The sequence below is a fragment of the Tiliqua scincoides genome, chromosome 2 (assembly GCF_035046505.1).
Source record: "Tiliqua scincoides isolate rTilSci1 chromosome 2, rTilSci1.hap2, whole genome shotgun sequence".
NCBI lineage: Eukaryota > Metazoa > Chordata > Lepidosauria > Squamata > Scincidae > Tiliqua > Tiliqua scincoides.
The window spans coordinates 63,421,814-63,565,992 of record NC_089822.1 but is presented as its reverse complement, the minus strand read 5'-3'; the positions used below and the strand labels follow the sequence as shown (position 1 = coordinate 63,565,992).

General features: G+C 41.4%; 1 protein-coding gene across 2 annotated transcripts; it reads left to right on the top strand.

Moving 5' to 3' along the window:
* Positions 1-31,285: 31,285 nt before the first annotated feature.
* Positions 31,286-125,573, top strand: DAPK1 (death associated protein kinase 1). 2 transcript variants are annotated; one of them, XM_066613647.1, is made up of 26 exons: positions 31,286-31,665; positions 32,027-32,205; positions 62,235-62,456; positions 80,017-80,155; positions 82,837-82,966; positions 85,453-85,501; positions 85,602-85,628; positions 86,660-86,812; positions 87,601-87,646; positions 89,631-89,720; positions 91,152-91,244; positions 92,980-93,099; positions 93,468-93,566; positions 94,809-94,907; positions 96,382-96,480; positions 99,902-100,099; positions 100,830-101,027; positions 103,375-103,473; positions 109,538-109,615; positions 110,897-111,119; positions 112,326-112,514; positions 113,902-114,099; positions 116,619-116,757; positions 117,148-117,268; positions 118,554-118,742; positions 123,174-125,573. In XM_066613647.1, exons 2-26 carry the CDS (start codon positions 32,144-32,146, stop codon positions 124,404-124,406), a joined length of 4,293 nt encoding a protein of 1,430 aa, XP_066469744.1. In that variant the 5' UTR covers positions 31,286-31,665; positions 32,027-32,143; the 3' UTR covers positions 124,407-125,573. The 2 variants fall into 2 exon arrangements, 1 of the variants encoding a protein (XP_066469744.1); XR_010793682.1 differs by lacking the exons at positions 99,902-100,099; positions 100,830-101,027; positions 103,375-103,473; ... (6 more) ...; positions 118,554-118,742; positions 123,174-125,573 and having other exon boundaries at positions 94,813-94,907; positions 96,382-96,451.
* The last annotated feature ends 18,606 nt before the right edge of the window (positions 125,574-144,179 follow it).

The window sequence follows — 144,179 nt, the reverse complement described above, 5'->3', positions numbered from 1 at the left end:
TGAGGGTGATGAGTAAACTGCCCACAAAAAATCAGCCATAGGAAGCAGATGCAACTATGAGTGCATATATTTAAGGTCTCTCCTGAGTGTGCAACTTGAATCTCCAGCTGCAGAGCTGCTACCTAATCACCTGCTCTAATGAACCATCAGAAGAACATCCCACACACAGATAGATTCGAGGCTGCCTGCCTTGCAAATCTATAGCTCTGACACTGAAATCCTATGCATTTTACTCAGCAGTAAAGACCACTCTGTTCAGGTCTTTACGTGCAAGTCACCTAAAGACCTGAACACGATTCCCAGGTCAGTGTGCATAGGAATTCAGCCTTATTCATACAGAATTTAGGTTTTCCTGGTTTTACAGGAAAAGGTTTTACAGGTTTTACAGTGAAAGCAAACAGGGCAGGGTTCAGCCAGGTCAGGCACTGATCAATGACCCATACTCATCAGGCAGCCCACTTCATAAGGCTGACCCTTGGTTCCCTCCATACTGGCAGTAGTAATGATAAGTTTGTCAAGAGAGTTGTCACCACTGTGCCTGGCATCCCCCATCTACAAATGGCGTTTCATCCAGAGCATTGCAGAATATTGAGAGGATACTCCCATTGGTTGGTGGGGAGGGTGGGAGGAGCCACTGGTGATAAGCTGGAGGGAACATATCTTGCATCATGAAAGGCCCAGTGCAAGATTTGCCCCAGGGCCTTCAGCAACCCAGCACCAGCACTAAAAGCAAGAACTGCTGGTAATGTTTACATATATTCTGCCATCTGTCAATTTTATTTCACGCAAGCATGCTTAAATACATAACTTTTACTCATTTAGCTATAACAAGTAATGAAATCCTAGAAACAACTTCATATGTGTCAGTCTTACACTTAGCCTACTAACGAGGCATATTTATGCCGATTTCTTAGTGTCCTTGATCCTGTTTGTTCTCATTCAACATGTTAAACAAATCTGTCTGTTGAATTTCCACATCACTGACATTGCTGCCATCACCAACAATCACCTTCATCTGGCCTGTCACTGTATTCCATTGTTGTTCACTTAAGAACAGTGGCCAAACTTCACATGTAAACCAAGCTGGCCTATATTCTCCATTCACCCATTGTCCTCTGGCTACAGCAATGTCATCTCTGGTTTGCGTTTCCCATGGCAATGGAGTGGAATGTGAATGTCATATAGGTTGTGCCAGTGCTGATTTGCATGGGAGTGTACGGAGTGGATGTGGCCTCTGGTCTATTCATAGCAGTGGGAGTCTTCCTTGCACACTGCTGCACTATCGCTTCCCAGGAAGCTCTTAATTGCATGGACAATGTATCTGCCTATTCACATGAACTTTCCTGTGAAGTTCAAGTGCATGAAGCTAGAAGGACAGTGAAGAAATCTTCCATGTGTGTGCAGAAGTTAATTTGGTTTTTACATAAGAACAGCCCCACTGGATCAGGCCATAGGCCCATCTAGTCCAGCTTCATGTATCTCACAGCGGCCCACCAAATGCCCCAGGGAGCACACTACATAACAAGAGACCTCATCCTGGTGCCCTCCCTTGCATCTGACATAGCCCATTTCTAAAATCAGGAGGTTGCACATACACATCATGGCTTGTAACCCGTAATGGATTTTTCCTCCAGAAACTTGTCCAATCCCCTTTTAAAGACATCCAGGCCAGATGCCGTCACCACATCCTGTGGCAAGGAGTTCCACAGGAAATGCATTTATTTCATTTGATGATAATAATACTCAACATTTATACACTAATACTTTCTTATAGCACTGTGGATATGTTCCTGGAAAACTGAGTACTGTGTGGAACAGACCTACGGTGGTTGTAATTAGAATACTGTTCTAATATAGATGCAACCACAGTCCTTCACTCACTAGTGCACTGGCAGTCAACTTTCAGCCTCATGGGTGGGGTGGTAGCAATTCACTGCTCCTTTTTCCTGTTCTGCCTCTGGGCAGCCTCCTCCATCAGGCAGGTGAGCTTGGTGGGATGGGGCTGGCTGGCCCAGCAGTGCCACCTGGAGCAATGATGTGACCACGTCATGAAGTCACTTCCAGCTTCTACTTCTTAGGAGGAGGCACTGGAGGTGGCTGCAGCAGTCCTGCAATCCAGCCATCCCCCTCTCTTCCCCTTTGGAGGCTCAAAGAGAGACTCCAAAGGAGAAGGAACTGAGGAGGTGGCTGGATCACAGGGTCACTGCCACTGCAGGCACTGCCTTCTCCTGTTCCTTCTCCTTAGGAGGTCCCGTCATTACAGGTACAATCAATGTACAGTGTTCACATATTGTTGGACTGTAAAAATAAACCCAGATATAGCCATACACACTGGATTGCTGGGCATCTTGAACAAGCCCTGTTCTGGACTTCTATGGCATGCCAAGATGGTATGCCAGGTGTTTCTACTGCCATGGAAGGCTGTTCTCTAAAGGTTCAAAGATAAGCCTGGTCAAGTAAGTCCTTTGATTAGTGTGGGTACTAGGCCAGTGCCCCACCTGGCTGATTTTTGACACCATTCTGCACATAGAAATTTGTAGTCAGGTATAGATGTTTTGTACCAGGGTACAGTATAACATGCTCCAACTCCTCCCTCCCGCTCCCCCCCCCCACACACACACACAGAGGAAAAAATATATCCAGGGCTGATCCTTAATCTGAAAATGGGTTCTAAATTTAAGCTCCAATTCAAATTAAACCCTGCTTCTCCTTAAATATGAAGCTATACCGTAGATACAGTATATATTTAGACTAAACTAATGTTCATTTTGCTACATCTACATGTTTTTTGAATCATGCTTTGCTTCTCAAACTTCTTAGTCATGCCAAGACTGTTGTCTTGCAGGAAACAAATTGAAGATGGCAGAATTGCCTCCATGCTGTGTCTGCCTTCCATATAAATAAAATTAAGACAGGAAAAAAACTTTTTGGCAAAGATCCTTTAGTGTTAATGCCTTGGATCAATCAATGTTTTTTTCCTCAAGATATTTAAATGAAGAAGATATAAACCAGCAAGTAAAAAAAAAAAAGTTTAATTATGCTTTTGTAATACTTTTAAATTGAAACCGTTTAAAAAAAATAAAAAAAAATTCTTTGTTGCCATAGCAATAGATTCCCAGAGTGAAATTATATCATACTGGCTTTCTTTCAGGTTTCAGCAATGTGCAATCACCTCCCACTCCTCTTTCAGTCTGTCAGTAATGCTCCCACCACTGTATTCCCCAGCATCTAACAACTCCGCAGCTTTAAATTAGAGACAGGCCACTGGGGAAGATGGAAGGTGAATTTTGGAATAGTGAAAAGGTACAGATGTGTTTCCACTGAATTATTTGTTTGTTTATTCACATTTCTAGATTGTCCTTCCCCAAGGAGCCCGGGGAAGAACATAAGAATAGCCCCACTGGATCAGGCCATAGGCCCATCTAGTCCAGCTTCCTGTATCTCACAGCAGCCCCACCAAATGCACCAGGGAGCACACCAGATAACAAGAGACCTGCATCCTGGTGCCCTCCCTTGCATCTGACATAGCCCATTTCTAAAATCAGGAGGTTGCACATGCACATCATGCCTTGTAACCTGTAATGAATTTTTCCTCCAAAAACTTGTCCCCCTTTTAAAGGCATCCAGGCCAGATGCCGTCACCACACCCCGTAGCAAGGAGTTCCACAGACCAACCACATGCTGAGTAAAGAAGTATTTTCTTTTGTCTTTCCTAACTCTCCCAACACTCAATTTTAGTGGATGTCCCCTGGTTCTGGTGTTATGTGAGAGTGTAAAGAGCATCTCTCTATCCACTTTATCCTTCCCATGCATAATTTTGTATGTCTCAATCATGTCCCCCCTCAGGCGTCTCTTTTCTAGGCTGAAGAGGCCCAAATACCATAGCCATTCCTCATAAGGAAGGTGCCCCAGCCCAGTAACCATCTTAGTCGCTCTCTTTTGCACCTTTTCCATTTCCACTATGTACTTTTTGAGATGTGGCGACCAGAACTGTACACAATACTCCAGGTGTGGCCTTACAGGAGTAAGGCCTTACAGGCTTTCCCCTGGGGGCTGGGGATAAGAATAGGCCCTTAGTTTGGTTGTACTTGTCGTAAGAGGCAACTAAACAGCCACCGGGTAGATGGGACTCGCTGGCCTGGGAAGGCAGCTCATCTAAGAGAAGGAAAACTCTGATCCCAAACCTCCACTGCCTTGTGGCTACATCCAGTTATGGAAAAGGCTTCAGGAGTCAACCTCGAGGCAAAATTTGGAGCTGGAGTCCCTGAGGCAGTTCATGGCTGAACACAGTCACGTTCTGGCAACTCCTGCGATGCCGCTGGAACCAACCGTATTGGCCTCTGCCTTTCCATTGGACCATTTCAGCGACATGGAGAGAGGGGATTTGCTGCATGGGAAACAGTCTATCCTCCATATCTACTTTACCCAGGCTTCGTGCACTGGAGAGGACACTCTGTTCCAGAACCACCATTCAGAGCGCGATACCATAGTCTTCCGAGACTGAAGGATGCCAACATGGCCTTACAGGCCTCCAGGTGTGGTGAGGTACATAGCACCTTCCATCCCTTTTTCCTTACAACAACCCTGTGAGGTTGGTGAAGCTGAGAGATAGTGACTGGCCCAAGGACCCCATGAAGCATCATGGCTGAGCAGGGACTTGAACCGGGATCTAAGGGCCCAATCCTTTCCAATTTTGCAGGACTGGTGCAGCTGTGCCAATGGGGAATGCACTGCATCCTGTGGTGGGGAAGCAATCACAGAGGTTTCCTCAAGGTATAGGAACATTTGTTCCCTTACCTTGGGGCTGCATTTCAGTTGCACCAGTGCTGGAAAGTTGGATAGGATTGGGCCCTGAGTCCACCACCCAAACCACTACACTAGGGGTGATCAACCTTTCAACTTTGGGGTTCTTGGACCTTTAAAAATTGTGTAGAGGAGGGGATTTCAGCAGGTGCAGCTTGTCACTTGTGGTCCAGGAGCCCTAAAGTTGAAAGGTTGGCCGCCCTGCATGGCAGTGTCCTGGCTCTCTGCACACCTTGAGCTACCAAGCCAAAAAGAACTCCCTGGAAGTCTTCCTTCTGCCGGTTCACCTATGATTGAAAAGGTTTGCCAAAGTATACAGCAATTGCCAATGTCTGTTATTCAAGACTCTATGTTGACTTGGTGCAAGGGGAGGAAAAACATCTCTATTACATAGGCACTGCCAAGGCAATTTCACATTTGAAGCTGAATCTTATTCTCCCGAGATGAAATGCTATTGCATTGATGCACTGTGTCACCTCACCCTCACATCAGCATGGTTTCAACAATACTACACATTTAACATCTTTACTGACTAAGCATCGTGGCTAGAAAGCTCCCATTGGCTAGAAGAGAATACAGTTCCCTTCCCCCCCCCCAAAAAAACTGAAGTAGCTCCAAGAAAAGGAATTACAGCCTGTGATTTATATTTGTTTAAATGATTTGGAGTTAACATTTCAACATTTAACTAGAGGCCCATACAATTAATCTCCAGCAGGATTCATTTTTCTTTTTCTTTCAGGTTGAGTTCCAGCAGCCCACAACCACACACAGCAAAAGCAATTTACTCCTTGGTCCCCAGTGTTTTATGCCCCTTTATTTTGAAGGGGACTATTTCGACTGAAAGGATTTTTTTTTTCATTATGAGTAAGAAATAAAGAAAAGAAAAAGGGCTTGACATATGCAGCAGACACGTGATATAGCAAAAAGAAGGGGGGGGAAAATCAGTTATTGCTGCTACAGGAAAATTCACTAATATAAAAATAACATTAATACCATCAATTATTTAGTATCTTTTACTAAGGATGTAGCAGTTAAATCCTGTGAGTTGATCTGTTGTTTTTTTTAATATGATCAGCAGAAATTCCTTATGCTCAATATAAGAAAATATTGGCTTTCTAGCTCTGAATGGGAAAACAGACTATACGAGTATGTGATTATGTCCAAATTATTGAATTATCTTCAGGTTAAAAAGGAAGACAGTAATGTAATAAATTTGCTCAATATTCTTTTTTAGCCACTGGCAAGGCAAAGCAAAGTACATTCAGTTATACAGACTTGTGGTTTGTTGTAAATCCAGGTTGCTGACTGAATTTAAAATGTTGTGCTAAATAAGGATGATATGATTTGAGATAGACAGATTGTTGCAGTTCGACTGTAACACTAAACTGTGGTTTAGCATTGTGGGCTCATGCTTCCGGTTTCTTTCCTCCTTCATGTGTGAGGAGAGGACCTTTAAAGCTTCCATTTGTGGTTTGAAACATACAGTAGTTTCTTCTTCCATCTATAGTTATATAGATTGTATATTTAGATGAAATAACAATTGTCCCAGACCGCAAATGGAAGCTTTCAATTTTCTCCCCTCACACCCAAACAAAAAAGGGCAGGGAGGAGAAGTGTGCAAGCCCCACACATGCATCTACTCACACAAGCAGGGTCAGTCCATCCATGAGCCTGGCTGAGATGGATTCTTTCTGGACCAAATAGTTACATCCCCTTTCCAGTGGCTTTAACTATGTGTTTTTGTTTGCTTTTTAAAAAAATTTATTGGTTATACACTGGACATTTTATTATACAGCTTTGGGTGCCATCTTGAGCATTTGTTCTGGCATGGGAAAGGCAGGATATAAATGTTTTCAAATAAATAAATCAAATTAAAAATTAAGGTTATTTTAAAATCCTTGACTATAACACAAGTTGTAAGTCTGCTATCTGGGAAACTGATGTAGCCTGCTGCTTCTTGCAATGGGTGCTTTAATGCTCTGCTTGTAGACTTGTAAATAAAGCAAACGGCGAAGAAGAGGCAGATTTTGGGGAAAGAGGGTGCACTGCAAAGGATAGATCAGGAGGCAGCAGCAACTGAAGAAGCCTCTCCCTAGCTGCAGAGACACCTGCAGGGCAAGCTACCCTCTCCTGTACACAGTTGCCAGCTCTGATGACAGTGGTGGTACTTGCCAGGGATAGGAAAGTTGAGTGCAGCTTGACTCAAGTTGAGTCTAGAGTCACCTCCCTCTGAGACTCGACTCAAAAATTAGTTATAACAGGGGCACTTTCCAATTCACCAAGTCACCCTTTCGCAGCTCTAAAGGACTTTCCAGCACTGATACAGCCATGCCAACAAAGTGTGTGCTGCTTCTTGCGGTGGGGGACAGCCAAAGAGTCCTCCTCAAGATAAGGGAATGTTTGTTCTCTTCCCTGGGGGCTGCCTCGTGGCTGCATTGGTGCTGGAAGGTTGGATAGGACTGGGCCCTAAGAATTTTAGTGTATCCTACACAGCACTGATTCTATCGGAATATTTTTAAAATTGTTCATTCTGTCTTGATTGGTCTTTATTTATCAGGGCAAATTAATGTTTAACACAATATACTTTTATTTTCTATAAGTTGCTTGAACATTGAAATAAATTGAGAAGTCATTCTTCATGAGGCAGCTTTATGTGCAAGAAGAATTGGACTGGCACAATTGCTTGGCATTGCCAGCACTTGAGCCTGTTAAACAAAGTCCATTTTTGCATTATGAAAATATCTCATAATGAACTAATGAAAAATAAATGTCCCCTTTTAGCTAAAATTTAATGCACTGCTTTATGAATGCCTCTTGTGAGCATTAATTTATATTAGGTCTTTTGCAATTACACATGGTCTGCAAGTCTAAAGAGATGAATAGGAACCAAATGATACACTGTGTTCTTATTGCTTGCCCCTTGGAATCAAATATTAAATGGAAGTCCAGATACCATTAAAATCAATACTAATGCATACCATTTAAAAATTGGGCAATATTCAGTCATCACTATATACTCTCTAGCTCCTTCAGTGCACTTTGAAAGAGGTTGTTATTGATGCAGTGGACTCTAATTAAACTGTATTAATGTAAATAGTTCTGTGTGGCTGTAATTAGCAGCATATCTGAATGAATCTGTTGGTTCTGAGAACAGCTGAAAGGGCACTCATCCCTTTTTATAAGAGGCTAAATTTGCCCTCACCTTGGATGCAATGCACAACTGTGTACTGTATAGAAAAAATAAAGATTAACTTATATCCTCTGCCAGTAAGTTGAATTCAGTAACTCAATTCTGTCTTCTATTCTATTATAGTATTGTAGTATAGTAATTCTATTGTGTTCAATGGGACTTGCTCCCAGGAAAGTGTGTATAGGGTTGCAGCTTTACGGCCCAATCCTATCTAGGGCCTACAGCTTGGAACTCGCTATCTGCTGCCTAAGTCCTGGTCCGGTGCTGTAAAAGCTGTGCCACTGTTGTGTGCTTTGGGGTTGCCAGTGCAAATGTCCAAAGCCCCTGCACACACCCTGCTGGTTCACATGGCCCATGCTAGGCCAGGTAAGGTGATGATGGGGCCAGTGTAGGGGAGGCTCAGGGGAAGAATGCAGACCAAATCAGGGGAGGTTCAGGGGAGGATCGCAGCAGCAGCGCACACCAACGTCCTATCCCCCTTTTCTCAGCCTGAGGCTTCTCAGACTTATGCCAGTTAAATAACTGGTGACCTATTGGTGACCAGGCTACTCACAGAGAGATGAATAAAAAATATTGTTTACTTACCTCTCCCCAGGCTGCCTGGTCACTGTCCTTCTCCATAACACACAGTGCACACTCTGTCGGCACCACTGAATTGCTCAGGCTGGTGAGGGATAGGATTGGGCTATCCATTTACTTATATTAGAATCTTTGACTTAAGTGAGATTGTGCATGAGTACAGAACACTGGGAAAGGACGCAGTTGGTATCCAGATGCTAAAATATGAAAGAATAGAATGGATATGCTGTACATGCACTGAAATCACTTTTAAACAATAGTTCCCAGCAGTGCTAAACAAAACAAAAAAAGCAGTGCCACCACTCCTGCTTGTTCTCTTGGTCCTGGTCCCTGGATTCAAAAAGGAAAAAGAGAACTGAGGAGGAAATGAAGTGTAGAGGAGAGGAGTGAGTTGGAGTCACCACTGTCCTCTTCGTCACACTTCTTCCACTATGCCACTTTGATCTTCCTTTTACTTTACAAATACTAGGAGCTGTCCCCTGGGGGCTGGGGATAAGAATAGGCCCTCAGTTTGGCTGTACTTGTTGTAAGAGGTGACTAAACAGCCACCAGGTAGATGGGACTCGCTAGCCTGGGAAGGCAGCTCATCTGAGAGAAGGAAAACTCTGATCCCAAACCTCCACTGCCTTGTGGCTACATCCAGTTATGGAAAAGGCTTCAGGAGTCAACCTCGAGGCAAAATCCAGAGCCGGAGTCCCTGAGGCAGTTCATGGCTGAACACAGTCACGTTCTGGCAACTCCTGCGACGCCGCTGGAACCAACCGTACTGGCCTCTGCCTTTCCATTGGACCATTTCAGCAACGTGGAGAAGGGGGATTTGCTGCATGGGAAACATCTATCCTCCATATCTACTTTACCCAGGCTTCGGGCACTGGAGAGGACACTCTGTTCCAGAACCACCATTCAGAGTGCGATACCATAGTCTTCCGAGACTGAAGGATGCCAACAACTAGGAGCTGGTGGAGGAGTAATGACAGGCAGACCCCTCCTCCAATCTGCTGCCTCAGGCAACCACCTCAATCAGCTCATGAATGGGCTGTAAGATTTGGGTTCACAGATCCAATTGTCTCTTGCATGTGTGAAGTTGAATGGGAAAGTACCAAGCATCATGAAGCTTTGGATCAAGAACCTATTGCTGCTTTGTACAAGATTCTGGGGCATTATATTTTAAGAGCAATGAGCTATAGCACACATAATTGGGCACAAGATTACAGTCTATGTTTTGGAGTCAGACCACATGTTGTACTTCTTATTTAATCAGCTTTATACTAATAGTATTTTGCCAAAATTAGACCATAGGATAGGGTTAAACACATACATCAAAATTCGTAAGACACTTTATCAAAATAGTTTTTCATCACACATCTAAAATGTATTTAATGTAATCTCCAGCAAAAGTGCCCTAATGAGTATTTATGCACATATCTCTTCCACTGACATTGATTTTTCTTTTTTTCTTTTTCAAATAATGAGATATTATTATGAGAAATGTGTCTTCATTAAAAATCCTTATTGTAATAAGATACAATAACACAGAATCACTGAGTTAGGGGAGAGTTCTATAGGAGCTATCCTACTCAGTGCTTCTGGCTGGTGGTCAATCTGCTAATCAACTGATAAATTTGAAGTGCAATCCACCAAGCTCTGAGGGTAGCCAACATAGATTCATTTATTCCAGTGGGAGCTTGCATGGTGCTCTTCAGGACCTGCCGGAAGTGATATCATGACCAGAAGTGGCACCATCAAGTAGGAAAATTTTTAACAATCCTAATCTGCAATCCTACCCGCACTTACTCAGGAGTGACTATCTTTGTTAAAAGCATATATATAGTAGCCTGTTAAAAGTACAGATCTGCAATATTTCCCCAAATGCAGTCACATACCAATCTAATATATTAAAAATAAAATATTGAAATGAATGGGAACCCACCTAGTGGGTCCCGACCCACAGTTTGAGAAACACTGCTTTAGATGATTCCAGAGGAACTGCTTGAGTGCTTTGAAAAGCAATTAAATTGTTTTAGCAATTAAGAATGTTTAAATGAGAGTGACCTATATTTAAAAATGACAGGGAGGGGTTTTGGTAGAGGAGAAAGGAGAATCATTGTTTTCTACTCCAATGGGCAAGTTTTGAAAACTGTGTTTCCTGTGATGCTAAATGACAGCAGGAAGGCCAGTTGCCACACATACTGTAAATGCAGGTGACAGGCCCCCAGGACATTTAGAGATAGACAATGTTAGAAATGCCCCAGGGAGCAATGGTGGGCAGCTACACTGATGCAGCAACATTTCAGGAGAAGCCAGAATTGTGAGCAGGTGGAACCTCTCGATGATCAGGGAATGGCACATCTTTTCTTCATGCAAAGCCTTGTTCAAAAATGTTGTGGATTAAGGCAGTTTATGCAATGACTGTATCCAACCTGAGTTCACAAAAAATAAGTGTTCATTTCAGGGCTCTGTTGTTACTAAGTGGAAACAAACATAACAGTTCTGGGCAGAACTAACATGCTCCAGATATTTTAGTCTGCTCGGGTCTTTGTGTGCAAGACAGACAGGTGGAATATATGTCCATGAAACATGTCATGCATGATTATAGTATCTGCTAAACATTTCAGGGACATTATTTGCATAGGCCCGTTTCTTGTCAGTTCATATATATGAGTGTTTACTTTAGGAAATGTCTAAGTGTTCTGGGTAAATATCTGTGGAAAGGAGTTTATTCATATGTGAATTATGCAAGGGAGCCTTTTTCAAACAATGTTTGCACTGATAGGGCAAAGCTTGCACACAGATGTGTGCACACACTTTTTTAATGTAACTTTCAAGTCATTTGGTTACCGTCCGATTTTTGCAAGGCTTGGGAGCATCGCATTGCAGGGGCTGCAGAGCAGGAGAGCCAAGGATAGGTGAACCTCCTGAGTAAAGCGAGTCTTACAGACTGAGAGGGCTTTGAAGCAATCCCTAGCATGAACTCAGGCCGTAGCTTTAATCACAGGGAAAAGTAGGCAAGAAAGCCACACAAAAGTTAGTTGACCAGCCCGTGCTGACTCATGGCACAATTCAGGAATGGACTTGGACCAGCACAAATCCCTTGCACAGCAGTTGAGCAGGGAGTGGGGCCAAGATCTGGCAATTGTGCCAGATCCTAACCATAGTCCCAGACAGCCTGGAGCAGCAGGGCTCCTCGGATCTATGCTACCTCTTTAGGTGGGGCAGATCTGAGTAGCCCCATTGGGGCTACTGCAGCTTTACCCAAGGTAAGGGGAAGGAATTCCCCTTGCCCCTGGCTGAGCCGCAACAGGCCCCAATCCTGCTGTAGATATGGGGCAGGCCAGCCTCCCCATTCCAGTGTGGGTTAGGATTGGGTTAACAGTGGCCTTGATTGCACTCAAAGATATAAGAAGGAGAGAAAGGTTGAAAATGAAAGGGGGAGCAGGGAGTTCCTGATTTTGCCATTGTGGTTCAAGGATTCCAGCTGGAATGGGGGTGATTTGATGCAGCACCAGTGGGTTTCAAATATGCACAATAGCAAGGCAAGATGAGGCAAGTGGGAAAAGAGGAATAGAAAGCACAAAGATCTAATCTTCATGGTTTTTATAAACTTTTATCCCCATTGAATCCTATGAAATCCATTGTGGGGTGATCTAATCAAGGGATCCTCCTTCACTAGTTGAGTTCTGCCTTTGTCTTTAACACACATTTGAGGATGTAAACTGTAGAGCAGGGGTGCCCAAACCCTGGCCCTGGGGCCACTTGCGGCCCTCAAGAACTCCCATTGCGGCCCTCAGGGAACTCCCAGTCTCCAATTAGTCTCTGGCTCTCTGGAGACTTGCTGGAGCCTGCACTGGCCTGACGCAACTGCTCTCAGCATGAGGGCGACTGTTTGACCTCTCACGTGAGCTGTGGGATGAGGGCTCCCTCCACTGCTTGCTGTTTCACATCTGTGATGCAGTAGCGGCAGCAAAGGAAAGGCCAGCCTTGCTTTGTGCAAGGCCTTTTATAGGCCTTGAGCTATTGCAACACCTTCATTCATTCATAAAAGTTCATCTTTAATATATTCATTTATGTAAATTTATTCAAATTTGAAATGTAAATTAATTCTTTTTTTTCCCCAGCCCCTGACACAGTGTCAGAGAGATGATGCAGCCCTCCTGCAATAAACTGGACACCCCTGCTGTAGAGGCTAATTTGGAAGTCTGGCTTGTAAACAAAACTCCTTGATTAAATTTGAATCCTGAGGTTGACCTTTGGGGTCAGGGACCTTCTTTTGTTTGTTAAACTTGTTTTCCCCCCGAAATCTAGAGCTCCAAGGCAATGGCTGTGGTCACAATATAAGATTTTGCTATTCCAGCAGGATTTGGAGCCAGCAAATGCCATTGAAATCTTGCAGCTGTTAGGACTCTATCTGAATTTGGAGCTGGCTGGGTCCATTAACATTTGGAGCAAGAAGAGATCAATGGGCGTGATTATTCAGATCATAAAATTGACACCTTCCTGGCTTATGGATCTTAGGCCTCTTGCTATCAACTCTTGCCATCAGTCCATGCAATAGCCATGCTACTGGCTGGCTCATGCTTTCCATGCAGAGATTCAGCACCAAGTATGCATGTATTTCCTACACTCCCTGAAGAAAAAGAGAATAAAAGATTATGTAGCTCCTAGCACATCCCAGCTTTACACGAAGGAAGAATGGGGAGAGTGAGGCAGAAAGGGCTGTCGCTAACTACTAGGCACCATGCCCATTCAGCATCCCTTGCTCATCTTCCACCAAAGTGAGTGCAAGAAAAATGTCCATCTGAAAAAAAATTCAAAACAAAAACATTACTATTTTTTAAAATCAGGGGGAAAAAAATCAGTTTTTGAACTTCTGAACAAAAATTAACTGTGCAAATTGTTTCATTACATTATTCTCTATGACAGACACAACGTCGTGCAGTTGACAAAATAAAGTTCAAAATAAAGGTCCACTAATTTTCCCTCCACTAATTTGACTCTAATTTATAGTAATTATATGGTATATTATTATAATGATAGTAATTTAATTACTATAAGCAAAGTTCATGACCTAGCTACAGCAAGACCTGGCATGATCTGGTTAAAAGCCTTGGTTTATGGGTAACGACGCTTGTTCTCATACATTATTTATAAGTAACATCTCATGTATTCCTCCATTCCACAACAACAGCACATCAGAATTGGTCAGACTCCATTAAGGGCCCAATCCTATCCAACTTTCCAGAGCTGATGCAGCCACAATGTAGCCCTGAAGTAAGAGAACATTCCCGTACCTTGTGGAGGCCTCTGTGAGTGCCCGCTTCATGGCAGAATGTAGCATGCGTCCCACTGGTACAGCTACATCAGTGCTGGAAAACAGGTTAGGATTGGGCCCTAAGTTATTCTAATCAATCTTCTCTCTGATTCCTTTTATTTATTTGGCTCTTCTAATTTTATTAGGGTCTACTTTGGTTAACTCTCAGATTACTTCTTGCTGACCCTGATGCTTCTGTCCTCTCAGCCTGCTCCTTCCAGAATTTCAACTTTAGACTGAGCAAACATCATATGTACATGATTTCTTCATCATCCACTTGTTTCATTCTACCAAAAGTTGACTCAGACTGATTCCAAGACCTAACTTTTTTTTCCCAAACTTCATTTTTGGGTGGACAAATTGTGATGTGGGCATCTTCTTCTCTTCATCATATTGCTTTCTCCATCGTGTTCATTTGCTTCTTATGCCATCTTTCTGTTTTGGACAATTTTAAAATGGCCAGTGTTTTTAAGTTTTTGGGGTTTTTTTGCAAGTGCCACTTTTCTGAGTCCGACTGCCAATATAGACTGCTGCTGTGTGAAGGAGTCAGCTGCTTGCCCATCTCTTGTCCTTGCACCAAAGGGGAGGTGCTTCTCTGCTTCGCCTCCTCCTTGCCCAACCTCTGCCTTTTTTGAACTGCCAGGATGTCACACAGCTACCTACCACTCTTGCCATTCTTGCAATTCTTCTGGCAGGGTCAGGACAGGCAGAGTGGCATCATGTGGCAGTAGGACTAAGTACCATCTGTCATACTGTGAAGTCTGCAGGTGGTACATGTACCACTGATTGAAAAGCATGAAAGCAGCTTACAAGTCTAACAGGTCTCCACAAAAGACTCCTTCTGTTAGAAAATAGGACATCCTAACAATAGATCATAGAGACAGGAGTGGGACTCATTATGCTGCAACTCTATGTCAATTTCCTGCCTTGACCTTTATACCTCTAGGGAGGCTTGTGGTCTTTTATAGCAATCATATGCGAATTGGATTTCTCCAGAAAGGATCCTTCTGATAGAACATGGTGAGTTATGAGTGATGCTGTGTCTCTTCAACAAATCATCTGCTCACAGAATATTTTTTTAAAAGAGCTGTGCAACATAATCCTTTCTACCTGATCAGAAAAAAAAATTGCACCAATGCTTAGTGACATCCATGCAGGTAAAGAATTCATGTTGTTCTTATCAGGATTAGCAGGATAAAGTGATATTTTCATGATGAGTTATGGAACAGATCACACCCTAACCTCCAAAGATCAGTTCTTTATTAATCAACCCAGAAAGTACATGGAAGATTAGTCACAGGGACTGGCATGGAAGAAAACATGAGGATTGGGGTAGAAGGCTGAAAGCTGCTTCCCACATGCTGATCAGCATGGGGATTTGCACTTTCTGAAAAGAGAGGGATAGGCCTATATCTGTGTACTGTATACCACTCCCAAAGGAAGAGTTGGGGGTCAGGAAAAGTGAAGTATTGTACCTGTTGTCAAGACTTGGTTTTTCCTGTGGAGTCATGCTATCTTGATATGCCATCATTTATGAAGAAGAGTCAAAAGAATGAACTTTCTTATGTAACAAAGGCTAAAAACAGCAACACCAGAATCTGAAACTACAGTACATTGTGTTCAGGCATGAACTCATGGAAGTACTTAAAAAACTGCTTGTTGAGATTTCAACTTTACAAGAATAAGCTGAGATCTGATCAGTACAATGCATTACAATTATTACAGAACTAACCCCGGCCTCTGTGGGGCTTGCCTTTATCCCCTCTGCCTACCCTCTTCTCTTTATGCCATTGGTTGAACTGCTGTGATGTCACGGTGAGTCCATCTTATTTCTGTATGTGAAACTGCTTGCTTTTAGGCTTGCAATGCTCTGAATCCAAACAGCCTAATAAAGAGCCCAAATGTCATGTGGTTGGCAACCTTCAGTCTCGAAAGACTATGGTATAAGCCTTGCAGCACCCGGTATTCCCAGTCGGTCTCCCATCCAAGTACTAACCAGGCCTGACCCTGCTTAGCTGGCTTCTGTGGTAACCATTGGCTCATGCAACAACCTAAAATACTCAGATGTCACGGAGGGCCATACAAGGTTTAGATCAGGCAGCTGGAAGGATGAAGAAACCTTTTACAGGCTGAGACTCATTATTCTCAGGGTTCCAAGAACTCAAGTGGATGGCAAAAAAAAAAAAACACAACACACTAAAGCAAATCAACTTTAAAAACAAATGTCTCTTTGCTCCAGTGATTTTAAAACAGCCTTGCTGACCTTTTGAAATGCAATCAGACTCTCTCCAGGTGCTTAGGCTTCACTAGGAGGCAGCAATCCCTCCCTTCACCAGGAGCCCCAGGGAGGGGGGAATTGAAGAGGTGATAATTGCTGCCATTTTGCCTTCTTTCATGTGCTCAGGGGGAAGGGAGGAGTGAAGCCTGCAGAGAGAATGATTGATGGATCGTTAGCCCTATCTGGCATTGACTGTTTTCTGGATTGACTGCTTTCTGGATCTGGACTGCTGCCCTATCTGGCATTGACTGTTTTCCTTTAATTTAAGGGGCCCTTCTCATCAGCTTTGAGACAGAAAAATCTGTGGAATCTGTGGATAATTAGGTTATACCTGTAATCACCTGCATGACTGAAAATATATATATATATAGAGAGAGAGAGAGAGAGAGAGTCAGAGTCAGAGTGAAAGAGTGTTTGTGTACCTTGGCTCAACGATCTCTGACACTCTTTCTTTCGATACCGAACTAAACAAACGCATCGGTAAAGCAGCTACCACGTTTTCCAGACTCACAAAGAGAGTCTGGTCCAACAGGAAGCTGACGGAACATACCAAGATCCAGGTCTACAGAGCTTGCGTCCTGAGTACACTTCTGTACTGCAGCGAGTCATGGACTCTTCGCTCACAACAGGAGAGGAAACTGAACGCTTTCCACATGCGCTGCCTCCGACGCATTCTCGGCATCACCTGGCAGGACAAAGTTCCTAACAACACAGTCCTGGAACGTGCTGGAATCCCTAGCATGTATGCACTGCTGAAACAGAGACGCCTGCGTTGGCTCGGTCATGTCGTGAGAATGGATGATGGCCGGATCCCAAAGGATCTCCTCTATGGAGAACTCGTGCAAGGAAAGCGCCCTACAGGTGGACCACAGCTGCGATACAAGGACATCTGCAAGAGGGATCTGAAGGCCTTAGGAGTGGACCTCAACAAGTGGGAAACCCTGGCCTCTGAGCAGCCCGCTTGGAGGCAGGCTGTGCAGCATGGCCTTTCCCAGTTTGAAGAGACACTTGGCCAACAGTCTGAGGCAAAGAGGCAAAGAAGGAAGTCCCATAGCCAGGGAGACAGACCAGGGACAGACTGCACTTGCTCCCGTTGTGGAAGGGATTGTCACTCCCGAATTGGCCTTTTCAGCCACACTAGACGATGTTCCAAAACCACCTTTCAGAGCGCGATACCATAGTCTCTCGAGACTGACGGTTGCCAACAACAGGATATATATATATATATATATACATTTTGCTAAGATGAAGGGTACAATTTATGGAAATAGGCTGCCAAGGGATATGCAAGGTTGGGAATCCCTGCAGAACTATGAATCGTCCACCTTTAAGGTGTCTGGTGTGTTAAGCCAGAAGATCTACATACAACATACAACCCATAACACATAACTGGGAGTGTGCAATTCACAGCAGAGAGATGCAGCTGCATATATTTGCAACCCTTTTTACTCAAAATAGACCCACTGCTTTCCATGGGTGTTATTCTTAAGTAATGGTGCATTGAATTGTAGCCTAGGACATTGCTTCAAATGGAAAGGGGATCCCATCCTGGTGTTGAAAAAAAAAAAAACCTCTGCCAAATGCAAAGCCTTTGCAAAAGAGAACCAGGTTGCAGCAGCAAAAGGGAACAGAGGAGAATAAAAGGTGAACTTTGGCTGGAATTTCCCAGGAAAGTTACTATAGCAACTAACAGGTGCCTGCCTGAGCTTAGCAGAGAAAGGGAGAAACTTTTCAGAGTTGAAAGGCTCTGCCTTCTGATAGACCCAGAGATAAGGCGAAGTGCTAATTGGAGCTTGATTACTTGGCAAAAATTTTACTATACTATAGGCAAGTATCTATGGTACTTCTTGTGCTCTGCTTTAATCATGCCCTCTTGACTTTATAGTGATGCATATCCTTATGTTACTTATGTCCTTATGAAACAGAATCTCTCTGAGACAATATAGAGAGAATCAAAATAATAGATAGTCAGAAGCTGTCCTTGGAATGAGTAGTGAGTACCAAATAAAAAGAGGAGTGTATTGGTCTTTCCTTGGCTTGGAAGCCCTCTGATTCCATTATATGGGGAATGTAGGTAGCTAACGTACCGTAATTCAATATAAGGAACTGTGATGTGGCTGATGAATAATAGCACCCCAATAGCTTGATTACGCAGAAGTTAGTCCAATGCAGTACAATTATTTTTCATATTTTTATTCTGCCCTTCCTCCAGGGACCTCAGGGTCATGTACAGTGGTCCTTCTCATCCTTCTATCCTCACAACAACCCTGTAAATTAGGTTAGGCTGAGAGACAGTGATTAGTTCAAGGTCAAGCAAGAAGCTTCATGGATGGCAGGGATCTGAACCTGGATCTTCCAGGTCTAAGTCCAACTTGTGAACTACTATGCCATCCTGACTCTTGGAGTTTACTTCCCAAGTACACATGGTTAGGAGGACAGCCTGAGCTTGCTATTTACATGAAAGAAGTGAGCATTTAATGTGCTTTATGGGACACTCATTGAACCCTAATCAGGACCTCTGCTCCACATCACTTGTCCTAAAGTTCACATACATATTCTGTAGGCATTCTTAAACTGCTTCTTCCCTTTTTTCTCCTCATTTCCTACCCAGCTGACCTGCCTGGAAGGAAGCACTGAAAAATTATGTATAACTTGCCTGGCATTTTGACCCTTGCTGGTAACATACTTATGACCAGATCCTCTGGTCCATCCTTATCTTTACACCACTTATGCAAGACCGCGTATACTAATAGTTTCCATTTCTCTTCTTTGCTAGTAGCATTCTTCTTCCATTCTCTGATCTCTCTATTAAAACAGTGAATGCTACCCATGCACAGTTTCTGATGGAACTAAGTTTTGGACACCACACAGAAAAAAGATTACTGAGTCAGAGTCTGGGATATTGTATGAGCAGATACATAAAGTAACTGGGTAGTATTTGCTGAGCAAGATACCTAGGGTACACTCCGACTAATATTACTGCCACATAACTTCTATGTCTGTGGGACTTTCTCAGAGCTTCCTTACAAGTCCTACTAAAATGGAGAACATGCAATAGGGTTGTCACACAAATGAACAAATCAGAGGCTGCAATCCTATCTACACTTACCTAGGAGTAAGCCACATTGACTACAATAGAACTTACTTCTGAGTAGACATGCACAGGATTGGGCTCTCAATTGTTTGAGTTCAGATTGATTGATCAGTTGCAACTGTATACATTTCCATGTGAATGAATAGTGCTGAAGAAGAGATCTTAACAATGATAAATATTTAGTTCCATTTTCCTACAGAGTATTCAAGGCAGTTTGCAACTGGCCATTTTATAAGAGAGATCCATAATACAAAAGTTATATAAAAATAATAAATATTTTTTAGAAAAAATAATAAATGGTTAGCTGATGCATTCATGAACTAAAGACAAGGACTGGCAGCAGCATGGTGGAGGGCCTTGCACATAAGGTCTTTAAGGATAAGCTGGGTATCCCAGTCCTCGCCCAGAAGGTGGGTGAAAAAGGAAACAGAGAAGTGTTGTTCTCTGCTCAAGCCTCCATCCCGCTTTTCTGGGCTGGAGATGGGAAAATAACTCTCTTTTCATGGGCTGCTCAGAAGAGCTGGGTGGGGAAGGGAATAAAGAAGAGTTCTCTCCATCATCCCATATTTGCAGCCAGAGTGCAAATGAAAAGGTATCATCAATTCAAGCTGTCAGGTCAGTTGTCCCATGGCTTATTGGACTATCCAGAGGACAGCCGCAGCTGCAATGATCTGTCTTCTTTGAACTCAGTGCCATTTTAATTCCTAGTTGCCTCCCTGGAGGGAGGTAGCAGAGCATTCCTTACCATCAACAACAGTTTACATCCGTTCTCTGCAGAGACATTTCTGTATCACAAGGTTGCTACTAGTTTCAAGCTCCTTCTCTTAGTTCTTATTTCAATATTTCTCTCTGTATCAGATTAACTTTCTTGTCTGCCTCAACCACAAGTTGCTAGAAACACTTCTTTTGTTATGGTAACCAAGGCCCATGAGAAGGAGGTACAAAGGATAGTTGTAACCTGTCCAGAGTCAAAAAGGGGGCCCAGGAGCCAAAGGAGGGGGTCCAGAAATTTCCTGGGATCTTACATTTTCCTATCTCAGCTAGAATTGCTGCCCACACAGGACGCTGGGGGCGCTATTGCAGGTGAGTGGTTGCTGCTGCCATCTCAAGCCATATGCATCAGGATGAAAAATGCATGTGTTACACTCCTTAACATAGTATTAAATCTGGGAGGAAACTGGTCTGCTACAGTAGCTCTTTGGCTTGTGGATCTGCTAACCATGAAGGTGTGCATAGCAGCTCAGAGACACAGTTACAGCTGCTGCAGGAGTAAGTTGTGGTACACACAGGACACTTTCCATTCTAGTGTGAGCCTAAATACGATGATGCTAATTTTCTGCAATGATTTTCTATATCTAAAAGTTTTTAGAGAGACTTAGGAGTGTGCTTGGTTTTACTGTATCCAGCTGCTGATGCCAGTAGATCCGGGCTCCACATCAGGAAGCCTGGTAGACCTGGGATCCAAAGACTATACTCTCCCTGCCCACATTCTGCCTGTCTCTGTTGCTACCCTCCCTTTGTTCCATTTTGTCTCTCCCTTTCCGCTTTGGAAGGGGTCCAAAAGAAACTTCATACCCCTTAATAAAATTCCTCTAGGAGGCCCTGTCAGTAACCACACAAAAGGTGGGGGAAGGCATGACTTTCTCTTCTTAGCCCCTCTTTTCAGGTGGAGATCTACAATTTTATCAAGTTCTAATAATAATGGAACTTCCATTAGGTAAACTTCCTGAACCATTAGAGAGTCATTAAGGAACATCAGCAGGTCTCCTGAATTATTACAAACAAAGCCTAACAAAGCAATGGCTAGCCAGAATTCAGGTCTGTAAATTCACAAAGTATTTTCAGACTACTGTATACCCAACAGAGGAGGGAAATACATGTTACAAAGAACATGGCAGTTCCCTCTTCCTTTTCCATACTAATATAGTTTACTTGACCCATGTTCTAACTTCAATATAAGGTGTGTTTCTTCCCCTGCTCGGACCCCACAATGGGGAGCCAATGATATGAAGTGGGATCGGGGAAATCAAGTCACAAAGCGAATTAAACTAGGCAGGGGTAAAGCTTGGGTTAGGCTTCCTGTATTTGGAGTTCCAAGAACTTTGTAAAATGTAACTATGCCTTTGTGGAGGACTAAACAAAGAACAGTCCTTTTCTGAATTAAAAAAAAATGTTTTCCCACTCTTTAATAGCTGAAAAGTCTATGCTAATAAACCGCAAAGAGAATAAAATGATGTTGCCTAACAACCAAATATTGCAAAGGAAAGCCAAAATTTATGCATCTACCTACTATTTGCATGTAACAATGGTTGCATAAATTGGGCATAAGTGATAGTGAAGAGGGTTGTAAATCATTTGCTGGTTGAGATAATGCAACCTTCATTTCAGTGGTCTATGCCAGAAAATATAAAGGCTTTCAGCCAGATTGAATTCCCTGTCAGTCACTGTAATAAACCAGACACAGTTCTATAACTCTTGGAAATGGTAGACAGTTACAAAACATTAATCCAATTTGCTCACTTAGAAGTGCATACGAGTGTGTTTCCTAATGGTTCAACACGTTTACATTATTATTTTTCTATGGGGTTAAATGCATAATGAAGTAACACCAGTAAAATTATCCCATCTAAGCAATTAAAAGCATAGCAGCCCCAGCAAACTTGTCACTGTAATGGCCTCATATGATAAATACATTCCCATTTCATTTCATATGAAAAGCACATATGGTAAGATGGATTTCTGGTACTGAAAGACCCATGGTATTATATTCACACATTCTTTTTAAGATTATTTCTAGCATGAATCATGCACAACTCGGAGAGCCCAACCCTGAGCTCAGTGCACTGGCTCACCACCGGCACACACTGTTGCAAAAGTGGGTGGTAGCCCAGCACTGGCCAGCGCCAGGCTAACACTGGGCGAGCGTCCAACCTCTGCCACTCAGCGGTCACACGGACTGCTGAGCAGCGAAGAGGTAATGGGGGGATGCAGGGAAGAGGTATCCTAGGGAGTAGGGAGCGAGGAAGCAGGGAGAGAGTCTCACCGCCCTACATGGAGGCTCTTGATTCAAAGGCGCTGACCTTTTTGCTGGCGGTGAATCTAGTGGCCACATTGCGGGGCTACTCAGTTTATCCTGGGGTGGGGGGGAGGAGAAAAGTCCTCTTATCCCGAGCAGCCACCAGCAGCTGCCAAAGTGTGCAGGATGCAGCGGCAGGCATTTTCAGCACCGTTGCAGCCCTGAGTCCCAGGCAGCTGCAGATTGGGCTGTGAGTCATGAGAAAACCAATACTAGTGAAATATAACAAATTAACAAACTACTACCAAAGTTTTCTTACTTGGCGGAAAATAGTTTCCTACATTTGCACACACTTGTTCCTGTTTGTGGTCATACCTCCTGATACTAAAACCTGCCGACACTTATAATGCCTGCCGTCAGTTATAATGTTTTGCTTTGTTTCACATTTCCTAGCTTCCAGAGATGTTCTGCTGGCCAATATACCAGACCAGTGATTTTCAACTTTTAGCACCAGGACCCACTTTTTAGAATGAAAATCTGTCAGGACCCACCAGAAGTGATGTTATGACCGGAAGTGACATCATCAAGCAGGAATATTTTTAACAATCCTAGGCTGCAATCCTACCCACACTGACCCAGGAGTAAGTCCTAGTTACTATCATTGGTAAAAGCATAACATAGTAGCTTGTTAAAAGTACAGAGTGCAACATTTCCCCAGATGCAGTCACATACCATGGTAGCATCAAATCTAATATATCAAAAATAAAACACTTAAATGAATGGGGACCCACCTGAAATTGGCTCATGACCCACCTAGTGGGTCCGAACCCACAGTTTGAGAAACACTGTACTAGACTATGCAGCTTGTATATTCAGGTCCAGCCTTGTTATACACTGATTTTTTATACCCAGATTTGACTCAACAGGAATGGCCCCTGCAAATGAGAAGCAATGTGCTGATCCCTGGAGAAGGGGAAAAACACACCCCTTTAAAATCACAGTTTAAAAAACCGAATAGTCCTTTAACAATAGCCTCCTTAATGAGAGAGAGTGGGGGGACTGACAGCTGGCTGACAATCCATCAATCCTTCTCTCTCCAGACGACCTCTCCCTTCCCCCTGAGCAAGTGAAAGAAAGGTGATCACTTTGCATTGGTGAAGGGAGGGGCTGAGTGAAGCGCCTTTGTAAGTGTTTGGAGGAGGACAGATTGATGGACTGTCTTCTTAATGACTCTTATCTTACATCACAAAGATCAGCAAGGCAGTTTATAAATCACTGGAGCAAAGAGACTTTGTTTTTTAAATTGATTTGCTATAGTGCTTTTTTGCCATCTGCTTGAGTGCTTGGAAGGGAACCCATGCGAATAATGAGGCTCAACCTGTAATGTATATTTGTAGTGAGAATGCATGTTTGGAAACCAGTCAGGAGTACTTAAGCAAGTGAAGAACAGCATTATCTGAACAGGGCCTGAATGCTAGATGTACTAAAGAAGAAGATTTCCATGTGATGTGAATAGTATTGCTACTGTTCATTAAAGTGTGGGTGTTCTCAGTACCCAGCCTTTGAACTGCAATAATTAATGGTTACTATTGCAGAGCATTACCGCATGCTGTTTCAAAGTTTCTACTATTTCTGTTTCAGCTGCTTATGCTTCCCATGGGTGCACATAACAATGCTTCTGATGGAAGAGAGTCATATAATTGCCAAGGTATTACTATTTGTATCAACCAGTTTAGTTTTCTTGTTTAAGCCATTAGCCATATCAACCGGGGGGAAAAATGTGTTGTACTTCTCAATATGGTAAAAATTAAACTGAGCCAGGCAAATGATGGTACAAAATAGCATGAATTTTATTGGTGAAACAAAACTTGCCAGATAGTTCCACCTATCTGCACTCTTTCACTAATAAAAATACCTTAATTTAAAGCAAATGATCCCTGTAAAATTCATTCAACTGATGTCCTGGCTGTTTAACTGTTTGTGGCTTGAATGGTCAATCATTTGGTTCTTAAGCTGGTAATCATGCTCTTCTTCCCTCACTGCTACTTATGGTAATAGCTTTCCATCCAGAAAATGCTCAAGGCTGGTCACACTTAGGGCCCAATCCTATCCAACTTTCCAGCGCTGATGCAGCTGCAATGCAGTACAAATGCACAATGCACAAATATTCCCTTACCTTGAGGAGGCCCTGTTGACCTCCCCCACTGCAGGATGCAACACATGCCCTGTTGGCACAGCTGCATAGGCACTGGAAAATTGGATAGGATTGGGCTCCTGGCTTCTGCAATAAACATCATCATGTGTCTTCAAAGAATTTGCCAGATCATTTAATCAACTTCTAACCCAATAATAATATAGTTTCTGGTTGGGCAGCCCAATCCCACCTAAGTTTCCCTGAACTGATGCAACAGCACCAGTGTGGCTTCTGCTGCATCCTGTGATAGAATTGCAGTTGCTGGAAGTCTCCTCAATGTGACAGGACATTTGTCCCTTTGCCCTGGTGTAAGCCTCAACAGCTGCAATGGGTTAACCTGTGCTAGCCAATCCATGTTGATCCATGTTGGCGAATCAGATCCGGAAAAGTGGACAAGATATGGCACATACTGGCTCTGCTGATCCCACCCTGCTCCTAGGCCCAATTTGCCCATTGCCACCCTCCCCCCTGCCCCACAACACCCCTCTCCACTCTTCCCCCACACCTGCACCAGACTTACCTGCTCCCGCAGGCACAGCTCAGTGTACTAGTGGGAAGGTTCTGACCTTTCCACTGGTGCTGCATATAGGCACACTGTCGTAAAGTGCTTTACAGCACTTTTGTAACAGCCATGCTCCGCTGGCTCCAGTAAAGCAAAATAACCCAACATCTGCACCAACGAATACAGAATTATGCGAACCAAATAAAATGCACAAATTAAGAACCTGTGAGCTTATATTTGATTCTTCTAATTGGTGACTGAGATATAATCTCATTGCATTGTCCATCATCAGTTATGGTTCTATCCCACTCCTTCAAGAGCAAAGTTTATTCTCACAAAGGTAGGTTAGGTTAGGTAGGTTAGACTGTGGGCACAATCCTATGCATGTCTACTCAGAAGTCCTATTGTTTTCAATGGGGCTTACTCCCAGGAAAGTGTGGATAGGATTGCAGCATGAAGGGGAATGACTGACCCAGGCTCACTCAGTGACCCACATGGCCAAGTGGATATTTGAACCTGGGTCTCCTAGTCATACATTCTAGCCACCATACCATTACCTCTCAATGTTAAATTTATTTTTGTAACCATGTCTAAAGATATTTTTTGCTTTACATTTTCAAATGAGTGAAGGTGAGGTGCAGAATGACTTGCAGCCTGAGTTCAGTAGGACCTGCTCCCTACTAACGTGTTTAGGATGCAGTCTTAGTGAATGTCATATGTAATGATTGCCCTTATACTGTCCAAGGTCTAAATGTACTCCTTATTATAAATCAGTACATCTACTTGATATATCTGCAGTATTCAATTCATACTTAGTCCTATTGATTTCAAAGTGCTTGCCACCACCTTTGAATGGCTGGTTGAACTAACCCTAAAATGACAATCATGATGCACAAATTGTGGTCGTTTTTCCTTCTCCACCAAATGAGCAGTTCTGGTGAGCTAAAGAGTGGAGAAGGGCTATTGCTGAGTGGAACAGCAGAAAGTTCAATCTCCAGGGTGTGGTGAAGAAACCTCCTGTCTCAAACTACAGAATTGCCTCATAAGAACATAAGGACATAAGAACAGCCCCACTGGATCAGGCCATAGGCCCATCTAGTCCAGCTTCCTGTATCTCACAGCGGCCCACCAAATGCCCCAGGGAGCACACCAGATAACAAGAGACCTCATCCTGGTGCCCTCCCTTGCATCTGGCATTCTGACTTAACCCATTCCTAAAATCAGGAGGTTGCGCATACACATCATGGCTTGTACCCCATAATGGATTTTTCCTCCAGAAACTCGTCCAATCCCCTTTTAAAGGCGTCTAGGCTAGACGCCAGCACCACATCCTGTGGCAAGGAGTTCCACAGACCGACCACACGCTGAGTAAAGAAATATTTTCTTTTGTCTGTCCTAACCCGCCCAACACTCAATTTTAGTGGATGTCCCCTGGTTCTGGTGTTATGTGAGAGTGTAAAGAGCATCTCCCTATCCACTCTGTCCATCCCCTGCATCATTTTGTATGTCTCAATCATGTCCCCCCTCAAGCGTCTCTTTTCTAGGCTGAAGAGGCCCAAACGCCGTAGCCTTTCCTCATAAGGAAGGTGCCCCAGCCCCGTAATCATCTTAGTCGCTCTCTTTTGCACCGTATCCATTTCCACTATGTCTTTTTTGAGATGCGGTGACCAGAACTGGACACAATACTCCAGGTGTGGCCTTACCATCGATTTGTACAATGGCATTATAATACTAGCCGTTTTGTTCTCAATACCCTTCCTAATGATCCCAAGCATAGAATTGGCCTTCTTCACTGCCGCCGCACATTGGGTCGACACTTTCATCGACCTGTCCACCACCACCCCAAGATCTCTCTCCTGATCTGTCACAGACAGCTCAGAACCCATCAGCCTATATCTAAAGTTTTGATTTTTTGCCCCAATGTGCATGACTTTACACTTACTGACATTGAAGCGCATCTGCCATTTTGCTGCCCATTCTGCTAGTCTGGAGAGATCCTTCTGGAGCTCCTCACAATCACTTCTGGTCTTTACCACTCGGAAAAGTTTGGTGTCGTCTGCAAACTTAGCCACTTCACTGCTCAACCCTGTCTCCAGGTCATTTATGAAGAGGTTGAAAAGCACTGGTCCCAGGACAGATGCTTGGGGCACACCGCTTTTCACCTCTCTCCATTGTGAAAATTGCCCATTGACACCCACTCTCTGCTTCCTGGCCTCCAACCAGTTCTCAATCCACGAGAGGACCTGTCCTCTAATTCCCTGACTGTGGAGTTTTTTCAGTAGCCTTTGGTGAAGCCAAGTAGCCTCCAGTCATGTAGTTAATACTAAGCTAGATGAGACAAAATTTTGACTTGGTATAATGCAATTTTATATATTCGCAGAGAAAACAGTGTGAGTAGAACGTACATATAAATATGGATAATCAGCATTTCAGGCAATAGGGACTCAGATAATTGAGGTTCTTTGTATGCAAAAGAATGAACTGATGGGCTCATTCAATGATGGATTATTTTGATGAAAGAATTGGGAGTTCAGCACTGAAGTTAAAAGATGCTCATCTGCTCAGAATTGCATGTTCCTTTGGGGCTGTGCACAATTTGTCTCAAATGAAAAAAAGAACCACCAGGACACAGCTAAACTAGGTCTGATGGATTAAAAATAATTTAGTAGCATTGTAGAATCCTTGTCAAAGCTTTATTGTGCACATCAATGTTGAAAAAGGCTGTAATATTTTAGACACCTGGAAATAAGTCCTATTAAACTCAATGGGACTTGCTTCTGAGTAAACACACATAGGATTGCACTGTAGAAGGTTGTTTTTTTACATCACATTCAAATTTTCATCTTGATGGTACCATATGAAATAATTAATATGGTAATATTTATGTGCAATTAGAAATGTATTTTGTTTTTCAAGATGCTTCAGTTTAGTCTCCCTCCCTCAATCCTGAGTCATACCAAGAGTCTCAGCATATTATATAAGCCAGCTGGTGCAGAAAGCTACATCCCATTCTAGGCATTTCTTTTGGTTTTGTTTTGGCAATTTAAATATCAGTACTGTCGATATGAAACAAGATCAGCATGCTGGATTTGTTTTGTATTTATATTTATTTGTATTTGTATTTATTTGTAATTTGGATTCCTCCAATTAAAAATAGTGCTCTTTGCCTGTGTGGGTTTTTTTTACCTCGTGAGTCTTATGGCTATTCAAGAAATTTTTCAAACTAAATTGGTTTTCCTTATTTTGATGAGTCCTCCTTGATATGATGGCCATGATGCAGAGTTTCCTTTTTTGGTGCTGAACACAGCAGTCTACCTCTTAATGGTGATAGATTACTGGCAACTTGTTGCTCCAGTCTCTGCTCTCCACCACATTTTGGTATGTAGACATCAGCTGTCCCCTAGTTTTGGTATTGTGTCTCCCTGGATACTCCCAAAAGTTGGAGCCTCCCAAAATGGTGCATCCTTGAAAACCATTATAAAAGCCTACTTAGGGCCCAATCCTATCCAATTTTCCAGTGCCAGTGCAACTGTGCCAATGAGGCATGTGCTGCATCCTGTGGTGGGGAGGCAATCACAGAGTGGTCCTCAAGGTAAAGGAACGTTTGTTCCCTTACCTTGGGGCTGCATTGCTGCTGCACCGGTGCTAGAAAATTGGATAGGATTGGGCCCTTAGACTTGCTTTCAGTTATTAGGAATATCTGACAGAAGAATAAAAATGTTATAGTATTTTGTTTTACAAGATATTACAGGACCCAATCCTATCCAAATTTCGAGCACAGCCACAATGCAGCCACAATGCAGCTCTGAGGAAAGGGAACAAATGTTCCCTTACCTTGAGGTGACCTCTGTGACTGCCTCCCCACCACGAGATGTAGTGCACACCCCATTGGCACAGCTGCACTGGCAGTGGAAAATTGGATAGGATTGGGTCCTAAGATGTTAGAATTATGCCCTAAGCCTTTGAAGGACATAATTACACACTGAAATAAACATGACTTATTCAAAATATTTTCAGAGTGGCTTGCAACAAAGTCATCAAAATACCAGAAAACCAAATAAAAAAGAGGAATTTAAAAAACACCAACCAAGATCATTTCAAGATAAAAGCAACCAAGGAAAAAGTTCAAGTTATTTATCCTTTATACTGGAGTATTTATATCTTAGCATCATACTCATTTGGAAATCTAAGACACTTCACTAAAAGTTCATTTTCCTTCCTGAAAATAAACAAAACTATGCTAGATGTTCTAGTAGTCAAATGAGTAACACTGTATGTGTATACTACATATAAATCTAATACTGTATATAATATTGTATAAAAGCAAGACTCTTCATACTGTCATGGTTTAAAGCTAAAAATGTAGAGTGATGGTTTTGTTATTATTGCCCTTTGTAAGTTTCATTCAGTCTGCAAAGGTTATGCAATATTTATGCTGATGGGTTAATCATATTATTTATGCCATGTTACTTAACCTACCACAGAAGTGAGCTGTAGCAAGGCCACCTGGATAAACATGGTAGCTAGTGAAGTTCATCTAATTAAAACCAAAGCAAACTGCAACTTGGCAGATGAAACACTGATAAGGATGCAGGACTCACTAGGGCTGAAATTCACTTTTTTCCCCCCAGTACCTGATTTCAGCCCATCTACTAGTGATGCAACAATACTACTGCCTTTGGGTATATGCGGAGTATGGTAATCCCACTTCTCCCACCAGCTGTAATCTTTCCTTAGAAAAGCAGACTTCAAAAAAATTGCAAGTTACTGTATTCTGCAGCACAGATCTTAACTGTTCCACAACTTTTCCAGGATAGCACCCTTAGCTGAACAGGAGAACCTGGAGTAGCTCCACCTGTTGGTTGGAGGCATTGCTTACATAAGAAATTAAATATTTTCCACCCTGTATTGATTAATTGCAGGCTGCTCAGGTACTTCACTTTTCAACAGTTCAGCACCACCTAGCCCTGCCCTTGCAGTAGCCATTCAGCTTGCTGGTTTGTAAGCCAACCATGAACAGTGCTAGAATGGGAGAACAGCACAATCCTGTCTATTCAGTAGTAAGCCTCACTGAGTTCAGTGGGACTTACTCCCAGGTAAGTGTGCATAGGATTTTAGCCTTAGCTATTGTTCTTAGAAGGTTGGCAGGGCCGGGGGAGGGGGGGGAGTGAGATATAATTTAGCTAAAACTGAAGGAGGTAATCAAAGGTGAGGTTTGTGGATTTCATTGGTGGGATTTTTTACTTGTGGCATTTTGTACTTGATTATAAAGCTCACTAAGCTGCCTTGGGCATTTGCTTTGGCATGGGAAAGGCAGAGTATAAATTTCTTAAATAAATAAAAATAAATATTCCCCCTTAGTTGGTGCACTGACCTGGGGTGGTGGTGGTGATAACAAACATGTTCTTTATTCCCCTCTTTTATTCACATTTTTCAGTCTAGAAAAAGATGTCTGGGGGGGGCATACAAAATTATGCAGGGGTTGGATAGAGTGGATCGAGAGATGTTCTTTTCCCTCTCACAGAGCACCAGAACCAGGGGACATCCACTAAAACTGAGTGTTGGGAGAGTTAGGACAGACAAAAAAATATATTTCCTTATCCAGCTTGTAGCTGATCTGTGGAACTCCTTGCCACAGGATGTGGTGACGGCGTCTGGCCTGGATGCCTTGAAAAGGGGATGGGAGAGATTTCTGGTGGAAAAGCCCATCACGGGTGACAAGCTGTGATGGGCATGTGCAACCTCCTAATTTGAGGAGAGCTCAGAATGCCAGGTGCCGGGGAGGACAGCAGGACGCAGGTGGTGAGCTCACTGGGAGACCCAGGAGGCTGGACTAGGCGGGCCTTTGGCCCGATCCGGCGGGGCTGTTCTGACGTCCACGACCCAACCTACAAGCAGAGGGGGGGCGCCTTGTGCGTGCAGCGCGGCCCCGACCACCTGTGAGCCCCCGTGGCGCGCGCTCTGGGCGCTTCTGCTGCTGCAGCTCTGCTCCCCGCTGTGGAGGTAGGTCAGGAGAGGAGAAGAAGGGGTGTGAATGAGGCTGCCTCGCCATTGGCCGGCTGCCGGAGTCCCTGTGTGTGTCTCTCTCTCCCCCTTGCGCGGCTCCGGAGAGCGAGAACGCCTGGAAGGGGAGGCTGTCGCCGCCTCCTAGTGCGGCCGGTGAGTGGCGAGCTGCAAGGGGGTGAGCGGGAGAGCGCGCGCGCGCTGGTTGCTGCCCTGAGCCGGGCAGGCTGCGCAAAGGAGAACTCCTGGCTGGCCGCGCGTCCCCTCCCCCTGCAGTAGCAGCGCTTGGAGGAGGAGGAAGGGGGGGGTTCCCTGCCTCTCTCCGGGTTTGTTGAGCTTGGGCTGCCGCTCTCCTTCGCCAGCCAGCGCCGCTGGGGGAGGTGTGTAGGAAAGGCCTGGTGCGAGAGGAGAGCAGGGAGAGAGCATCCCCGCGCCCCCCGTGAAGGTGCCTGGGGTGGCGGTGCTCGCAGCCTCAGGAGGTGACTTTGTCTCCAGATGAGCAAGAAGGCTTTTTGAGGCTGCCTTACTCCGCGTAGTAGCTGCGGCGGCGGCGGCGTTGCTGGTTCCTCCTGCTAGCACGTCCTAGTTGACCGGGTAACGGAGGGGGAGTCGCTGAGGAATGCGGCGTCCGTATGGCTCCTGGGCTCCTTCCTGAGGCGCAATGGTGGCTGGCGGTGCTCCTGTGCAAGCGGGGAAAGGTGAGGCGTGCTCGGCCGGGGGCTTTTCCAGGCTCTCCTCCCGAGGAAGGCATTTCGTGCTCTCAGGCGGGGGTGTGTTTTGCAGCTTGAGACTCACGCTTATGTACGTGAAGGGGGGGGGGGTGCTTGCATTTGTTGGCAGCCAATTTGCCAAGCCTGGGGTTCTTGGAGAGCGAAGTTAACCAGCCAGGTAGGATTCGTGCTGCATCGCCCCAGAGATTCTGAAACCTTGTGACATTGGGCACTGTGGGGGGAGAGGTGTGTGTCTGTGTATTGCACTGTGCACATCACCACACCCCTTTTGCAAACAGGCCTTTTAATTAACCTCCTGCTTTTATTTCTCCCCCCTCCCCCTCTCCAGGGCTCTCAGCCATGCATAAAGAGTCAGAAGAGCCTACCAGGAATGTGGCCATGAGTTGAAAGGCAAAGGCAGCCAGCTCTGTGTTGGGGGGTGTCTTTCTGAGGAGTGGCAGCTATCATGACTGTCTTCAGACAAGAGAACCTGGATGATCACTACGAGATAGGAGAGGAACTTGGAAGGTACAGTAGTACTTGTTGGCAGGAAAGCACATGTAGTGTCTTTGTCAATAAGAGCCTCTGGGGGACAATGAGAATGGGGGTGGGGTATGAATCCAGTGGTGCTGAAGAGAGAACCTCGGAAACAGGCTGGGTTGCATTGAAGTATCTATGCATTTTCAGTTAGTGCACTGTGAGCTGCTGATATGCAGCAGATTACATGTTGTGGTATCTTGTCTTGTAGGAGTTTACATATAGGTGAGAAGCTAAATGTGCTGGATAAGTCTTGGGAATGAATACTGGCATTAACTATTATTCTTTTCTGGTTAGGTTTCTCTTTACATTAGTATGTATTCAAACAGCATTGCCTTAGGAAGGTGATTACCAGCTACTGCAGTTCACTGCTTTAAATAAGCATAAGGCTAGTGGGCTGAGGAACATTATAATTGACACTTGTATGCCCATTTTGTGCTACTAGTAACTGATTATCAGAGGTTTTCATGGGTGGTTGATTTTGTGCATGTGTGACTATGCTGAGTACTGAAGGTAACTAGTTGTTGTCATGTATGGAAGAATGCAGACTGGCATGTAATATTAATAATCTATCAAGCTATTTTCTTGGTTTTAGCATGAAGGTTCTGAATCTAGATAATTTCTAGAACTTGTTCTCAGTCTTAATGAAGATCGAATGCTTTCAAGGTATCAGAGTTCAATTATTCCGTTCCAGCCAAATGTCAGATCAAGAGATTTATAGTCATTAAGCCGTGTAGGTTTAACACAGTCTCCATAAAGCTTGTTAGTTGAATACTACAGAATGCTGTGTCTGTGCCACAGCTTTGTGATGGAAAACCCAGAACACTGACTAGCGATTAAAGTTTGCTTTTGCTTTTAAATCTCCCAGTTTAATTGCTAAATGAAGTGTATGCTTTATATTGTGTAGGGTGCTTGTGTTTTAGTTCTTAAGGTGTTGTTAATTATAAAAGCTAGGTGAATATTCAGTTGGCTGATATTCCCTATCTCCACAACAACCTTGTGGAGAAGGTTATGTTGTGAGGCTGTGGCTCAGATTTGATGTAATGCCAAATTGTGATTTAGACCAGTGTTTCTCAAACTGTGGTTCAGGATGGTGGGTCATGAGCCAATTTCAGGTTGGTTCCCATTCAATATTTTATTTTGAATATATTAGACTTGATGCTACCATGATGCATGACTGCATTTGGGGAAATGTGACACATCCTTATTTTTAACAGGCTACTGTGTATATATTTTTAACAATGATAGTAAATGGGACTTGCTCCTGGGTAATATGTGGGTAGGATTTCAGCCTAGGATTGTTCAAAATTTTCTTGCTTGATGTCACTTCCGGTCATGACATAACTTCCTGTGGGTCCTGACAGATTCTCCTTCCAAAAAGTGGGTTCCAGTGCTAAAAGTTTGAGAACCAGATTTAGACATTAAGAGTATCCCAGTTGGTTCATGGCCTCCTGTCTTGGAATTTCTCACATCCACTTCCAGTTTTGCTAGGTATAGTTTGCAGTGATGTCCAAATGTGCTAGCTGTGGTGGCGTTTTACCTTCAAGCTGATTTTGTGATCATGGCTAGGTTTGTAAACTGTGGATTGGTTTAGTGCTAACCTGTTGGTTTCGATATCACAACATAAGAACATAAGAACAGCCCCACTGGATCAGGCCATAGGCCCATCTAGTCCAGCTTCCTGTATCAACAAGTTTATTATTTGAAAAAAATCAAAGAGTAGGGTACCCAGAAACAAGAAGTAAGACGTTTCCAACCCATAATTGACCAAAGCCTATGCAAAGCTATATGAATGAATGCAAATTTGAAGCTGAGTGCTCCCACTCCAGGTGCAATCAGGTCTTCACTGTTAATGTTTTAATGGTTTCTTTTTAATTTTAAAAAAAATAAAATGTAACTTGAGATTTTTGTACTCATTTAAATAAAATTGTTAAATGTATTTTTATTGAGTATATATTAGATATTATAGGTATCTGATGTGTCATTTAATTCCAGCACTATTGGATTATTTTAGACAAAACACATCTCTGTGGATTTTGCATACAGAGTGCAGATATCCCCCTGTATCTGAGGGGGTTCCGTTTCAGCCCCCCTCTGGCAGTTACGGAAACCGCAGATACAAGGAAACCTATCACTGCGGTAAGCCTTTAAACAACATTAACTGAATCTGCAGGTACAGAGGAGATTCCTGTATACATTTTTAGTCTATAAACATCTAGTTCTATGCTTGGACATATTGTAGGGGATGTCCAAAAACAAACAGGAAAAAAGTGCGATAGATAGTATTGAATTCAGTCAGTTTTTGAATCTGTTGTTGAACATCATACAAAGGCTAATGCAAACAAAATTACTGAAGAGGTGATCTTTTTCCTTAAACTAATTACAGAAAAAATGCTGAAAATAGAATTCACACCATCCAGTTTAAATTTAAACATTGTAAGTTCTGTCACTTACTATGGGCAATGTCTAGCTTTTTTTTATGCAGTTTGTATCAGTAATCATTCCTATTATTCTAAGAATTTTCAATTATTTAAACATAAAACTAGCATTCTGAACAGTACTAACTGGGAAGGGTAAATGTGGTGTTGAATATATGCAGAATGGAACCAGACATACTTGTGGATGATAGAATAGCTCAGAAGGTGATGAGTTTAGTTTTTTGAGCCCTGAAGAGAACAACAGAAATGTTATGTTAGCAATATAATGCTTTGAATTATTTTCTTATCTAATCCAAAGTTTTCAACCAAATCATTGCGTTTTCTCAAAACCCATTGACTCTGGGTTTCCCCCCAGTTTTTTGCTATATGTCCTAATCCTGCTCCCCCTCCCCCCTCCAAAGTAGTCAAAGGAAATGTGGATATTACAGTATAGTAAACAAGTTGTAAGATATACAGGTCTTCTTAACTGGTGAAATCAGGTATGTTGATTTGTATGGGTCATAAATTATTTGTCGTTTTAGAATGTTGACAAAATATTGTCTTAATTATGGTTTCGTGTAGCAACCATCTACTGTCAGATTACTGGTCCATTTGCCCAGTACAGTCACCAGCAGCTCTCAATGCTTTAGATCTCTTTCCCAACCCTTTTACCTTTATCTGGAGATGCCAGTAATTGCATATGTGCTTTGTCATTGGGCATGGCTATTGCAGAATTTGAACCCACAGCCTTGTGAGCCCAAAGACCAAGCATGTTCCTTAGGATGGTACCAGTGAGTCCTGGTGGCCTGCATAATTGCCCAGATTGTTCTGGGATCCACTTTGCATTAATGTCTTGCCATGCAGAGTTGTGCTCAAATAATTTAGTTTCAGGTAGTTACCCATGTGGGTGGCTACAGCTGTGAATCAAGCCCAAGGACTGCAGCTTTGAGAGTAAGTTCTAGCAAAGCCAATCAGACTGGCAGATAAAGTGTTTGAGATTGGCATACAGAGTATTTACTTGTCACTATCTACATTAAAATACCAAACTTAAAGATTAGGACTCCCTTGTTTATCTCTTAAACAGCTGTCGTAAGCAGTCAGCTAGCTATGCCATTTCATAAGACCAAAGCAGATTTCAGTTCCATTTTGGATGGAAATTATTGAGAAATAGAAACAAACATGAACCTTTTTTTCCAGTTTAGTCCTCTTGTGGTTACAAGCTGTGTGACTGTGCATTTTAAATACACCATTCTGCAGTTCCTTTATTATACTTTGTTGTTTCAAGGGCTAAACTGGTTGCTACAGTGCTGCATTCTTCTGAGACTTTTATTACAGTTTTCCTGATCAAAACACACTTAATCCCTATGAAGGTGACTTGTTTTGCAAAACTATCCGAGATAGTGTTGCTTAATTTTAGGGAAATTCTGCATTACAGTGGTCTTCATCCTTTAACCTAGTTGTATGTAGGAAGTAATGGACATGAAAAACCAATATTGCAAAAATATAGGTTAGATTATATATGTGTTGTGTCAGGGCTTGAAAATGTGCTTTGCATTTAGGAGCCAATCCCAGAATTTAGGAGCTGAACCTTCTCTCCTCTTGCCTCCTGTATTGTAAAAGCAACCTACCCATATCCTATGAAAGAACATTGGACCAAACTGGAAAGAAAAAGATATGTGATTTTGAAAAATGGATTTTTTATTTTAATTTTTTTAAAGGAAGGGATCAAGAGAGATAGTTTATAGTCCTGGGTGGGGAACTTGGAAATGTGAAAGAAAAGAGAATGGAGAGAAGATTTAGAAAGACTGGATGGTGACCACAAAAGAGTAAAAAGAGGATAAAAGTATGCTAGGGAAAAGAAAATGATTTTGAAGAGGAAAAAAACAGGAAGATACTTTAGGTGAAAGAGAGAAGCAGATTTTCTAGCAGCAGGTTCCCACACACACTTTCACACTCTCCTGGATTAAAGGAAAGGCACCGAATGGGAAATGGTTATGTAGAAACCAAGTCTTCTGTGGCCGGAGTTGTCACCTAATGAGAAATTCATTTGCTGGATTTCAGGGCCATGTTCACCAAATCTAGATAGTAACCCAACATTTCCCTCTAAACAATGTAGAGCATTATCAAGGGATTTTTTAAAAATACAACTAAGCTGACATCTAGAAATCCTAAAACCCACTAGGAGAAAGAATATCAAGCTCTACTGCATGAAACAAAAAAACTAAGGCAAAAATCCCTGCCAAAAGTTCAAAGGAACCCTAAGCATATACCAACTGCAACCTGCCTACAGCAGAGCTTACTCCCATTTAAATGCAAGAAGAACAAGTTACTACTTAGATTTGATGGATATGGCCTTGAAACCTGGAAAATGAATTTCACATTAGGTGATCACTGTGTTTTTCCTTGCACCCAGCCAGCACATTGTTAGCCACCACCCAGCTCCTTTGCAAGGTGATAACCACACTCATGAGTGGGCACCCTGTTCCTTTGGCTCTGTATCTGTTGCTCAACTGTGCTGGTGAATTAAGTCTGACATCTGAACACTTTGTACAGTAGGCAAAGTGTCTGGGCTTGGGGGAGCGAAGGGATTTAGAACTGTACTTACCTGGGACTAAGCCCCATTGAACTTAGTGGTACTTACTTCTAAGTAGACATGCACAGGATTGTGCAATAAGAAAGTGGTGGTCTGAGACAGCAGCTTGAGAGTGAACAGACTGGGAGGGGTGAGAGAGACTCTCGAGTCATCCTGGGAGAAAAGGTGAGAGATTGAATGAGTTTGGCAGCAGAGGGGACAGAATTGGTGGAGGAGACCAGATGAACGTTGTTGGGAGAAGGGAAGATTGAGGGAGAGACTAATTTAAGAATACAAATGAGTGGAGTCAGGGATAGTAAGGGAAAAGCAAGAAAAATGGATATCCTTAATTTTAATCTTTCTCAGCTTTCTGAGATAAGATTCAATTGCAGGAGCTGTGAGTTGAGTAGTGGTAATGGGGAGATCAAAACAAAGCTGTGAAGCAGAAGCAGCAAGCAGCTGTTGCTGCAGTTTGCAGCAATGGTACCTTCAGATTCACCCTCACCACACTTCTACTACTTCCGCGTCCATGTGACACACATGTGTAGTCTGCTACCAGCAGCATGCATGTCCAAGTGGGCATTTGGAAACAGTATATGGTAATAGGACATCAATTCTAAAAAGTCTCTTGTTCTGAGGTGGACATGTGTAGCATCGACTTTTTGGATGACTCATGCTGCTTTTGTCATTAAAGTGTTAAGGTGAATGGAAAAATGAAGTGTGAAAGCACCCAGCATTTGTTTGGATTAGAATCGCCTTGAGCCTGATCAGTGCAGTCATTGATCATTTTCAGTGTTGCCACTGCATGATCTTGGACAAATTTGCTGGAGTTAACTGTTAACCTGTAGCTTTGTCTTGAATCTGTTGTCTTATTACAGGGGTGTCCAAACTTTTTGGCAGGAGGGCCACATTATCTCTCTGACACTGTGTTGGGGGCTGGGAAAAAAAGAATTAATTGACATTTCAAATTTGAATAAATTTACATAAGTAAATATGTTGGAGACAGAACTTACATGAATGAATGAAGGTCTTGCAATAGCTCTAGTATAGGCCTGACACAAAGCAAGGCCAGCCTTTCCTTTGCTGCAGTTGCTGCATCACAGACATGAAACAGCAAGCAGTGGAGGGAGCCCTCATCCCACAGCCCTTGTGAGAGGTTGAACAGTCGACCTCACAATGAGTGCAGTTGCATTGGGCTATCGCGGGCTCCAGCAAGTCTCTGGAGGGCCAGAGGCTCCTTGTAGGCTCTCCACAGGCCAGATTGGAAGTCTCTGATGGCTGCAAATGGCCCCCAGGCCAGGGTTTGGGCACCCCTGCCTTATCATAAGGACAGAACGAATGGCTGTCGGTTCATTGTGATGTGCCTGAAATCCTACAAAATTCTAATTTTTGTATGTACGTAACTGAGATGAGCAAATACTTGATTTGCTATGAAAATTAATTTTTCACAGCTTTCATTTTAATGCATTATTTGCATTGGGCTAGTTGATTGAAAATTGCAAAGTGGAATGTTTACAACTATTTTTCTGTAGTATCTTTTTGGAAATATGATGGAATGATTTTCCCCCTTAAGAAATTAAGCTTTTGTCAAATAGCAAGTTAGATCTTGAATAATGAGAACTGACATCTGAAGCCATTCTCAGCATGCAGATGTGCTGATTCTTTGCAAGATGTCACTTAGTCCTGGTCTACACATGCAGAACAGTGAAGTACTAGAAAGAACTGTGTTGCTTAATTCTGAAGATGGAGGATTATGTTCATGAATTCTTAAGTTAAGCAACTCCCTGCTAGCTTAAAAAAACAAAACAAAAAAAACTCCCAGCACAGCAGGAAGAGCAGTTCTAGGCAGACTTCTCACTGTTGTGCTAGTTTCCCCCTACTTATACAGAATCTTTTTATGTAGGGAAGCATTTGAAAATGTGGTTGTTCACCTGCAGTCTCAAGTGGTAAAGTCCACTTTATCAGCTGCTGCTACTGCTAATTCCTTTAAGAATCTTATAATGAGTTCCTTTAAGTTCCTTTAAGATACATTTCTGCTTCTTTTAAAAACTGTGATTTTAAATTTTGTCCTTATATCATATATTAAATTCTCAGGTTGTAGTGATTTAATCTTTTAAGTAACTGATTTTAAATTTACTTTTAATCCTTATACAAAAGTCTTGTATTTTCTTAGTATTAAAATATTCAACTTCAGATTTTACTGTTCAGTGCTCTGTTTTCAAAATTAGTTTTGGGTTGTGTGTATCCAAAAGAAATGAATTATGGCTAAGCACCATTGAGATCAATGAGACAAACTGTGACTAACTTAAGTCCCCAAAGTTTTGATTATGCTTAGTCAAAATTAGTTTTTTTAGTTCCAACTTTTTTCAATTTCATGCCTAGCAAAAAAGGTGAATTCTGACTAAGCATCATGACTTAATTTGTTTTTGTTTCATTGAAATGTTCAGTTGAAATCAAAAGCACTTAACAATGCTTACTTTTGACTGAATTGTGCCCACTTGTTTGCGTCCCAGCTCTAAATCCAGGAATTGGATGTTATCTTACAGTGCAAGTACTTAGGAAATAGATCCATTTGAGTCAATCTTTTGGTATCTTATATACAGAAAGCACCCATGGAATTTTCAACTTTTTTGGAATAAACACTTGTAAGCAGTATTGTAAGTATTATTTTTGGAATAAACACTTGTAAGCCCCCTGAGGGCTGGGGATAAGAATAGGCCCTCAGTTTGGCTGTACTTGTTGTAAGAGGCGACTGAACAGCCACCTGCTGGATGGGACTCGTTAGCCTGGGAAGGCAGCTCATCTGAGAGAAGGAAAACTCTGATCCCAAACCTCCACTGCCTTGTGGCTACATCCAGTTATGGAAAAGGCTTCAGGAGTCAACCTCGAGGCAAAATCCGGAGCCAGACTCCCTGAGGTAGTTCATGGCTGAACACAGTCACGTTCTGGCAACTCCTGCGACGTCGCTGGAACCAACCGTATTGGCTTCTGCCTTTCCATTGGACCATTTCAGCGACGTGGAGAGGGGGGATTTGCTGCATGGGTAACAGTCTATCCTCCATATCTACTTTACCCAGGCTTCGGGCACTGGAGAGGACACTCTGTTCCAGAACACTATTCAGAGTGCAATACCATAGTCTTCCGAGACTGAAGGATGCCAACAAGAAGCAGTATTCTTTTCATTTGACTGGCTCACTCTGTCCATTGTAACATGTTCTGTGGTGAACAAGAGGGTAACAAAATACAATCATGTTTGAAGTAGGTGCTTATTTTAAAGTTAAATATCTGAAGGAACCACAGATATTCCTATTACCTGATACACGCAGATTCAGTCTTGGTGACATCTGCAAAAGGGCTGTACCATGTGCAGATTGATCAGGCTATTAGCTTGTGCAGTGACTTATTCCCAGGGTGCCCTGCTTCATTTTGAATACAAGGAACTGAATTTTCAGTGAGGCCATGCTGCCTTCATGCTGACTGAGCAGAGATACCACACCAAACCATGCTTAAGGAAATTTGACCATAGTTTAGTTTAATGTCTAGATTGCAAACCAAGTTTGTCATTCATCATGACAACCCAGGGGTTGAAGTGGATTTGTATACATAACTACAATTTAGCAAGATATCTGAATGGATGAATCACAGTTGTGGTTGTGGGCTTGTGGGCTGGATGTTTGACATCTCTGTTCTAGTGGCTTTGGGTAGCCCTAAATGAGTATTGTCTGGTGAACTCATCATATGGACTGACATTCACTACAGTTTACCCATGTGACTATAATTTCCTCCTTTTAGCAAGCAGCAGTAGAAGAAGCTTCTGGTCTCCAAATAAGCAGGTTAAACCAGCATGGGATGAAACCTGCCTTCAGCAATAACATTTTCAGTTTGGCTGGAATTTTAACTGTGGTTGAGTGCTTTCTCAGGAAGGCATGCCAGTAATAATCGGCCCAGATATCTGAGGTATGCCTACTGGGTGCTTTCTCTTCTACCATTTAGTATAGTTGTTCTATCGCACTGTTCCTCGTGTGATTCATTTATAAGTCCTAATTGAAAAGGCCCGTATATAGTGCCTGGCTGGGTACGGAAGTACAGAGGGGAGACACAATTGCACACACTCTAATAGAGACTGTAGTATAGAAATGAAGAAAGAACCTGACTTAGCTGTCCTAGGTTTGGAATGATTTTTGGTATGCATTCTTTTTCAGAGTCCTAAACAGTGCAGAGCTTGTGAAATGGTATGCTAAACCTTGCATCTGAAACACACAAAAGTGCATGTTCTGATCATTTAGTGCAGAACTACGTATTATTTTGGCACATACATCTTCCTAACCTTGTGTTCACCAAGACGCATGGAAATGGGGCACATAAGACACCTGTTGGAAAGAGCAGCTGTGCTGTTTCAAGACTCCCATGTTGGACAATTCTCTCCTGCAAATGGCCTCTCCAAAAGCAGTTTCTCCTTCAAGCTGGGATTGCTTCTAGCTTCAGGGCTTGACTAGCAAAAAATAATTTAAACACAAACCGTGCAGCAGAGTTGATTGGTTTTAAATCAGTGATTTAAATCCCAGCGAAAAAGGCCAGTTTCTACTGAGCTGACACACTCAAAAGGCATTTATTTTAACCCCTGTTTCTCATCTTTTCATCACCTGTAAACTGTGAATCATGAACCGCCGTATGGAGTTTTTCAGAAGATATGATAAGACTGTAGAGCACATTGAACACTGGAATTAAGAGACTTGCTGATCTCAGTGGGTGCGGTAGCTGTTCTCTAGTCTATAGCATGCAACATGGGCATTGTGGCTGTATGATTCCAGAAACCACTTATGTCTAATATATGTGGAGGGAGTACAAATTTATGTGAAAGTTGAAAGGATTGACCTGGATACCTGTGCAGCAGACAGAAGCCTTATGAATGTACAGTATGTACTGCAGTGTATACTGATCTGGTGCTAGCTTTCTGATGCCTGCCTTGTTGGTCCTGTTAGCAAGGAGACCATTGTTAATAGAGATAAAGGAATCTTTTGAATTGCCAGGGAGAATTATTGTGTCTTCATCTGCATTCCCTTCCCAGTTTTAAGCATCAGGCTGCTGAGCCACCATGTATGTAGAATAGCCCTGAAGGACTGTTCCCACCTAGGGAGCTGGAAAAATTACAATGTGGGCAGGCTGTCTGATATGCCCATCATCTGCCCTACTACTCTGAACGTTGACCTGAATTTCAGAATTGGGTTTCACAGTAGTATTCACAGTCCATAGTAGCTAAGATCCCATTTGTGTGTACATGTGGTCAGCTTCCCATGGTGCAACCTTGCATGACTATGGTGTGTGTGTGTGTGTGAATACCAGAAACACATAGGCAGGGCCAAATCATATGGCCTTTCCTAACCAATCATTGCCCCCCTGCTGTTGCAGGTATATGTAAATGACACTTTAAAAATGATACAGGTGGAGCCTATTTATCCGTGTTAGTTCCGTTCTGTGACTCGGCGCAATTAAGAAAAATGTGTTGTGCTAAATTCGATAGAGTTATGCAAATACACTGCAGCCTGACACTTCCAGATGGAAGGAAACTAAGTTAACTGTTATCAATCCCCTCCCCTCCATACTCAGCCTTCCCCTTTGCCAGCTGCCTGGCTTCCTTCACATAGGATGCTAATCTTTTAAGAGTCCAGCCAAATGCGTTTCTACTCAGAAGTAAGCCCCATTGTAGTCAATGGGGCTTACTCCCAGGAAAGTGTGGAGAGAATTGTAGGCTATATCTCTTGCTTTGCTTGGTGGGAAGGCTTGCTTGTGTCGGTGATTGCCTGCACCATCTCAATGGGGGGGAATTTGGCAAACACCCCCTGGGTTTTTTAAAGAAATCCCCTCTGTTACTACCACACCTGCCCTGTGTGAGTGAGTGAGTGAGAGAGAGAGCTCCACCTTGCTGCATGTGTTCTGGCTACAGAGATTTTCAGCCCCCCTTCCCTTCTTCAGCCTCTTAGCTGAACACTCCAGGGGTGTTACTGTTCCTTTGCAAGGCGAACCTCTTCCAGGACTCCAGGGCTATTTCCCTGCCTGGGTGAGGCAGAGCCTTTTTGCAGTGTTTTGGACTACCTGGAAATGGAGCAAGATGCCAGCGCAGGGCAAAGGAGGTAAAGGTGTGTGTGGCTTTCGGTTCCCCACCCCATTCGCATTGAGACAAATCTGCAGATAAAAAATCTGTGGATAAATAGCCTGCACCTGTATATTCTTGAAAAATAATTGCATAGCAATTGTATTTTAGCTATTCTTAAGCTATCAATATCACCCTATTTGGCATTTATTTACTTGTTTCCAAGATGATTGCTTCAAAGTGGAGGTGTTTTTTCATTGTAAGCATATAAGTTAGTTTGTCTTGACAATTTGCTGGCTTTTGTTCTAAGTCTGCATAGATTTGAGGGAAGAAAAATTGTTCTTACTCTTTTATTTAGTTTGACAGCATATCCCAAAGGAAACATTTGTCCCAATGTTAATGTACAAGTCAGCATTTATGAATGTGATTTCTTAAGACTGCAGATAATGTTCTATCAGTAGCCACAACAGTAGATGAAGGGAAAATTATCAAATGTGAGATGGTTAAGCTAGTGCCTGTAGTAGTATTACTCTGTAGCATTACTCTGGTAATAATTAAATGATTAACTTCAAAACATCAAAATATATTGCATATAATATTTCCATATAATGTACAAATAAATTTCCTTCTGAATGAAGCAAGAAGATACAGAATCAATACTTGAAGCAAAAAAGCTATTGGATCAGAGTGAATATATTTTGGTTATTGTCTGATGTTTATTAAGTTTAATACAAAATAAATTGAGCCCAAACTTTTTGGAATCAATCTAAACTGTTAGACAGGTATATCCTTCCCATGTTCCTTTAAAACATATCATTATACAATGCTGATGTAAGAAAATAAATTCTCTAATCTGAGTATTAATCAATGGTAAAGAGTTTTGCATCCATGACAGGTGTTAGACTTGCTGTCTATTGCTAAGTGACTTGCTAAGTGTGATACTTTTATATACGAATCAAAGCAACATAATAAGATTAAAAGTGGTGGTTGCAATCCACCATCAATTATGTCTTTAATACATCCCACTATATCCTTCCACAAATCCCATACTATTATACTATTTCACCATATATGCTTAAAGGAAATGCCAGGTAGGCCAGGCTTTCAGGATTCATTTTGGCAGCTGTTATCTAATACTCCTAACCCTGCTCTACTACTAGTGGTGTTAGCCGTTCTCATCCCATTACCACTTATTGTCATGTTTCTTGTTCCCAGACCACTTCTTCCTTATTCCTTGCAATAGTAAAGGGTCTCCTACTGGGAGGCAAATGGATGGAATTGTGAGGTCCTCACACAGAGCTCTGCCTTACAGAATGTGGCCACTGTGCTTTTTGCCTTCATTCCTCACTATGGGCCCAATCCTATCCAACTTTCCAGCGCTGATGCAACCATGCCATTGGGGCAGTGCACTGCATCCTGTGGTGGGGGCACAATCACAGAGGCCTCCTCAAGGAAAGGGAATGTTTGTTCATTTACCTTGGGTCTGCACTGCTGCTGCATTGGGACTGGAAAGTTGGATAGGTTTGGGCCCCTAGTCTCCATCAGTCACCTTCCTTTCCTGTCTCCTGTGGTTGTCAGGATCCAAGTATGTTCCACAGATGGTGAGGGACGAGAGTTTTGATGAGGCCAGTAGTGAAGGAATAGAGTAAGAGGTGCAATAGCTAAATTATGTTTGATGGCTCACATCCCATTGTTTGAGCTAAGACTCTGAAAGTCTAGGACATATTTAAACACATGTTTTCCTCTGTTCACTTTCTCAGTAACCAAGGAAAAAACAGGCCCTTCCATCATGTATACACACTGGGAATTTAATTCCCAATAAGAGACCATGTATCAGCCCCTTTGTTCAGAAACTGCTTTTTAACTGCACAAGAATAGCACACAGCTCATAAGCATCAGCTTGTTATCCCCTGGCTTATTGGCCAACATTAGTTAGCACACTTTGTTTGCAGACAAAATTGTGTGTCTTCTATGAATACAGTATTTAAAATGCTAATTACTGTTGCTGGAAGCCTTGTAAAAGTTAGGATGATCGGAATAAATCTTCATTTGTCTCTTCTCATGCATTTCTTGACCTTCATCTAGCTCAAAATTAACTTAAAGAGCAATGCTTGACCTAATTGCTTAGTTGCTGTGATAACAGTTCCCTACATCTGATCAACTAAGCCTGTAGCCATAAGTTTTTTTTAAGTCATGTTTTCTAGTGAATGAATTAACTATATCAGTAGGAGATCTGTAAAGCAGCTGACAGCTGCAGTTTAGTTGCCCACAACTTTCTCGCATATGTACTGTCCTTGTCACTATTATATTTTTGGACGGGGTTATGCTGTCCTCCAATTCAGTGAGTGAGTGTTTGATTTTTGAGAACAGAAAAGATTTATTGAGAGAATGATTTAACAACTGCAGAGTGTTTCTTTGAAATTGATCAAACAGGTCACTGTTGTAAACAAAGATGTCTAGAAAAATGGACTTGTAGGAAGCCCTCCTTCTTCATGTGTTCATCCCCCCCACCCCCAAAATACTATTAGAACAGTTGTATGGATACATTTTGTACACATGATATACTAGAACAGGGGTTTCAAACTGGTTTCATACTGAGGACCGAATGGCATTTATGATGCCTGCTGAGGACCGGAAGAGATGTCATTAGGCGGGAAGTGATGTCATTAAACAACTCATAAGCAAAAATAAGCACTTTTTTCTCACTTAGAAATTCAATAACTACAAATGACAGAAGAGAAAACATGCAAATCTTTATCATATTGAGAGCCCAATATCTTTATCCCATATTGAGAGCCCAATTTAGCAGTAACACCTCAGCACTGCTCAGCAGCTGAGAGACCGAGGGTCGAATAAAAAGTTTCCACGGGCCCCATGTTTGACGCCCTTGTACTAGAAAAAGCAATTAAACTTGGGAGACTTGTGAAACAAGCTTAAGTATCTTTACAGAAAGTATAGTTGATTAGGATTATTTCCAAATGTATGTTTAGGAATGCAGCCTTAGTATTGAAGAAAGGAGTCAGAATATTAACATTTATTGTTGATAGTATTTCTAGTTTCAGCTTAGAAACCTCTCAGTAACAGACACAAGCCTAGTTCAGGTATTGCACCAAACCAGGCTTTGTTGTAACCCATAGTTTAGAAAACAGAGCACAAACTGTGCTCACTTGCCTCTTACCTGGATGTTATCGCAAGCTGCAGTGCCTTGACTGGCAATATTGCTTATGTTGCCACATCATTTGTTGTTTGCTCTTACAGTACAGTATAGTCTTATGTATGTCCAATCAGAAATAAATAGAGGTGTTTGTTTCCGATGCGTAAGACAGGATTACACCCTTAGTCTTACTGAACAGAAAGGGCTTACTTCTGAGCAAGGTAAATAACACCATTTTCAAACATTTCTAGAAATAAGTCTTATTTAGCTCAGTGAGACATGAATTGCAAAGTAAGGGTGAGAGAACTAAGAACATGCCTGCCTCCGTGGGCAGCTGTCAGCTGCATGGATTGCGCAACATGTTCCTGTCTTTCTCCACCTTGCTATGCTTTTTTCTTGCTGTTGCCTACAACCTTTACCCAATGCTTATTGTTTCTCTTCAATAGTGCTCATTTCTTACCTCCTGCCTTTCTATCCCAGGGCAGTGTACCTGTTCATAGCAGGGCAATGGCAGATAAGTACTGATTGTCACTGTTCCAGAAACTTCCTTAGAAGATTGTTTTCTGTTGAGTTAGCTATCGTATATTCTTTGTAGTTGACCTACATACAGCCCCTCCCTTTCCCCCCTTGTGATTTCTCAACCCAGGTGTGGCAAACCTACTGTACTTTGAAACTGCATTTGATACAGATTGCCCCTTTCTAACAGTATGTTCTCCTGAATGCAGCTTCCCAACAGATGATAATTTGACCATGCATTGTGGGGGAAAAAAATTATGGTATGTCAAAAGCCAGACTGTGTTTAATATTTATATATATTTTGTATACCACCTTTCTACAAAGCACACAGTGCTGTGCATGATAAAAATAAGATAAAATGTACAGCTATCAAATAATAAATATAATACAACAGGAATCGAATAAAAACAAATTGCAGAGCAGATCAGCAGCTTCACTACCCTCAGTGCTGCGTGCTGTGCTTCTGTAAAGCAGACAAGAACACATGCAGTAACCAAAAGGGTTGCATAACTTCTGATGCAGTGCAACTGCCTTTATACCCATTATAGTACCAACAAGAACAGATATACTTTCAGGGTACTTCTTGAAGAACTAATGGTCAGGGTTTGTGATCTTCAGGGCTTAACCCCACAATTGATAATACAGGCCTGCGAAAATGAGGGTCCAGATCATAGTGACTGCTGGGGCTTGACCCACGGTAAGGGAACAGTGCTGTACTGCGACATGGGCAGCCCCATTAGGATTGGGCTGTCCGTTTCTTAGAGCTCCGTGAAGGATGGAGGGGACAGTTTTAGTCATTTTCAGTATAGAACTGTACCTTCCATAGTTTTTGTCTCTTGGGTTGAGGCTACCTGTATGTTGCTTATACTTGCTAATTCTTAGCATGATGCTGTTAAAGCAAAGCCCAAAGTGCAGAATGCAACAAAACTGGATTATTGGTGTTTAATCTTAAACTGAAATCTCAGTAGAAAAGAGAGAATTCAGATAGGCTTATCTGCACCACAAGTTTTTACTCACTTCACAAATGGGTTTCCCTACCCTCCACCCCAAACCCACATTTCAGTCTTATGACCCAATCTTCATCAACTACTGTGCCAGTAGAACTGTGTTCCACTGGCACAAAGTTAAGGTGCCTGCTGGATCAGATAAATCCAGTGCAGGGGTAGAGGAGGGTAGCTCAGCCTGGGGCAGGACTGGTGGCCCCACCAGGCACAGTATCCAGCCCCCCCCAGCCTGATCCACCTACACAGATCAATGAAGACTTGCACCAGCAATATTGCCGGTGCAGGTCTGACTTGACCCATTGAAGCTGCTGGGTTTTATCCCAAGGAGACCTCCAGCAGCCAAAAATCCCCTGTGGGATGCAGTGTAGCCACACTGGTGTGCTGCATCGCCACATGGGGATTTAGTTAGGATTGGGCTGCTGGTCAACTATGTCTCCAGGTTATTAGAAAATTTGCCTGTGAGAGAATATTTTTTTTAATTATACAGATGCATAAGAACTGAAAGTTACCATCTGTTTATTCTAAGCAAGGGCACAACTTTGGCTTGGCTTTTATTGTCAAGTCAAAATAGTGATTGCCAATCTTGCCTTACATGGCTCCCATTTCTGGAACACAGAGAGCGTCAACTTGCCTATTGCATTCTGGGCATTGCAGCCAAGTAGAACTCGTCCTCTTCTTTTCAGGTGCTCATTCTTGCTCAGGAGCTGAAAGTACACCCAGCTATCTCCAACCTTCCTTACATCACTGGAGCTGGGGAAGGAGCAGGAATTGCCACACAACTGTTAGGAGAAGCAACTGCTGTATTCTCTCATTTTTTTTTTTTTTGGAGCATTTAAAAGTTTTAGACGCTACATACTTTAGAGAAGGTCTTGGCAATGCTAACCATGTTAGTACCAGGTGAGCACTGAAACAAACTACATCCCTTAGGTTTTATCTTTTATCCTCAAAGTATAGTAAAATTATACACTTTACTATCATTTTTAAGTTCAGGAAGCAAGGGAAGTTCAATTTGGAGCAAGACAGAGAGATATATATTTTTATGCTTCTTAAACTATTCGTTCCATTAACATTGAATTCATGGAGAAAACAAAGGTCCTTCCTAGGTGTCCTTCTTGTAGATTACTAATTTGCTGAAATTCACTGGATACCAGTAAAACTACTTATATGAATGTGTCTACAATATAGTCTTGTTAAAAGAATAGTTTTATTATAGTGTAGTATCTCTCTCCAGCATGAACTCCAGAGTAATTCAATAGCATTAATCATTAACACAGTCTAATGAGATTTCAAAAGAAAATTATATTATATACCAGAGGAATAGGTCAATAGGTCATTTGTGAAGAGTGTTATAATTAAATAGTTGAGTTATTCTTTCCAGATAACTATGCCATATTCTTGTTTCTTTGAAATAAGTTTTTTATTTTCCAGTTTTATTGTAGCGGCTAAAAGACTGAGCTGTGAATCAGAACTTCCCTGTTCAAATCTCACATCTGTCATAAACTCATTGGTGACTTTACACAAATCCAGGGTGACTAGATACATAAGAACATAAGAAGAGCCCTGCTGGATCAGGCCCAGGGCCCATCTAGTCCAGCTTTCTGTATCTCACAGCAGCCCACCAGATGTCTCAGGGAGCACACACAAGACCACAAGATACTTGTATTTGCTGCCACCTACCTGCATTCTATTTACACTCACGCACCCCAGTGAAGAGACCAGATTGCAGTTGGGTTTAACTTGTGCTATTTTATTAAACACAGTGACAAATTTTTAATGCATGAAACCTACTGCAGTGTTTCTCAAACTGTGGGACTCACTGGGTGTGCCGTGAGCTAATTTGAGGTGGATCCCCATTCATTTCAATATTTTGTTTTTAATATGTTAGACTTGATGCTGCCATGGAATGTGACTGCATTTGGGGAAATGTTACAGATATGTAATTTTAACAGGCTACTATGTATATGCTCTTAACAATGATAGTCAACGGGACTTACTCCTGGGTAAATGTGGGTAAGATTACAGCCTCGGATTGTTAAAAATTTTTCCTGCTTGATGAAATCACTTCCAGTTATGACATAATTTCTGGTGGATCCTGATAGATTGTCATTCTAAAAAGTGAATCCAGTGCTAGAAGTGTGAGAACCACTGCTCTACTGAATATATTTTCCTTTCCCCATTAGTCTGGGGTAGGCGAAAAAACCATCATCCACAGCCAATTTGAATGACAGAAAAAAATTCCTACCTGGCCCTCATAATGAGCAACCAGCTAATCTCAGACTGTACAGGCGTGTGCTGCTTAACAACCATTTGCTTAACAGTGGACCGCATATATGACAGTGGTCAAAGCACAGTAAAGATCTCTTAATGAGGCAGTCATGTCTTCCATAGCCTGCCGCAGACTGTCTGTTTACACAAAAGAGGCTCTTAATGCAAAGAAGATTAATGCAGTCTATCTCTTAATGCAGTCTGTCTCCAGTAGCCTGTGTAGCCAACTAGTGTCTGGCAGGGAGTGTCTGTTTACACAACAAAGGCAATACATTGGACTGAATATTCACTTAATGACCTAATGGCATAACAATGGGGATTGGAGAATGTATCCCTGTCCTTAAGTGGCACATCTGTACATACCCGTCATGACTTATAACCTGTCATGGGGTTTTCCTCCAGTAATCTGTCCAATCGCATTTTAAAGGCATCTAGACGGAATGCCATCACCACATCCTGTGACAAGGAGTTCCACAGACTAATTACAGAGTGTCTAGATCTTTAGCCACTGTATAGAAGAAGGAGTTTTGGCAGGTGTAGTTTTTTTAAATCCTTCCATGTTGAGCTGCACCTATCAACATTCTCTCTTCTATACAATCGTTAAAGGTATAGGAACTCTGTCCTCCATTACATCTGGTCTGCACAAATGACTCCCTTGCCATCTCTGCTCCCCAGCTACAGTATGGAAATAATAGTACTTATGGTAGTGTGAAGGGTTGTTGTAAGGGCTGCATCAAAATTTGTGAAGTGCTTTGCAGCATCAGAAAGTGCTGTGTTAAATTATCTCGCCCCATCAACATGCTGCTGTGCAGAGATGGAGTGTACAAAACATAAGAAACATTTTGCTTCCTATTAACCCATTTCTGCCCAGCCCTCAGGAGTATACATATGATCCTTGTGTATATGCAGTGTTGGGCAGAAATGGCTTAAAATGGCATTTTTTGTGCTATTTTTGTAATTAACATTGGAATTTTGTAATGTATTATGTAGTCTCAGAGTAATGGTGATGAGACTGAGTAATGGTGATGGTGGCCTTTTTTTTTAAGGCTCTTTTCTCCCATAAAGACTCCTTGCTGGTCTTTAACGGTTATTCTAAAAGAAGTGTCCACGGTGCTTTGTTTTAAGACACTAATGGCCCAATCCTATCACCCACCATCTTCCACCATACCGGTGCACTGATGGTGCATTTGCTACATGCATGCAATTGTGGGGGTTATCAAAATATTTTTTTTACTTATGGTAGGCTGCCTGTTCACCAGTGGGTATCTTCTGACATACATCAGCTATTTTGCTGGTGTAAATCTGAGAAGAGCACAGGGGTGGGACTAGGATCAGAAAAAATGGGGTAGGATATGCACAACTGCCATGGAGATCTAACCTCTTCTGCCCTCGAATCACCCCCCCCCCAGGTTCAACCCACTCCAGTCTTCCCCCAAACCACTGCCACCACCGCCTTACCTGTCCTACAGAGCATCTGGGCACTTCTGCCACACACACAGAGCCTCTGTCACATTTGCACCATCTCAGGAATCCACTGACATTAGTTGCCCGTAGGTTTGGGCTGAAAGGCTTGCATCCTGGAGAACTTAGTTGTCACTGACTAAACTTTGGATACAAACCTATAATTATATGTTTTGTTCTGTTTTCATTATTCAGATTTAATTTACCAGGGTCTATTTTTAAAAAGGGTCGCTATAGTAGAATTCAGTCCAATTTAAATAACTGAACTAAATTTTTTTAAAGATTTTAAATTATTTGGACTAAATAATTCAATTAAAAAAACAACTTTTTTCCATTCAGTTATTGTTTAAATGGTATTCAGTTCATTCAGTCCTCATAGTACTAACACAATTTAGAATCTAATCTTCCACTTGTAAATGTTAATATGTTTATTTGTTGTGTAACTATAATATTATTAAATATCACTGTATCTAGCACACGGTAAAGATCTGAGGCATCTAGTCACTCAGATGCCTAGAAATTGACTATATCTAGAAATAAATGGAAAATACTACATCAGCACTGGCTGTGTTCTTTAAGATGATGAGGTATATTTTTTGTCTTTTTAGGTATTAACCTGCTTTTGTAGCTCATCTGTATTCATGGCAGATGTGGATATATTTGTATAGCAATGGTAGTTTGATTTCAGCATGGGGCTTATGGGAAATATGTACATATCTGTTCATTTTCCTGATATTGTTCTGTGATGTAAACGATTTAGTGGAGTTTTGTTTCTCTCTGCCCTAACTTTTAATTTATTCAGGTGTGACTCTTCAGTACATTATGATTATAACTTCCACATCACCAGCTGCTGCTGCTGTTGTTGTGAAATACCTTTTTACGCTAATCACTTGGTCTCTAGCAAAACCACATTCAAATTTGCCTTCTGTCAAACTTGCTTTACATTTTTAGCTGGCACACTTTGTGCTTTCATCTTGGTTATCTTCTATTGCTTCAGTGCAACAGAAGTAAAGAACACATAATGAAATTAAGCTAATATTTCTGTTCTTTTGTAGTTAGGAGTTAGTAAAGGCTCGTAGTTCCTTGTTTTTTATGCTATTTAGGAGCTCACTGCAGAATTCCTAGTTTGATAAGTTTGCAGGGATAATAAAACTGCTTTCACTGTTGCTACTCAGCCAGTCATTTTTAAAAAAAAATTAAAATCTTGGTACCTGTGCATTATAATTCTATTCATTATTCTATTGATCATTCTGTTGTTTTTGGTGATAGTTGTTAGAGTGTGACTGGAAGTGGTAACTACAAATTACTGGTAAGTTGTTCAATAACCAAATTCTCAAATGTGCAAACTAGTCAAATAATATGCTGACCAAATCAAATTTATATGTGGCTCTCAGTTGTGGACAAGCTGTCATTTCTGATATAGAGGCAACAATTTTTGTAACTATATGAACCTTAAGTAAGAATGAAAAACTTGTTTCATGACTGGTATATATCTACATAGGAAGTAGTACATCTGCCTGCTGTTCATAGAATCTTTTTCCAACATTGTCGCTGCCCTTTCCTGATGCACCTAGCGTGCTGCTCATATTATTTTTACTCATTTTTTGAAATTTGCTTTTGAGAACAACAAAGAAAGGGAAACAATCTGTACCACCTCCATAAGTCAATTTGGAATTGCAGTAAAATTTCCTTTCACTTGTGGCAACTAATGCTGTCACACATGTAGCCTAAAGTGGATCTTCAGAATGTTGTGGCTGCACATGAGCTGATTGGATGTGGAATCTTCTTACAGGGAGGAGTGGCTGTGCCCCACATAGTGTAGACTGCTTAACTTAGTGGAGGCTCCTTGAAAACAATTTGTCATTTATTTTCAGCTTTGTTGATTATGATGACCATGAAAAATCAGATTACAAAATACAAAACAGTAAATGAGTCAGACGTTTTTCTGCTTGTATGCAGTCTTCTTTGAAAAATGCTGAGAAGTTGGATTGATGCACTCTCTTTTTCTTCATAAAGTCTGTTTGTAGGGAACAGTTTTTAATAATTAAGTTCCTTCTGTTTATTTCTCCTCAGACTTGGAAGAGCAATCGATTTATCTTGAAACATTCAGTTCACTGAATGGTTATGTACATAAACTACTAAGATGTCTGTAATCTGTTAAATGGGATTTTAGAGTACTGTACTCTGAAGTAATAGAGTACTAGATTTTTAGTATGCTAGTACCACTAGTGTGCAGATCATCTTTGTCCAGTGTCTCCATCTTGTGAGACTTTGAGGGTTGGTCCCCACTAGTTGCTGAGGGGAGGTGTGCTGTTGCTGGCTGAGCCTTGTACAGCAACCATTCTTCCTTGAGCTTTATATCACTGCCCACCCTCCTGTAGTTACAGTCTTGGCTTTAACTGGCTGCCATTTGGGGCTGGGTAGGATTTTTTCAGTCTACCTGATTGGCTGTTGATGGCTAGTTTTTTGCCTACCCGAAACTGTGAGTTGGATTTTTTATTTTATTTTCCTTATTCACTTTCTTTTGCAGGTTTGTGCAGGCACAAAGGCTGGAACTGGACCTTTGGTGTGCCCCTAGAGGTCAGCAACCCAGTTCCGATTCCTCATTGGCTTGCTGGCATAATGGGCTGGTGGGTAGATCCTGGCCTGGGTTGCTGAGACCACCTCAAAGCTTTCCCATCTTGGGGTGGGCTTGTGCAGTCTGGCTATCTTTGCCCCTTTCACTCATGTTACCCTGGCATGGGCGTGCAGATTTGAGTTAGGGTGGGAATGCCCTGCCCAGGGTTTGGCAATCAGCTACCACTCTTCCTACTGAATCAACCACCACACTACAAATAATCTTTACTGCTGTAAGTCTCATATTTCCTTCTCTGTAGCAAACTGTTTAACAAAAGTGGCCAATTTCACTAATACTGCTGTCTTGTGTGTTTATTGGGAGTGCATGGGCAAAATGAAATGCTTCTATTTCCAGTTTGCATACAGGCATGTATTTCCATACATGAAAAATTTTGTTAAGCAGTGCATGTACAGTAAATGTTTACTCTGAATTAATTTGAATCCGTTCAAGTACTCTGCAAAATTCCTGGTCATTTCTTAGACCTTCTCTAGTTTTATTTTGTTTTATAAGAGGACTAGTTGGGCTCATGGTTGGACTTGGTAATAATATGCAGTCATTTTGTAGATAATATTTCTGAAGTCATTTTGCAGAGAACACTAGAAGCAAACGGGATGTGAAAAAGAGAACAGGAACTTTTCTATTCACACTTGCTGGATTGTAGCTTGTAGTCATGTTAGCTCTCCATCATGTGACTGTCCATAGTTAGAACAAATACAGTGAGAAAAATTCCAAGAAGTTTCCAACTTCCTTAACATCAACAATAAATGATTTTAAAGTCCTTCTGTGGCAATGAAGACTTAGTGAAACTTCACTGTTTGTTTTTATTCCACTCACACAGATTCAAAGCCCTCTAAGAGATCTCACAATTGTTGAAACATAATAATAGAATTGTGTCTCAAACCAATCATCTCTAGATTATATCCAAAATTTTTAAACACTGACTCCATATACTGACTACTTGTGTAAAAGCCTATCCTTTTTGGCTATCTGCATATAACGTATGTTAAAGATAAGTCAGTTCTTATACAGTAAGGGAAAAGAAATAAGTACTAATGCTATTTGTGCAGTAGTTCTTGGAGCAATTTTTTACAGTTCATACTTAAAATGGAGACTATATCTCTTTTTCCCTGGGACAAAGAGAGAATTCAGGGAAATCTCTCAGCTCACTTGTTCTTCTGGCTTACACTCTTATTATGGTATTTATGTAGGAAAGCAGTTTCCTTGTATCTAATTAGGAAAGAGGATTGTGTGAATAGCTTCTGCTATGTGGTCCTGTGTTCCTTTGCATTTCCTTAGTTTAATTTTGTGCTTGTAAAGGGAAGATGTTACCAGTGTCATAAGATTGTGATGCAACAACTACAGTTATAATACACAACTACAGTATTTATTCAATCCATAGACAGTATCTTCTTGTATCCCATTTTTGTGTTGGAGAGCTGAAATGACTAGTGAGGTTAAATGATGCAAGAGTAATCCTCTTGTCACAAGGTAACCAAGGCACCTTAATAAGGAAGAAACCTAGGACTACTTGTACCAAGAAATACCAGCATTCTAAAAATATAAGGCCCCTGTCTATAAAGAGAAGAAATATGCAAGACATTTGACTTGTGAAAGCAAGATCCTTAGTTCAAAGCTCAGTATTTGAACCTGTGCTTGGATTTTCTTATTATTCTGCTATGCTGTTTTTCCTTCTTGAGTCAAGCACATAATGGTACAGATTTCAAAAGAGATGTTGGCATTTGAAATGTAAATTGATATTCATTCAAGTAAGTAGTTATTAATATGACATCACACTCTTGAGTCATCTGCATTTAAGAAAATCTAATTCATAATTAGTAATATTTTTCGATCTAGTTTTTCTTGCCTAAATTTGTTTCTATATTATAGCATCAACCAAAGACTGGTCAATTGGGCTCTTACAGCCAAATAAACAAACACTTAACTACAGATACTGCCTTAATCTAGAAATTTCATTATATCTTTCTTGTGTGCATCCCTGCTGACTTGTATGCATCAACTCCTAGATGAATTTCCAGACTCCAGAAATATACCCCACCGTTACCTGAGCTTCCGTTGCTGAGGACTGGTCTCCCCCTTGGAAGGAACGGAGACACTGCCCCTCCAGGGAGAGAATGCACAACTCTTCACAGTACAAAACAAGTAAAGAAATTAATCCTAGAGAATAATCCTAGAGAACTGGGGGTGGGGGGGAGTTTTGAAAAATGGAAACCCCCCCCCACACAACCATAATCTTTAGCCATTTCACAATGTTGTTAATGAAGAAGGAAATGTGTTCATTCGCACAAATTTCATGTACAGGTGGTGTCTTTGTATCCGCTGGGGATCTGTTCCCACCCACCCCTGCGGGATACCGAACTAGACTGGACAGCAAGATGTGCTGTTAGGGACTTCCCGGCCAAACAAAAGGCCGGGCAAAAATGAGTTTTAACCAAGAAGTTGAACCTGTGGTTCCTCCACTGAGCCTACTGCCCTTCTCCATCAGCATTTTGTCAAACAGATTCATTAGCTCGGTGATTAATATTTTGTAAAAGGTATAAAATTGGATTCCCTTTCTGCTAACTACACATATTATTTGTGAAAAAGGGAGAAGGAAAATAAAAATTGACTTTTGGTGCATTCTTAATATCCTTGTAGGTAAAATGTAAATTTCAGTTTGTTTGTTGCCATTGTGTTATAAAGAACTGAAACTGGGGGTTTTTTTTGGATGTCACATTCTGAACAATGCTAGTTTTCTGTATCTGATTACAAATCTTCTGGGACAGCCAGCTCTTGAACTGAGTTCTTTTGTTTCTTTGTCAGCTTATGAAATCTGATCTGGCTTGAGTCTAAGTGTATAAAACTTCCAACTAATAGCAGTCACAACTGGCAAGCAGAATTTGGCAGCAGGGTTAGCATCTCTGTAGGTTGGTATATAGGAAAATGTAACCAAATGTGGGTGCTTGTTTATCTCTTCATCTAGGAACTTGTTTGTTTCAGCTGTTCTATTTGTCATAGGCTCAAGGTGGCTTCCAGCAGAAACAAAACTTTGCACAACTTAACAGTCAGCACCTGTTTGACCCAAACTGAACTGTCAGTGATTTTTATCAGCCAAATACTTTTTTAAAAAAATCACAGAGAGATTGCAAAGGACTTCTGTTCTAGGTGAAGTGATCTGAGGTGGCAGTAAGCCCCCTCACCTTGTGGAGCACCTCTTTCGGGCATTTTGCTGGCAGAATGAATAGTGGGAAAGTATTAGCCAGGTATGGAATTTTTCCATGTGTTTGCACAGTCATATTTGTCTTCATGGGCAGCTAGCTACAGGAGTTGTTTGCAAGTATGACTCTGTAACTGGAAACAAAATAAATATAAAAGTTGACTTGAGTCTCAGTACCACAAGATTTGTTCCTATTTTCACAGTATTTTTAGATTATCAGACTGTAACCAGCATGCTCTGGTTAAGTTAGTGATGCACCACCATTCAAGATATGCAGTAATCTAAATTGTAACATAAAATGAATTTACCAGCCTGTCAGTAAGAATGATTTAAATGTGAACAATAATTCAATAAATTATGTGATGTGTCTCTTGATGCTGTTTACCACCTATTCTCTACACCAGTGGTTCTCAAACCTTTTAGCACTGGGACCCATTTTATTGAATGACAAACTGTGGGGACCCACCAGAAGTGATGTCATTACGCTGGAAGTGACATCATCAAGCAGGAAAATTTTGAACAATCCTAGGCTGCAATCCTATCCTCAGGAGTAAGCCCCATTGACTATCATTGTTTAAAAACATACACATATTAACTTGTTCAAAGTACAGATCTGTACCGTTTCCCCAAATGCAGTCGCATACCATGGTAGCACCAAGTCTAATATATTAAAAATAAAATATTGAATTGAATAGGGATCCACCTGAAATTGGCTCATGACCCACCTAGTGGGTCCTAACCCAGAGTTTGAGAAACACTGCTCTACACTCAAACTGAGCATTATCCAACAATTATTGCACTGATTGTTTTGTTGCTTTCTTTCATTTCTTTGTACATCAGTTGATTATTCGTAGTAGAGGTGTATAATGACACATATCACTATTTTGTCACAGTAGCATACTTATAACACATGGATCTGGTGTGACTATGGTGTTTCTTATCCTTTAAGTATGGCTGCAAGAACAGGGTGTGAGCTTATACATTTCCCCCCTCTCTTTCATGCATGAATCTTCCCTTCCCTTTTAAGTTAATCATGGTATGCATTGGTGTGGATTTAATTAAACCACACCAATTTAAATGTTAAATTTAAATGTTTACTCAGAAGTAAGTTCCATTGAACTTCATAGTAAATGTTCAGAGAACAGTTGTACTGGAGAGCTTTCACCACTGATTGCAATCCAGATTTGATTTTTTGAAATGGTTAGAACCAGTGCAAACATAATGCTGCACGTCATGTGACGTGGGAAGGAAGGGGTGAATTTTGAGCTGGATTCTAAACTATAACTTGCCTTTCAAACCAGAATTAGAAGCTGCACTCAGTTGCAAACTTCTAGTTAGTGAGCAAGTTCTAGTTTGCCCAAACCATGTTTTTCCCAATTTGGATGTACCAGTGAATCTCATTGAGTGAAAGGGGGGTGGAGGAGGGCCTCAAGAGCCACAGACAAGGCTATGAATAGCTAAACCATGGTTTGTAGATTGTATGAGCCTTGCCCACCTTTTCCCCAAAATGACAATTGTGTGTTTCCTCACGTGAGATTTACAACCATTTATTCATCCAGAAATATCTTCTTGGCAGAAGCAACACTAATCCCTCCTCCAACACAGTCAGTCATCCTTTGGCAGACTTTCTGTGTCTGCATGTATCCCAGCAGCACTTGCTAGCGAGGTGGGGCATTTTCCCCATAAGGATTTGCCCTTCTGAGGCCAATACAGCTCCTTCTCAGATTAAGGCAACTGTTTTGTGATATTTCAAACATTAGAGTGAACTGTATTTGTCTAAGTGATCTGTTAAAGATTTTTCAAATAGTTGGTGGAAAACAATTCTTTCATATTAACATGGAAAAAAATACGTATAAACAACTACGCCAAAAATATATTCTCATTAAACGAGAAGTTTACTTCACAGCATTTTATTTTTTAATTTCCCTAAATTTCAGCTACATCTATTAATTTTGCCTTTCACAAAAAAGATTGCCTAAAAAAAGGTGTGTAAATGGAAGACCATTAGACATTCCCTTGTGCCACTTTTATCGCTAAGGTTCTATTCCCTGCATAATGCGTTTTCTACCGTGATTCTGTGTGACCCCATATGGACCAGATGTATAAGTACAATTGCATTTTCTCCTTTTTTTCTCCTAAGAAACTGAACTTAATTTGCCAGTAGTAAATCAAAATAGCACCAAACACTAACCATATCTTTCAGAATATCTTTAAGCGTGTTCCAATTGAAGACAAAAGATGAAAGTGGTAGGAACAGGGTAGATAAAATTGTATCAATTTTTAAAACGTGAGTTACTATGATTCTGATAGCCTTTTCTACAAGGAGTTGGATATAGTCTCACTTGTAAGGAAATTAGATTGGTACCTGATTGTTTTAGAGAACCTGCCTTATGAGTTTTTGTTGTCCTTGTTCATGGTAATTAGTAGTACTTGTGTGTGCTTCTTGTCAATATGGGGGAGCAATAATAGTTCTACAATGCAGAGCACTTCCATAAGTTTGTGAATTGTTTTCTCACCTTTTTCCCCCTTCACACTGCATTCTAAGCAGCAGCTGATAATTTCCTGGCCTGAATACTAAAACAGAAATTTAGCTGTCAGATAATAGGATAATTGGTCAGAAAGATAGTTAATGATTTTTCAAACACAGAACACTTCGGTAGTCTAACGCCAAGCGCCTTGAACAGAGTACATTTAGAGTAGCAATTATCTACTGGTTCAAAGAGAATTTCAGCATCACAAAACAAATTACTGTTATTAAAAGAGGGTACTTATTCTTGCAAAGTGTTGGTGTTGTGTTTCATAGTCAAAAGCTGATCTTGCCCCATGGGGGTGGTGGAGGAAAAAAGTATGTGTACTAGTTCAATATTTTAAGTAGCATTTATTGTAACAATAAGTCCATACCACATGAAAATTAACTATACTTTTGTAACTTGCAGAGTGTCACCTGTGTTTGCAGTACTGGCAACCTTTCCAGGGTATAATAATGAAAACAGTTAACATGCCTCGAATGTAGTGGTTAATCTTTATCAAAAATGGCTCTAGGAGTTTCTTCCCACACTTGGAGATCACAACTGTGGAAAAGTGCTCTCACCTCAATTTGTAGAGGATCTGCATGGCAGCATTTTACAAATCTTGCACTGTATGTGTCACTAACTACTTTGGTTTAGTTATGAAGTAAAATAAAAGTGTTTCAAAATACGTGAACTATGTAATTTTCAAGTGTACAATTGAAATCCAAATACTGAAGTTGTGTATGAACAATGTTTTGATCTACTGTATATATGTTGATACACAGTATTTATAAAAACATTTCAAGAAGCACATAACATGTAGTATAAAGTCTCAAAAGCTAATAATAGGTTAAGAGTCATCTTAGAATAGTAGTCAAACAGTTGCTCATAATCCCTACTAACTGAAAAGACAGAGATGGAGAGACCTGTTAAAGTGATAGCTCTTTTACATTGAGAGCAATGTAGCTCTTTTATAAGTGAGAGCAAGTGTATGTATTCATCCAGCATACATAAGTGAGTTTTATTTAAATAGCTTTGGGTGTCTTTGTTGAAAAGCAGTATATAATATTCTTAGTAGCAGTAATGTTGGGAACTCTTAAGAACACAGTATACTGTATACCAATTAAAAGCTAGGAGTGGTGAAGCATCCCATAAAGTCCTTTATGGATTTGAGTGTAAAATATGAACTTTAAAATTGATATCTGTGTCCTCCAATTGACCTTCTGGCTGGGGTTAAAAGCTGTTTTTATTCTGGTTTGCTTTCCTAATATGCCTTGGTACATATCTGAAATGCCCTCAAATCTCTGGAAATTGTAATGTTAACTTGCTATCTTATGAATATATAGAATAATTGGATTATTGTTTGTCAGATTAACTTCAGAGGAAACACACTTGGGCTCCTATGCACACTTTCATGGAAGTTAGAACTATTGGGATTTACTTGCATAGTATTGTACTGTTGATTGTTCTAGTTCAGGGATGCCCAAACCCTGGCCTGGGGGCCACTTGCGGCCCTTGAGGTCTCCTAATCTGGCCCGCGGGTAGCCCCCAGTCTCCAGTGAACCTCTGGCCCTCCAGAGACTTGTTGGAGCCTGTGATGACCCAATGCAATTGCTCTCAGCGTGAGGGTGACTGTTCAACTTCTTGCATGAGCTGTGGGAGGAGGGCTCCCTTCACTGCTTGCTGTTTCATGTGTGTGATGCAGCAGCAGCGAAAGAAAGGCCGACCTTGCGTTCTGCAAGACCTTTTATAGGCCTTAATCTTATTCCTGAGACCACATTTGTGCCCATAGTCTTTAGTGGTGCACTCTTGGGATCTGTCCTGCATAAGGCCCATGAAGGGCAGTTTGCTGTGAGAATATGAAATCTGGAACTACCCTTTAAAGATGATGCTGCAGCAACCAGGATGTGTGTTTCATATTTGTATGAACTCCTGATGTGTTGCAATTCTAGCAAATATGTGTGTTTGCTGACTAGGGAATGAGTTAAAGAGAAGTAAACAGATTAAGTTATGGGGCACAAAATGTAATTTTATTAGTTTACCTTTAGGTAGTTTAAATCTAGCTAAAATACTTCTGATGGCAGAATACATTTTTCATTGCCTGAAGCTATTACTTTTACTCACATTGCAGTTAAGGATTTTTGTTCTGTGAATCGTGTTTTATAATTAAAAAATTATTCCGCCTGTTTTTTCTCTTAGTGGGCAGTTTGCGGTAGTACGGAAGTGCCGTGAGAAGAGCACAGGTGGACAGTATGCTGCAAAGTTCATCAAGAAACGGAGAACAAAATCCAGCCGTCGGGGAGTGAGTCGAGAAGACATTGAACGAGAAGTAAACATATTAAAAGAAATTCAGCACCCCAATGTGATCACGCTGCATGATGTTTATGAGAACAAAATGGATGTCATTCTTATTCTGGAACTGTGAGTATTTTTCAGATTACTTTGAAAAGACAATTTCAGAAAATCGAAAATGTTGTTTCTGAAAGTGCAACTTCTACAGTTTTTGTTTAGTATTGGGGGAAACTCTATTATAGAGCTCAATGAGATCTGCAACTTGTTGAGAAAATCACTTGCATGAAGTGAAAAATACAAGCGTATTACTGGAGTAATTATGGGAGTACTGTACAGAGGTGTAGCTAGGTCACTTGACACCCGGGGCCCATAAATTTTTGTCACACCATACAACATAATTAATTATTAATTATATTATTTATTTATTTATTGTTAATTAATTCACATTTTTATACCACTCTACCTTTCAACAGCTCAGGGTGGTTTACATGGTTCCTTCCCTTATTTTGTCCTCACATCAACCCTGTGAGGTAGGTGAGACTAAGTGTGTTCTTGCTGACAAGCGTGTTTTCATCAGCGAGAGCATAACGAAACTTGACCCAGCGGGGGCTGATGACCACTGAGCAGAGCCTCTGCTCTGGATCTGTTTTCAATCCAGGTTCCTTCTCATGATATTGGTTTATATTTCTTTTTACCATTTGTAGCCTTGGCCATTTTTGAGTAGTTCTAATTAAGTTGGGGAAGGGTTATAAGTGGGAGGTTTTTTTGTTTTTGTTTTGCAGTGCACATGATGCACAGTAAAAAATCTTTGAAATACTTACTGCATTAAAATTTAGAAATCTGTCATCTGGTCCCATTCCAGTGATGGGCTAAACATATCTCAGTAACTTATTCTTTGTTGCTTCTGCTGAGTATATACTCTTGTTTTTAAAGTCAGTTTCTCTGCTTCTGAAGGCTACCATTTTTCCTATGAGGCACTTTTATCTCTTTAAATACATAAATTCTATACTTTGACTCCTCATCAGACCACAATTATTCTGTCAGTGTCAAGCTGAACTCAGTATAGGTTTTTGAGACATTAATATGCACAGGCTTTAATAAAACGTGCAGTACACCGCAATTGTATAGCTGAACCGCTTATGTTAAGTGTGTACATATAGCATGAAGTAGTTATGTGGAATTCCGTTTATAAGGCACTCCAAACTCCAGGGCACTTTTAATATTAAGCCATTTGTTTGTTAATGGTTAACTATTACAGATCTTGGCTGCAATTCTGTGCATGTGTCTAGTATTTAAAATAGCATTCTCTTCTTGGGCTGGGTATCAAGAGAAAATTTTTTAAAACACTCTCCCAGTCAAGGCTTGTTTTAGAGTGTTGTCCCATGTTTTGCTTTCCTGACGTAGTGATAGCACTTTTGTATGGCCAGGATTCAGTGAGATCAAAACGAGGATTCATCATCTACATCCGGCTGCACATTGGTGGGGTGTAAATTGATTTAATGGAAAATTTCTACCAGATCAGTTGTAGAAACCAGCTCTTGTTACCAACTTTCCATCACATGAGAGAGTCACTGCAGACCACCTTATTATCCTTTAGAACACCCCCTTTTCTCCCGCAACCAGAGTTAAGCGTGCTCAGTCCCTGGTGTCATTTCAGCATACTCCACCCATTTTGCCTTTTCCCTTTTGTTTCACAATGTTCCCTCAGTTCTCAAAGTGAAGGGTGGGATGGTTATGTCATTTTTTGAACTGGTGATACCTGCATGATACCATCAGTGAGCTCAGGTGCCCAATTATAGTGGTGACATCAGCCATTTGGGGGATCATGTGTGACTAGGTAGCAGAGTGTCAAAGTCTGCTTGGTTGACAGCAATTTAAATTTATATTGGGTTCAATATCCTCTCTCCACTTTGCACCCCAGTACAAATTAAAGTAATTTAATGAAGCAGATTGGTTCACCTGTTCAGTAAATTGATTCTTCCTCCATCTTTCATTTAAATAAATTAAAAAAATTAGAAGATACCTCTAATTTTAGTTGGGCAACTATTATCTCTAATCTCAGTTGGGCAAACTAATGGCCAACAGCTTCCCCCCCCCCCCCATGCAGCCATGCCAGAGGAGCATACACTATTTCCATGGGGGGGGGGGAAGGATTGGTAAGGTCTCCTTGGTTTAAGTGAATGTGTGCTCATTGACCAGGAGGAAAGCCTTCATTGCCACCATGGAACTCCTCAGATGCACACCTGCTGTTTAGCAGACTTAAATTTGAGGTGTGTAATGACAGTGATAAGAGAAAAAGGCTGGATTGGGATATCAGAGCATGCAAGTGTTCCACTGTCATAAAGCTGTCTGAGCACCAGCCCATTCCATGGAAGAGTTGAGCCATAAGAGAACCAGTAATCAGAACCAGCTTCAATCAGTAAGGAATATGTGCCAAGTAAATTCAGTGGAGTAAAGCAGCAGAGAGAAAAATAGGTGCTTTTGTTCTTAATTTAGAACTTTCAAAGGTAACTTTTAAATCCTGGGAAAAATAGAAGAGGTAAGAAAGGGAATTTGTTTTCTTCAAAAAAGATAAGAGTTGTATTTATCTTGGAAATCTGTTTTTTACTGAACTATCATACAGCAGCAGATGAACAAAAAATTGATATTGTAGTAGATAGAGCCTTCATTTTGGAAGTAGTTGCCAGCTACTAGCATAATAACATTATTGGATCACCCTAATGTGTATTAGGTCTGCCAAGGAGATGTTTTCAGTCCCTGGGAATTCACTGTATAATGCGGAGTCTACCTGTTTTTTTTCTGTTTTTGTCACATGGTTGTACTTTCTATGCTTGGCATCAGAGTTGGCCCATATCGCATCTATTCCTTCCAAACACACTCTCATTTCTTCATTTGGTGTATAGTAACAGGGAGGATTTTGTACATGCATCGTTCCATAGCATTCCTGTAACTAGGTGATTCTTTGCTAATGTTCAGTTAATGTAATAGCTCTGTGCACAGAGTAAGCATGACATGACTAGAATATATTCCCTTTTATTCTTAATAGTGTTTATCATTAAGTAAACAATTCTCTTGCCAACAGAAGGTCAACAAAGATGTTTTCCTTGCTTTGAAGTATTCTGGTCAAATGTTCTTGGTACCTGGCTGTTCATGTAACAGATGGCAAAACCTACTTATTCTCATGTCACATTAAGAATCCCATCCAATGCAGTTCATGGTGAGTCATGTTTCATGACAAAGTTGGGTAAAGGTAGTTAAAAATGTGATACAGATTTTATTAATGTAATTTCCATCTGTCGTCCTCTCGCCATTGGTTATATTAGCATTACGGCAATATGCTGTTGGGCAGCTCAGTCCTGAGCTGCCCGGGGCTCCCAGGCTTGGCGGCACTGAGATGGGCTGCTGCTGGTTCCTGCACCTCCCGAGCTACGGTGGGAGGCGCCTCGGGAGAAGGGAACTTTTGTCCCCTTTCCCTGAGTAAGGTAAGCAGCCCTGAAATGGTAAGATACCCGCCTCCCATCCCTCCCCCAGGCATGCCTCCAGCCCGCCCCCCTCCCCGCATCACACCTCCCCATCATGCCTGCTCCCCGCCCTCTCTCCACCCCCGTCAGCCTCCCCCCTCCCTGGAACGACTCCTCTCCGCCCCATCCCTGCCCCACCTACCATTCCGCAGCTCGTGGTCCGGGAGACCACCAAGCCACGGAAGCTGGGCAACCGCTCCGCGCTAGCCCAGCACCAGCTGGCGCTGGGGTAGCACCAGCAGGAGCCCGGCGGTGAGGCTGGCAAATGTGCCTTGCGGCATGTTTGCAACAGTGCTCAGTGGCACGGAGCCTTGCCTCCGAGCACAGGATTGGGCCCTAAGGTGGCTATCTTGTTCAGTCTTTTTCAGGCTTACTTTCTTCTCAGCTGCTTCTCTGAGTTTTTCTCCTGAATTCATGTTTTTCTTCCTGTACTTTTCACATTTTTTTCTACCGTCTCTTGGTGACTTAAGTAACTTACAGTCCAATCCTGTCTTCTCTTTAAATATTAGTTCTGAAGATGTGTGCTCTATCTTTCAGTTGAATGATCCTCAAGATACTTGACCACATTGCTGTAATAACAGACCCCATGCAACTCAGCATTCTTTAGTCCTCTGGCAGATTGCGGAAGTAATCTCAGTAGTCCTGTAGCAATTGGTTGCTGGAGCAGATTGTTCTCCCTTGCAGGAAAGGGAATGCAACCACCCTGCATTTTCCCCTTCAGTGGTTGGAGGTCAGGCTGCTCTTCCCTTGCCACAAAGGTTTTCCTAGAGGCAGTTGCCTTTTGTCCATTGACAGAGACCAGAATGTGCTTCCTTTGAGTTCTGCACTCCCTGGCAACTGGCAACATTTTTGTTTAATAGCTATGCCCCTTGCCTTGTAAAAGTTGTTCCTAGTTTCCATGCAATTCTTAGTGAGCACATATAAAGTTGCTTCTGCTTCAGTCTTTTGCCAACCTCTTAACGAAACACATGGAAACAGAAAGTGAATCAGCAAATGTCTTTTTTCTATTAACAAAAAACTAGGACTATTAAGCCTATTGCAAAATCTTTAATCATTTACATTTATTCAGTTGGTTCAATTTAAAGATGTTTGCATATTTCTAAAATCTTAGTTATAGATGCATTTTTCAAATGCTTCCTAGTGAAGTAAACTAAGGCTGCAACCCTCTGTCCCACCTACTTGGAAGAACTTCACATTGTACTCAGTGGAACTTCTGATGCTGACCATACGTACGTAGGATTGGGTTGGAAAGCTGTCACTTATTGTTAAAATGAAAGGCCACTGTATTTCTCCCCCCCCCCCACTCTCTATAACAAAACAGAATCAAAACTGCATTTTGAAAAATAAATAAGGTACACTTAGCTCTGAGCTGATCTGACCTTTCTCATTAAAACTTGCCTATATTGATTACAATTAGGCCCCACTAATGAACTAAAAGCTCTTTAGCTGATTGATATGTCAATTTTTTTCATGTCTGCAAGGCTTAAACATTTTTAAATGGTTAATTGTAATGTTCTGTTAAAATCTTCATTGTTTCACTTACCGAAGTGCATTTCTCTTATGTGATGTGATAACAGATACTACATGTTGAACCAAGTGCTGCTTTTTGATCTAGCCACGCAACTAACAATTCAGAGCTCATGTTTCCTGTGTATTGGTGATTTGCTATTTGGAACTCTATCATGTTAATCTTAAGATTTTTTTTAATGTGTTCACTACTTTAAATGGAAGTCATTTTAATTTGGTAAAACACAGGGCTTAAAATTCTCTGTGGCACAATAAATCTACAGCTGATACCTAATTATTTAATCAGTTCATTAATAAAGGCATGTAAGTACAAGGATACTAGCTCATTAAGCAATAAGGCTGCTGTTTTTCTAAGCGAATCCATGTCAAGGTTAATGTTAAAGATCTATAATGATATCTTATGGGATGCTGCCTTTCATCTTGACACTTGGGTAAAATAAGGTTTTTTATAGTTTGAAAAATAATTATATATGGAATTTGATACATTTTTCCTCCCAAAGGAAGTGTTGACTGCAAGTATCTTCCCCCCCCCTTTCAATTGGCTCTTTATAAAATCATTACTGTGCTGAAGATGCTTAGAGTAGAACTGATGGCAATTCCACATGTTAGCTTGCTGTTGGCCTCTTTCCATTCCTGTGCATATATACAAATAAAACCTTGATTCTAAAGATTCTCAAGCGTCAGGAGAAAGTATATTAATACTTTTCCATAAACTTTTGTGCAGTTGAAGGGTTTCTCATCATGCTGTGCCATTGCAGAATGATAAAGATGGTGTATAAAGGAGGTATGGTCTGTAGCATAGACCAGGGGTGCATCAAACATTTTGGCAGGAGGGCTGCATCATCTCTTTGACACTGTGTCGGGGGCTGAAGAAAAAAACAAATTTGCATTTCAAATTTGAATAAATTCATATAAATGAATACATTACAGATGGAACTTATATGAACAAATGAATTTTACTGAACTTTATAATACAAATACACATGAGAACTATAATACAGGCAAAACGCATGAGAACTGTGAACTTTGAGCACTGTGAACTTTCAGTGGGAGTGGTGGAGCTGTTGTCTTGATCTCAATAGTCCATTGTAATCTGGTACTAGTTTGGAGGAGCCAATGATCAGTAATGACTTCAAATGCTCATCAGTTAATGTGGACCTGTATTTTGATTTTACATATTTCATTCTTGAAAATGTCTACTCTCAGAGGTATGTTGTCCCAAAAATAGAGAAAGATCCACGAGCAAATTCTTTCAAATTTGGGAATTTCTCAGGCTGCAGAGATTTATAGAATTGTGCCAGGTCTCCTTCCTTGTGCCTTGCTCTCAGCAGATCATTTGACTGCAATTCAATTATTTCCATTTGGAACCGACCTGGCAGTCTGTCCACATCACAGTCAAAGGGATTCTGAAACATTTTTATTTCCTCTGCGTGAGCATCCGGAGGAAGCATTAGAGAAGCGTTCTGTGAATTGTTTGTGCAGCTCCCTGACTTTTCTGCAGCAAATGATGATGAAAATGCTGCTCCACTCTCAGCACGCAGTTTTGCACAGGTGGGTAAGTACACCAAGTTCTGGTGTTGTACATTCCTTCCAAGGAGCAGCAATTTGGACCTGAATGTCTTCACAAGTGAGAAGACATCACTGATTAGATTGTTTTCTCTTTGCATACTGATATTGAGTTGGTATAAGAGTTGATACTCTTCTTGTTTTTTGTCCAACTAACCCTTTCTTCATCCTAGACATGTTCTTTCCTCCATCAATCATCACACATTTCAGCTTACTCCAGCCCAGTTTGTATTCTAAGACTTTTCTAATTCTTTGAAGATGTCTTCTCCAGTTGTTGTGCTTTGCCAAGTCTGTGCACTGATGCCAAGTCTTGAGTCACATTAAATTCGCTGACTGCACCATGGAAGAACACCAGTAGCTATGAGGTGTCACACACATCTGTAGACTCGTCGAGAGCCAGACAGTATACCTGAAACTGGCTTGCCTTGTCTACAGTTTGATGGACAATGTTGTTTCCAATATCTTCTAATCTTCAAGTTACAGTACTTCATGACAGACTCACCATGTTGAAAACACTTTCATAACCTGGGGTCATCTCTTCCACCATATCCACTGCACAGCCTTTGATTAGTTCTGCATCTGTGAATGGCTTCCCCCTTCTAGACAATCTGTATGTCACCTTGTAACTGGCCTTGGTCACAGCTTTATTCTCTGTTCTCCTGTGCGTGAACACAGCACGCTGTGACTCCAAATTTCGTTTGAGTTGCTCCAGTTTCTCAGAATGCTGTGCTCCTGTGTACTGCGAGTATGTCCTCTCATGCTTGGTCTCATATTGGCGGCGCAGATTTTATTCCTTGAGAACAGCAACGTTCTCATTGCAGATAAGGCACAGGGCTTTCTCGTTGCAGTGTGTGAAAAAGTACTTGGTGCCCCATTCTGGGTTGAAAAGACGGCCCTCACTGTCCACTTTTCTCCTCTTTCTATTCATACCTGAGGGAAGTAATGAGACAGCAGTATTAGTAATGTCTCTGATGTGTGTGTGCTCTCTCTCTCTCTCTCTCTCTCTCTCACACACACACACCAACCACAGGAACCTGCCTCTTGGCCAGGAAAAAGCATACAGACAAAGCCAGAAATACATGGAGACATAAGCTGACTCTGAGGCAGGATGCCCCCACACATATCACTTGTTCAGAAACAGGCAGGATGTGCCCTGAAGCACACACCTTTTGGCAAGGAAGAAAAGTCAAGGAACGCATGGAAACATCAGTGACAGAATAGTGGAGCTAAGTACACGTTTTTCTGCACAAAACCCCACCCAAAAGAAAGAGGAGAATTTAAAATATAAAAGCAGATATATCTGAGGGATGAAATGGGAAACAGAAGAGGGGGTGTTGCCCACCACACGTGGCCACAGCAACAGAGCAAGCATTTTAAAAACCAGAGGCAGACAATGCAGGGGAGGTGTGCATCTTTTTATCCAGGGAAAGGGGGGGGGCAGAGGAGGGGAACCACAGGAAAAGTTCCACAACAGAGCAAGCACATATTTTGGGCGGGAAGGTTGCAGGCAGCAGTAAAAAAGGAATAAAGTTTTTTAAAATAGAGACTCACTCTTTGCTTCGCACCAAAGTTATTTAGGGAGGGAGCCTTGTAGGTGAGGGTGGTGGCTGCTACTGCTTTGCAGTGGCGGCAGAGCAGTCTTTCGCCGGTACCTGCCGCTGGGCAGTGGCGGTAGAGGCAGAGCAGTCGCTTGCCCGCTCTCCCCAGTACCTGCTGCTGTGCGGTGGCGGCAGAGGCAGAGTAGTCTCTCACCCGGTCTCCGCGGTACTTGCTTCTGTGCGTCGGTGGCGCACACCCGCGCTTTGCTGGCAAAGTGCCTGCCTTCCCGCTTGCACGCCCGCCTGCCCAACCTCCCTCGTGGAGGTGGCGACGCAGGCGCTCTGTCTTTCCCTGCTGCTTCAGGCTCCACGTGTTGCCCGGGAGCCTGGCAGGGAAAGACTAACCCAGCACGTGCGCATGCAAGGGCTTTCAGCAATAAGGTAACGCAAGACCTGCAAGTCTCATGTTACTTTAAGGCTATAAGAGGCCCTGCACAGATGCTGGGCTGGTCTTTCCCTCGCTGCTGGCAGCAAGGGAAAGACATACCGGGAGCTCACACACTGGGTCAGTGCAGGCTATGGTGATCCTTCCGCGGGCTGTGTGCCCATTGGAGGCACACGACCCACTTGGGGGCCGGATGGGGACCCACCACGAGCCACAAGTGGCCCGCGGGCCGGGGTTTGGGCACCCTGGCATACATCAATATTGCAGTAGACCAATATTTTGAGCAAAGAATTGCACAGATGCTTGTACAAATGCTTCAACTTCTCTGGATTTGAGGCCACTTTATTTTTATTTTTGCTTATTTACTGGTATATAGCCTGTCTTTCCCATGTAAGATGGCTTAGAGATTCCACGCTAAGATGTACAATAAGATGTGAAACAATAAATAAAATCATTAATAAGAACAATAAAACCATGGGGGGGGGAACTATTTAAACCAAAGCACAGAGGGCAGACAACAAAAACATTCTGAGTCCTCACCAAAATAATGCTCTTCAGGTATTGCACTTTTACTTATATGGGTACAGCCAATCTGTGTGCTGAAAAGTCTTCTGCTACCTTTGAATTCAAGTCATTGCTACCAATGAACCTTTGGAATAAGAGAAGATTTAAATAATAATGCCTTCTTTGGTAGAGTAGCCTTATGAATTACAAACCTTTGGGCTTTGGGGGTGGAGAATGTTGTGTTTACATAATGAATTCTTGCTGTTTCTACCTTGGGTGCAATAATCACTGTGCTGTTGTTTACTGGACTAGCTTTTTCCCCCCACGCAGATTATTCAGTGTGTAAGGAAAAGTAAACTTTAAAGTGGTTATGAACTTCTATAGGACATTTGGTGTCCTGAATGAGAGTGGACCTTCTGTGACCAGATGCTCAGGGATTGTGTGTAGAACTGTTGATGTGCAATAGCTTGGATTCTCCTCTCTGTTTTTATGTGGAAGAGACATGTGGAAAAACTAAGAGCCTAGAAACACTTCATAATTTTCAGTTCCTCTTACACTACAACAGGAGGGGCACAGCTCAGTGGTAGAGCACATGCTTTAGGTGCATAATGTTCCAGGTTCAATCCCTGGCATTTTCTGGCAGGGTGGGGAAAGACTTTTGGAGAATGGCAGTCAGTAAATTACAATACTTCTTGTCAGTATACAATACTGGGCCAGATGACCTAGTGGTCTGACTTGGCGTAAGATAGCTCCTTATGTTTCTAGTCTACCAGTTCAGCGTCTGTCAATGGATAATGAATAGGTTCCCAAACTGAGGTGCTGTGACACCCCAGCCAGGGAAGCTCTTTCATTGTCCCCTAGGGGATGGGGTGACAGCAGTGGCAGCAACGCTATTGTCATGATTGTGCTACTGCCGGGGGGGGGGGGGGGGAAGGAATTTTTAAAACTTTCCTAGGGGTCGATATTATTATTATTAATTATTATTAACAGTATTTATTCAACAAAAAGTTCACAAAGCGGTTTACAGAGAAAAATCATATAACTAAATGGCTCCCTGTCCCAAAAAAGCTCACAATCTAAAAGATGCAAATGAATACCAGCAGACAGCCACTAGAACAGACAGTGCTGGGGGGAGGTGGGCCAGTTACTCTCCCCCTGCTAAAAAATGGCTCGATATGGCTCTCTGAAGGGTTCAGGGAGACTGCAATCCCCTGTGGAGCTCTCCCTGCACCTCCAAAGTACTGTAAAAGGAGAGAAAACAACTTCCGGTTTCATGATGAAAACTGGAAGTGTTTTTTTCCCTTTTTCAGGACTTTGGAGGTGCGAGGAGAGTTGCAGAGGGTGTTGCAGGCTCCCTAGACCTTCCAGAGAGCCATAGCAACCCCTAAGTAAGTTTTTAAAACCCCTTGCCCCCCATACCATGATTGATATTGGTAATCATGTTACTGCCTTTGCTCTTCCCCTGTAAATAAGTAAGCACTTACCTCAGATCCCAAACTCCCAAAGAGTTTGGGAACCACTGGGTTAATGGTATCTGCTGTATGCTAACTGCACTCTGTCCTTTTTTATGTTTAGAGAAAATGGTCATAAAAGCATTTAAGTATGAATGTAAGAGTGCTTAGCAGAAGATAATTTTCTGATGGTGAATAAGAAACCTGCAGTATCCATATGTGGTCTGAATTGAGTGTAATTATGTGCTGTGCTTATTTGAAATGTCTTGAGTCTGTGGGTGGCAGTCGCTCTGCTCTTTGGCTAATCAGTGTTCAAGCATATACTGTGCAGTCCTTTTAAGAAGCCTTGTAGAATTTACTTAACTTCTATCAGAAAATTAGAACGATTATGATAAAAATTTCTTACTTGATGTCATAAATATGCTGTGAATAAAATGTCTCGTAAGAAAACAGTGTGGCCTCTGATTTTAGAAGCATGTTTTCTTTTAGTCGCAATATAGCTTGGAGTATATTTACATGGTAATTTTGTCAAGAATAAATTGTTCATCTTATTAGTGTCATATTAATAGTTTTCCTGCTTCCTTCAGAAATAGTTTGTCATCATTAAAGTGATTATAAAGGTGAATTCTTTAAAGTAAAATGTAAACATTTCACTTGTTTCATTATGGGTGAAACATGGATGTTCTTCACATCTTGATTTTGTTTTTTGGTTTGCCCTTGAGCTTTTTTAAAACCAACCAACTGCTCAAGCTTAGCATTGCATATGCTGCTGCATTATAAAAAGCAGCAATGCAAAGAGATGTAAGATATGTTAGCTTACCTGTGAGTCTTTTTCACTCTCATCCTCCTTATATGATGATGTCTCCCTATTTTTAGTGATTGTATCTTTCCTTCATTTTGTGTCAAGTATCTTTTTTCATACACAACTGATGCTTTCTCTCTTCCTCTTCCTTTTCCCATTCTATTTAGCATTTCTTTGATAATAATATTTATATACTGGTTTTCAAACAAAACATAGTTCACAAAATATTTTATACAGCAAAAGAGATGAAAAGAGAATACCCATTTTCTTAATCCTTAAATGTTCCTTTCTTTCAATGAACAGTCTGTTCTTTGCTGTTTGCTTTTAAATGTTGTTCCTGGTATTTTTCTCCACTATATTTGACTTACATAAAGGTTAATTGCTCTTGTAATGTGTATATGCATTGGTTCTTATCTCTTCCCTGAATAATGTTTACCTTAAATTTATCTAGTAAAGCAGTGTTGCATTCCTAGTTCAGACCTATTTGATTAACCACTAAATTATACTAACAGTACAGACCTCCTCAGGAGGGTAGGGAAGAACTTTGGCATATTCATATATAGGTTGTGTGTTCTGTATCTGGAACACTTTGGACCAGAAACGTTCTTACACAAAGAATGAACGTACTGTTGGCATGGTCTGTACTGTCCGGTGTGGGTGAGGCCCCGTGCAAGGCCCCCCCCCCAAGCCTTTTGGAGGCACTTTGCAGAGCTCCACAGTGCCTTGCACAGCCTAAGGCCAGGGATTGCTTCCTAATGCCCCACATGCCTCGTGTGATGCTGGCCAGCATGCAAAATGGTCAAAAGAATAAAAATAAACATGTCCACACCACCCAGAATGCATTGCACTATGCCAACTGGCTCCTGCCAGCACACAAGATGGTAAATAAAATTTAAAAAACTATGTCCGCGTGCTAAACTTTTTCTGATTTCGGAATACTCCAGGGCAGGAGGTCTGCTCTAGAGAGTAGAGCTGCCATTATGCATGAAGATATCATCTGAAGGTTGCCTGTTCAAGGTCACCAGAAGCCCCGGGAACAGCAAGACCTTGATAAGCTGAGCTCTTTTGGGTGAAAATCAAAAGAAGCCAGCTCTGAAGCTCTTTGTGTGGGAGGAGATGGCAGCCAGAATATGACCAGACTGTGAGAAGATCCACCTGGAATGTAGTCGGTTCTTGAAAGATAGTTCCTTATAAAAACGCCTTCAGGGGTTTAGAGAAAGCCTGCCCACGTAAACCGCTTTGAATAAAGCCATAGGAACAATCCAATGACCAGAAAGGCTGTATATAAATACCTGGTGGTGTTGGTGTTGGTGGTGTTCTGTTTTTGGCATTCCAGATTATGGGGTGATCAAACTGTTCTAAAAATATTTGTAAAATGGAATTGTATTCTATAAAACTAACTGAAAGTGGAAAGGGACAACTATACTATGAGAGCAGCAACAGCAAACATCAAATTGTTGCTGATGTAATACCACTAATTGCTGAATTAGAGCAATAAGGAGCTGGCTGTGGAATTATGTGTATTCCCTTCTATTCTGGACTATATACATACATACTATACATCATCCCTGCTGTGCTCTATCTTGGTTAAACATTACTCAAGGAGTGGTATTAACCAGTTTTAAGCAAGCAAGTCTTCCCACCCATCTTGTTCAGTGCAGCTGAAGCCTTGCTTCATATTCCTCATTCCTTCTGATATTTTGAGGGACATACATGTGACAGAAACATTTTGATTACAACCCCTACATTGTGAAACTTCCCCCTTGAGGCCCATTTGGTCCCCCTTCCTGGTTTTTTTTGTGTGTTTTTTTTAAACTTAACTGCCAGGGTAAACGTTTCTGTGTTATATTTAGTTGAATTCCATCAAATTGATTTGGTGATTCTGTGCTCTGTTTCTGTAGCTGTCAGTTTGATTTTTGTGGTGGTGGTGTTTACCTATGCACTCCCCAAATAAGCATTCTAGACACAGGCTTAGGAATTATGGGCCACTTTATTCCAAAAACAATAAAATCTGCAGGAGAGATTGTTCCAAACACCCATCCTGCAGGCACTAAGCCTGAGGAAGCTAACATTTATCCCCATGAAACGGACATATCCATCTGATTCCAAATAAAACTCGGGTAAACCCGAAGTTGGCTTATCATCATCAACCCCAAAGGGTCAAGGTGGCAGGACAACTTCAATTGCCTCTAGGCAATCCCCAGAGGGATCAAACTCATGCCACCAAGGGAGGTGCCAGCCTGCCTCACTGACGCAGTGGGAATCATTTATGCGTGCTTCTGTCCTATCCCTTGATGTCGCTCACCTTAGCATGGACACCAATGAACCACGTCTACCTACCCTGCCAGCATGATATCTGCCAAAGTGACCAATTCAGAACTGAAAAAAATCAAGAATAAATATCCATTCCCTGTTAAAAAAACAAAAACCCGTAGATAGTCTGGGGTAGGCAGAAAACTGAACCTTCATGCCAATGTGGCTAACAGCAAAAAATTCCTACCCAGCTCCCTAAACCAGCTAGTCTCAGACTGTACCATTGGCGGACAGGTGGGTGCCGATGTTCAAGAGTGAACTGCACCACGAGGCAAGCCCCAGCAACAATGTGCAGCTCGCCCTTCCCCTAAGAGGCTCCATGCAGCCAATCAGACTGCTAAATTTGTGCCTCTGTCTCCGTGCCCCAGGGATGCTGTGCCAAAGGTGCTGACGCACTTACATAGCATGACACCAACATTATCATCTTGTACTGATTTTATTGAATTGTTGTATATTTTGGATTTTGTTAACTGCCTTGAGGGTCATTTTTGGAACTGGAAATGTTGGGTAGAAATCCCCTGAACTATATATAGTTAAACCTAACCAAGATTCCTGATACATGACCTGAAGGTAGTTTCAGATCCCAAGTTAGGAAGGAACCCTTGATAGCCTTAATTGTGCTTAAAATTACTGCTGGTGTAATTGTAGACACAGCAGAGTGCATGTTCAGGATAGAGAGAGATCCTCCAACCTACTACAGATTGCTTAATCATTGTTATCTAGATATGGTTGTGTTACCTGTACACCAGTTCACCATGAAGTAAGAGTGATACTACATCATTAGTAGTATAGTGATTGTACATCATTAAAGGCATGAGAGAGTTTGGTTTTTGAGGTGGTATGGTCTCAGATTTCCTGCTTGGCTGTCACCTAAAACCTGCATATTTTTCAAAATGAAATGTAAATGGATATGAATGCTTCAGTAAGAGCATTAGTTGAAACAGCCAGAATGGTTCGGAACAAAACCTTTGGATGTTTGTGTGTTCCTGTTCAAATGCAAATGGTTAAATGGTTGCTACAAACTTAGTACATGAAGAATAGGAAAAAAATTACTATTCACTTATACACATTTCTGAAATGCTTCAGTAAGTAGGAGTTAGTTACAGCAACTAATATCCTAATGTAGAAAACGTATACATTTGGTTTGTCTTCTACATCAGGTTAGGCTAGGTTGTCTTCATTTTGAAGAGAGATTATAGAAATCAAGAATTGATTTTAAGAAAGCAGAGAAGGCATTGTTATTGCCTTCAAGAAATATGTTAAATGAACACACATTTTTCACATGCCATTCTGTGGAATCCTCCACTGCTATTGGTAGTAAATGCTATTATATAGCTAGATTTTGAGAGAGAAAGCGAGATGACAAATGAATGCAAAATGCATCAGGTTCTGAGCTATAGGTGGACTGTTTGGATTGATGTACATAGTTGTAACATGTAACACTGTTTTTCACTCTCACTGCATCTTTGTCCAATCTTTTTGTTTAATACTAACTTTACAGAATAAGAACTCTATAAAAATCTTTTGCACATTGATGGAGTTAAGCAAAATATGTATTAGGGTGGCCAGTGGTTCCAGAAAGAAAGATGATAATTTGGGGCCACTTTGCACTGGCCATGATATAGGGTACAGTACTTTGAGTAATGGCTGCATCTGTAATTGGCTGACACCAAACTGCTTCATATGATCAGGCATGCGGGAGGCCTGATGAGGCAAAGATGCCCATATAGCCTGTATGTGCAGTGGCATTCCTAGAAGGGATCAAGGGGCAAATGTTGTGGAGTGCCATGCCTGCAGGAGTGGCACCCCTTCCTCTCCCTCCGCCACCACCGTCTTCCTCAGCCCCCATACAGAGGCCTTCGGAACACCAGGGAGTCCGTGCGCAGCCTCCCCAGCCCTCCAAAGGCCTTCCAAAGGCCTAAAATGTCACTTCTGGTTTTTGTCCGGTGCAGTACATGCAATTGCCGCTGATAATAGCTATCTTTAAAACTGTTCATAGCATTAAAGTCAGTAAAATTGGAATTTAGCCTTTGTCATGCATGCTCTGGTAACTTCCAGATCGGATTACTGTGATATGTTCTATGCCTTTGAAGACTGGAAAGTTTTACCTTGTCCAGAATGAGACAGCCTGTTTGTTAAATTGGATCTGATTGCAAAGTGCTTATTGTGCCTGTTTTGCATGAACTTGAGAGGCTCCCAGTTAATTTCCAGGCACAAGTCAAAGTTCAGGTGTTAGTTTGAAGCCTAAAGGAACTGGGCCCAGGCTTCTGGAAAAAATATCTGCTCCCAAATGAACTTCCCTGTTTGCTGAGATGATCCGAGGGGACTCTGCTCGGTAGCTAACCTCGGTAGCTGAGGCTAGGCTGATGATGGTAGGGAGAAGGCCCCTTTTCAGATTGATAGTCCCTGTTGTGAAACTCCATGCCCAAAGTAAATCTGCCTGATTTCCTCCTGGTCTCTTAAAGATTGGTTAAGATAAGTTTTTTCCCCTGTAGAGTCAGTTTGGTGGCTGTGTATTTCTATTTCCATTGTTGAGTTTGGGTGCAGAGTGTTTTAAGATTATTTTTTTATTTGGGGGTTGGGGCCATAACTCAGAGGTGGAAGGCATACTATACATGCAGAAGGTCCCAGGTTCAATCTCTGTCATCTCCAGATAGGTCCAGGCCTCTGGAGAGCTGCTGCCCTTTACTGCACTAGATAAATCAGTGGTCTAACAAGGCAGCTTCTTACGTTGATCTGCCTTGGAGGTGCTTGATGGATGGCTGGGTTGTATATAAATTTAACACATAAGTGATATTCAGAATGTGATATGAAGCACAGATGTTTTCTTAATGCTTCATTAAGATGTTTAGAAGTTTGTCTTGTGAAATATGTGATAATATAAATGCTAGCACAAAGAAGTAACAGTATAAATGAAACCCAGCATGTCTCTGTTGGCAACTTTTGCTCATCATTGCTAGAAGCAGAAGAGTGCATGCTGTCTATTCATTAGAGCTGCGGTTTTCAAACTCGCAGGGAGTTTGAATCCTGCAGTAAGTCTTTGTGGGTATGTGGGGGAGGGAGCAGTGCGATCCCCAGGATCCCCGCAGCCAGGGACGGCTGCTGCAGGGACTGGAGGGTGCACCCCAGTCCCTGCAGCCCAGTAAAAAGGGAATGTGGAGCGATCGCGCACCGCTTCCGGTTTAGCAAGTGCACCAAGCCCCTGCAGCCCCCCTGAGCAGCGCGATCCTGGGGATCGCGCCGCTGCCTCCTCCCTGCCTCCTGGCTGCCCCCACCCCTTAAGGGGAAAGGGACCAGGACCCTCAGGCTGGGGCATCGCGACGCACCAGTTTGAATACCACTGCTTTAGAGGATTGACAGATTCTCAAACCAAAATATTTGACAGGGTTCTCCTGTGGTCTTTCAGACAGCAACTGCACAGTTTTCTAACACTGCACCATACTTCAATTTAATCTAAATATTAATTTATTGAAGTATGATGTAACTTTGATTATATTTGTAAATGTTTTTCCAAATGTGGAAATGGTTGGGAGCACATTGAAAGAATGACGAAGGTCAGGCTGTATAGAATTGTGGGATATCAACATGTAACCTTTCTACTTTCTTCTCTTCAAATAAACACATGAATTATACTGCTGTTTTACTGCTGCCAAAGTATACTCCCTAATATTTTATCTTCCTGTTATCCAAAAATCAGTTTAGAATCAACCTTTTCTATATTAGGCATTTGATTACTCATCAGGGAATAGTGTCCAAATTCATTAACTGTCACATCATTTTTAGGAGCTTTAAAAAAAATTGTAAACAGTCTAGGTGTCTATAATGTTTACAGCCTTGAAGTGGTGCTTGGCAGCCTGAAAAATTATAGAATGTAATTGAATTTTGTAAGTTTGTGTTCAGATTCTGTGCAGAAAGCTTTCAGAACGGATAACCTTTGTTAATACAACTGTACAAAGTCTTTAAGCTTTAAATACAATAAGTTAAAGTATTCAAGTCGATAACAGCTGCTTCTGTTCCCACAGTGTTGCAGGAGGGGAACTCTTTGATTTTTTAGCTGAAAAAGAATCTCTAACAGAAGAGGAAGCTACAGAATTTCTCAAGCAAATCCTTAATGGTGTTAACTATCTGCACTCTCTGCAAATTGCACACTTTGATCTCAAGGTACGTTGGATAGACTTTAAACTTAAGCTTACTATGTGAAGCAGCCCTTTGACCTTGGATATCCCAGATAAATTCCCCAGTCATAATGTAAATCAGGAGTTTACAAACTTTTTGGCAGGAGGGCCACATCATCTGCCTGACCCTGTGTCGGGGACTGGGCAAAAAAGAATTAATTTACATTTAAAATTTGAATCAATTTACACAAATTTACGTAAATGAATAAACTAGAGATGGAATTTATATGAATGAATAAAGGTCTTGCAATAGCTCAAGGTCTATAAAAGGCCTTGCACAAAGCAAGGCTGGCCTTACCTTCACTGCCGCTGCTGCTTCACAGACATGAAACAGCAAGTAGTGGAGGGAGCCCTCAGCCTGCAGCTCACACAAGAGGTCTCTCATGCTGAGAGCAGTCGTGTCAGGCTAGCGCGGGCTCCAGCAAGTCTCTGGAGGGCCAGGGGTTCGTTGCAGCCTAGGGGCGCCCCGCAGGCCAAATTGGGGGTTCCTGGGCTGGGATTTGGGCACCTCTGATATAAATTATTGTTCCAAAGAGGAGGACATGGCAGCTATGTGCTTACAGTTTCTGTAGAAAATACTGATGTTACCAATGGCTTGGCTTCCTTTTGTGCTTTCCCGTTATAATGATTCTTAGACAGCTTCATGTGCGTTCTCCTCATCCTGTGTATGACAAGAATGGATGTTTTTATTTTAACAACAATCCATAGTTCCCTGTTCCCATAGTTCCCATTGCCAGTACCAGACTGCTGAATGCCTTGGGTTAAAGCAGGGGTGTCCAAACATTTTGACAAGAGGGCCACATCATCTCTCTGACATTGTCAGGGGCAGGGAAAAAGAGAATTAATTTACATTTAAAATTTGAATAAATTTACATAAATGAATATATTGGAGCTAGAACTTATATGGCTGAATGAAGGGTCTTGCAGTAACTTAAAGCCTATAAAGGCACAAAGCAAAGCCAGCCTTTCCTTTGTTGCTGCATCACAGATGTGAGGCAACAAATAGTGGAGGGAGCCCTCATCCCACAGCTCACACGAGAGATTGTACAGTCGCCCTCATGCTAAGAGCAGTTGCGTTGGGCCAGCACGGGCTCCACCAAGTCTTCAGAGGGCCAGAGGCTCATTGGAGACTGGGGGCTCCCAGAGGGCTGGATTGGGAGTCCCAGTGGGCCGCAAGTGGCCCCTGGACCAGGGTTTGGGAACCCCGGGTTAAAGCCTTGCACTGAGACACCCATGGTTCTCCGTCCCTGCCACCAATACTGTGGGTTCAGGAGTCAGCTCAGCTAGGTGAACTCCCTGATGGGTATAGGTCTCAGCTAGTGCCCTACCTGGCTAACCCCTAAAAACATAAGAAGAGGCTGCTGGAGCAAAACAAAAACCCATCTAGTCCAGCTTCCTGTATCCCACAGTGGCCCACCAGATACCTCAAGAAGCCCCTGAGAGTTTTTCATTTAAACCGTGGTTTGTTAACCAATAAGAATTAAAATAAACCAGGCTATAGTCTGATATTCTGATTTATTACAGTTGGTTATCTGACTCCAGTTCCCTGAGCTGTAATATGTGGATTGTTTGTTGAAATGAAAGAAGCACTCGCTCTTCTCACATGAGGAAGAGAGAGAAGAATTTATGAGCGCAAAGCTGTCCAAGGCCCAGACCAAACAAGAAACTGTTCCATGGGAAAAATACATCTGCAAGTCACATCCATGCGTTACCACCTGCATGGGATCTGCAAACACATGTTTACTCCACCTGGGAGTTTATTTGTGGAAAAAACTGCACTGGTCTCTCCTTCGTCATTGCCAATCATCAGCAAACGTAATGGTTCTACATGTATCCCAGCACCACTTGCCAGCTGAAAGGGGGGCTGTATCCCCTGAGGGATTGCCCTCTGAGGGCAGTAAACCTCTTTCTACTGCTGGATTCATGTGCTTTTTTGCTAAATGTCATTATCCATTGAGATAGAATCCAGAGGCGCCACCCATTCTGGTAAAGTAGAAGCTCGTTTTACCATCTGGATTGTAGATGTCAATGCTGATGGTTGTACTATAGTTCAGGAATCACATTTCCTCACTTTAGTTAGGATTTGGTTTCCCTCTACCTGTGTCCATCATCATAGGTACTCCCTATGGGACAACATGGTATGGAGATGAGGTCATTGTAGCTGCTGCAGCTCCAGTCCTCACACTTACCTACCAGGCAGCATATGGGCCCAGAGAGCTACTATTGGCTACAGTATCCATGCTACCTTTGGAGAGGATAGCATTTGAGTGTAACATGATCCTCATTTCAACAGTGACTCAAGCTTCAGCAAATATATAATTTACTGCAAGTGCGTATAAAGTACAGCTAGGAGCATGTATTCCGTTGGTTCAGAGTGCCACACCGGTGTTTTTGCGCAGCAACTGTAATGTGTAAAGTTGTGCTTATATTTTGTTCTGTCTTAATATTGGGCTTCTAAATACCATTTTCGTATGTATTTTTGCTACTTGAATATTGACTTTTGCTAGCCTTCATGTTTCATTTTGCTTTAGAGGAGAACCACAGGCATTTCGGGGAGGGAGTGGATGGTGCTTCAGAGCGCATGATTTTCACTCTTCTGAAAGAAATTCTTAAATTGCTGCAGGCTTTGCAACTATTCTCACACAGATGTTGTTTTTTCTTTCAAAGCCTGAGAACATAATGCTGCTAGATAGAAATGTACCAAAACCTCGTATCAAGATCATTGACTTTGGCTTGGCTCACAAAATAGACTTCAGTAATGAGTTTAAGAACATTTTTGGAACACCTGAATTTGTTGGTGAGTACTTTTGCTTGCTTGTTTTTGCTGCTGTGGAATGTTTGGAATGACTGTGTCAATTGGCTATAGCCAATTAACAAATTCTCATAAGTTCAGCTTGCTTCTCCTATGTGTCCATACTGAAGTTGGAGACATTTACTGAAAAAACTATCCCGTTTGCATAGCAAAACAATGCTTTTGGCATTATACAGTATGCATGTTTCCAGATATCTCCTCTGCGAATGTACTTTAGGGCAAATAAATTCCCTAAATAGTTGAAGATAACTGACCTGAAAAACTCCAGTTTAACTGTTCACATCCATTGTAGAACTCTGTGGGAGAAAGAGTTACAGACTCGCCACAGACCACTTTCTGATAAGAATGTAGCAGAGTGATACAAAGTAGGTGATAGTCCACACACACACACACACACACACACACACACAACACATATGGAGAGAGATAACCTAATTATTAAAAAAGATGAAAACCCGCTGTATATCTCTTAAGAAGGGGAAGAAAAGGCATCTAAACAACTAAATTCAGTGAGCAGCAATTATTGAAAGTAAATCATTTTCTTAGAAGTAGAAACTTTCCCTAGTAAGCAAGAAGTAACTTCCTACTTAGTAGGAAGTAAGGAGGCATTAAAGAGATGAACATTGTGAGTACAAAAATAGAAACTCTGTAAAGAGAAAAGCTGTTAGCAGCAGTCTGTGCTTTGAAGAAAAGGAACAGCTCGTTTAACAGACTACACAGTGAAGGAAAAAGAATTGTTTAAAAAATTAAATCCATAAAAGACTGTTCATATACCTTCTAAACAGCAGTGAGGAGGCAAAGTGAGTTCAATTCCGTTACCAGGCACTAAAATTAACTAATATTTTAATCCAATAAAGACTGACATAAAGGTGTGTGAAAGAGGTAAAAAAAGTTCCTAAAATAAACTGAACAGTTACTTGGAAATATGTTAGAATACCAGTGACCATGTCGAAGGTTTATAGTGAAGGGAAATTTAATGAAATACTTTATAAGTGTGTACTCTTAAAAAGTGGTAGAAATCTAAGCCATCTTACAGAAAGGGGATATAAAGCAACAGGGGGTCATAAGCAAAAACCTCAAGTACTTTTGAAATGAAGGCACCAGGCATTAGCAACCCAAGCAGATATAAAGATTGAGTGGGTGGACTTTATCCTAACATGGAAGAAAGAAATAAAACTGCTGTGTTGTCATTTCAGCTGTGTTGACAATGAAGATAGCTAATTGTATAGAAAGTCTGTACAAGGGACTAAGAGCCCAATCCTGTCCAACTTTCCAGCTCCAGTGCAGTCGCAGTGCAGACCTGACGAGGTCTCTGTGACTGCCTCCCCACCACAGGATGCAGTGCATGCCCCATTGGCACAGCTGCACCAGCACTGATTGGGCCTTGAGGCAGTAATGGCTGTTTCTATATTAATATTCTTAAATAAATTTCATTTTTACAACAGAAATGCAAGATATAAATAAATTACATTGAGGGGTCAGATGGTTAAGGAATCTGTCAAGGGGCCACCTCCCTCAGAGGGTTCACCAGGCTGATTTCTCAGTGCCCATTGGTGCCATCATTCTATGCAATGTAGTTTTTCAAATATAGAGGATGATGTCCCATGACATAAGAAATCTATCTTCATTGATTGTTCCAGCTTAATCAGTATTTTAAGTGTTCTGTGTTTTATGTGTATTATTTTAAATAACTAGGGGCGCAATCCAGAGAGGCCCTTGGGCTGACGTAAGTTCCTTGAGAGGAAGCTGGGCCGGTGCTCCAAGAAGCCCTGGCCCAGCAGGCTGATGGAAGCCTCCATACCAGCTTCCTCCTCAAGTCTTGCGTCAGCCCGGCTGGGCTGATGCAAGGACAAAATGTAGGCGGGGAGGAGGTGGGAGGGAGGTGTTCCTGGGGGGGAGGGCAGTCAGTGGGTGTGCAGGCGGGGAGTGGGAGGCGGAGCTGAGATCCAGCAGTTATGCCGGATCCCAACCCCTTCCCTGGGGAGAATGGAGCGGCTCCAAGAGGTGGCACAAGTCCGAGGAAACCCATAGGGGCCAGCAGCCCTTACCCGGGGTAAGGGGAAAAGTTTCCCCTTGCCTCTGACTGAGCCGGTTATGGCCACAATTCTGCACTGGATACAGCGCAAGCCTCTTGGCTTGCCTGTTCCAGCACAGGATAGGATTGTGCCCATAGTTCTATTTAATTTGTTGTTAGAGAATGGGTGGCATGTACAGTAATAAATTAGGTGCAGAATGGATCTGGAGCCCCACTTTTCTAAACAGATGCAATTTGTTTAGTTGATGGATCGTTCCAGTTGCAAAATTTTGGTTTTTCTGATGGTTTTTTCTTAAACACTTTCCTTTAGAATGTGGTGTTTATAGGTAAGGAAAGAGAGGTTTGTTATACAATGTCAATTAGATTGCTACATATGACATATTACATTGTCTTGCTGCTTTGTTGGTGTACCAAAATCTACTACTTTATTCTTTAGCTCCTGAAATAGTGAACTATGAGCCACTGGGTCTTGAGGCAGACATGTGGTAAGTTCTGAATGTTTCTGGCACTTTGCTTGCAATTTTGCTATGTGTATTTGAATTGACAAACCCTTTTTTAAAATCTACTTCCTACTTTTTCTTTCAGGAGTATTGGTGTCATAACTTATATTCTGTAAGTACTAAAAATGTAAATCATTTTATTTACTTTCCACAATATTAACCCCACAAACTAATAATTAGAGCCATGCATTCATCCAGATTCAAAGAGTTTTTAAAGTCAAAACTTTTTCAAATGGTTGTATATAAATTTTAGAACATGTATTTCAGTATTGATTGACAAAGCGCACTATACAGTTGCCCTTATTGTCAATATTTCTGGTTTATTGTGAATATAGGTGGAGCCTCTTCCGTATCTGCTGATTCTGCATCTTTGGATCTGGCTTAGCACAGGTCTTTGTTGGAACTGGAACAGCCCTGGAACTTTGTTGGGCCCAGCTTGGCCCAACCTCCAGAAACTGGAAGTTGCATCCTAAATTGGCCTAAATGACCCTAAAGACCATTCTGAAGCCTGCAAAGACCGTGTGCCTCCGGACAGCTTAAAGAGGCAAAAACTGCAGTTTTGATTATCTGTGGTTTTCGGTATCTGCGAGGGGTCCGAGAACAGATCCCCCATGGATCCTGAGGCCCCACCTGTATAGTGCATGTTTGGAACAATGAACGCATCACATTGCATAGTGATGCAATGCATAGTGTAGCCCTCTGGGATTTTTAAAAATTAAATTACATCCTTTAGAGGAGTGATAACCTATCACTGATAGGGATAAGTGCACAGAGAGGTAATTTTAACCCTTTTGTGAAACACGTTGCACCCCCAAAGGGAAGCTTCTGTTGGCACCAATAGAAGCTACCTTACTGAAGCTAATATTTTCTGGAGCACAGTTTTCTTCAGGACCATAATGTGGCAGGAAAGTGTTCCCCCCCCCCCCCTGCGATTTTAACTTTAGAAAAAGTATGTGCGTGTATAGGCACATATTTCCATGCATTCAGGATTAATGTTCAAAAGAAGTAGTACATTCTGGAAGAAGCAATTAGTTACTATGAGAATCCTTGTTTAGGTTATTCAGTCATGTTTTCAGATCCAAATCTTTAAAGCCAAATCTTCGTAAACTTAATAGATATTCTGACCAATCTTTGTTTTAACAGGCTGAGTGGTGCATCACCATTTCTTGGAGAGACAAAACAAGAAACATTAGCCAATGTTTCTGCAGTGAACTATGACTTTGAGGAGGAATTCTTCAATAACACCAGTGCTCTAGCTAAAGATTTTATAAGAAGGCTTCTAATTAAGGATCCAAAGTAAGTTTCTTCCAGGGTTTTTGTGATATCAAATGCAGGATAATGGGAATTGCTGATAATTATCCTTTGCTCTTTTTTGATGTGGAGGTTTCCCCAACCTTGTTGGCGCTGGCTTCACCAAGTCATCTCCTGCATTCAGTTCAGATGCAAATTAACTTATGATGGTCCATATTACTTTAGCATATTTTGCATGCTGTATTACTGTGTAATAGTAGCAGGGGCGATGCCAGTGATGGGGTCTTGCAGTTCATGTACTATGCCTCTACAGCCTCAGAGTCCATGAGGATGAACTATCCCTACTAAAACAGAAACACAGTATTGCATTGACTGTGTCTTACTACTCATCTACAACTTATATTGTAGCTACTATTTCCAGGGCCATCTACAGTAGCATGGGGGTGTGAAGGAAGGACTAGCCCCATTGACCATGGAGGAAAACAAGGAAATGCTTGTGTGGGCACATCCTCATTTCCCCTCCCACCCCACTAACCATTGGCATTGCATGCTCCCAAGTGAGAGATGCCGCCACTTGGAAGCAAACCAAATGTACATGCTGTGTGCACTGCCTCCTTTTCTACTTTCTGAGGAGAAAGAAGTGTTACAGCATGCCATCATCACCATCAGTGGAGCAGCAGCCTTGAATGGAAGGAGAACAAGGGGAAAGAAAACTGGGGGAAAGTGGGCCACACCCACACTGGGCTCAGACAGTTCCAGTTCCAACCTGAAGAGTTGTAAGCCCTATGTAAGAGCTACCTCTACATTAAAGAACGCTTTTTTTCCTTTAAAAGGAAAAGAATGACAATTCAAGACAGCTTGCAACACCCCTGGATCAAGGTTTGTATGTAACGCATAATTATAATGCATAACTGCATTCTCTCTGTATGCTCTGTTGCTCACAATTGTGACCTTTTGTTTTACATTGTTTCCGATTTTGCAGATCCCTGAAACAAAAGTTAGAATAGTTAAAGCCTTCCTATTGAATTAGGGCTTTGGCTGTCCAAGTTGGAAGGTTGCTCCAGCTATAGACTTTAAATAGTGTTTTGACAATGCACATGCCAAGGATATACACAGTCAGTACCGAAGCAAGGAATTGCACTGTAGAGGGTTGTCATCTAAGTATAACCTTCTGACAGGCTTGTAGACTTTCTTTTTTGCTTCCTTACCTCTCCTATACTCACTGACTGCTTCTTCTGTCTCTTACCGCTCCCCAAAATGGTCTATGGATCTGCATTCTCCTTTCTCCTTCAAGCTTTTAAGGGAACATCCTTGGATATTTAATTTTGCCATTCCCTCACCTACATACTCTTCTTTCTCTCACCCCTTCCAAGCTCTTAAAAGGACATTATTAATTACGGAGGTGTTGTTGTTGTCATTAATTGGAGTAACAGGGGGTGTGACCCCTGCCTGCTTCGCGTACCTCTTCTCAGCATCCAGCATCACCACTGTGGTTTCCTCTAATCATGGCTGCAAAGGGAATGCTGAGCTCCCAGTATTTCTTCTGCAGTTTATTAGAGGAAGAAGAGGAGACTGGGTACCAAGGAAGCGAGGTAAGTCTCCCTCTCACACAGGAAGAGGTTTAAGCCTATCTGGACTCCATGGAATCCAGGGACAGTCTGTCCAGGGGCAGTGTCCATGAAAACTTCATATCAGGTGATGGGTTTGGGCAGGTTAGGGCATTGAGTATCCTCTGCCAACTTACCACCTACCCCAGTTTATCACCTGACATGAAGTTTTCAACTTGCATCAAGGACCGGCTGCCCCTACCCATACTGTACATGTTCAGGACTGTTCACCATTTTCTGCTGATGCTGTTTCTACTTTATTCCATTATTATGGAAGAAAATTGCCCTCTTAAATAGGGCATGGACATATGTATGGTCTCTTTTAACCCTATTTATATTTCTTATGGGCAAAATTCCCTTTTATAAGTTGTTTTTTGCTACAGCTCCCAACTTATAAAGGGGACCCCTGTATGCAGTGAAGGAACTTTTGAAATGTAGACAAACCATTTAACCTTTATTTTTGTTGACTGGTTTAGCATAATTTTGCCCTCTTCTTCGTCTGTCTCCCTCGTGTCAATGTCTAGATTGAAAGGACCTTGGGGCAGGGATGTGTCTTCTCACTCAGTATAAAGTACTATATATGTGGATGATGTCTTATGATAATAAGTGCCACAAGGACTATAAGTTACTGTCTTTTTTCATATGTAGTTAGTTTGAGCAACAGTGATTAAATCAGGGTGGGGGGATTGCCTCATCGCATTATCTATAAATGAATCCACACATTTCCTGGCAAACCAACTTTTCAAATACTTCTGGTTTCAGAGCAAAGGAAATACATCTAGGTGCTAGGCAGTGCAGGTCAGTCCTCCTTATTCGTGGGTTCAGGGCCCCAACTCGGGCCCCAACCCACATCAGGGGGGCTGACCTGTACCTCCTGAACACTACCAGATGAGTCTTTAGGTTGTGTCTTTAGGAGGTGGTCTGAGATGCAGGAAGGCCATGCACAGCCTCCTTGCATCTCAGAAAGTCTCCTAGAGGCCTTCGAACACACTTCTGTTCTTTGTGAAAATCAGAAGTGTGTTTCTAAGCTCTCTTAGGGGCCTTCTGAGGCTCAGGGAAGCCTCGTACAGCCTCTTGAGGCCAACCCCTGGATGTGGGTGAATGCCCCCCCATAGATTCAATTATCCACTGGTTTTTGTATTGTGGGGAGTTCCAGAATGGATCCCTTGTGGATACCAAGGGCTGACTGTTTCTGTCATTTGTCTCCAGCACTATAAAAAATAACACTTTGAAATGTTAAATTTTATTTCCTACAGCCTAAGGATACCCTTCAAGCACTTAGTAGAAAAGCATCTGCAGTAAATATGGAGAAATTCAAAAAGTTTGCAGCAAGGAGGAAATGGAAAGTAAGGTCAATTATTTTGTAACACTATTGTATATAGTATGAGTATAAATAACAATTTGTATTTTCATGTTAAAGCTGTTGAGAATTTGGCCTTAAATAATTTGAATTTAAGGTAATAAAAATTTAATAATTTAATAATTATTTGGTTAGGTCCTAAGCCTCTGGCATGTTTAACTTTTAAAGTTAAATTGGTAGTGAAGGGCAGCTATTAATTAGTGGAGGAGTACATAAGCCCTGGAAGGAAGGAGTTTCCTGCAAGTTGTAAGAAGAGAAAGATACATGTGATATTAACAGAAGAATGTAATAATTATAATGGTGTAATAATTATGAGAAGGGAAAGAAATACTTCTTCACACCGTGCATAATCAGCCTGTAGAGTTTATTGCCACAAGATGTGGTGATGACCACTTACATAAATGTATTTAAAACGAGATTGGATGATTTCATGGAGAACAGGTCTATCAATGGCTGCTAATCATGATGGTGATACCTCCAAGCCAGCAGCAGTATGTCTCTGTGAGCAATGGTGGAAGAGACTTATGCCTTTCTTTCCTGCTTGTGGGCTTCCCAGAGTTAACTGGTGAGACACTGGAAGTAGAAAATCCTGAAAGAAGAGGCTAACAAAAACTGTATGTGAGAAAGAGAGAGAGAGAGAGAGAGACTTTAGTGCTATAAAATATACATTTGAGTGAGTTGATGTGATTTTTGTTTTGAATGTGATAAACCACCGCACTAGTGTATTTTTTGTGTGGAAAAAATACATTGGGTGCCTTGCAGTGCTGTGCAGTAGAAACATAGTAATATAGATGATTTTACTCCTTGGTGAATATCCTTGATTGTGAATAGTAATAAATGAGTATTTCCCCAATGACAGCTCATAGTTAAGAGAGTTTTTTTGTGTATGGAAGATTTACCAAAGGGATAATGTTTGAAAGAAGGAAACTGAGGCAGAGAGATGTTTTTTGCAGGATTTGGAGCAACTTTGGGGGCCACAGGGGAAGTCCATACATGCTCTGTCTAATCTTATACAGAATCAACATTTTGGCTGCATGGCTGTATTGTTTGCTTCCACTGTGTTGTACCTGTATATTTTTAAGTAACATTTATTGTAGATACATCAGAATTCTCCAGTACATTCACATGAAGCAAACTATATTCTGTAGCACTAACCCTGGACTTGGCAATCTTTAGGAAAATGGAGAGCATATAACAATATTATCACTTTATGTTGAATTTGCTATATAAAAATATGGGTGCTGAGTCTTAAATTTGTATTTAAGAATCTTAAATTTGTATTTGCATAGAAATTTATCTTAACTGATATGAGTACTAGCAGTCCTATAATACTGCCTTCAAAACTCAATTTTATGAGAAATCTTCCTTCTTGTAACCTAAGTTTTCACACAGTTATTCTTGTCTTCTCTTATAATAGCAATCTGTGCGCTTAATATCATTATGCCAAAGGTTATCGAGATCCTTTTTGTCCAGAAGTAACATGAGCGTGGCTAGGAGTGATGACACCCTGGTAAGTACGCACTTACGTATTTAAGAAATTTATAACCTGCTAATCTCCTTGTTGAAAAGGAACCAGCTGGCTTACAACCTTAATAAAACATTTAAAAAGTTAATACAGTCAATATAAAAACACAAGGCATTGAAACAACCTAGTAGGCAGCAGAAATATTTTTCAAGGAGCAAATGCAATACAGAACAAATGTCTCCTAAAGTGAGAGGGTTTGCAATAGATTTGGCTTCAAAGCTCTGGAGACTACTTTTACGTATAGTAGGGGTATTGCTCAAATCTGTGTTCCCATGATCGATGCAAACATGTGCATTGCCCTGAGGAATCTACCCTTCAACCATCCACTCTTTACGGGGAGACAAGCGTGGGGGACTTCTCCAGGGTGTTCCCTGGTATCTGCGGTTTCAATTAATCACAGGGGGTCCCAGAACAGAACCCCCCATGGATACTAGGGCATGCCTGTAGGTAGATTATCTTTTTGACATTAGACACTTGAGAATCTACTTGAAGGTCCATCAGTTCACAATACTTCACCTTACAGTTTACTGTGCACTTTAGGCAATACCTTCCACAGAGCTTAAATAGTAGTTATGAGCACTGAACAAACATTTTTCTTGTGAATTTAAAAGGCTTAGGCATCAAAAATTCTGCAGAGTGCTGCCCTAATCGGTCTTATTCTCTTTGTCCCTCTGCTAACTTCCACATATTTGTAAACACGAATTGATGTGCTGTTCCTTTTTGTGCTGAATCAGTTATCTTAACTTGGCTGAACCTACTTTTCAGTAGAAAGGGCAATTGCTGTCTTGTGCTGCTGTGGTTTAAAAACATAAATAAACTCAAGATATGACTAAATGAAGCACTGTTCTATGTGGTGGTGTTGATTACTAACTCTTGGGGAACATATGCTGTGTGCTGCTGTTCTTACACTGATGTTGCTTTTTAAAAAATTATAGGATGCTGATGGAGAGCAAAGTTTTCTTATATCATATAGTGATTTAATGTGTGCAGGTGCAGAAAAAGGAGATATCTCATTAAAATCCCCCCCAATACTTTAGCAGTCACATAGCAAACAGCCCAATCGTATCCAACCTCTCCGACACCGATGCAGTGGCACCAATATGGGCTACGCTGCATCCTATAGTAGAAATTGTAAAGCTGGGGATCTCCTCAGGGTAAGGGGACAGTCATCCCTTTACCGTGGGGAAAGCCCAAGCTGATGCAGTTGGACAGGTCGGACCTGGACCTGCTAAATATGTGACCTGGAAAGCATACGTGTTAGCATATGTGGCCCCCCCTCCCAGGCCATTGCACCACCTCCCCTGCACTGCTTGGAGCAGCCTTTACCTGCTCCGGTGTACGCTTCTGAATCTGGTGCCAGCGAGATGGCACAGGACTTTCGACCAGCGCCACTAACTTCTGCACTGTCACAACATGCTTACAACATGCTGCAACAGCAGAGCACTTGCTCCACCAGTGCATAAAATCAATAAGAAACCCCGCTGAATCAGACCAAAGGCTCATCTCATCCAACTTCCTGTATCTCATAGTGGCCCACCAAAGGCCTCAAAAAGCAGAGGTGCAATAGTATTGTGCTAAAAATTACAATATAGTTGTGTGATAATTTTATTTACTTTATACCCTCACAAGTGGAGTTGTTTTCTTCTACGCTGATAATCCCTTTTCTCTTGTCTTTTCCCTCCTGTCCCCATTTATACTTCCTTTTTGGTTAATTTATGAGGATGAGGAAGATTCATTTGTGATGAAGGCCATCATTCATGCCATCAATGATGACAATGTTCCTGGTCTCCAGCATCTCTTAGGATCTTTGACTAATTATGATGTCAATCAACCCAACAAGGTATGTTATAGTTGTCTAGTTACTTATTAACTAAATTCATAATAATTCATAGATACTTTTTACTGTCCCTCATTTTTTATATTTTATGTTTTGGATTCATTTCTATGTGTAGTGCTACATTTTTTGGCTAGTTTAAATTTCCCTCTATTCCCTTGTACTTATAGTTATCCTGTTATATTTCTGCTAACTGGTTGTTTGGATTGCCTTTGATAGTGATTTTGCACAGCTTTTCACCATCAGAGTGAGAAAGTACATATCTGAAAGTATGTATTTTGCAAAAGTCTAGCAAATTTTAGTGTGTAATTCAATCTTCTGTCCTAAAAGCACATGAGACCAGCACTCAGTTCTTAACTGTTTGCTCTTTGCAGCATGGGACACCTCCATTTCTGATTGCTGCTGGGTGCGGCAATATCCAGATGCTTCAGTTATTCCTAAAGCGGGGTGCCCACATTGATGTCCAGGATAAGGTGAGGGCATGGCTTGGTTGGTGCTGATAGCTAAGTGTGGTCTGTCTTTGTGGTCTTTTTTTAGCAGAAAACAAGCAGGTTGTGCATTTTTTACATTATTGAATAAACACTCAGGGCCCAATCTTATCCAACTTTCCAGCTCTGGTGCAATCGCAGTACAGCCATGAGGTAAGGGAACAAGAGTTCCCATACATTGAGGAGGCCTCTCTGATTGCCTCCCCACCATAGGATGCAGTGCACACCCCATTAGCACAGCTACACCGGCACTGGAAAGTTAGATAGGATTGGGCCCTCAGTTATTTTCATCCAGTGTACTGTAAGTACTTTGCAGGTGTGCTACAGGAGTTTGGAGAAGGATCATTTATTAGTAGGGCTAGTAGGGAAGGTGTGCCTCCCACTGGCAGCACGGTATGCCTTGTCAATTGTCAAAAATCTGATGGTGTGCCTTGACAATTTTTGTGCCTTGTCAGTGTGCCGAGAGAGGTTGAAAATGACTGCTCTAGATTGAGAATGATCTGTGGTCGAATAATTCACATTCTAAATATGGCCATAAATGACTGTATAGTCACCCTTTTTAAGCAGTTTCATTAGTAAGAGTAACTAATAGGCATATTAATTCATTTGACTTAAGCCGGTGAATGGTTCCTTTAAAACAAAAAACAAAAAAAACTGAAAGCATTTCCTGCACTGGAAAATCACTTTATTCAATTTTGTTGTTTAAAATACTGCACTATACTAATATGCTGTAATTGTCTGAGCCGCAGTTATTTAAATTCATAACCGTCAAGACAGAGGTTTTGGTAAAATTAAAGGTATTTTAATTTGTGATAGAAAATGGATGCTTCTTCACATTAACGAAGCAGTGCTAAAATATCAAGGTATTAAAATGCTGGAGGAGTTCCTTTTGTGTTCAGTCTGTTTCTGTCTACATTATTAACCAAGAACAGGATCTAAAATGCTGTGTAGAGAAATTTTGTGTGTGCGCACATTTGGGCATTGAAAGCTGCCGCCTCCAATCAGAGCCTTAACGAGACATTCTACAACTCAAGAGGCTTTCAAGAGCATCCTATGGCGACATGTTAAGAGATCAGAAGAGGGAATTACGAATGCTCTAGTCTGCCCACAGACATACTAGTGGATGTGTATAGACCTTTCTGGCTCCTGTTTTGTGTTTGAATCTCATTATTTCTGCAAAATTTGTTCATGGTTTTGTTGACTACTATTATCAACTGTTTTGGACAGGCAGGATCTAATGCAGTCTATTGGGCATCTCGTCATGGTCATGTAGAAACTCTGAAATTTCTCCATGTAAATAAATGCCCTGTGGATGCAAGAGACAAGGTAAAAACAAAAAAAAAAACAACTCAAACACCTTCTTTTTAAGCATTTTTTTAACTTCATAGTGTTCATTATCCAGTCTAGGATTAGATATGATTGCTAGGATTTAGAGCAAGCTATGCTGCAACAAATATTTTTCCCGTTTTCCAGTTCTATCTTACGTATTATGTTAACAGTGATTTTTGTTATGGCCTTAAAAGTTGGGGTATAACATAAATATAAATAGAAAGGAACTAACACATTGACAAAGCATTCAATACATCAGGCAAAAACAGCTTATATGCCAAAAGTTTCAAAATCCAAATTAAAACACTTTTAAAAACTGTGCCACAGTTTTCATTCTTTAGAGTATGTCAGCAAAGGTGGGGGGAGGAAGGAAAATTGTATAGATATGGGAAAGTCACAAAAATTCTTCTTCTGATGAAGAAGTTATATGCAGGTGATCTGAAACAGCAGTTCAACAGAAGCCTGGAAACAGTTTTTTGTTTCACCATTTAATAAATACCAAAAGTGACTAGAGATAAAAGCCCCAGTATGAGGCAGTTTAACAGATGCAGATGCAGAAAAAGACCCCAATACAGTAATTGGCACCCTAGCAGATTTGAAGACATAATGGAATAGGGAAGTTTTAACTTTACTACAGAAAGTCATCAAACAGGAAGAAGATAATGAACTTATCTGGACTGGCCGCAGTTTTTGAATACTTTTTAAAAGACAGCCTTGTGTAGGGTGAAGTTGCAGTAATTCAAACAGAACTCACCTTGAGCATGAGTCAGCATGGAGAGATATGACTTCCATAACAATAGACTTAGCTGGCATTCTGTCCAAAACGGTCACTTCTGGCTACAGCTAAGTATCCAGGTTGAATTTTTGATCCAGAGCTAATTTCAGATCAAAAATAATTTTAGAATACCTCTTTTCTAAATAATAATATTATTAAGTCCACGAAGCAGGTTTACATAGAGAAAGAATTACAACCAAGATCCTAGTGACTGGAAGTACCTCACTTTACCTGGATTCATCTTGTTTGTCCTCCTCCAGTTCATTACGGACCTCCACCACCAATTCAAGACTTCCAAAGCTTCCCAATCTTCCCAAAGATTAAAAAGATAAGCAGAACTGGGTGTCATCTGCATATTTATACAATACCAAAGATAATATCTCCCCAGCAGGTTCATATAGATGTTTAAGCAGCATCAGGATGAGATAGAATTACATAGGCCAAAGGGTCAAACAGCCATCCCCAGCACCACCATTTGAATTTTTATTTAGATAACAGCATATGTAAACAACAATCAAAGAACATAAGCACCCAGCTTTTCTTTAGTTTTGTTGAGCAGCCAAAACCCTCATAATGAACTCATTGACAGTGAAAACTCAGGAAAAAATTGTCCATTGAAAAATTGCCTATAAGAAGTATCTCACAAACAGGGTGTCATGAGAAGTAATGCTTAATGTGGTTGTCTTCTAAATATAGTCTGGAGAAACTGCCCTCCATGTAGCATCTCGGTACGGTCATGTTGATGTGGTTCAGTACCTGTGTAGCATTGGATCAAATCCAGATTTTCAAGATAAGGTGAGTAATGAGGGGTAAGCTTTATTCCTCTGTTCAGCAGGATATTTCTTACAAATCTGTGTTAGGTTTTAATGGTTGTGTATTTTTTTTTAAAAAAAGTGCAATGCTATGCTATACACTTGATTTCTGTGGGACTTACTTCCAGATCCGATCAGTGTATATAGGACTGCAGCCTTGATAAACTGGAACTATTCAAGTTCAAAAGCAATTTACCTATGAATAGTAGCTACTCCAGTGCAACAGATAAAGAAGGCTATTAGCTTCAATTGTCTGCTTGTGGATGTCCCAAAGGCAGCTGTTGGGGGGCTGTGGGGAAACAGGATGCTAGACTAGACTGGCCTTAGGCCCAATCCAGCAGTGCTGCTCTTATGTAACTTCTCATTAACACATAAAATAGACTTTAAAAACAACTGCTAAACATGTTTTGTGTGCGCGATTGTGTACCTGCAACCAGTAGGCTTGTCAACTTTTCAACTAGCCTCTATAGCTGTATTTTTTTTAATAGCAACTTGATCTGCCTGCATTTGTAGGTGATGATTCTTATCTCTGTGCTGTGAAACACTTAACCTTCTGATTTCTGTAGATCATGCTTCAGTTTAAGGCAGAGGTCTCTAAACTTTTCAGCCAAGCGGGCCACATCAAATATCTGGCATGGTGTCAAGGGCCGGAAAAATAAATTTTAATTTTAAAATTTAAATACATTAGAAAACCTCAGAAAGCCTAAGGCTCAAAAAGTCAGTTCTGGTTTTACAGGACATCCAGGAAGTGATCCAGGAAGTGATGCCTTTAGAAGGCATTCTGAGGAGGCTTTAGAAGGCTGCATTTAGAAGGCTGTGGGAAACAGGATGCTAGACTGGCCTTAGGCCCAATCCAGCAGTGCTGCTCTTATGTAACTACTCATTAACACATAAAATAGACTTTAAAAACAACTAAAAACTAGTTAATGCAATGTTTTGTGTGTGTGCAATTGTGTACCTGCAACCAGTAGGCTTGCCAACTTTTCAACTAGCCTCTATAGCTGTATTTTTTTTAATAGCAACTTGATCTGCCTGCATTTGTAGGTGGTGATTCTTATCTCTGTGCTGTGAAACACTTAACCTTCTGATTTCTGTAGATCATGCTTCAGTTTAAGGCGGGGTCTCTAAACTTTTTGGCCAGCGGGCCACATCAAATATCTGGCATGGTGTCAAGGGCCGGAAAAATAAATTTTAAATTTTAAAATTTAAATACATTAGAAAACCTCAGAAAGCCTAAGGCTCAAAAAGTCAGTTCTGGTTTTACAGGACATCCAGGAAGTGATGCCTTTAGAAGGCATTCTGAGGGGAGGCGCATGGCCTCTCTGGCCCTCAGAACACCCTCCAGACACAACTGGAGCACAGCTCTGGTTACATTTGGTGGAGTGGGCCAGAGGCTTGCAGGAGACTAGAGGCTTGTTGTGGGCCACATATGGCCACCAGGCCAGGGTTTAGAGACCCCTGGTTTAAGTCATTAGAGCTGTCTTTTTCTGGGCAGTTGACAACCCTGTTGAGCAATCCTAACTCGGAGCCCTCAGACATGCAGAGAAACATACTTGTGAACTAATCACAAATATACCCAGCACCAATTTCATCTTTTGCAGCTGCACTACTGTTGTCTGCTGCTATCTTTTAAAAAAGTAATAAGTGAGTTATTTCATCATTCACTTCCTCATCCATCGGAAACCTTCTTTTAAATTACTGCCTGTTGTAATTGGCTAGTTAACACTTTATTTCCATGGTTGTGTCTGTCCTGGGATTGTTGGGACTTCTCATGTGTATACACAAATTATTGAGCTGGCCCTAAGTGTGATTTCTGCAGTACATATTCAGAAAATACAATAGTTGGACAGTTCTTTTTTCAATGATTCTCCCTAACCTATCCTATTCATAACTGTGCTGGATAGGATGTTTATGAGATTTAATAGCCTAATTGAGGAACTTTCAGATATGCTCTCTTCCTGGTAGAGGAGCAGAAACAGCTAATTTCCTGCATGATATACTGGTTTACCGTTTAATCATGGTCGCATAGTAGTAATTATATCCTTTAAGAATTTATGCATACAGGTCCAACCTTGTTATACATGGATTTTTTATACATGAATTTGATTCCCCACAAATGGCTACTGTAAATGAGAATGAATGTGCTGATCCCTGGAGAAGGGGAAAAATGCACCCCTTTAAAATGCTTTTCTTACTGCTGTAGAGATCTTTATCTCAACGTGATGAGAAGGGCCCTTTAAATTAAAGGAAAACAGTACAATAGTTAGAGGGCAGCCAGCTGACAATCCATCAATCATTCTCTCTCCAACTGACCCCCTCCCTTCCCCCCTGAACAGTGAAAGAAAGATGATCCTTTCTAAGGGCCTGGAGAGAGACTGTTTGTTGGATTGTCGTCTTAATGACTCTATCTTAACATCACAAAGGTCAGCAAGGCTGTTTTTAAATCACCAGAGCAAAGAGACTTTGGCCCAAATCCTAACCAACTTTCCAGTACTGGCATAGCTGTGCCAATGGGACATGTGCTGCATCCTGTAGTTGAGTGGCACTCATGGAAGCCTGCTCAAAGTAAGGGAATGTTTGTTTCCTTACCTCAGAGCTACATTGCTGTTATGTTGGTACTGGAAATTGGGTTCAAATTGTGCCCTTAGTTTTTTAAATTGATTTCCTATAGTGCAATTTTTGCCATCCATGTGAGTTCTGGGAACGGAACCCATGCAAATAATGAGATTCAACCTGTATTACCTTTGTGGGAATGTTATCATACATTTAAAAAAACAAGAGGTTTTTAGTAATATTCAGGTTAGACTGGAACAATACAGTTCATGCCTCATTATCCACTGTGGAGGTCAGTTCGGGAACTCCTAGTGGTTTAAAAAAAACAGTGGATACTAAATCAGTGGGAAAATAGCTTTAAGGACCCACTTCCAAGTTTCTTGCTCCTCTACTGTAGCTCCAGAATGCCTTGATATAGACACTTATGCCACATTCATCCACTAGATGGGGTGATTAACGCAATCTGATGGAATGAAATTATAATTATTTAACAGTGCAAAGATAGGAAATTGATTTTGGTGCTTTCTTTCCTTGTTACAAGGCATTTAAAGATGGATCTCAGTATCAGTGGTACTGATATCAAGTACCAGTAATTCAGTGGATACCAAGGTACCACCTGTAGTAATAGGATCCATGATTCAAGAAAATTTATAAAATGTAAAACTGAAATGGTTTAATTTAACAAAAATGAAGCTTATCATGTGAATAAGGTCTTAATCTGGTGTCAGTGTTCTGATAGTTTTACTAAAGGGATATTGATTTATTGGGTCAAAACTAGAAGCATTGTTAACAAAAAAAAATTATGATGTTAGGCATTAGCTTTGATTGTAGGAATGTAACTTATTTTACAGGAAGAAGAAACCCCTTTGCACTGTGCAGCTTGGCATGGCTACTACCCTGTTACCAAAGCACTTTGTAAGGCAGGTTGCAATGTGAACGTTAAAAATAAAGAAGGAGAAACGCCGCTCTTGACAGCTTCAGCCAGAGGTTACCATGATATTGTGGAATGTTTGGCAGAACATGGGGCTGACCTTGATGCAACTGACAAGGTTAGTTATGGTCGAGTAAGCAACATTTAGCAGAGAATTGCCTGTAGAAGCCTTGAGCACAGAACTATTTATATTAAATGGCTTTCAGAACTTGTCTGGAAATTGCAAGTCATTGTTAAATAAAGGCTCTTTAAAGCACTAGAAAGATATACTACTAAATAGTGACTTAAATACATTTACTTGTATGTAAAATAAGAACTGTGTGATGTTTGCCACTGCTAAATCTATTTTACATATCATTTTGCTTGATATCTGTCACTTGCATGTTTTATTGCAAACCATGAGGACTTGGTCTCTTGCAACTGGCAGCAAGATATTATAAGATGCTAACAGCTTATTGAATACCTGCAATGTATCAGAAGTAAGATATAAAAATATACTGAGCATGCACAGATATCATCAGAAGCATTGCAGCTGTTATATCCAGTCTTTGAAGCTGACTACCCAAGGGAGTGGGCCTGTCAGTCAAGATGCCAGTTGACCCTCACAGGAAGAAGGGTCAATGTGGAGTTTGAATTTATGTGACTGATGCTCAGAAGGATTGAGTATTGAATTAAGTTTAAAGTAGACCACTGAAAGGTGAAGCATTAAATTCTTTATACTATTTTGTTTAAATGCTCAGGTTATGTACTTCATATTGTTTGGTTTTTCCTGATACAGAAAACTGCTCTTAGAAATTGAGCAACTCGCAGTGCAACTCACAGTGAATTTTGTGTTTGTGTGTATTTAGGACGGACACATAGCCCTTCACCTTGCAGTCCGAAGATGTCAAATGGAAGTGGTGAAAATCCTTATTGGTCAGGGGTGTTCTATCAATTTTCAGGATAGGCATGGGAACACTCCTCTTCATGTAGCCTGCAAAGATGGAAATGTCCCTATTGTGATGGCACTTTGTGAAGCAAACTGCAACGTTGATATTGCCAATAAGGTAAAAAACAAAAGATCAAAATCCTGTCATACTGATACTAGAGCTTATTGATGAGATCGGTTTTGTTCCGTACACTGAACACATAGTGGATTTGCAATTGAGGGAATTCAGATATCCAGTGCTGCTTTCATTCAGGTAGTCACAAGCTACTGGCAAATAATAAACTCCAGCAACATTCATTCCAGTGCATATTAAACGATTGCTATTAATTGTGTTGCCAAGCCTTTGTGTATGCTTCATACTTTTGTGGCTCATCTGATTATCATTGCTTTTTGAAAAACAGCTGTATAAAGTGTATGAAAATGAATTATAGTGCTAGAAAAGTTTATTCCATAGCTTATATTTTTCTGATGCTAATTTGAATGGCTTTCAGCCTTGGTTGTAAGGGTTTGTTTGATAGCGCTGTTTGGCTATGTACACGCGCAAAAACTGCAATAAACTAATGCTGCAGAAGTGAAGGAATATTCCAAATAAGGCAGCTTTTATATGACACATGGAAACAAATTCAAGAGTCCTTGCATTCTTTTTAACAAACTTAGAGCCCAATCCTATGCATGTCTACTCAGAAGTAAGGCCCATTATAGTCAATGGGGGTTACTCCCAGGTAAGTGTGACTAGGATTGCAGCCTTAATTGCTTTTTAAGAGCATGAAGTAGTGTTGTAATACAGTTTTGCCACCCAAAACCTCCCATGACCTTCAGTTCTCTAACAAGCTACAAAAGTTGTGGATTTTTGGTTGATCCTATGCAGTCATGTATTTGGATTATTTTTAAGTGTAAGTGTTGCCAGGTGCCAAGTTAAAAGCTTATAATAATGAGCCCTCTGCCTCTTGGTGTTAGCTTAATCCTGACTGATTGAGCAATTAAATGCAGAGCCAGGATAGAAACTATGTTTTCAGGAAGACTGACTTAATACAGCTCAAGGCTTTATTTCATGGCTGAAGATATGACTGGTCTCAGTGATTTGACATAAAGATGTTTCCTTGAACAAATCCTTACATCTAAAAGACTAACTGATATAGTCTTTTTATAGAAGTGGTTAAAATGGTTTGGATCATGGGTTCCTTTGCATTATGAGATAGCAATAGCCTTTCTAAACTTTGTATTCAATCTTATGCTTGATTTTGAAAGTGAAACATCTCTCAATACCATTCTAACCTAAGCCATCTTTAGCACAGAACAGTTATCCAGAGTCTTAAATTTGACAGTTAAGTAGTTTAGTGAATGTAAATTCTGTTAACATGGTGTCAGGCAAATAATCCATTCGGTTTAGCTTAATCTCGTAACTAGATAAGAGACCTTTGGGTTCTCCAAAGTTTTGAGCAAAGATCTTTCCCAGGCTTGTAACCAGGAGGTACTCTGTGGTACAGCATAAGAATGCACTAGGACAATGAATATTGCATAACACTGAATATATATAAAGTGTGTGTGTGTGTGTATATATATATATATATATATATATATATATATATATATATATATATATATATATACCTGAACAAAGTATATAAATATTCTTAAATAAAAGGTCTTTCCATATTCCAGAATACCTTTTAGGCCATTGAAATTAAAGTATTGTAACAAAGATTTGTATAATCTAGAACAGAGGTGTCCAAACCCCAGCCCTGGGGTCACTTGTGGCCCTTGAGGCCTCCCAATCCAGCCCACTGGGATCCCTCAGTCTCCAGTTTGCTCTGGCCGTCTGGAGACTTACTGGAGCCCATACTGGCCTGACATAACTGCTCTCAGTGTGACGGCCAACTGTTTGACCTCTCATGTGAGCCGTGGGTTCCCTCCACTACTTGTTTCACGTCTGTGATTAAGCAGTGGCAGCAAAGGAAAGGCGGGCCTTGTTTTGTGCAAGGCCTTTTAGAACTATTGCAAGACCTTCATTCATTCATATAAGTTCCGTCTTTAATGTATTAATTTATGTAAATTTATTCAAATTTGAAATGTAAATTAACTCATAAAAATGTAAATTTTTCACAGCCCCCCGACACAGCGTCAGAGAGATGATGTGGCCTGGCCCTCCTGCCAAAAAGTTTGGACACCCCTGATCTAGAATAGTGCTTCTCAGATTGATGGGTTGTAACCACTAGGGAACCAGGAAGCCATTCCCTCTTTAGGGGAGTGGCCAAGAAATCAACAGCAACACGATCACACTGCTACCAGGAGGGAAAGGGTTTTTTAACTTGCCTGGGGGGTCTCTCTGGCTTTTGGGAGGGTTTAGGGAGCCTGCGGCTCTCTCTGCAGACTTCCCTTGCCTTCAAATTACTGTAAGAAGCAAAAAAACAAAACAAAAAACCACTTCCAATTTTCATCATGAAACATTTTTTTTTCTTTTACAGTATGGGCGAACACCTTTACATCTGGCAGCAAACAATGGGATTCTTGATGTTGTCCGATACCTCTGTCTCAATGCAGCAAATGTGGAAGCTTTAACTTTTGTAAGTATGACTTGATATTTTGTTTGCCGTCTTGTCTTAGAATAAGACAGGGGTGCCCAAATCCCGGCCCTGGGGCCACATTTGGCCCTCGAGCCCTCTCAGTGTGGCCCTCAGGGAGACCCCAGTCTCCAGTGAGCCTCTGGCCCTCCGGAGATTTGTTGCCCACGCTGCCCCGACGCAACTGCTCTCAGCGTAAGGGTGGCTGTTTGACCTCTCGCGTGCTGTGGGATGAGGGCTTCCTCCACTGCTTGCTGTTTCGCATCTGTGATGCAGTAGCAGCAGCAAAGGAAAGGGCCAGCCTTGCTTTGTGCAAGGCCTTTTATAGACCTTGAGCTATTGCAAGACCTTCATTCATTCATATAAGTTCATCTTTAATATAGTCATTTATATATACTTATGTAAATGTATTCAAATTTTAAATGTAAATTAATTCTTTTTTTCCCCGGCTACGGACACAGTGTCAGAGAGATGATGTGGCCCTCCTGCCATAAATTTTGGACACCCCTGTTCTAAGAGAATGTAGGAGTGGGGGGAGATGAGGGTATTCTGTAGTCATTTTCTGAAATAATAAATACTTTCATTTTTGAAAACATTCTTTACTGACGTTTTCAACAAGATACTAAGGTAAAATACATAATTTAAGAAATAGAAACAGTTTTGAGATAAATTGTCACAGAGCTGTAGGAAATGAAGGTTATCAGGTAATCAAGGTATTATAATCACATATAGTTAACCAAATGTATCTTTCCAGAAAGCTACTGTATATCACTTGTCTTTAAAAACTCCCTTGTAGGCCTTATTTACACACTGTCAAGGTAAAGGGGGAGGGGGTCTCAGTATCTGCAGGCTGATCTGGGGCAGTAGGACCTAATGGTTAGCATTCTCACTCCCTTCCTGTTTTCCTCTCTCCCCTTTATGGACACACGCAACTGAATGGTGAAAAGCCTAGTAGAATATATTTGCTGCCACCCAGAAGATCAGGCCCTGCGGGGGGGGGGGGGAAGCATCTTGTCAAAATTCCCCCTCCCAAAAAAATACTGAACTTCAGGGGTTCCTATTAAAATCACTCTCACAATAGCATCTGCACAGCAAGGAGACATGACAATCCATTGTGTTTCCCATACGAAGCAGACCACGGGTTAAAATATAACCAGTTTAATTCAGAAGATTAAACAAAATAGCCAAAGAACAAGACGAGTTGAAAAAATTGTGGGATGCAAGAGTTAATAGGTAGATGCTATGGGAAGAAGTTACTACTAATGGCCAGCAGATGGAGCTCCTGCTGTGGGCTTTTTTCCTCCTCCCCTTCCAGGGCTTATGGCTTTTTACAAAACAAAGGAATGCTGGTTCAAAACTGCTCCTCTCACCAGCTGAATGCACATAAGCTGCTTGTGAGTTAGACTTGCCCGAAACATGGGGAAAATAAACAGAAAATACCCAGAAAGAAATGGAAGTACTTGTGGAAATGTGGGGATTCATCACACACACCACACAGCCTTTTTTAATGAACAATAATAATAATAACAATAATTAGGTATTTATATACCGCCTTTCTGATCATCAGATTACTCCTCTGACTTTATTCAAGGCGGTTTACATAGGCAGGTGTTTCTAAATCCCTCAAGGGGATTTTTACAATCATAAAGGTTTTCTCTTTCAAGAACCAACAACATTTCAGAATGGATCTTCCTGGTTTGGTCTCATTTCTGGCCTCCAGTTCTCCCATGCAGGCTGACAAGCAGCTCCATCTCTCACATGGAGGGCAGCCAAGATGCTTCTTGCTCACACCAAGAGCAGGTGGAATCACTCAGCTCTGCTTGTCAGCTGCTTCAAGGTCTCGCCATTCTCAGCAGTTCAGGGAGCTGTCGGTGTCCTCAAACCGGCGACCTTCTGATGTTATCTTCGGGCTAACGGAGGCTCTACCCTCTAGACCAGACCTCCTACCCATCTAACCAATAAACCTAAAACAAATTAATCTGAAACAGAGCTTCTATTTTTGTCAGCAGTATATTGTTGCTGAGAAATTGGTCACTTTGCACAGAGAATCTTCCTGTTAGCCATTTTTCTTACATGTTTTTTAAAAAACCCTGTAAAACCATTTAGGTTTTTTTTAAAACTCCTTTTGAAAAGCTTTTGTACTTTTTTGTACTAAGGATAATATTTCACAGTGTGCATATATGTGTAGGAGGGAAAGTGACTGGAGAAGCAAGCTTGCAGGTGAGCTGGCATAGCAATTATTTGGTGTCAAACCGATCTGCTCCATTGCTTCCAATCAGCACCACCTGATGTCTTTTGCTGTCTCACCAGGATTGAGTAATGTTCCCAAAATTGGTGGTGTTTAAGAACTGATGAAAAACTACTAGCTATCACACACACCATTGCCTGCACTTAAAGTAACATATTATATGATTTTTTCTCTTCAAGACACAGTTGGCTAAGTCAGCCAGAATTGTGTGCTTTTTCTGGCTCAACATCACTATCATAATTTCTGGCTGTTGGCTCTTCTGCTAAAAGCCATATAGTCCATTTTTAACCAGCAATGTCACTGTAAAGAGCAACTTCATTTTAATATTTGCTATAACTAGAGAGAACTTTATTTTGTGCGATATTTGTGCCAATGTAATTTGCTTGTGTGCTTCAAACTAATCTGTATTCTAAGGAGCCAGCGGTATATAAATGATGATGATGATGATGATATAATGTGGTATAACCTCCTTGGAACTGTACTGCTCCAGGTATCAGGAGAGAATTGTATGTGCGAATGCTCCTTCATATCAAAAACAAATTAAATGTGCACATAGGAGATATCCAGTGATTAAAGTGGATTACATGCTTGGCGTGTCTTCTCAAGAATTTTGTATAGTTTTGCTGGTTCACTTTGTCTCCATTTTGTCCCCTCTTTGACAGTTGGTAGATCCCAGTTGTGTGAATAGGTTGAGACACAAACCAGCAGAACAACCGTAACATTTCATCCTAAGCACATCTTTGCTGCCCCTTGCAAAATGTCTTAAAGCTCTGTCCAGTGGCACAGGCTACCTGGTTAGAGTATGCACAATAGTAAAGTTGGAAATGTAAACACTGGAGTGATTGTTTGCAAACATAGCCAGTTTAACTAAGCGGATATCCTGAATGCTTCAGTTCCCGTCCCCATCCCCGGAAAGCATATAAGCATAGTGTCTAGCCAAGAAAAATGGCTTGGCTTTATTTTCTGTTTTAACATGACTGAGATGAGAAAGTATTTTTAAGGTAGCAATATCGCATAAATATGCAGGACATATGTTGTGCTTGTGTTCACATGCCATGGATTGGCCAGATTGTATACTGGCTGAGAGGTCATATGCATCAAAGAACCCACACAGTTTGGCCAGACCTCTGGCCTCTCCAGTACTGGTCAGTGACTGCAGATTCGTGTCCATTCACAAGAAGACAGAACAGAAGAAACTGTTGTTGCTGGTAAAGGGGGGGTATACAGGGCTGTTCCCTATGGGCTCCAGCAACCAAGCACTTACACTGATAGGTTTCTGTATGTTTGAGTGTGTTCACAGTGTTTCTGAAATGTATTGTCAAGGGTATGTGCATATCGGTAAAAGAAATACCGTGTTTCCCTGAAAATAAGTCACTGTCTTATATTTTTTTTTGGCTCAAAAAAACAACTAGGTCTTATTTTCGGGGTAGGTCTTACATTTTTTTACAACAATTTGACTTACAACAATTTTTTTTACAACAATCCACAGTCAAAATATACCTTATAAAAATATCCCCTCAGCACCCAGGAGGATGCCTGCCTGGGTGCCTGTCTACTCAGAAGTCAGTCCCTTTATAGTTAATGGGACTTACTCCCTGGAAGGTGTGTTGAGCCTCAGAGCCCAGGGTTGCCTCGCTTGCTGCTTCCCACCTCAGCTCCTCCTCAGCGTCCTCTGCCCAATGCAGCACAGCAGGCGCTTTCTAGGTGGTGCTCGTGGGAGATGCCTGCCTGCCTACTCAGAAGTCAGTCCCTTTATAGTTAATGGGACTTACTCCCTGGAATGTGTGGAGAGGGAGTTCCCTAAGTGCCCAGGAGGATCCCTGCCTGCCTATCTACTCAGAAGTCAGTCCCTTTATAGTTAATGGGACTTACTCCCTAGAACGTGTGGAGAGCCTCAGAGCCCGGTAGGCAGGGTTGTCTCGCTTGCTGCTTCCTGCCTCAGCTCCTCCTCAGCATCCTCTGCCCAAGGCAGCACAGCAGGAGCTTTCTAGGTGGTGCGCGAGAGTGCATCTTTCAGGTCACGTTGTTCCCCCCCCCCCCCGTCCTGGCCCTGATCACAACTAGGTCTTCTTTTCGGAGTAGATCTTATATTTCAGCAATTCTCAAAAAACACACTAGGTCTTACTTTCGGGGGAAACACGGTAGTGATCGCACATACAAGATTGTAGCCTTTAACTTCAATAATCTGGAATAACTACTACCCTTGGTTTCCATATTCATATCTAGTAACATGGATTCAAATCAGAATCTCAGACATGCTGAAAAAGGTGACAGAAGAGCCTTTCTTTACCATTCTTATGCTTGCACAAAAGGATGGGTGTGCAGTGACTGAGTAGCTTTGCAGATGTGTATGCAGGCTTATGGTAGCACACTGGGGCAGATGGAGTAGGGTTTTTGACTGGTAAGGAAAGACATTCTGGTGTTTCTTTCTCTTACCTTCTTTAAACCTGCGTAACATGCTGTCAGCTGAATGACCCTGGTTTTTATTCCTAAATCTAAAACACAGGCTTATTTTAAGAAAACTAATGAAGAGAGAACTGTTGTCTTTACTGTAAAACCTAGTTGAACTGAGCCCTTGCTTGAATTAAAAACTGATGGATCATCAGGGTATAACACTGCACAATACAGTTACATTAATAACAGTCCTAGGAGATTATAGACAGTAAGCAATTTTTCTCACAGTTCATTTCATATTAAACTGCTGACCTATGAAAAATTGGTAATTAAAAGTCAAGAGAAGAATACCGAAGACAGATTTGCTTTTCTCATGAGTTTTTGCTTAAGCTGTGTTCTGTGATCTTTGCTCTCTTGTAGACAGTAAATACAGTAACCAGGTTATTCATTTTCTTTCTCTTTCTCATTCTTGTATCTTGATATAAGCTTTGCCTAGTTGTTAGTGGTATGTTTTTAGTTTTTTATTTTTATTATGTTTTAATTGTGATCCATTTTGGGAAGACCTGTAAGTGGTCTGTAAATAAATATTAAGCACAGTTCACTATTTATTGCTTCCTATTAAATGTTCATCAACAAATAATCTCAGTCATCTAAAAATGCATATAGCTAATATACAATAGCAAAAATGCATAGCTTCAAAAAAGCATTTTGCATATTTTCTGTCTGGGAAAAAAGGAGTGCTAGGAATACATTAAGATGCTAAATTTTAAAACTCTCCATTCCTGTAACATTAAGATTCAGCTATGCATCACTTAATGACAGGGTTACATTCTGGTAACCCCATCCTTAAGGGCGCAATCCTAACCCACTTTCCAGCACTCACATAAAGACAATGCAGGTGAGGGAACAAACATTCCCTTGCTCTGAGGAGGCCTCCATGAGTGCCACCCAACTACAGGATGCAGCACACATCTCGTTGACACAGTTATGCCAGTGCAAGATTCCAGCTAACGTTTCTTTTCTATTTTTTTCCCTAATCCATGTGCTTCTGATAAGCATTTACTTATCATGTTGAGGATAATGGAGTGGTGATGATACTATTTAGCAAGTCCTCACGTAAAGTCATTTTGTTATAAAGTTGATGAGAAAAAAATAAAAGGTTGATTCTTGGCCAGGGCCACTGTCTGTGTGGAGTTTGCACATTCTCCCCACGTCTGTGTGAATTTTCTCTGGCCTGGAAAGCTCACATTTAGTTCAGTGTTTAATATCAGAAGTGTTTTGCATCTTTTAAGTTTGGTGATGTTTGTGTGATCAGGCACTTAAAGTTGCAGGTTCCAAGAACCTATTGACAACTTTGCTGTACATATGTTTACATTTTCTTTTGTGGGGAAAAATCACTGGAACTAATACTTTATCTTCTCACAGGATGGAAAAACTGCAGAAGATCTGGCTAGAGCAGAGCAGCATGAACATGTAGCAAGTCTGCTTGCAAGGCTAAAAAAGGTGAGGAAATGAAGAATCTAGTTTTACTACTTCATCATATGTTACTTTGACTCTCCCTGATAGCATGCAGCCTCTCTAAAACAGGCTGCACTGCATGCTCTGGTGAGGGGGAAACTGATTGGGAGGCTTGGGAATGGTAAGAGAAAAATACAATCCTCCCAGTCTCCAGTGGATCTCCTCGAATCTGCACAAGTCCTTCAGCTGGTGGAAGTCTGAGGAGACAACAGGGACAAGGTGGCACACTGCAGAGGGATAGCATCTGTCACATATTGCCTGCATTTGTTGTATAAGGTAGAAACATAGTCCTTGTCATACACGTTAAAACTTAATGACTGCTCTGAATTGTACTAAAAAATCATGGTTGGTTCTGAAATGGAACCTTAGGCCCAAATTGTAGTTTTTTTTCCTGCTATAGGCCATACTAGAAATACTTTAAAATTTGCCTGTGTGTGTGAGAGAGAGAGTTGCAGGGGTAGCTGCAGTTTGGACTGGGATTACAGCAAAGGAAGGCTAACATTTTGTCCTGTTATAATCCCAGTGACTTCGTGTCCCCCTCCAAAACACACACGCACAAACAAACATGTTTTTGTTACCTACATTGTAGGTAATAATGTACATTGCTTTGGATATCTTCTGTTGAGGATGCACCACAAGAGTAGGTACATCTGAGAAGAACCCTCTTTCCCATGCAGACATGATCCAAGTGATGTTTCATTACTCTTACAAAAAAGCTTTCAACTGAGTCTTTCTAGCAAGAAAAAGGGAAATGAATGTTCAAAAGTAAGCAAAGCAGTGAGTTGGTTCAGATATTATACAGATTCGGAGCTAACCCTTGGATTTGCCCAGTGTCCACTAGAGCACAAGTGGAAGAATAAGGGCCCAATCCTATCCAATTTTCCAGTGCCAGTGCTGCTGTACCTATGGGGTATGCACTGCTTCTTATGTTGGGGAGGCAGTCACAGAGGCCTCCTCAAACTATGGAAACATTTGTTCTCTTACTTTGGGCCTGCGTTGCGACTGCACCTGTGCTAGAAAGTTGGATAGGATTAGGCCCTAATTCTGCTCTAAAAACACTACTCTTCAAGTCAGAACTCCATGAAGTTGTTTTGATTGACTGTTATTTCTGGTTATGCTTTTGGTTTGTAATTCTCTAGTGGTTGTCAGTATTTTGGTGGTTAGTAGTAGTGTTGTTGTTGTTGTTGTTGTTATGAATTGCTTTGGGTCCTGCGAAAGAAAGGTATACAAGATTTGAAAAATAAATGTACTTTGCTTTCACTTTAGGATACACACAGAGCACTGTTCATCCAACATCTTAAACCTACTCATAATCTGCAACCCAGAATAAAACTTAAGCTCTTTGGCCACTCTGCATCTGGGAAAACTACCCTTGTAGAGTCTCTAAAGTGTGGCCTCCTGAGAAGCTTCTTCAGACGGCGCAGACCACGTCTTTCCTCTACAAACTCAGTCAGGTTTCCTTCTTCACCTTTATCTAATAAGCCATCAGGTACAGCTTTAAAGATTTTGTAGTTCAATCACATTTCTTAAAGAACAAAAGACTGAATGCTACTTCAAACATTATAAATAAGTTGACTATACCACTTTTCAAATGCATAATGTGCACAGAAAAATCATGTTCATACTACAACCTGTATTAATATCTCCAGAAATATTCATGTATTGGTATATTGAAGAAGGAATTAATTCTTTTGGCCACTAGAGGAAGCTAGTTGAATACAAAGATTACTACATATTCTAGTATTGTATGAATCCCTTAAGTATTAAGGGCTATGGAACAGTTTTGTTCTTGTATTTAGTCTTCCATTTGGAAAGAAGGCAGGTGTGCCATGTATCTTTACTATGAGGGATATCTGTAAGCATTTTTTAGACTATATGCTTCATATCCAAAATTCCTCTCAGGAGTGTACAAACACTTTTGCATGTACTCCAAAGTTTCTCCCTGCAATCTTTTTTCCAGATACAGTTTCTCATGAAACATCTACAGCTGCTTTCAAAATTCTCAAGTTTTGGGAGCAGATAGTAGGGCAGGGCTGTATTTTGAACAGAATTTCTCATGGGAGAGCTAACTGGTTAGTTATTTTTTTCATTCCTAAGATCGCCTGTATTCCTCCTCTGTCTTTTATTGCTCCATGGATTTGCCCTGCCTCTGCCTTTCTGTCCTTCCCTCCTCTTCAGTAACTTGCCTATGTTCATGGTATCTTAAATGTTCTCCACAGTGCTAAAGAATATTTTGCTTATTCTGCTGTTACTTATCATCCTTGCTGTACTAATGGAGAAAAAAGTTAAGGGTATTGAAAATATGGCCTTAACATGAAGGCTATCAAAAATAAATATGACCTTGGCATTATAAATCTACCCAGCTGGGAACCCGACTTCTTTTCTTTTTTTTTTAATCTCCTTTTCCTTTTATGGGTAATTAGGCATATTAGAAAAGATTTCCCTTGTCAGCAGAGGGTTATGCCAAACAGCTGATTTATCTCCTAGGAAGATGGATGGCTTTGATTGTGACCGATTGCTGCACACTTGTAAATTTGAAAAGAAAATATTCCTGACAGCTGCAGACAGTACTGGGGTTTTATTTTCTTCTTCTTTTGAATCTGCTTTCTTTGTTCCACATTATTTTTTAATAATTATAAATTGTTCAGGGTATGTAATCTTGTCCCCCTCCCTTTCTTCTTCTTCTCTGATCCAGTTTCAGTAAGTATTACAAATCTGTATCCTGGCTGTGAGAATGTTAGTGTGAGAAGCCGAAGCATGATGTTTGAGCCAGGCCTTACGAAAGGGATGTTGGAAGTATTTGTTTCGCCCTCTCACCATTCCCACTGTTCAATGGACGACCAGTCTACCAAGGCCATCGATGTTCAGAATGCTTACTTGAATGGTAAATCATTAACTCTAACCATTATATTATTCTGATGTCACTGTCGGAGCCCTTAGGGCAAAAATATTCCCATTTGAAATCCATTGTAAGTGTTGCAATGAACATTCTTTGGAACTCAAAATAAATTTTTTTTTTAACCCATTTCTGCCTGCCCACATTTGGTCCCTGTTGCATGTATGCAGAAATGGCGTAAACAGGAATATGCAAGCTCAAAGTGACTTGCACCTATTCTGGACTTGCTGCAACAGCACAATGGATGCTTAGTATTTGCTATGCCAACACATATTCTAACAAGTATAGTTATGTTAGCATTGCAGGAACTGTTACCCTGCAGATGCCTGATCTTGTCTGATCTAGGAAGCTAAGCAGGGTCAGGCCTGGTTAGTACTTGGATGGGAGACCGCCTGGGAATACCAGGTGCTGTAGGCTTATACCATAGTCTTTCGAGACTGAAGGTTGCCAACCATCATTAAAATGGCATTGCAGTCCAGCAGTTATGTTAGGGATCAGGGTGTCCAAGAGCTGCTCTTTACCTTATACTTGTCCCAAAAGTGCTAGTATTAAATTTTCAAGAGGAGCTGAATCCTGGTGGTGTGCTCCATGTTATCTCTACACATATTAGCTATAATTGGATGTTCCCTTCCTGATGCAATCTAGCCCTTTTTAAAGCACACAGAGGGGTCTGCAACTCTCCACTGCATTGGTCAATGAAATATTGCATATGCTAGCATCTTACTTGGTCATCCCAGTATTCAGAATAAGGATGTGTATTTTTCCTGGGATACATCCCAAGATAAGCTAGTGTCATTTATACAAAATCATGGGTGGAGTTGCTGGTTAGTGCTCCAATTCTTACTTGTTAATTAGGAACTCTGCTTCCTAGATCTGTGGTCTAGAAAAATTCCTTTTATAGCATGTCTGTTCCTGAACAAGTATGAACGACAATTCCTTTGCAAATGACAGAGTTGGGGGGGTTGCTTGGATTTTTGGTATATAAGATTTTGTATTAATAAATATAAGTGATAATATATGTTTAAGACAAGTAGAAGTTTTAGTACTCTATAACCTGTTTTCTGAGGAACTTAACATGTTGTATTTCTGAGCAATGAACATTTCTATTGATATGCCAGTGTTGCTTGTACTGCTTATAAGAACACTTGGGGAAAGAAAAGTCTCTTGATATAAAAGGGCACTGTTGACAATCCTTTCTTTTTCTTTACTGTGCTCTTGCAACTAGTTACACATCCTTCAGTCTTGAAATCAGTGGGACTTGAGTAAATGGAGCTAGCTATTGTCACCTCTATCTGAAAATAAGAATGTTTTTATTAATGAAGTGCAACATGTGTTCTCTCCTCTTGCCTTGATGACATTTATTTGCTTATTGTAGGAATTGGTGACTTCAGTGTGTGGGAATTCTCTGGGAATCCTGTGTATTTCTGCTGCTACGATTATTTTGCTGCAAATGATTCCACCTCAGTTCACATTGTGCTTTTTAGTCTTGAAGAGCCCTATGAGATACAGTTGAACCAAGTGACCTTTTGGCTTAGTTTCCTAAAATCGCTTGTTCCAGTTGAAGAACCTATAGGTATGGTTATAAGTACTTTATCTCTGCCAGCCCTTCAGCATGGGACATGAAAAAGCAAGTTATGTCTTCATAGTTTTGCAGATCTTCTATGTTGAGTCATGCCATGCACCTTATTACACTGATAATAATATTCATACAAACTTACCTTTACACTTAATGGAGAATTTAATTTTGCTACTTCATTGAATACACTTGTTAAATATTTTAATTGGCCACGTTTGTCAGAGTTGCTTATAAAATATGCAATTAGCTTTAATTATGGCTGCAATCATATACATGTTTTTTCTGGGAGTCAGCCTCATTGAACACAGTGGGACTCATTTCTGAATAGACATGCATAGGATTACACTTTTGAAAAGATTAAATTTGGCTATCTTAACCAGCACCATTTATTTAGCATTATCATTCTTCCACCTACTGTGACAGTTGTCTGGAAGAACAAAGCCAAGATGCCTGGCTTGATTCCACCTACCAAAATTCTGTCCAAGCTGGTGGTGCTCAGACATACAACAAAGACATTCATTAAGTGGTCAAATTACCTTGGAACTGCAAGGTTTTTTGTTGCACACTGACAATGTCAGATACAGTATTCCTATTACTAATGCTAAAGCATTTCTTTCCCATTAACAAGCACTATTTTAACTTGATTAATTAGCCTTTCTCCAAGCCAAATACATATCTTTTTAATTACAGCACTGCCTGATGAACTCAGAGTTGCCTGGTGCATTTCCTGTGAATACATATTGTATGTAAGAAGAATTAATGCATAACAACTTGAAGAAAATAAATACAGGAATTAAAAATATGTTCATATTTTTTGCAGTCACTATAGTACAGATTAATTTTTCATGTGTCGTAAACCAAAAAATAATACATTTTGAAAGTAATCTGGCAAAATTAAATTATAGCAATTAACATTTTTCCTGCTGCACTGTGGATGTAACCTCTTAAGCATAGTAACAGAGCTTTGCACAGAATACGGATAAGATTCTTAAAAGTATTTATTGGATAATCCAAAGTTTTTCTTATGCAGCCTGTTTTTACATATACATTAAATCCAATGAATACCTGGAACACTGAGCTGTGCAAGGGTTCTTCACTGTACTTCAAAATCAGAGGCAGCTTTTACTCTTGTCTTTTGCACACAGAACTATTACAGTATTCAAATCAGTAGTACTTCCTCATGCAGGAATTTATGTGCTGCCCAAGAGCACATAGAGATCAGTTTTGGATTGGATCCAAGATACTGATTTGGGGTATTTTAGATTCATTTATACTTTTTAAAGGCATGAATTCATTCATGGAAATTAAGGAAGTTTAAGTACACATATCGTGTGTGCAGGATTATGTCATGAGAATTTGTGTTACTGCTATCTAATGGCCATTACTCATGCTCATTTTTGTGGGATTACTGTTATCCCAATACAGGTAAATGCTACAAAAGCTTGTACTTTAAAAACTTAACACAAGGTTTTCCTTTTCCAGCTGATATATAAGCAAGCAGGCTTTACAAATTTATGTTCAGTGCTGTTGCCTCATTCATGTGCCTTTTCTATCTTTCTCTTTCTCATTCTTTTCTTTTTCATGGTATCTCCCAGGCTTTCCTACTTAACTCTCACTTAAGTGAGAATTCTTTGTTTGTGTAAGTACTGTAAAGTTGCATTCATACCACTGTATGAATGTTTTTTAGATCATTTGTTTCCTGCCTATAATAATCTCAGCTGTATATTGTAGTAATGTAGACTAACAAGGTGGAGAAACTTTTCTTAAAAGTTGCTGTAACTGGAAGGAAAAAAAATGCTATTTCCCCCCTCCATCTTTTTTAGTTTTATAATTAAATAAAAGGCTTCTGAGGGAATGATTGTAATTGTAATACTTCTTTAATACCATTTTATGAAACAGCAGCAATACTGTTTTAAATTATGAACATCCATCTATTTCTGTGCTATGGAATACAATCATACTAGCCAGAATCAGATTCTCTAAAACTAGAGTGGCTTGTCAAAGCATATAATCAATCCTTGACTCAGTATTAGAAAGGAGAGATCTTTTTCTGAATATTATTATTATTATTATTATTATTATTATTATTATACAAACAACTTTATTTTTACCCTCCCGTTCTCCCCGAAGGGACTCAAGGCAGCTTACAAACAAGGTTAAAACAAATTAAAAAACATAATTTAAAAACAGATGAAAACATAACATATCATAAAAACAGTAGTCAGATAAAAAAGTAGTCAGGTAAAAGAGCATAGCACAGCAAATTAGAAAAGGATCAGGCCTGTAACCAGATGTTAAAAAAGATATTAAAAGATGTTAAAAAGGCCAGGAACTCAGAAGGCTTGTCTAAACAGAAGGGTCTTCAGGCCTCGCCGAAAAGTTTCAAGAGAGGGAGCAGTTCTTAAGTCAAGGGGAACGAAATTCCCTAGTGTTGGTGCCACTACTGGGAAACATTTTTCTGAATGAAAACATTTGAAATATTGAAACAAATGAAAATATATTTTTTTGTCCTGAAGCATTTGGTGGAAGGCTAAAAAACCCACTGCATGTTGCTCTGGTGGCTACCCATGCTGACATTGTCAACCTTCCTCGTTCTGCTGGAGGAGAGTTTCATTATGACAAAGATACATCTCTTCTAAAAGAAATTAGGAACAGGTAAGAGAAGAAACATAGTACAAAGCATGAGGATACTCAACATACATAGAAAATAGAGATGTTTCAAGACCTTTGTGTATATGCCAAGGCTTGGAGCTGATTTGCATAAAGTTGTACTTTATCCACGAGTAAAAATCCACTGATTTAAGAGTACATTTCAATTGTGTGCACCTTTGCTTTGGTGTAAGGTCCACTGAACTAAATGGGACATTTCTGAGTAAATGGGAATAAGGTTGGGTTGCAAGTGTATGTATATGTGATCTCCAGAGATCTTGACTGGCCAAATTTCTTCAGTTAAAGAATGTAATCTGAATCTGAAGATCTCTTGAGGTTAAAAATAGGCTCTGGGACTCTAAAAATGAAACCAGGTTGTTGTTGCTTTTTCTTTAGGTTTGGGAATGATCTTCACATTTTGGACAGGCTATTCATTTTGGATGCTGGTGCATCTGGCTCAAAAGATATGAAGATTCTCCGAAACCACCTTCAGGAGTTACGAAGCCAAATTATCTCTGTGAGTCACAGCTCCATAGTATAGATAGGCACTTAGCTACGCCTCATGAGAATTCTTGAATTGTTGAGTGTAGCTTGGACTAAAAGATTGCCTTGTACTGTGGAGTTTTTGGAGTGGGGAAAAAAATAGAAACTTGAGTTGCGGTTAATGTACAAGTCTTGTAAATTGTCAGTGTAAATTCAACAGTATCCCCCACTTCAGTAAAAAGTGGACTTTTGCCAAAGGCGCACTTAAGGAGAAGGAATCCATAGGAGGAGGTGGGGGCTTGAATCTTGCCTTCATCACATTTTGTAGATTGTAATACATTGGGCTCTTGGTATCAGCGGGTGATCCTTTCTCAGACCTCCTGTGGATACTGAATTCCACAGATAATTAAATCAGCAGGGAAGGAGCCCATGCTAACAACTGGAAGTGCCTCTCTGAAGTGCCCAGGAGCCTTCTGAGGTGCAGAGAAGTTCATGAGGCCCTCCAGACATGGGCTCAGCACCTGTGTTGAGTCTAATCAATGGGTGCCAAACCCACAGATAAGGCCCACGGTATTGTGATGAAAGTGGTCCCATCTTGTCAAGACCATTATCCATAAAGGATTCCATCAGGGTTTGCAGCCATTCAGTTAAATCAATTATAAGTTTCCTGTAAGCTTTCTGCAGCATAACTATGCATTTTAAGTTCATGCTGTTTGCTTACCTGCTGAAGTGGTGAACTGGAGCTCATGGTGTTAGATGCTTCTTTTCCATTAAAAAGAGCCAGAAATATTTCTTCTTATGCCAGAAAAATACAAGTACATTGTGGTCTCTCTATAAAAAGCTTGTAAGATCAAGAACAAAGCTTGTAAGATCTGGCCAAAAACTTGTCCTATGACACACTTTGTGTGCCATGACAAGAATCAGCATTGTTGTGCTTTAACAGTTTAGGTTTTGTTTATTTGTTTTTTAATGCAGTTTACTTAATGCCTAAAGCAGGAATGATTACAGTGCTCTCCATAATTCTGATTTTGTTTGTGTCATTCAGTCCTTTCAGAATAATCACCTTGAAATGAGAATAAGACTTGTATAAGACATTTTTGTTATTGGCTTTACCTTAAAACAATACTTCAAGTGCCACAGCAGTTGTTGCAATATCTTCAAAACAGCTCTAATATCATAACCAGAAAATTTCCATGCAATGCCAAATGCAAACTATGCTGCATTCCATCTAGAAGATACATTGCTGATAAGATTAAAAAAAACAAAACACAGCTTCCTTCCAGAAGTAGAATTAATGTCCATTGTGGTATTTCTCATAGACATGTCCACCAATGACTCACTTGTGTGAAAAAATCATCTCCACTCTACCATCCTGGAGAAAAATAAATGGACCCAACCAGCTAATGTCATTGCAGCAGTTTGTATTTGATGTGCAAGATCAGCTTAATCCACTAGCAAGTGAAGATGACCTACGACATATTGCACAACAGTTGCACAGCATAGGAGAAGTAAGTAATATTTATGTGACATTAACTATATATAGTCAGTTCTGTGTTCTTCATAATTTGGCCATGAACAGGAGTCCACAACAGTGGTGTAGCTAGGCCATCTGTCCCCCCGGAGGAAATGAAAATTTTGCCCCCCCCAATTTAATTAATTAATTTTATTATTTGCAAAATTGTGTGATTTTAAAAAAGCTGCCTAACACACTGCTACCTAAGATAGACAGCACCACATTGGACAAGCAGCACAGCAGCATAGTAATGTTGCACAAAAGACTCTGTTTGCAGCCCTGGACTGCTTGAAATCATAGGGAAGAACCCTGCTGAACACACTGAAAGCAACATAGATATTTATGGCATAAAACCACAAGACCAGATTTGCAGTGTTAGTGAGACACTGACAGCAAAACAGACATATGCATGTGAGTTCACTGAAAACAAAAGAGGCTTGTGTGAGTGGTTCACAAGACAGCATGGAAACAGGCCAGGGCAAGGCCAGTCTAGCATCTCTGTTTCTCACAGAAAGCGGCTTAGGGTAGACACCACTACATTGGAGAAGCAGCACAACACAGCAGCACTAGCCATCTCACATCTGATAAATGATTTCAAGGCTACACCACTGTAGCAGGCAAACCCATACTTCTGGGCATGGTGAAAACCACAAGGCCAGCAAAAGAGACATGTGTGAATCAACCTAAGCCAAGGCCAATTTAGTCCTGCTTTCTTTATCTCTGTTTCCTACAGATAGCTGCCTAAGTGGTAGACTAAATAACAGTGAAAACCCAGGACAGCACAATAGCATATTACTGAACACAGCACTGTAGCAAGCAAATGCATGATTTGTTTATGTGAAACAACAGTAAGGAGCATTGGAGTTAGAGCATTAGAATAAAGCAGCAGCAGCAGCAGGGCCTCTGAGAAGAATTTTATCGGGGTTCAAAGTTTCTTTTGGGCCCTTTTCCAAAGGAGGAGGGGGGCAATGGGGGCAGGCAGAACAGGGGGCCAAATAAGCTAGGGGAGCCAAAACAGTCTTTGGAGCCCAGGTCTACCAGACTTCTTGATATAGAGCCCAGTTCTATCCAACCACACAGCATTGGCAGCTAGATATAGTAATATGGAAAACCAGACACACTCCTCTAAGTCTCTCTAAAATCTTTGAAATATAGATAATCCATTGCAGAAAATTAGCATCATCAGGCTTGCACTAGAATGGACAGTATGCTGTGTGCACCGAAATGAACTTCTGCAGCAGCTGTAGCCCCTGAACCCCTATACCAGTCATTGTCAACCACTGTGCCATGGCACATTGGTGTGCCATGAGTGGTTCACAGGTGTGCCACAGGAATTTGGGGGAAAGTCATTTATTAGTAGGGCCAATAGGGATGTCAGCCCCCCATTGGCAGCAGGGTGTGCCTTGGCAATTATCAAAAACCTGATGGTGTGCCTTGACAATTTTAGTGCCTTATCAGTGTGCCATGAGATGGAAAAAGTTGAAAATCGCTGCCCTATACACTCCTTCATGGTTATGGGATACACAAGCCAAAAAGCTACTATAGCAGGCTAGTTTCCTCCCAGATTTGATTCTGTTAGGGAGGGTCATGGATGCATTCCTGGGCCGGGTGTGCATGGCTTATAGCAGCAGTTGCCACTTCATGCCTGTGGTTGTGCGCCCAGCATCATGTGCAGGCAGTGAGTTTGGGTGAGATTGGAAAACATAATATCCCAAGAACTATCTGGGCTCCCTCCTTTGGTTCCTGGGCCCCCATTCTGACCCTGGGCCCAGGTACAAATTACCCCCTTTATCCTCCTTTTCTAGGCCCTGATCAGCAGCAATACTCATTAAGTTCAGGTCTTCATTTTTTATTGCATATATGATTTTTAACAGCAGCCCAGCAAAACAGTGTAATAATAGACACCCAATTCCCTGCCTCTTAGCAGATTATGAAAGTTTAGTGGCTTCTATTATTAAGAACATAAGAAGAGCCCCAAGATTTGGATCAGGCCAAAGGCCCATCTGGTCCAGCTTCCTGTATCTCACAGTGGCCCACCAAATGCTTCAGGGAGCACACAAGACAACAGCACAACCTGTGTCCGGGACTGCAGAAGGAGGGCAGCTCCTGATTGGCTGGCTATCAGCCAATGAAGTGGTCTGTACTGTTCCAAGAGCAAAAAGCTGGGTGGTGATTGGCTTGGTTGGCTGGAGACTTGGGGAAGGGAGAAAAAGGACCTTAGCCAAGCACAGCCAGCAAAATTAAAAAGGGAAACCCAACAGGGAGCAGGTGGGGTGGCCAAGGAGCGACAGGAGGGCACTGAGCACAGGGGGCGGAGGGAAGCAGCCCGCCTTCCCCCCAACACACTTCTGAGGCTCTGCAGAAGCACTGGAGCGCTGGTTTTTTAAAAAGTGAAACACATATGGAAGGGGCGCAACTTCAGCACCCCTCCCCAGGCTGCCTGGCCTCAGCACCTGGGGCTTTTGCCCCCTTGGCCCCATAGCCAGGCCCGCCAGTGGTCCACAAGATTTGGCTTGGCCTGCTAGGCCATAATTTGTGATCACCACTCATTCCTCTCCTACCCAGCATGGCAGGGAACTTGGTGGAAAGGAAGGGTGTCTCATAATGCAGAAGCTGCTATAAAGCTCAGTGTGAACTTCTGCCTTCTGTACAGTTCAGCACTGTAGAAAAGAATCCCTTCTGCCTCTTCCTCAAACCAGGGTGTGACTTTCACACTTGGCAGGAGTCCTTGTCAAAGCATTGGGACACTTGTCAGATGGATATGTAGGCATCAAAAAACAGAGATTTACTGCACACAACGCATTACATCACATTGATAGAATCTTGTGATCAGTCAAGGTCCTGAGACTGCTGCTATTTCCAGCTGATAGCAAATTTGCACTGACAAGAGAATCCCATGATGTAGCTTTTTTAGGACTGTAAAAAGAGGGATTAGAAGTGCAAATGGACAATTTTTCATTCACCTTTAAAAAAATTCACATTAAAAACTAGCACTTCAGAAGACTAAGGGCCCAATCCTATCCAACTTTCTAGTGCTGATGCAGCCACAATACAGCCCTGAGGTAAGGGAACAAAGATTCTCTTGCTTTGAGGAGAACTTGGTGATTGTCCCCCAATTGCAGGATGCAGCACACACCATGTGGTACAGCTGTGTTAGTGCTGGAAAGTTGGATCGGATCAGGCCTTAAGCTGGTACACTTCTTCCTGACATGATAGCTTTATATGTCGTTATGAGTTTTTAATGTGGGAACATATTTTAACCTGCAGGGGTCCCCCTCCATTCCTACATACACACACAGATAACTTTCCTCTTTTTGTGTTTCATGAATCACATGTATGGACTTTGTGGTACTTTATTTCATGCCAGCTCTTAGTGTCATCTGCCTTGCCTTAAAAGCAGGGAATCCAAAGAAAATGCTGCCATTTTCAGCAGGTACTTGAGGCAGTAATTCTTTTTTCATTCTGAGCTAGGATATTTTCTTTGTAACCAGGAAGATAAAAGAGTTGGGTTGAAAAGTACCCTTTCTCATGTTTCCAGAAGGACTGCTGGACCCTTCCGTTTCCAGAAGGACTGCTTTGCACTTCATGCTAGAGCATTACACTAGAACAGTGTTTCTCAAACTGTGGGTGGGGACCAATTAGGTGGGTTGTGATCCAATTTCAGGTGCATCCCCATTCATTTCAATATTTTATTTTTAATATATTAGACTTGATGCCCCCATGGTATGTGACTGCATTTGGGGAAATGTTACAGAGCTCTACTTTTCAGGCTACTATGTATGTTTTTAACAATGATAGTCAATTGGGCTTACAATTGGGTAAGTGTAGATAGGATTGCAGCCCAGGATTGTTAAAAAATTTCCTGCTTGATACCACTTTCAGCCATGACATCACTTTTGGTGGGTCCTGACAGATTGTCCTGCTAAACAGTGGGTCCCAGTGCTTAAAAGTTTGAGAACCACTGCACTAGAAAATTGAAACTAAATTCTACAGTTTTTGTGCTGTTTCAAAAATTGAAGCATGAGTACTTTATAGAACGTATCTGTTACAACACAGTGCAGACTCTTGTGCAAGCTCTTGCTACACAAATGAGTGTGCAGTACTAGCAATTACTTTCGTTCCTGTCAGTTCTGTGAATCCAACCCAATGTGGTGATCCCAATGAAATGTTCCATACACTTTTTCCTGCATTCAAATAACTGTGTTGGAAAGGCAGATTCTGTTAATGCATGAGAAGAACAAATGTGAAGCAGGGCTATGAGTGTGCCACACTTCTGCAAAAAACCCAGAATTTGTGACTGGACTTCATGAGTCTTTATACGAGTATCCCTTTTATGATCAGTAGTTGTCATTGGCAAGAACTGACAATTCTTGTGTTCCTTTCTCTTGTACTTGGATGTGAGTTCTGACTTTCTTTTTCTTTACAGATCAATATCATGCAGAGTGAGACAGTCCAAGATGTTGTTCTGTTGGATCCTCGTTGGCTGTGTTCAAGTGTTCTTGGAAAACTACTGTCTGTGGAGAACCCTAAAGCCCTACATCATTACAGAGGTCGATATACAATGGAGGACATCCAGCGACTGATACCAGACAGTGATATAGAAGAACTTATACAAATCTTGGACGCCATGGACATCTGTGCAAGGGATCTTAGCAGTGGAACAATGATTGATATTCCTGCCTTGATCAAGACTGATAGCCTCCATAGATCTTGGGCTGATGAGGAGGATGAAGTTATGATTTATGGTGGTGTTAGAATTGTTCCTGTGGAACACCTCACCCCGCTTCCTTGTGGAATCTTCCATAAAGTTCAGGTGAATCTTTGTAGGTGGATTCATCAACAGAGCACAGAGGGAGATGCAGATATACGTCTGTGGGTAAATGGATCAAAGATTATGAACCGTGGAGCTGAGCTTCTTGTCCTGCTTGTCAACAATGGTCAGGGTATTGAGGTTCAGGTTCGAGGACTGGAAACCGAGAAGATCAAATGCTGCTTATTTCTGGACTCTGTATGCAGTACCATTGATACCCTGATAGCCACAACATTGCCAGGGCTCTTGACAGTCAAGCATTATCTCAGCCCTCAGCAACTGAGGGAACACCATGAACCAGTAATGATCTACCAACCAAGAGACTTTTTCCGGGCACAAAGTCAAAAGGAGACCTCATTGACTAATACTATGGGTGGCTATAAAGAAAGTTTTAGCAGTATATTGTGCTTTGGATGCCTCGATGTCTACTCACAGGGAAGTTTGGGTATGGATATCCATGTATCGGATCTGAATCTGCTTGCAAGGAGGAAATTAAGTCGACTTCTGGATCCACCTGATCCCATGGGCAAGGATTGGTGCCTTCTTGCTATGAACCTTGGCCTTCCTGACCTTGTTGCAAAATACAATACAAACAATGGTAGTCAAAATATATTTGTCCCAAGCCCATCCCATGCCCTTCTACAGGAATGGGGAAATGCCCCTGAAAGTACTGTGGGTATCCTAATGTATAAGCTGAGGGAATTAGGCCGCAGAGATGCAGCTGACTTTTTACTGAAGGCATCCTCGGTATTTAGAGTCAGTTTGGATGTGAATGGCCAAGAAGCCTATGCTTCAAGCTGTAACAGTGGGACATCTTATAACTCAATAAGCTCAGTTGTCTCTCGGTGAAAACAAATGCTGGAAAGCACATTTTCTTCTCAATACAGATAGAGAAGAAAGATTCAGTATGTCAGAGTTTTGTATGTATTTATAAGTTTCTACATGAATAGGTCAACACCATTCCGCAGCTTCACTGTTTAAGTGAACAACCTTGCTACTTTTTAACTGTGACCTGTTGCTCTTATTTTAGTTATTAAAAAGGCTTGTGTATTTCTGATATTTTATAATCTTTTTGATTATACATTGTGCTGCTTAAATGCTTTCATTTTAACTGGAAGAACTCCAGCTTTTCAGTAACCAACAGTTTTTTAAGCCTGTTTCTAATAGAAAATGATCTACGCATTGATTTAAAGCTAAATTCATATGTCTTCATTTTTTTGTCCTTTGTGCTTGTTTGATTTTTTAAGCTATTTATAACAAAGCAAACAAATATAGTCCATTCAACTCCATGCTTAGAAATGAAAAAGCGAGTGCCTTTTGCAGAAGATAATGTGGTTAAAATCAAGTGATCCAGTTGAAGCTGTAAGACAACGCTACCTCTCTTTCACTGTCTGCATGCTGATTGTTACAAGTGGTGCTTGCCTTTTGTGTTTTCCTCAAGTTTTAAGATATTTGGTAACATGAAATTTGTCCTACCTTAAAGTTCTCATGTTCGATACCAGGAAGGGTACAAACATGTAAGACATTATAAGTTTTTATTTCAGTTGAAGTGGAATGAAAACTCCTGAACCTTGTGAACTTGCACCTTCCATTATTTCCACATATCTCAGGTAAAGATTTTACACAATTGTAGAGTTCACCAAGACACGTACACAAGTGTTAGCTACACAGACTTATTCTGTATTTTAACAGTGATCATTTGTGCAGAGCAAATGGATTTTCACTTTCAGATACTGGTGTGCTTATTTCTTATACTTGAAGGTTATGTCTCTATTTTTTTTCTTTTTTTAAGGAAAGCAAGTATTTCTTGCAGTGAGAGAATGATATGAGGGAACAAGACTATTTCTTCTGTCCTGAAAAGCATGTAATTTTAATGGTACAAAATATATTACGTGTATATACGTATATATATATATATATATATAATGTATGTATATATATTAATACTGTTTTCCTTAATCTTTGTTGTAGTAAAATTTTAAAGGATTTTTTTTACAAATAAATTGTTGCCTGTTGCATCTTTTTCATCATTCCTCATTTCATATTTGCAATCATATTGTACTTTATCATTATTTATGATTATTATTATATCATATCACTCACTAAGCATAGAAAAATTTTTTGCTTATGAATACACGTTAGATGTTGATTATAATGACTTTAGAAATAGCTAAAACTCTCTCATGAGTGGCCGCATATTTCAGTTTTTCTCTGTAAGTAAGACTAGTCAGTACTTAAAGTACCTTAATGCGTGAAGCACAGCATCTCCTTTATTTAAATAAAAACATACCAGTCAGGGTGTCCCCTGCATTGTAATGTGCAAACAGGCCCTGGAACAGCTAGAATGAAGGTTTTAAAATAATTCTGTAGGAAACTGTACTATTTTAAAAATTGCTTATGTCTGCTAGAACATAGAGGCTCAGAGGGACAAAGGTGAAAATGTGCCCAAACATGTTTTTGAAGTCTTGCTGAATAATCTTTGGAGTGTGTAGAGAGGAAATGGCTGTAAATGTAAATAGAGTAAGCCCTGGCAAAGTCTGTGTTGCTTCCTCTTGAGAGAATGGTGATTCTGCAGAATTCAGAACAGCAGTGATAGTGAGAGGGTGTGGTTTCCTTTAGTACATCATTCTGTGGAAATGATGTGTTTAAAAATGAAAAACTCAGCGTGCAGTGTGAATCATAGTCATCAGATAATAGTAGTCAATTACTTTCTGTAAACTATATGTGCTTCATTTATAAATTCAAAAAGTGGTTTGTGCTGCAGCTTCTAGTTTTTCAGCAGCATTTCCCTGATGGTCCAATGAGTTTGAATGGAATGTCCTGATTTTAGTATCCAGAAGGTTGTCCTAGGGCAGGGGTGGCCAATCTGCAGGACACGTGCCACTAGTGGTACATGGACAGTTCCTAAGTGTACATGCAAAGTTGCCTGTCACAGCCAACGCAGGGCTCCATGCAGGTCCCACCTGCACTTTGCTGATTTTGAGCAGTGGTTGTTTACAGATCATAGAATGAAGTTTTACTTTGCTGTTATTTTCCAATGTCTTTTATGTCACATTAGTGACTAGGGAACAAAATACATGTTTAAATACTTTTAGAAGTAGTCCTTTAAGATTTTCCTTTTAAAGCCTTAAATGCAGCTACCATGGGCTGCTCGGATTTGTGCCAGCTTAAATAGGTGAGGTATACCCAAGTAGCCCTATAGGTTACTATATAACCCTACATACTGGATGTTGGCGGGGTATGGGGGATAATATCCTCTTAGCCCAAGGTGACCTCCAGTAGCTTCCCAACTTGTGCTGGATAATGCAGAGGCCACTGCAGTCTGTCTGAATCGGCACAGGTTAGGATTGCACCCTTAGTTGACAGTGGAAACATAATTGGTAATCCTGGTGGGTCCGAATGAGAGAATAGAGACATGATGTGCAGGATGGGATTCCGCCCTGCTCTTTGCTTATCTGTGTGGGGGTGCACTGTCCTTCCCCTGTTGGAGTGATGAGGTAAAGTTTCAGTAAGGTGTCTGGAGTTCTTCTGGGGCAGAAAACTGCATTCAGGATACTGTGAAGACAAGAGTTAACAAAATATCTTACCATACATATTGTGAGGGGTTGTTTGTGCAAAGTGTTCCCTTTGTGCCTTTTCATTTTGGTTCCCATCATCAAAGTTTCCCTTTGGGAGACCAGAGAGAAATAGCCTCATGCTGTGCATCTGATAATCTGAACTGTAGCCTCTCTCTTGCAGTTCACTAGGGTTGGTGTGCTGTGATTGGCTGCTGAATGTTGTCTGTATGCTCCATTGTAGGAAAATGGGTAGGACATGGGGTTGGCAGGGAATGCAGTTGTCTGCTGTTTTTTCCTTATCCTAATCCATTGTTCTTTATGGCAATGGTCTTCAACTTTTTCCATGCCATGACCTAAATAAATATGAGGCTGGGAACCCCCTGCCAATCCTGCCTTCTCCTGGGACACAATTCCCACACCCCTGCCTGTTCCATTTCCCCCACCTCTTGTGTCTTCACAACAACCTTGTGAGGTAACAGCATGAGCAAGGCTGGCTTCAGGAGCTGCGGAGCAAGAAAGTGAGAAGAGGATGTGCAGGGCTATATCAAGAACTCGGTTTTGATAAGGCAGTACCATTACTGGATTGGATCCAAGCCCTCTCTTCCACAGGTGTTGAAAGGTTTCTGCAACCCCACTGTGACCCTCATGGCCCACAGGTAGAAGAACACTGCCTTATGTGTTACTCTAATGCCAGCTCTGTCATTGGTGTAGCTTATTTTTGCCATCAGGGACATGTTGTACGTGGACTCCTCCTACAAGTCTCCCATGTCAGGCCCCAATCTCCCTGTTTAGGTCACTCCACTGGCAGTGTTGCACAGGCATCTGAGTAGTGTTCAAGCTACACTGGTACAGTGTTACACCAGCATCCAGGGTGCTTTCCTTGACTGGCAGGCTTGCATGGCTGTTGTTGCACCAGTGTACCTGGCATTACGCTGGTGTATCTCAAGGATAGGATTGTGCCTTAAGGTTTTAAAAAAGCCCTTAGTGGGCAGCCTTTTTGTGGCACTTGTGTGGGTGGGGGGGGGGACTTCAGTTCTCCCTTCTGCTGTGTCTAGGTTAAGTTAGACATGTAGCCTTAAGGAGCTGCCTTATATCTGCTCAGACAAAGGTTCCAGCGGACTATGTCTTCTCCGTATGGAAGTAGCTCTCCAAGGAGGTCTTTGTGGCAAACCTTTGCACATAACTTAGCCATAGTTGTGCTTCAGCCTTTCAATTCAGAAACAGTTGAAAGATAGCAAGCAAAACATTTCATAAACTGCATGAGTTCTGTTAGTCCTCTTCCTTCTTACTCCTTCTCCTCCCCCCACACCACCTGTCAATCCCCATAATTCACAATCCCACTTTGTGAACTTTCTGTTGAAAAGCGGCATACTGTCCAAAATGTGGCACATACAGAATGTTCCTTCAGATCAAGTAGTTCCAGAGGATTTAAGCAAAGCAAAGCATACTCAGCAATAAAAAAAGGCTTTATGCCAATAAAGGTTTCATATATACATACAATAAAAAAGCAAATGAAAAATTTGCTAGGAAATCTTATTGTGTTTCCCTCCTCATGCTTGGAAGCCATACAGTATACCAGCTATCTTCAACCAGTGTGCCTCGAACAATCCACAGGCATGCTGCTGGAGTTTGGGGCAAGGTTTATTAGCAGGGCCATTGGGGAGGGTGAGAGCACCCCACTTGCAGTGTATTGTGCCTTGTAAGTTGTCAAAAAACTGATGCCACACCTTGACAATTTCAGCACCTTGTCAGTGTGCCATGAGATTAAAATGTTGACAATCTCTGTAGTATTCTAATGAAGATATTGTTGTGATGTCAATTTTAATAGCTTGAGATTCATCCATTAAAACCACCTTTTCAGGCATTGGAGGAAAGAGGGCAGTCTGTCATGAGAGAGGCATGTGACTAAAGCACATGAGGTTCAAAGCTTCTTTCCCAATTGTGGTCTTGAGAAATAACAGAAAGTTGACCGTGCTGATCTTGTTGACACTAGTTTGCGTAGCACCTTCTGAGTCACAACAAAAGCTGACTACTCTAAAACTGTCATGGTTTTGCTGCATCTTGCATTGCAAAAGGACCTAATCAGTAAATCACATGAAAGGAAAATAAAATGATTGAGCTACAAGCCTATGAACACTTTCCTGAGAGTAAATCCTATTGAGTTCAGTTGGCCTTCAGAGTAAGTGTGCATAGGATTGGGCTGCCAAGCTTATAATCAAAAACATACCTGGGAGTAAACTTCATTGAACTAAGAACCCAATTCTATGCATGTCTCCTCAGAATTAATAGTCAATAGTCTAGTTATAGTCAATGCAATGGGGTTTACTCCCAAGTAAGTGTGAATAGAATTGCAGCCTAAGGGCCCAATTCAGACTGGTTAGTGCTAGCTCAGTGCCAGCATTCAGTGTTCACAAACTTGCGGTAAGGCAGGCCTGCAACACTTACAGCTGGACCCTCTCAGGTCTGCCACCCCATGAACAAAGGAGTACAGTAAGGAAGGGAACATTTGTTCCCTTACTTTGGGGCTGCATTGTGGCTGGATCAGTTTTGGAGAGTTGGATAGGATTACACCCTTAGACTGCTACTGCACTTCTGAGGCTGCTCTTGGATCTGGGAGGCAGGGTGACCTGTCCATGAGGGCAGCTGGTATCTGGCACAACAGAAGCAGATTTGGGGTGCCTTCACACTGAGTCTGGCACTGCTGCCTCCCTTCAACCCATTGCCTCTGCAAGCTGCAATGATCTGCTTCCTGCGCCTCAAGTGAGAAAGAGAGCATTCCTTTACACTGAGGAGGCCTCCATGATTGCCCCCCTCCCACAGGTTGCGGTGCACACCCCATTGACATGACTGCATCAGCACTGGAAAGTCAGATAGAATTGGGCCCTGGGAAACACGTAGAAGCCTGGTTAAACAACTATTTTAAAAAATTAGCAAAAGTCTAGATAGATAAAAACATGTTTAGTAGATCGCCAGGTAGCATGGCAGGCCTCTAGCGTTTGAGAGACTCGGTTATTGTGGGTGGTTGGGAGAGACATGGCTAATTAGTCTCTGCACTAATTGGGCCACGGCAATGTCTTAACAATAAAAGGGGCTCACAGTCTTTAGGTATGCTGCTTGGCTGTGAAACATTCCAACTTTGCAACCTATCCAACTTTGCAGTGCTGATGCAGCCCCAAGGGAAGGGAACAAATTTTTCCTTACCATGAGCAGGCCTCCATGACTGCCCCCCCCCCAACTGTGGGATGCAGTGCATGCTCCATTGGCATGGTTGCATCCGCACTAGAAAGTGGGATAGGATTGGGGCCTGAGAGGAACAATATAATGGAGATATTGAATCTAAAATGCTGCTTTGTCACAAAATTAAATATAACTGAGTGGAAGGGAGCCTTTAAGGTGCCAAGTCACTTAACTCTGTTTTGTGATCAAAACTAGCAGCATGAATTGTCTTATTCCCATTGTCACCATGGAGTTCTCTACTGCAGAAGCTCCATAGATGCAATAGCTGAACGTCACAATTGCCAGCTCAGCAATATATGTTGCTAAACATGTGTTGCCTCCTGCATTGATTCATAAGATAATTCATAACCATGGCCCCAAAATAAAGAAGTTCTGAGCAACAGATAGCAAATTCAAATTGGGCAATCTGTGACTAGGAAACAGGTCTTTGCTCAAGCATACTTGCCTGGTTCCTTGATTCATCTGTATTTGTGGCATCTGGTTTGTACCATGTGAGACTAGTGGGAGAATGCATTGGCTTGCAACATGCTGAATCCTTGGAGAAGGCAGTGCTTTGTTTGTATCCTACTGAAGGACTGCATCAGGTCTGTGTCTTGTTTGTAGCAGGAAGAGGATTCACTGCATGGATTCACTTGCATTGGGAATCCATCAAAATATCCACTTCATCACCTACATCAAAATAACATCAGCCACAATCTAGAAATAGTTTTATTAGGCCCAACTAAAAGACAGAATCGTAAGTGATGTTTTGAGTTCTCCAGAACTCTAATCAGACTGGATGTGAAGCAAACATTGAGTGTTTAACATACAACCTGATGAAGAATTGTGGAAAACTAGAATGCTTGTGTCTCTTTTCTTGGTTCAAATAAAGGTATTAGAAGATCGTGGCTTTTTGATGTTTTTTTTTTGAATGGACCAATGCAGCTACCTATATATCTATCCCATTTTTATTTTAAAACTATTGCAACCCACTCCAAGCATCTGGGATGAAACAAAACAAATCTTTAAAGGAAATATAAAGGGTTTCAAAGTAGAAAAAAGTGACAGAAGAAACACACACACACACACACAAAACTTCAAATGACATATATAACTTCAAATGTTATATGACACATAACTTCAAATGTTTTAGGTTACTTGTATTTATTTGATATTATTTCTTATTGAGCAGCTGGGTGGAATACTGCCTGCATGGATCCACTAGCCTCTCCAGAGGTAAAAGGGTTAGAGACTTGCTGAAATGTCAGAGGCAGCGCTAACATACCTGAGTGTTCCAAGTGCCCACCCTCCCCAAGTTACATGCCTGTGCAGAATTCTGAACCATTGTTTTCTGTTTTATTCCTCCCTCCTGAATTAGTTTGTTTGGTTTTCTGAAAAATTGCTAATTGTCTAATCATGTGATACACTGTAGCCAAATCAACTTCTTCTCAGACAGGTTGTATCATTCTGGCCAACCTGAAATAAAACTTATAGCAATGTTTTCTTCTCTGTGTAGGAACAGTCTAAAAGCCAAGCTAAACCATATGGTTAACATACTCATTGTCTCATAGGCAGTGGCACTGCTAGGGAGGTGCGGAGGGTGTGATCCTCACTGGGTGACGTGCATGGGGGAGGTGACACCACGAGTGACCAAAATCGCAGTTTGTAGGAATAATACCATCATGTTATATACTATTCAATGTGTGATTTACAGCAGAATGCAATGAAAAAAACTGGAGTGAGATATCTCCACTCTATCAAATGTTATGGCCAAAATACCAGAAAACAAAAATGCAAAAATGCAATTACATTTCCTTAATTCAGAACAGACCAATGAGACTGATTGTTCGAAGAGCCAGTGAGATTATTAAGTCACAGCATGGAACCAATAAGGTTGACACCTTTGGGGGGGGGGGAGTGACACCACTAGTGACCAAATTAGCTGAAATCTCTATCTTTAGGACTAATGCCATCATGTTATATACCAATTCGATATGCAATTTACAGCAGAATGCAATGAAACAAACCACTTTGAAATACAGGTCCAACCTTGTTATATATGGATTTTTTAGACACAGATTTGACTCAACACGAATGGCCACTGCCACATGAGAAGGAATGTGCTGATCCCTGGAGAAGGGGAAAAATGCATCCCTTTAAAATCATAGTTTAAAAAAAAAAAAAACTGCTTTTCTTACTGTTGTAGAGAGACAGTCATGTAAGCGATTACAGTTATAACCTAATTATCCATGGATTTTTCTATCTGAATGTGATGAGAAGGGCCCTTTAAATTAAAGGAAAACAGTTGTTTAACAATAGCCTCTTTAATATGAGAGCAGGCAGGCAGCTGACAATCCATCAATTATTCTCTCTCCAGGCAGCTTCATGCCAAGGCATCTACCCCTTCCTTCCCCTTGAGCATGTGAAAGAAAATCACTTTGCATTGGTGGGGTTGATGGCTTGGAGTGAAGCCTTTCTAAGCATCTGGAGAGAGACTGGTTGATGGATTATCTGCCTAGTATCTCTGTTTTACATCACAAAGGTCAGAAAGGCAGTTTTTGAATCGCCCAGCAAAGAGTCATTGTTTTTTAAATGGATTTGCTTTAATGTGATTTTTGCCATCCATGTGAGTTCTGGGAATTGAACCCTCCTGAATAATGAGATTCAATCTGTATCTCTGTCAAAAGTTATGACCAAAATTCTATCGAAAGGTATGACCAAAAAACCAGTGAGGCAGGGTGATGGTACATCACCCCACCCACCACCCAGGTTGTTGCCCCACCCACTGCATGGGAGGAGATCCATCATGGGGGAGACACACTGCCCTTCCATACCAGGTGACACAAACCCTAGTGCTCTTATGGGTTCTTTCACCTTTTCAAGCTGAAGTCCTGACTCAGATTGGAACTACTGTGTGGGTGGAGGAGGGAAGTTAAGCCTTTGTATCCCTGCCATTTTCTCATAGAAAATTCTTATTTATTTATTTATACAGGTATTTATATACTGCCTTTCTTTGGTCGTCAGATTTCTCCTCAGACTTTAATCCAAGGCAGTTTACATAGGCAGGCTGTTCTAAACCGCCATAGGGATTTTTACAATTGAAAGTTCTAGTCTTTCATAGAACTCCTTCCAGCTGGATTCCTTCCCAGTCTGGTCTCTCTCTGGCCCTTCGCTTCCCACGCTCCACTTGACGGCAACTCCTCTCTGCCACTGAGGGTCAGCTCATCTGTATATCAGTGTGTCGTCAGTTCTCGGGTACTTCCGGTTGTTTCGAACTGGCAGATCTTCAGGCATAGAAGGCAGCAATTCTACCAACTGAGCCAGACCTCCTGCCCCTCTGATTCTTCCCCTCTGATGTGGCTATTTGTCCCTAAAAGTACTATTTTGTCATTGGGGGATATAGCTGCTTTGAAGAGGTGATTTTATCATGGGCCAACAGCATGGGTTCAAGAGTTTAAATAACATAGGGTGCAATCCTAACCAACTTTCCAGCACTGACCTAGCCGCAATGCAGCTCCAAGGTAAGGTAACAAACATTTCCTTACCTTGAGGAGGCCCCATTGACTGGCTCCCCACTGCAAGATGCAGTGCACGCCACACTAGCACAGCTATGTCAGTGCTGGAAAGCTGGTTAGGATTACACTCATAGTCTCAATCCAAGTCCCTCCCACCCCAATAGCTCATATTTATACTGACTGCAGCAATGTATTAAGAAGTTCTGTACTGAAATGCTTCTTAGTACGAGTTACAACTTAATTCTGAAAGTATGATTATCCAGGTGCAAGGCAAAATTACTAGCAAGCTACTGTAACCTCATAAACATCTTTGACTCATGCTTCAGGAAGTCCTTCCTCTAGTTACCGTCCAAGACAAGACTGGCTTGTAGTTGTTTCAGTGGCTTCTTTGGCCAAGCATAGACGGACCTTGTTCAGTTTTAGACCTCTTCACACCCGCATACTGAGGACCAAAGGGATGAGCAGATTTTACTCAACTTGTAACAGTTGCAGGCATATTAATGCTCCTTCCTAATGGACCTTATGGACCTAAAGGTGACATTATGATTCGCTGGATCTTCACATACTATAATGCCTTTGGATGTTGCACTGGATGTTATAATGCCTTTGGATGTTGCAGTGTACCCTTGCCAATTGGTTTAGAGGTGCTTTTTCAAGTGGATGCCCCTCTTTTATTTAGCAGGGGGGAAGTACTCCTAGCTGGCCCTCCTTACCCCATCAGTGTCTTTTCTAGTGGCTGTCTGCTGGTGTTCTTTTGCATCTTTTTAGATTGTGAGCCCTTTGGGGACAGGGAGCCATTAGTTATTTGATCTTTTTCTGTAAACCGCTTTGTGAACTTTTTTGTCAAAAAGCAGAATATAAATACTGTAAATAACAACAACTCAACAGTGTACTAGATAACAAAAACAGAATTCACCCATTTAAAAATAAGTCTTTTGAAGAAGTACCTACTGTTGGAATAAAGAGCAACTCTGTTGGACTAATGCCCTGCCTGGCCCTGTTGGATCAATTCTGTCTTTCCAAACCTGTTGGAACCTCCACACAAGACCCTGAAGAGACTAATTATCCTCACCTCTACCACCAATAGGTCCTTAACTTGGAATTTCTAGGCCTAGGATTTGTTACTTCATCCATGCAAAATATTTTGTGCCACATTGGGCTATTGATACACTTGTCTTTATCAACAGTCGTCCAACTTAGTTGCACTTTGTGGTGATCCAACCTAGGTTCTATTTTCAGCTTTGGTTTCTAGTTCCTTTATATTCTTTTCTGGCTTTGCACACACTTGTTCACTATCTCAGAAGGCCTAGGGATTACTTACATGCCCTCACCCCCATATGGAGGCCACTATAAAAGTCATTATCATTTTTCACATTTTTATACCATCCTTCCTCCAAAAAGCTCCAGGTGGAACACATATTTCCTTCCCTCCTTTTGTTCTCACAACACCCCTGCAAGGTAGGTGAGGCTGAAAGACAGTGGCTGGCCCAAGTTCACCCAGGAAGCTTCATGGTTGAACCGGGATTTGAACCTGGATCTTCCAGGTATCAGTCCAACTCTAGGACCACTACACAATCCCTTCCTGTGATGCTGGTTGCCACACAGTGAGTTGACTCACTGTGTCACTACATCCCAGTGCAGACTTCTGTTTCTGACAACTCATGGAAAGGGCAGAAAAATGCCTTCACGCACCATTTAGTGCTAAGGTGAGTGAATTAAACCAGCTCTTATTCTTTGTTGTTGACAACAGACAGGATCCATTGTTCTTCTAAGTAAAAAAGGAAGGATGCAGGAGATAAAATTGCTTGCTGTTTGAGTTCTTTGGGTGGCAGATCTTACAAATACTATTATTAATTCTGGTATGAGTGCAACATATCATTACTCAGACTCTTGCCTGACTCACTGGGAACCACACCTCCAGTCATCGCACAAAGTAGGCCTTCTCTCAGCAAGCCTAATGGAATCAGAAACAGGCCCTGGTGTATACAAAAGATTTTCCTTGAGGTAACATGCTTTTATCATGATATTTATCCTGGAGACATTATTACCGTGGAACAGAAGCAAACTACCTCAGGACACATATCTTATTAGAAATCCTTCAACCTGCTGTCCCAGACTCATGCTTCTTCAAAGTGGTCAAGACACAAGTCGTCATACTCTTTAGAATTTTGTTGGAGTGCTTCCAGAGTATATCAAACACTTCATATGTATTGTCCATGATGCCTGAGAAGGAGTGGCTTGTCTAAGGAGTGGCTTGTCACAATCCTATGCATGTGTACTCTGAAGTAACTCCCATTGTGCTTCACGGGGCCTACTCCCAGGCAAGTGTGCAGAGGATTGCAGCCTTAGTGAGTTCATGGAGGAGCCTTTTAATCACAGCTCAGTTGCTCAGCCACTATGCTTCACTGGCTCATAGTCTCTCAGGGAGTGAAACATTGCCTTACGTATGAATAAAACTATAGCATTAAAGGCCAGCAATACACTGAGGAGAATTCAGTAGGATGCGACTGAAGGAAGAAGAATCCGCTATTACAGCAAACAGGTCAACTTAGAGCTTAAGCAGACGTGACTAATCACATCATTGGTCCTGGTGTGCTTATCTCCCCCCCCCTCCCCCCAATAGCACAAAAGAGCATGATCTGGGTCAGGAGTACAGGAGATGGAGTAAACCTTAACCTTATTCCCTATCTCAGTCATAATCTAAATAGCACACATGGTGGAGGGCAATTTGCACAGGATAAAATGTTTCTAGGACACCAATGGAGAACAGGTTTATTAATGGCTACTAGTCACAATGGCTATGTGCCTCCAGGCTCAGCAGCACCATGCCTCTGAATACCAGTTACAAGGGAGCAATGGTGAGAGAGAAGAATATCTTTTGCACCTGCTTGTGGGCTTCCCAGAGACAGCTGACAGGCTACTGTGGGAAATGGGTTGCTGGGCTAGATCAGTGCCTTTGGTCTGATTCAGCAGAGTTTTTCTTGTGTTAAATGAAATTTTAGTTGTCGTCCCCCCCCCCCCGAAAGTAATACTGATTTGGAGGGGCTGATTTGATTATGGTTTGCTCAGGTTAAGGCTGCAATCCTATCCACACTTACCAGGGAGTAAGCTTGCTTTGGAGTAGACATGCATAGGTTCTAAATCCTACCTCTGGTCCTAATCCAGATTGGGCTGCCACACGTGTTCTTTACAAAGGGCAAAAACCAAGTACAACAGGGCAAATTGTATAAGTACAAACTCATCTGGACTGGCCCTTGCATGGTTCACACAAAGGTAGTAAACCATGTGGGGGTTGAACCACTTTCAACTGCTCATGGGGACTCACATGACTGAATGCTCTCCCTTTAGTGAAAAGAATGTCATGCAAGTAAAACAAAAAACTAGATGCTATATTTAAGGTGATTACTTTGACCTAACACCTATGTTTTCAATTTGCAGGGATTTATTTTTATTCTTTTGTAGGGTGGAGCATCACTCATGTGAAGTTCTGACTGATATCAGCGCCTGCTCAACCATGAGGCCAACTCAAGCCTTAGGCAGCAAATTGGTGGGAGGTGCCCAACTTCACCCAGTGGAGTAGCTGGGTCATTTGACATCTGAGGCCCATAAATTTTTGTCACCCTCCCCAATGTCAAAATTACTTTGTCAGCAGGCAAGGGCACCTGCCAGAATGGGAAGCAAATCGCTCACCAGTTCGAATGGGAGCTCAGGTCTAACTGTCAGGTAGATCTGGGCTCCAAGTCCAGATGGAAGCCCAGATCTACCTGCCTAGAAGAGATTGCTCCAGAAGGCAGTTGGAATGGGAGTCCATGTCTACCTAGCAGGTAGATCTGGGCTCCAAGTCCAGACGGAAGCCCAGGTCTAACCACGAAGCAAACCCTGGCCACAGAGGCCAAAGATCAAACAGGAGTCCATGTCTACCCATCTGGTTGACCTGTACTCTGGAATTTAGGTAGTGCTCATGCCCCCCCAAATACAAACACTGGATCCACTCCTGGTGTCACCACCCCAGGGTGTCACCTTGCTAACACCTTATTGGTTCCATGCTGTGTCATAATAATACCTCATTGGCCTTCTGAACAATCAGTTTAATTGGTCTGTTTCGAGTTAATGAAATTGTACTTTTTGTTACATGAGACAATTGCATTTTTGTTTTCTGGTTTATTGACCAAAATTTTTGATAGAATGGAGATATTTCGCTCCAGTCTGTTTCATTGCATTCAGCTGTAAATTATGCATTAAATGGCATAGAACATGATGGTATTATTCCTAAAAACCATGATTTTAGTGATTTTGGTCACTAGTGGTGTCCCCCCCCCTCCAAGGTTGGAACCCGGGGCGGACTGTTCCCCATTAGCTACACAACTGCCTCCACCCACCCACCTCTACTACTACTACTACTACTTCTACTACTTCTACTACTACTACTCCCCAGACTGGAAAAGACAGAGGGAAGAGGAGGAATTTGGACTAGTAAAAAGAAGAGGGAGACAAAGCAGAAAAGTGAGCACTTTCACCCTTCCTCTTCTTTTTCCACTCCATGGAGTGGGAGAGGTTGGCACATCACCAAGTTAAGTGGGGCAGCATTTGGCTCACTGCTTCAGAAGCTAGGAGGTCTTAAGCTGGCTTTGCCTGAAATTATGCCTATTTGTTTGTTTATTATTGTGAATTCTGTATTAGAATGCATACTGTAGAATGCATACTGTAGGGGTAGCCAAACTTGCTTAACCTAAGAACCACATACAATAAGCTAGAGATGTTTGAGAGCCACAAGAGAGATGTTTGGGTGCCAAAATATTTAAGTATTTAAATTCCTAAATACATTATTCACCATGAACTTTAAACTTACTTTTCAATCCAGTGAACTCTACATTTATACCCAATAAATAATTATAAAACTTGAACATTTCTTATTTACCTTTTACAAATTATGATGCAAAAAGGAGCTCAGCTGACATATTTGTGAGAACTGCACATTATTAGTCTAAGAGCCACATATGGCTCCCAAGCCATGGTTTGGCCACACCTGCAGTATAACATGGATTTAACTCTATATTATAGCGCAATCTGAACTTGCACTGGAAACAGGCAGGCCAGTGGGCCTGCACTGTATCCCATGCAAGTTTGGGGCTGACTGCAGGCCAGCCCAGGGCAAGGGGAAATATTTTCCTTTACCCTGTGTCATGCTGCAGCAGCCCCCATGGGTTTACTCAGATCTGCACAGCAAATCCAAGCAGCCTGGGACTGCCCTGAGCCACCCAGGAACATGGTCAGGATCCGGCATAACTGCCGGGTTCTGATCTCACCTCCTGCTCCCCGCCTGTCCACAGTCCTGCCCGCTGCCCACACTCTCCCTGCCATAAAATGTCTCCCTCCTGCCTCCTCGCCACCCTCTTCACACCCCCTCCAGACTCCTGCATCAGCCAAGCTCAGCCAACACAATTCATCCTCTCCCTGGAGCCCGTGGTGGTATGGAGAGGCCAGTGCATGTTGGTGCACCGGCCTTACTCCCAGAAGAGTGGCGCAAAAGAGCTTTATGACACTTTGTGCAACACTCCTGGGCAGGTGAAAGGAACTTGTGTCAGCTCAAGTGAGGGTCAGGATTGCACCCTTAGTGATTTATCACAAATCACACTAATCACAATGATGTTTCTAGAAGTTGAAGGATCAGTTTCTGGAAACTTTATTGTGATTAGTGATCTATACCACTGGTTCTCAAACTTTTGGCACCAGGACCCACTTTTTAGAATAAGCATCTGTCAGGACCCGCCAGAAGTGATGTCATGACTGGAAGTGATATCATCAAGCAGGAAAAATTTTACCAAACCTAGGCTGCAATACTACCCACACTTACCCAGGAGTAAGTTCCATTGACTATCATTGTTAAAACCATATACATAGTAGCCTGTTAAAAGTACAGATCTGTAACATTTCCCCACATGCAGTCACATACTATGGGAGCATCAAGTCTAATATATTAAAAATAAAATACACATTGAAATGAATGGGGACCCACCTGAAATTGGACCACAACCCACCTAGTGGTTCCCAACCCATTGTTTGAGAAACACTGATATACTCAGCACCTAAACACTGAGCATAGGTGTATAAGGTTTATACACCCAGTGAGGAAGGCTGCCATTATTTTGCATGAGGAAGTCATTCAAAGAATATTTGAGCAAATGACTTGTTTTCCTTTCACGTGTACTTATGTGGCATTTTATAATGGGGTGGTTACTACAGCAACACATGCTAGGAGTGTTTTCAAATTGAAAAATTGGGAGGACAGAAACCTACAGACAATGTTTTGGGTTTATGACTTAAACCCAAAAACTGGAAAATGCAGTCATTCAGAAAATCTTCAATACACATTACCTCTGTTGGGCACACCCTAGCAGAGAAATTCCTGGCATTAGGAGTCCAATTTAAGATACAGTTTGGGGTGATTTTTTTTTACATTTATGCTGGAATAGCTGTAATGTAACTAGGTACTGGGCATGATTATTAAAGTGACATTAAATGATAGCTTATCATTTTGGTAAGCTTTGTGAATGATTTTTTCTGAGCTTCATTCAAGGTGAATTCAAGATTCTCCTTACAAAAGGGAAAAATGTTTTTGTTGTGGAATTGCCAAACACTGAAAGTTTTAAGCACTGTGCCAAATCACACAGCACTTTCGGGGGCAAATCACCGATACTGGGGAAAAAAACACAGCCATATTAGATATGCCTGAAGATCAGGAAAGAGATATGATGAATGAGTGTTACTGAGAACTGGGCAAAGATTATGACCCTGTGGGGCAACTATGACCATGATTCTTATCATGTATTTTTTAAAATTAGGTAGACTTTGATCATATGTGTTTTGAGTATGTAAAACAAATGTGATAATTGTTTTTTAAAAATCACAACCAGAAAAGAAGTGCATAAATACTGCAAAACTATTTTTACTCACTCTGCACATCTGGCAGGCTGCACCACCCTCCCTATTCTGTCTCATACTAGACTATCTAAACTGTGCTTTAAAAGCATGTTTGGAATGTTCTCTTGCATCTCCTTCACAGTAAAGAGTCCATACTATTCATACATCCTGAGCTTGACTGCGTTTCCACTTGGTTAATTGTGAAGGGAGTAACCAGTTGTATTGTAAAAACAAACTGAATGGTATTTTAGGTAGTGCTATTTCTATTCTAAATTGCTTAAAGTTCTACTGCATAATGCCAAGATTGGTTTTGCAGTCAATCTGCCATATTCGGTACTTATTAATTATTATTAATTATTAACAGTATTTATATACCGCTTTTCAACTAAAAGTTCACAAAGTGGTTTACAGAGAAAAATCAAATAACTAATGGCTCTGAGACCACTTTGTGGAACCTTCTACAGAATGTTTGCCACTTTAATCACCAAACCAAGAAGGAATTGGACAGATTTATGGAGGAAAAGTTATCACAGGTTGCAAGTCTTGATGACTATATGCAACCTCTGAGCTTTAGAGGTAACCTATCTCCGAATGCCATTTCCCTATGCAGTGCAGATGGGTCAGAGATCAGTACAGAGCCATGTGATAGACATTTCAACCAGTTAGACATATTGACAAGGAGGGTAGCCAACCCTTCAGGATTGGTATGGAGTCTCCAGGAATCAACATGACTCTCCACATGACTACTGAAAGCAATCCCAGATATTTTAATAGGGCCTCTTTGGCTTCATTATATTGTGACTCACTGGAAGAAAAAATAATTTCAAGAGCTTCAGTGAGAGTTGACAAGCCTACTGACCAATCTATCAACAGCTACTAACAAGTCTATCAATAGCTACTAGTCATGTGGGCTCTATGTTACCTACAGATTCAGAGGTAGCGTGCTCCTAAATACCAGTGCCAGTCTGTGTTGACAATTATGCCTTAAAATGGACCAATGAGCCGACTTGCTAGGGACCAGTTGCAGGAGTGGGCTATTTGGCTCTATGTTCCATTTCAGTGCTTCCCAGGACACCTGGTTGTCCACAGTTAGATTCAGGATGCAGGGTTAGATGAACCTTGGTCTGATCCAGCAAGGATCTATATAATATCTGATTGTACACATCCAGCTCCCATGAACCTGAATCTTGAAGCATGGGAAACTGCCTTATACTGTACTGAGTTAGGCCAGTGGTACATCTAATTTAGAGTACAATCCTGAGCCCGCGCAAGTCCCCAAGAGTGTTACAAACATACCATAAAGCACATTAATGCCTCTTTTAAAGCAAGCTGGGTCAGTGCAAGAATGTGTGCTGGAAGCCTCATCCAGCCACAGAGGGGGTAAGTTTGTGCCAACCCAGGCAGACGGCATGGGGATTGGTGGCAGGTGTGGAGAGGGTGGTTTGGGGGGAAGGGCAGACCAGGAGGTGAATTGGGCCTGGAAGAGAGGTGGGATCAGCCATGGCAGTGCAGGCCGAATCCTAACCCCCATCCCTGGCCCAATCAGTTTTACATGGGCTGTTCAGCTTTGCATTAGTGAAATCACTGGCATGGATCTGAGTAGCCCCACAGAGCTAGCTGAGATGTTGCTAGGGGTAAGGGGGGAAAAATCCCCTTATCCCAAGTTGCCCTCAAGCCAGTACCAACCTTGCGCTGGATACAGCACAGGCCACTCAGCCTGGCTATTACAGCACAAGTTAGGATTGGGTTGCCCATATTGTCAACTCAGACTGGCAGCAGAACTTCTCCAGTCTACCTGGAGACTGAACTTGGGACCTTCTGTAAGCAAAACATGTGATTGATCATTAAGCCTCTCCCTTCATACTTCGTTGGATCTCGCTCTCAGTCTCCCTTGCCAGGAAGATTACAGATGATGGTGAAAGAATATTCCTTAATTACTGAATAAAAATTGCAATATCCTACCCCAAAAGAACAAATGTCCTCAGTAGCCTCTAAAAATAGCCCTTTTTATTTTTATTTATTTTTAAGAAAGCAAGCTATTCTATTTAAGTTGGTGCTTGACCAATATTTGTTGTCCATGAACTCAGCAAGGACGGCACATGCAGACTAGCTACACCTGATTGTCATCACTTGACATTTTGTGTGGTGTTTGCAAAACCATTCCAGCAATTTCTAAAACACTTACAGGAGAAGAAATATTTGGCAAAAACGGAACGTGAAGTAAGATGAAGTCTAAGCGGAGGGGAGAGAACTGAACTTAAAAAAATACAAGATAGTATTCTTTATTGTAACAGACAGATGACACCTGTAGTTCATTCTACCTGGACTGGTAAATATTTGTGGCTAATAAACAAAATGTAAATGTTGTCAGAGAGCAGACAGCACATGACAAAAAGTCAACTAGAAAGAGCAAACAAAACAGTCCTTAGCAAGACCAAAGATCTGAATGACTATCATGTGACAAACATAGAGAGGAATGTAGACTTGGAGACCATCCTGACTCTCTTTGCTGTATAGTTATTTTGGGCAGTAATGGACCTTCCCCACCCCAATGTGTGACGCCCATGGCTGCTGTTTGTCCTGCATGGAAGATGTCCCATTGACATCAATGGGTTTAGGACCGCGTAGGAAAAAAAGACAGTTGGTACAAAACCATGGTGGAGAAGACATTCTCCAACAATCAATTGATTCAGGAGGGAGGGTGCAGAGGTATTTAGTAGCCTGAATATAGGACTTATGCAGCTACCTTCTACTGAGCCAAACCTTTTTTCCATTAATTCAGTATTGTCTGCTTTGACAGTGACTTTCCAATGTTTTGGACAGGAGTCTTTCCTGGTCTTATCTGTTGATGTCAGGATTGAATTTAGGATCATTTGCAGCAACCAGAAGAGTTAGGACAACCCATGGCCACTGGGACAACCCATGGCACCCCTGTGAGTTTGCTATGGTACCTGAGGGTACCACAGTGCATAGTTTGGGAACCACTGCTGTGCTGTACTTAGTTCATGAATGGCAGACAACTCTCCCACCCACAAGGCAGCTTGACTTGCACTGGTGATCTTTCCCTTCAAGGCACAGCTTGCAGGAGAGAGTTGAATTTGTCCATGCAGGACATCAGTGAGGCCCAACAAGTCTGAGCTGTCCTACTGGAAGGTGCCCCAAATTGTTCAACAATGCACAGGGGTTCACTGGCAAACAAATGAATGTGGAAAGACTTCCCTGAGTTTGAAAGATGGAAGTGACTGCCCTAATGCCCCTTCATCAGATAGCAGCAGATAGTCACTAAAATAACTCTTATAACTATCATGCTCAACATCCATTTGAAATTATATTTAAAAATTATCAAGATGACAGGGATGCCAGTTAGGAACTGGTGCAGATGTTTCAAACCATAGGTAATTATTGGCACCCAA

Excerpts from the sequence above, each read along its gene's own strand:
- DAPK1 (XM_066613647.1), top strand. The coding sequence starts at position 32,144 with ATGACTGTCTTCAGACAAGAGAACCTGGATGATCACTACGAGATAGGA. Across the intron at positions 87,647-89,630 it reads TGCAACACCCCTGGATCAAG|CCTAAGGATACCCTTCAAGC; the intron begins GTTTGTATGTAA and ends TATTTCCTACAG. Across the intron at positions 101,028-103,374 it reads ACGTTGATATTGCCAATAAG|TATGGGCGAACACCTTTACA; the intron begins GTAAAAAACAAA and ends TTTCTTTTACAG.